Source organism: Pyrgilauda ruficollis, unplaced genomic scaffold (assembly GCF_017590135.1).
Source record: "Pyrgilauda ruficollis isolate IOZ18807 unplaced genomic scaffold, ASM1759013v1 scaffold67, whole genome shotgun sequence".
Taxonomy (NCBI): Eukaryota; Metazoa; Chordata; class Aves; order Passeriformes; family Passeridae; genus Pyrgilauda; species Pyrgilauda ruficollis.
The window spans coordinates 2,860,216-3,004,394 of record NW_024528488.1 but is presented as its reverse complement, the minus strand read 5'-3'; the positions used below and the strand labels follow the sequence as shown (position 1 = coordinate 3,004,394).

At 44.2% G+C, this 144,179-nt stretch overlaps 3 protein-coding genes across 4 annotated transcripts; 1 reads left to right on the top strand and 2 right to left on the bottom strand.

Moving 5' to 3' along the window:
- Positions 1-1,101: 1,101 nt before the first annotated feature.
- On the bottom strand, positions 1,102-2,073 carry LOC121362848 (transcription factor SOX-3-like). 2 transcript variants are annotated; one of them, XM_041484725.1, is made up of 2 exons: positions 2,007-2,058; positions 1,102-1,967 (listed from the first exon to the last, which is right to left on the bottom strand). In XM_041484725.1, exons 1-2 carry the CDS (start codon positions 2,056-2,058, stop codon positions 1,102-1,104), a joined length of 918 nt encoding a protein of 305 aa, XP_041340659.1. The 2 variants fall into 2 exon arrangements, with proteins under 2 accessions (XP_041340659.1, XP_041340660.1); XM_041484726.1 differs by having other exon boundaries at positions 1,102-2,073.
- A 59,085-nt stretch (positions 2,074-61,158) lies between these two features.
- LOC121362845 (serine/threonine-protein kinase PAK 3-like) lies at positions 61,159-72,024 on the top strand. Its single transcript, XM_041484720.1, has 12 exons — positions 61,159-61,261; positions 62,166-62,215; positions 63,099-63,206; positions 63,655-63,808; positions 64,795-64,858; positions 65,625-65,673; positions 66,888-67,000; positions 67,844-67,961; positions 69,239-69,338; positions 69,455-69,651; positions 70,671-70,808; positions 71,896-72,024. The coding sequence occupies exons 1-12, from the start codon at positions 61,159-61,161 to the stop codon at positions 72,022-72,024; spliced, it is 1,323 nt and encodes a 440-aa protein (XP_041340654.1).
- A 1,063-nt stretch (positions 72,025-73,087) lies between these two features.
- Positions 73,088-123,375, bottom strand: CAPN6 (calpain 6). Its single transcript, XM_041484774.1, has 15 exons — positions 123,172-123,375; positions 118,662-118,748; positions 117,683-117,923; positions 96,077-96,208; positions 95,052-95,260; positions 94,497-94,689; positions 90,052-90,245; positions 88,419-88,496; positions 87,054-87,249; positions 83,727-83,849; positions 81,873-82,075; positions 81,096-81,217; positions 77,255-77,391; positions 75,070-76,247; positions 73,088-74,995 (listed from the first exon to the last, which is right to left on the bottom strand). The coding sequence occupies exons 3-14, from the start codon at positions 117,881-117,883 to the stop codon at positions 76,065-76,067; spliced, it is 1,971 nt and encodes a 656-aa protein (XP_041340708.1). The 5' UTR covers positions 117,884-117,923; positions 118,662-118,748; positions 123,172-123,375; the 3' UTR covers positions 73,088-74,995; positions 75,070-76,064.
- Positions 123,376-144,179: the final 20,804 nt, after the last annotated feature.

The window sequence follows — 144,179 nt, the reverse complement described above, 5'->3', positions numbered from 1 at the left end:
AGTGGCCGCGGTTCGCAGAGCGCCAGCCCCGGCAGCGATGCTTCCCCGCCCGGCTCCCGCTTCACTTGAATAGAAAACCAAATCCAAGGAGCACGTTCTCCCTCTCCCGCCCCCCAAAACACAGCCCGGCTGGGCAGGCAGAGAAGCGCGGCCGAAAAGCGCTGGCAGCTGCCGGACGGGCGGCGATGCTGCCCGCGGGGAGCCCCGGGACGCGCCCGGCCCTGCCCCGCTCCGCGCTCCCCGCAGCCAAGGGGGATCCGCACAAAGCGCCCGGACACCGCCGACGTGCCTGATAGAAAATTTATTGATCTCTCTTCGTTTGGAAGAAGGAAGCAAACGAGGACTAGGAACAGGGAAGGAGTATTTCGATGACTTTTTTTTTTTTTTTTTTTTTGGAAGGAATCCGGTAACAAAACTAAAACGTTTTTATCCGATATGCCAAAACATGTTTCACAGTAAAATTCACAAACCCATTTACATAAGTTTACAGCTTAAGAAAAACCAAGACATACAACTTACTATAAATAAAAGTAACGCGTTTGCGACCCGCACAGCTCTGCTCTCTCCCACCTCCCCCTTTTCAAGGAATAAAACCTCAAAATTAAAAAGTCGTGGAAGCTACAGATTGCGGATGGAAACCAAGCGAGGGTCGATAACAAAACACTTAATAAACCACAGCGATTATGTGAACAACCGAGTTTAAAAACAAAAGCCCGCGGTTTTTGTTTGTCATTGCAACGCTAGAAATCAAACTGGAAGATGCAAGATTTTTTAGAAAACTTTTAAGCGAATAAAACAGTGCCCAACCTAGCCGAAACCAGGAAAGGAGTTGCCGTGGTTTGAAAACTTCACAGCGGCTTCTAGGAGGCAGGAGTTGTGCTCTATTAAAATAACAACTTGCTCAAATATTATTTCTTGTAAAAAAAAAAAAAAAAAAAAAAGGAAAATAAAAAAGGACACAACTAACGGATTTCCTTTTTAAAATTTCTCCAGAGTTAGTATTAAGTCTAAGCGGAGCAACACTGCCGTACGTCCCGGTGCAGTCAGGGAGCGGTGGTGGGGTTAGGGATGAGGACGGGGAGCCGTCCGGAGCAGCCAAGTTTATATGTGAGTTAGTGGTACGGTACCATTGACGGCAGTCCCGGCACTCTGGTAGTGCTGGTGCACGCTGTGTAACCTGCTGCCCTGCAGGGCCGAAGGGTCTGTGGCATCCCCGCCGGGGGGCAGGTACATGCTGATCATATCCCGCAGGTCTCCCAGGCAGGCCCTCTGCGAGTGGGAAGTGATGGCCGGAGGCGGCGAGCTGGGCTCGGATTTCACCACGGAGCCCATGGAGCCCAGGCTCATGGCCGTGGAAGGCTGCTGGCCGTAGGCGGCGGGGGACATGCTGTAGGTGGAGGCGGCGTTCATGTAGGTCTGGGCCGTGGACATCATGGGGCTGTACTGCAGGCCCGTCATGTCGTAGCGGTGCATCTGCTGCAGCTGCGGGCTGTTCATGCCCGGGTGCTGGCTGTAGCCCAGCTGGTCTTGCATCAGTGAGTAAGCCCCGTTGGTCCAGCCGTTCATGTGGGCATAAGTGTCAATCCTCTGCCCCACCCCGACGGGGCTGCTCACCGCGTTGCCCCCCCCCGGGGCCAGCAGGTTACCGGGCAGCGAGTATTTGTCCTTCTTCAGCAAGGTCTTGGTCTTTCTCCGGGGCCGGTATTTGTAATCCGGATACTCCTTCATGTGCACGGCCCGCAGCCGCTTGGCCTCATCGATGAAGGGCCGCTTCTCGGCGTCGCTCAGCAGCTTCCAGTCGGCGCCGAGGCGCTTGCTGATCTCCGAGTTGTGCATCTTGGGGTTCTCCTGAGCCATCTTCCGCCGCTGCCCGCGCGACCACACCATGAAGGCGTTCATGGGGCGCTTCACCCGGTCCTGGTCCGAGCCCGCTCCCGCTCCGTTGCCGGCCCCGCCACCTCCGCCGCCTTTGCCGGTGCTCCCCGGAGCCGGGTTGCCCCCGGTGCTACCCGGCGTGGGCTGCGGCGCCTTGATCTCCGTCTCCAGCATGCTGTACATGGCCGGGGCGGGTAAAAGGTGCGCCAGGGCGGCGGGCAGGCGGGCACCGAGCGAGAAGAGGAAGTTCAAAAAAAAAAAAAAACCAAAAAAAAAACAAAAAAAAAAAAAAAAAAAAAAAAAAAAAAAAAGAAAGAACCTGTCTGGGCGGCTGCCACGAGAGCAGGAGGAAGTTTCTGTGCCTGGCAGAAGCCGCTCCCCGAGGTGCCGGCGGTGGCGGAGCTGCTGCTGTGCGGAGCGGCTCCCGCGGGCGGCAGCGGGCGATGCGCGCACGGCTCGCGGGGGTCCGTGATTGACGGGCTATAAATGAGGGGGCGGCGGCCAATCAGCGCGCGGTTCCCGACAGCCCCACGCCGGGCGCTGACCGGCCGGGGGCGGGCGGACGGAGCCGGGCCGGGCATGCCGCGGGGGCCGGGCCCCTCCCGCCGCAGCCCCAGCCCCAGCCCCAGCCCCAGCCCCAGCCCCGGGCCTGCACCTGCCCCCGGGGCACAGCGGCTCCCGCAGCTGCGGCCGGGCCGGGGGAAGGAGCGGGCCGGGGGTGCCCTCGGGGCCGCGGGAGGAGGAGCGGGGCGGAGCGCCGCGCTGCGCTGCGAGCGGGAGCTGCGCGGCTGCCGGGCACAAAGGGGTTTGGGGCTCCCGGGTGGATGCACGGTGCCGGGCCAAGCTCGGAGAGGCTGCCCGCAGACCGAGTGAGCCCGCACCGCACCGGAACTGATAAAGGGGCGGGGGAAGGATGGACGAGCTAATCTCTTCCACTCCTGAGCTGTCGCCTGGGGGAGAATCTATATTGCCGTGCTCGGATCGGGCACGGCTGTCGCTGGGAGAGGGCTGCCCCGCCGGGCCGGGATGGGTGGCTGCCGGCCGGGCACTCCCGGCCATCGCCACCTGCACCAACCCCGCTACCACTTGAGCTTTTCCACTCGGCTGCCCCAAAAGGGGGGAGGGGGGGTAGAGGGGACAGCCCTTGTGAATCCCCGGAGTTTCATGGCAACAGAAAGTTCCCTCCGTGTGAAAGAAAACTTTGGCGGCGGATATGTGAGTGGAGCGGCGCCCACTTAAGCTGTCAATCACCAGCTTCCCTGTCCGTCCCTCCCCTCCCTTTACCCCTCCTTTCCTGCCTTCGCCAGAGGCACGGACACTGCACCTGCATGGACAGGGCCGGCAGCTCGCTGAGAGCACCACGGGCACAGCGCTCTCCGCCGGGGACCAGGGCGGGCTGGGCTGGGCTGCCCCATCCCTGCCTTCCTCATCCTCCCGCAGCCCCCGCTCCAGCTCCGTCTGGAGAAGCCGGGCTGCTCTCCGGGCCAGGGAGCGCTGGGGCAGGAGAGGCAAAGCGAGCCGCAGGCTGCTCGGGGAAAGCCTCGCTGCCGGAGGATGCGGGCAGCATCGCCGCTGTGGCTGTGAGCAAACTGCCCCAGGGCCGTGTGGGGCGCCGGGGAGGGTCAGGGGCCTTGAGGTGCGGACGTGTCTGAGCCTCCCTTCCCGTCCTGGGCCGCCCGGCGAGGAGCGATGCTGCCGCCGCAGCTCCCCGGCTTGGCGGGCACCGGGGTCACCCCAAAGACAAGACCGCGAGTGTAAGGACGGTAATCGGTACGGGGAGGGGGAAACCTCCAGGGCAGGGCGGGGATGAGGAGCTCCCGGCCCCGCTGCAGCCCGCACGGCGCTTCCCGCGGGAGCGGGGACCGCACGGGCACCGGAGGGACCCTGGAAACAGCTCGGAGGTGTGGAGGGGGTTGAAGGGAGCCGATCTGAGCGCTGCTGGGATTTAGCAGTTGAAGGTCTCTCTCGTTTTGTACGGATTTCTTTTTGACAAAATGATCTGTTGTACAACGTCGAAGGGGAAATAAGTCCCGCTTGCGACCGGCTATGTTGTAGTCAGCACTTTGGTTTTTGCTTGGTTTGCTGCTGGGGTATTGAGCAAAGTCAAAATTTGGCAGCCCGTGGGGACAGGGTGACAACGGAAGGGTTGTTCCAGGCGGGAGCGGTTCGCGTGTAACTCTTGCAATATATTGGAAAAAGAAAGTTTCAGCCAGTCGTAATTAACTTCTAACCCTCAATATATTTTAGCTCCTCCAGTCGAGGTTTAAGATCTGCCAGGTTGGCAGGAAATCGGACTGATATATATCCTGACAATACTTTGATATTTCTTTATATGAGCGTTTGTTGGAGGGACTGGACACGCTTGCATGCAACGAAAAATTTGGCTGTATGGAGAACTGGAGGACGTGCTGAAATCCCCCTGAATAGTGTTTCCGTTAATGCTTAAATAAATATTGTAACGTTAAGTTTCGGACTCTTACTTTGTCTTTCAATTCGTCTTTAAACTGCCTGAGTCTCAAATTAGACATTTTTTTCCTTTAAAAGCCCAGCTCTTCAACACTTTTCAAGTCCATATTATTTCAAACGAATACATTTCTCTTGAACGCTAATCTTGTAAAAGAACTGAACCTGACTGAATAAAAATATAAGTACAGACTGATGGATTTCCAGATTTCACAAGTCCCTGTAACGCTCCCCCTGCCTTTGGCTCCCCACGCCGCACTTGTTCTGGGGAAAACTTCAAATTCCGGCTGATAGCTATTTCCAGAAGGGGTGAGCAGGACCCCCTGCTCCAATCCCCCCGCCTGGGCGGCAGTGCTGTGTGTGCGAACGCTCGGTGGGATTTGGGGAGCGGAGAGGGGAGCCCGGAGCCGCCTTCCCCCGGGGCTGTCCCGGCACCGCGCTCAGCCCCGCCCGGCCACGCCGTCGCCGCTCGCCACCAGCAGCCCCTTCCCGCGGCCACCCCGCACCTGCGAGCGGCTGTCGCTGTGTACCTTCCTTGTCCCTGCCCTGCAATCGCCGGTGATGCGGCATGGGGAGCAGGAGGAACGAGGGGAGCCCGCTGGAGCAGCTGCTGTCCCCAGAGTTACCTGCGGTGCGCTGAGACCCCGTGCCACCACCCCCTTGGCAGCAAATTCCAGCCTCCGCCTGCTCCCCGGGAGCGGGGACGGAGCCTGCGGAGCTGCCGGGACTCAGGGAAGGGGCAGAGAGCAGGAGGGGAACCAGCCCGGCACAATAAACCTGATGCCTGGAGCCATTTTCTTAAATTCACTACGAGGGAAGCTCCGTGTGTCTGGTCGGGGTCGGGAGAGCACTTGAGGTCGTGTAAATACAGTTGTCAAAGGCTGAGGAGCCTTTTATTATTATTTATTTATTTGGGTGACAAAGGAGCGTGAGGCGAGATAAGGAGTTTACAGCACAACCCAACTTGAACGCGAGAGAGACGCCGCGCTTGAAAAGGGCCATTTGAAAGGGTCAGTCCGGGCTTTCTGCGAGATCAACGCTTCATAAGAAAGAACCATTAATATATGTTAATTGCAGCTCCAGAAGAGCTCGGGAAAATCTTGGAACTGTGTCAGGGAGGATCGCTGGCTTTTAAAGAATAACTGTATGTACGACCCCGGCCCCGTCTAATCCTGTTTCTGTTTTTAAAACATCCCCTTGGTCACCAGCCTAATTCCCGACCGAGATCAGCGAGGGCTCCTCCTCAAAATTTGCCCAGACAAGGGAGCTGGGCGCCCCTTTCGTTTGGACCCTGATGACCCTCGCCAGGTTGATCCTCCGAAAATGTCCAAGCCTTTTAGCGATGCTTAAGATAAAAGTTCACATGATCCCTGTTTCAGGCTGGCATTCACATCCTCCCCCAGAAGTTTTCAGCGTGGTAATGTGACTACTAAATGGGCCATTTAAGGCCGGTTCTACAGATGAAGGTCGTTAGGATATTTTTTTGTTGTTGTTTTATTCTCCTTAAGCGTCACGCCAAAACACAGCTCGAGATTGCCCGCGACGCTGCTGCCTCCCTCGCCGCGGGGCTGACACGGCTGGAGCGACCTCCCAGCCCGGCGAGGGGGACAACAAAATCATTAGTTGTGACAAACGAGCTCCAACTCCTTCCCGTGGCTGCCCCAGCGCCTCGCCGCGTGGAGATCGCAGCTGTACCACAGCCTCCAGCTGTCCCTGCTGCCCGATCCGGGCAAGCAAGGGTTACTTCTGGTGACATCATTAAAAATCGCAACATTTAGGAACAAAAATCTGAAGTGCGTGGGTAAACCCGGGCAGCGTCGTTTGGTCGTAGCTCGATCCCTTTGAACTGAGCCTCCCAGCGCGTTCAGGAGGCAGCGGTGATTTTTTTTTTTTTTTTTTTTAATCACTTCCCTCCCCCCGCCGCCCCAGCTGAACTTTTATTTGGCTTCTGACAACAATAGAGGGCTGCAAACAGACCTCTCGGAGCGCCCTCTGAATAGACCCTTTTCGAGCCCGGATTGTTTCCACCGCCACAAAAAAACAACCAGTAGCTCCCGTTTTTTTAATTGGGTTGTTCCTGGCCCTGGCTCATTCAGGTGTTCGCCAGGAATTTGTTTATTAGCCTTTGACAAACAGCCCTTCCTGGCAATCGCCTCGCGGAGCTGGCTTCAGCGGGAGGGGAGGGATGCGGAGGGGGGCAGTTGCTAATAAGGACTCTCTCCATCCCCGAGTTACCAATTAACAGAGTTCTGGAGGGGACCACCAGCACGGGATAACTCGCCAGGGCTCGCTGCAGAGCCCCGAGGAAACCACAGATTTAGCTCATGTGTTTTCCCGCAAAACCACCGAGGGAAAAACGAGCCCGAGAATAGATGCTAAAGAGACCTCCCGCGCTGCCCAGCGCCTGGCAGAAATCTCATCCCCGGTGGATGAGCCAGTGGCAGGAACTTTCTGCAACTTCCCCTCGCTGTTACAGCACCGAGCGTACAGAGCCCCCTGAAAGAATTATCCAGCCCTAGCACGGGTCACCCGGAGCTGCCATCCCTCAAAAGCCGCGGGGATGTGGCGCTTGGGGACACGGCTTGGGGATGGCTGCCAGTGTCAGCTTCGCTCGCTGATCTCAAGGAGCCTTTTCCAACCTGAACGATTCCATCGTTCTCAATCTTTCTCACACCTCAGCTCCGTTTGCCCGCCCCGCCCCGAGCGCCCCCGGCAGGGGCAGCCCCGCTGTCTCTTCTGCGGGACACGGCCCCGCTGTCCCCTCTGCGGGACACGGCCCCGTGCGGGTGGCCCTGGCTGGCAGCAGCCGCTCCGCCCTGCGGGGACAGCGCGGGACGGAGCGGGCGAGCCCCGGGCACAGCAGCGCCTTCCCCCGGGCCGCTCCCGCAGGGACTGGGCACCTCCCCCGGCCGGGAATCTCCCCCTCCCCGGTACTTGTTGCTGGGCTTTAGCGAAGATACAAAAAAAAGCCCCCAAACCAACAGACTGAACAAACCCCACAAACTCAAATCATCTCTGTTTTCCCCGTTTAAAACTTCGCGAATCTTTCCTCCAGCGTTTTCTGTAGAGATGCAATAATCACCTTATTTACTGGTAATCATGACAGTGCTCCTTTTTAGCAGCTGGATTAGAAATCGGACATTAATTGTAAAACTCTAACTTGCTAATTAGCTGCAAATAAACTATTCATTAGTGGCAAATTAAAGTCAAAACACACCTTATTCCTACTCTCTGACACACAGTTTTGAAGGCACATATTGTTTCAAACTACAGCCTGTATCACTGGCACAGCAAATTGAGATCCTGAAAGGTTTCTCTCCAGGATATATAATTAAAATATATTCTACTTTAATTGACATTATAGAGGACACAAATGAGATTTTCCTTTTAGAAAGAAATAGCAGTTTCTAAATAAAGCTTTGCAGGCTGCAGAATGGAGGTTTCAAGCAAATGAATAGTCATTACTACCTTTTCAATGATGTGGGCCTTTTGATCAGAAAAGAAATTAGCTCTAAAGGACAGACAATAGGAAGCCTGCCCTGCAATAGGAAGAAAATTAGATGGCTAAGGCTCTTAACAACACCTATTTCTATAAACCATGGAGCTTCTTGCTTTTCAATTACAGCTGTTCATTTCAAATAAGGAAAGTGGAAAAACACAGAGGGGAACATAAACTCTGTTGCACCAAAAAAAAAAACCCCGAGACAGGACAGGCAGGCAGCTTTCCCATTTCCCTTTTGTTTTTATTATAATCAATTAACTAATATTACATATTTTGTAATACTCAGCCCAGTATAGCATTCTCCAGGTCAGTCAGGGTGGATTATGTTCAGTAAAGGAACTGGTGAAACGTGAGAAACGTCACGTTAGGTGGCTGGATATTTCCACTGCACATCAAATAATTACATTTTGCACATACATCTCATACTTGTGTGCCTTCTGCAGAGAAAACAAAACAGGACTGAAGAACCTGAGGAAAATGAAGTGCTGAATAACACTCTGCTGTCTTTTGATTACAGTCAAAAACTAACCCCAATTGTTCTGAACTAAATTGAGTTCTTTCATTACACTCGGGACCGAAAGATTACTTCAGGAAGGTTCTCCCCACATTACTTTTAACCCGTTATTATTTTAGAAATAATACTTCTACTCTCATAATATAAAATTAACTTGCTGTGTAATAAATTTCAAATATGAGCTCTCAAGTTATTTAGTTTAAAACCCATTTTTGAACATTATTCTCCTGCATATAAAAATAATACAAGTCCTCTTGTGAATCTGAGATACAATCATAGAAACAATCCTTTCTTCCTTTACCATTTGTCTCTAGCCACACGTTTATAATTAGATGTAACAAGTAAATTATAATTTCTTATCCAATCAATATGTTGTAATTGAAATAGTCTTTCAGTAATGATTTAAACAAAATAACCAAAAAGCTTTATTGTAAACAAGTTCTGTTCTCATATTAACTCAGCTGGTCTTTTAAAAAATCCCATAAAATCACAAAGATTCTACACACATTGTTTTTCATCCTTCCTGTTAATCTATTTACAGGATGAAGTGACTTTCATACTTTCTCCTTTCCCTCCCCCCACTCCTCTGTCTTTACTTTTCTTTCTGGCTCCTTCCTTGTTGTATTATTTGTTTAGAAATCAGGTTAGATGTTTAATTCAAAGAGTTGATCAAATAAATATAAGCTGGTTTTGCTGTGATAAGGTGTCTTTAAATCCTTTTCATCTCTGAAAAAGTGAATGCTCAAGTAAAATTATTTTTCCCTGTCCAAAACCCTAAATCATGTTTGTTTTCTACCTAGAAGTGATTTTAGTATGAAATACAAATGACAGCTTTCTGTTTGGTGTCTCCACCTGTCTTCACTCCTGCCTGGCCCTGAGATAGAGAAGAATAAAAGAAATAGTTTAATCTGGTCAAGAATGATCTAACTTCCAGAGTGGAGTCACTGATGTCAGTATTTGAAGTAATCTCCCTGCTTGACAGCAGTTAGAAAATTATGAATAATGCAAAATTCTGCCTCAGTTTTCACTGGAACAAACTTTTTTTTTTTTTCTTTTTTTTTTTTTTTTTTAATCTTAGTTACAGCGTCATTTGATTTGAAATTATTTCATCTCAGTAAAGTCATCCGAACTACCTAGTGGGAAAAACTTCCCTCCATGCAAATGAGGGCTCAAGTGTCGTTGAGACTGTGATTTACAATACAAAACCCACATAAAGATCTGCATCCCTGAGGAGATTAAGAACTTGGGAAAGCCCAGTCCTGCTGCTCCAATTCTCAGTCCTGACGGTGTCCTCAGCCCCTGGAAAGGAGCTGCCTGCAGGAGAACAAGTGAATCTAAACGGAGCTCACGCTCAGAACCCGAACATTGCACCTGGAACTGCTTTAAGTATCGGAGAAACGAGATCTTGGAGTCGAGCTCTACAGAAAAACAGAGAAATAGAGAAGCTAATTTGCAAAGCAGAGTGAGCAGTTTGTGAGTGGGGCTGTGCTGAAGGGGTGGGACCTGTTTTGTCTCCAAGACCCCGCACATCTCACTCAGCTCCTTTGACCTGGCCAGTCATGAGCGGACTCCACTGAAAGGCCCTGAAAATCCTTCCTGCTCGTTTTTCCCCCTAACACACTGTTAAATAAGGGCAAAATGTGCTCCCCAGCCTTCTGTAAAGCAAATATATGCATCTGTGCATGCGATAGATATAAAATAACAATAGATATATACAATAGATATAAAATAACACATGGAACTTACCGAAGAAACAATTATTATATGGGATGTTTCCATGGGACAAACCCATTTCTGACCTGAACATGGTCACAAATAACTGCACCATTTAAACTGATATTCATCACGCATCCTTTGTTTCTCTAATCAATCAAATCAATTAGCTGACTTTCAAGGTATGCCAAAAACTACTCAAATTCCCGTCTTGCCGTGGTGCAGCACTTAATTGTCTCTGTAGACAATTCCTCTCCTAGTAGGGCAAGTGCAGCAGGCACTCGCACGGGAGGAATTTATGCAATGTTACATAAATTAAGGACTTGTAAAATAGGTGTAAAATGGGTGTAAAAATTGTAAAATAGGTATTTCCAGGCCATTTTTTTAAACAGAAGTACCAATTGCACAAAGGGCATCGAGAGGGGCACAGTGGATCTTGCTGCTGGTGCACCCAACAGATTTTTTCATACAAAGAATCCGAGGCAAATCCAGTTTTGCCTGGTTAAGAAGCCTTTCTGATGGCACTGGACTCCCTTCTCTGCCCCTGCCAGGATCACAAGCCGGGTGATTGTTGGGAGCTGGTGCTCCTTGCTCTGTGGGGCAGCAGTGAGGTGTTCCCAGGTGGAGGAGATGTGTGATCTCAGTGTGTGTCAGGGTCACAGGAGCAGCTGGGTGACAGAAAAGAGGGGAGAACCCACCAAACCCAGGCTCGTTCTGGCAGAAGCAAACAGAAGGCAGCCCAGCGAGGGGATCATGGAGGAAAAGAGAACCTTTGGGATGCAGTCCTGAGGCTGCTGCCTGAGGAGTCCTGTTAGGAAGTGAGGAAGGGAATGCAGGAGGAGCTACAGGGGGAAAAGCTTCAAAAAGAACCATTTAGGGGAGGCCAGAAAAGGGCCACCATACAGTTTATGGCTTGTTTCCCTTTTCCTGCTGTCCTGTTGTCCTGTTTTTCCTCTGTCCTGGCTCACCCCATTCCCACTTTTGCAAAACAGCCCATCAATAACAAGCTCCATTTCGTTTTTAAAAAGAGCTCCAGAACACCTTGGAAAATGGTGTAATCTCACAATACTCTCATATTGCACTTTGACTTAACTTGAAGACGTCACAAACAAGGTATGTCTAAACTATGTCCAGTGTTGGGATTAGCTTGCAGAAATGTATTGTACAGAGCTTGTTTCATCCATAGATTGATTTGAATTGGAGCTGTAAATCCATTGCAGGTTGTTAAGAAAATAGGTGGTATTTATAATTTTGTATTTTAATCAGTGCAAATGCAGATATTTCTGTATCTGCTTTCCAATTTCTATACACAAAGTCCATAAAGACCCAGCCTGCTCTATTTGCACACCAATGGCTCCCAGGAAAGCTGGTGGAAAATTAGAGGGAGGCACTTGTGCCTTACTTTTGCATGAAAAAACAAACTCTGCTTATCAACAGCATTGCTGCTTCGCATTTCAGGTTGAGTCAAACTCAGCTGCATTAAAAATGGCAGCAAAAACACACACAGCACTGCAACATTCATAGACAGTCTTTAAATAAAAAGGAGGACCTTGTTCTGTTCTCCAGATCCCATTAAAAAAATTAACCACAAATTCCACTTGATGCTTTTATGGCTCTTCCTGTAGTGGTATTTGAATATATTGCAATAAATGCAGTTTTTACTGAACACAATCCCATGTCAGGGAAGGAAGCCTGGGGTGTATTGTATTTGTGGAGTGCATCAACACTGGAAGGAAGGAATGCTGAATCTGACTTCATGTTTTCAGAAGGTTAATTTATTATTTTATGATAATATATTAAAAATAACTCACAGTAGAAAGTAATAAAACAATTACTTGTTGATAAACAATCTGTAAACACGTTTTAAGGTAGTAAAACACAGGAGAATCAAATGAGATAATTATTGTTTTCTTTTTTCTTTGAGGTTTTTCAGCTTTCTAGGAGAAAAATCCTGGGTGAAGGAATTTTTCAGAAAAGGTGAATGTGACACTGGGTGTATTCACAGAGGTTCAGAAAATGGGCAAAATAGCAATGTGGGGAAAGTCTCTGAAATAAATAGGATATATAAAATAAATGGGAGATAAATAGGAGATCTGCTCTGTGGGAGCAGTTCTCTTGGACTAAATCAGATTAGTGCAGGGCTTGAACCATCTTGCATTCCTGTAAAGGATCATGCCCAGAAGTGCTCAGAATCAACATGGACTAACAGGGAACAGTCAGATCTACATTTTGTAACTCCCTGGGAACACTCCAAACCAGACACCAGGACAAAACAATCCAGAAAGAGGAGAAGCTGTTAGCAATCCCATCTAAAGCTCCACTTCCTTGTAACTTGGGTCAGGAATATGTAAAGAATATGGTTTGAACGAGCTGGGGACTGACTGCAGTGACATGGGAAATACTCTACTGCAGTATTATAGTGAAAAAAAGAGAAAAAACCACTTCCTAAAGAGAGTTTAAAAAGATGAGGCACTAGGAATTAGTCTGAAAAATCCTCAAATTATTTATTCCAAGCTCATGCAAGACACTTAAGACAGACACAGACAGCTAGGATGTCTCCCAAAAAAGAAAGCCTACACCTTGGTGTGCCAGCAAAAATGGGAATAATCATCTCATGTCCTTCAGCTCCGGCAGAAATAAACGGGATAATTCCCTACCCCAGGAGAGGGCACCCTGTGCCTCCTGCAGGTGCTTCTCCAGTGCTGCCACAGTGCCAGGGAAAGCATTCTCTGTTACGATTTCCTCTATTCAGAACTAATCCCAAGCCACAGAACACATTTAAATTTACAGTGTTATTATTCCTTTAATTATAAGTGCCTGAGGAAACGAAAGCTGCAGAGAAAAGTTGCCTGTGCTGTTGTATGAAAATGCACAATCCGAATTCAGCAACACTCCAGCTTCCCACACTGATCATTTTCCTTCAATTTCCTTTTTTTTTTTTTTAAATTAATATTTTTTTTTATTTTTACACCAGGGCTGGAGATTAACCAAGTAAAGCCTTGGGCTTGAACCAACTGCACATTTGTAAGGTTTGCAAAGCTGCACATTCCCAGGTTGAAGGGGGATCTAAGATCTGCTGGGCTGACACAGGATTGAGATTTATGCTGTTATATTTTACTTAAAAACCTTTGCTGGAAGATGAAGAGCAGAGAGAGTTCCACTGTTTGCTGGTAACTTTCTGCTCAAGAAAGGACAAGGTGGCACAGAGGATGTGGACTGGTCAAAAAAAATCCCTTTTTCTCCATGTTTTTGGGGTGAGCCCAGATGGTTACAAAAGAAAATTGCCAGTTTGTTGGGTGCTGCTGCCTTATGTACACTGAGCTGGAAGTCCTTGGTTCTCTCTGCTCGTTTGTGCATCATTAACTCTTCAATAAGTTGCAATTATGACATAGTGAGTATGAACTGGGTGTTCTGAGGGAAATGAGAGAGAGCAAAGAGCCCTCCGAGTTAAACTGCCAGGGGAGTGTGGATGAACAGGTTTCCTTTCTGCTCATACCATTGCACTCGAGATGAAAATAGAGGATTTTTTATTTCAAATAATTGCTAATCAGATCTTTCTCCTTATTCCTGCCTTCATATCACACTCGGTAAAAGAACAACATTTCCAAATTCAGATTTCTACCATAAAAACTATTTTTACCATTTAAAGAAGCATTTGAATTTTCCTTGTCATTTATCAGCTTCTGGCCCTGCTACCACTACCCATTTGGTGCATTTTGCTTTGAGCTAATTAGACATCCAGCAACATTTTTATAGACTTGAAGAAATACCTGATTACTTGCTTTATTGGCTCGAGTAGAGCCAAAATCATTATAATAATCACACACCTCCCATTTTTGTCAGTCACATGTCTGCAAAATGAGAGGGATTTTTAAATCATGATTTTTCCATATGATGCTCATGGCATCTGGCAGATCATGCATGTTTGTTCAGTAAGAACCAGCACAACTACATCCCAGGTACCTGCAGGTGATATGATGTCTAAAGGATGAGGATAAATACTTCTGACACTTTGACCAAACCTAGGCTCTGACTACATTGACTCTTAGAGGGATCAATACTGTTTAGCTTTTCGTGTTATGCCCCCCAAATTCTGGTGTTTGACAGATTGATATAAATGTTGCAGATAGGACAAATACATGTGTGTACACACACACAGTGGCAGACACAATCACTGAGCAATTTAAAGCAAGAACAAGATGAAACTGAAAAAAACTCCCTGTTTTGTTTTTGTGGTCATTGTGTGAGACTGAATCTGTATTTCCACTTAAGTAACAGTGGAGTTGCAGGCAGGAATTAGACATCACAGAGCCAAACTTGGTCTATTATTTAGCAGCAAGGTAATATCTCACAATTATGAGTCTTTCCCAGAAATTTGTTCTGCACCCAAGGGGGTTTGTATTCTCATTTCTGAAGTTTGAGGTGTAGGAGCAGGACATATTTGAGAAGACTCTGTTTTGAATTAATCCCTGCTGTCTTCCCACTTTAATAGTAGTTAATGACAACATGATCGAATTATAGATGATAAAGCGTAGAGAATTCACAATAAATAACTATTGATGCGAATTTTACAATGTCCTTATACCATTGAATTTGATTATTGTTGATTATTGATGCACCTGCATCATACTAAAATACATCCTACTGCTTTAGTTTATTTTTGGAAACAGATAAGCAGTGCTTTTACTCCATCTTTAGAAAATGGGTAGAAAAATGATAATTCTTCTCACTGAGGGTAACATTGCTGGGATGCTTTTACAAGTGGCTTCAAGTGACTGATTCAAACTGGTTAAATTCATGGATGTCTCCACCTGCATATTCCCTGTGAGGAATATGAGCCAAAAACATGACAATTAAAATCATTAATAAATAAAGGTTGTACATGGCATATTTTTATTTGTTTGGTGAATTCTGTGTCACAGGAATGTGCTTAGGGATGTTGCTAATGATGATGTGCTTCTTTCTAGAAACTCAGGTAAATCACCTAAAAAAAATGCAGATGGCTGAGCAGGAACAGAATGATACAGAATGAGATAAAACCATTTCAGCAAAAATGCCAGGGTGATTTCAAGCGGGATTTTTCAGTCTTCAGGACGTGCAATAGAATTTATAATCTGCATGAGAAGCTGCCCTGGCCGTATGTGCATATGGGCCCTGAGCAGGTGTGAATGGCCACCAGGACAGCTCCCATTTGCATGTGGCAAACACGAATTAACCTTCCTGCATATTCATTAGGTGGCCAGGGCAGGTTTACGTTTTGACCTCCAAGGTCCAGCTGTGAGTGCCTGAAGCAATATGAAATTGGGAACTGGGAGGGTTGGTGTAAACACAACCGTCACCAGGCTGCCGAAATGCAAACTGGATTTTTTAATATTGAAATCTACCACTCAGTGACAACTTCCAGACTGCTGAGGAACAAACAGGACGTGATGCACGTCTGCAGTCTGAGACCAAACTCAAATACTCATTCTGCCAGGTGAAGGATTTAACCTTGCTTCTTAAACAAATTATCTCTTCTTGTTGGCATGCTTCTCAAATTGGAAATATTCTGGTTTAGAGCACTTGCCTTGCAGTCCAAACCCATTGCATCAGAACAATTGTGTTGTGTCTCCCAGTTTTGCAGGAAAACATGAACAGAACAGAACTGTCTTGATAAAAAAATATTTTAGAACAATAATTGAGATCAAGTAGCAAACAATAACTAACCTGAAATGTGGCAATGCTTGCATGTGCTATGTAGTTAAAACTAATAAACTATAAAACTGTAAACTAATAAACTAAAACTATATACCAATGAAGTTAAAAAGTTAAAGAAGTGTTTCAGGGGAATTTGACAGGCAGCTTCCAGGAACTCAAGGCAATGTGGGGAGGTGGAAGCTCAGGATATTTTGTTGTAGCAGCAGACTGCATGGGGAACTCGGGACAGGGGGGATTATACACATTCACTTCTGAAAAAGAGAATAAATTGCCATTTGAATCCTTACTGCTTTTCAAATGCTTACTGCTTCCTAATTATTTTCACCCTTGAACTCAACACCTTTTTTACATTTTGTGTTTTTCAGCTAACCCAGCTCAGGGTCCTGCTCTGCTGTTCTGGGGCTTAAATTTCACTAAGAACTGGATGCCAATTATGTTTTTGTTGTGTCATATTACCAGTACTTTGATAAGCAGTCATCCTTATTTTTATTATTTTTTATTGTTTAGAGACTTCCTCTTCTCTTTGCTCACACAGTCTGCAGTATATTCCTATTCCCCTGTCACATGTGAATTTAACCTTCCTGGCCTTACAGCGCCTGTTTTCTTAAAAACATTTACAGATCTTTATTTCTGGTAATAGGACGCCAAATGGCAGAGTAAGAGCATTCTGATCTGAGTGTAAATCCAAAGCCACAAGTGGGACTGATGCTGAGTTAACCTGCAGTCATCTCTGAAATCCAACCAGAAACTGCAATCTCTTTTCTCTTTAAATTTTCCCTAAGAATATTTAGAATAATATAATATAATATAATATAATATAATATAATATAAATAATAAGGATCCCGATTTTCCCTAAGAATATTTAGAAAAACTACAGGATTTAAATCAGGTTTTTTTTAGATAGGAGTTGGAAATTTTCAAGCAGGAATTTTCAGGCTTGTTATTTAAGAAAACCTAGCCCAGGCAATGCAGGTGTGTGAGCCTCTTCCCCAAATTTACCCCGCAGAGACAGAGAGAGCTCCCAGCTCTTCTCTGCTCCTCTCCAGACAGACTCAAGCTCTGGAAATATAAATACAAAATGTGTTACTGAAGGATCAGACCCTTAGATCTGTTATTATAAGTTGATTAAAAAAAAATAAATTGCCTTTAAGGAAAAAAAAAAAAAATTCTCAATCATCCTTTTTACACCAAGCTGCAAACAGTAAAATTTGATTATGAAAGGAAAGTTGTGCTTTGTTTTCCTCGGCAGTTACTCACAGTCATTTTAAAGTCACTTCACTCCCTAAAGCCGCTGTTATTTATATGAAAAGAGTAACTAAATTGTAGGTGTTTCTTTATTCCACCATAAATTGACATGTTCTAACAAGACAGTCTGTTTGCTTTTATTGTTCAAAAGCCCCTTAGTCTCCACTGTCTGCTTCTCCACTTGTCTTAAATGTTTGATTAAGCACTGTGAGAATTGTCAGTATTGATAAACTTCTTTCCAGTACATTAAGCACTCTAATCCTTTACATTCCTACTCTATCTCTATTGCCAAATCACTTAGCATTTGATTTTAGGCCAATATTTGCATTAGAAATGGCCAATAAATAAAAATTAATGTGAGAGCAGGAAAAACTGTTTTTCTGCATCTGAAGATTTCTGACAGAAACAGTATGTGAAAGGCTCTGCTTGTGCCTCTGTAATCACAGCAACTAAAGAGCTGTCTGGTGAGCTAATTAAAAGGGTAATTAAGCTCAGCACTTTTCCCTCAGTTTTCTAAAAATCTTAATTTTGAGGAGTGACAATGCTATTTATCTTTCCTTCAGGAGCCTGAGCGAAGCAGGAGGGTTTTGGTGTCCGTGCTGTATTTCGGATTAAACCGCTATTTACTGGGATAATTCCACATTAGGGCTGTTCATAACTCAGGGTGAACTCTGACCATTTTTGGCACTGTTTGGGTCAGCATTTTGGGTTTATTTTTTATTGCATTCTTTTCTCCATACCACTCCAAGACTGAAATTCCCGTGTCAAATACAGAACGTGTCAAAATCTGTTTCCCAGTGCTTAAGATTTCAGATTTAGAATGCAATACTGTATAATTTGGTTATTTTTACTTTATTTTGGCTTTCTCTCTGTGAATTTCTCTCAGGTGAGTTCTGGGGAGAGGAGGACATTCCAGGGCAGCAGGGACATGCTGGAAATTATGTACATCCCTGTCAGAATCACACAAACATAACACTGGCTGAAAACTTTAATAACCTCTTTTCCATATTTTGCAAAAGTAAAACTGTAAAAATAATAATTTGGAATAATAATTTGGATTTGGATATATTCAGATAATTTGGATGCCAGAATTATTTGGTATTTCAGCACTAACACTAACACTTAGGGAATATGTTGACACAAGCTTAATCATGTCACAAGGGACACAGAACTCTGCCACTTCCAGATGAAACCCAGCATGGCCCACACTTGTTCTTCCCAAAATCTGGCCAAGGTGAGTGCATTATTTGGGTATCTCCCTCTTTAAAAGACGCTTTGGGCATGCCACATGCAGCACAGAACAAGTATCAGTGATCAAAGTGCATTTCCCAGGTGCTAACCCTGTGATCTTGGCACAGACTTTGTTTCCAGGCACAGCAAGAAGTATTTTCCCTGGGTAAAGGCAAGGAGGATCAGGCTCCACAGTGCAATTTCATATGAAAATGAAGTGGATGAGATACTTCTACCAGGCTCATTTGAAATAAAATAGGAGGGCTGCCTTTTTGTCTGTGCTGCTAATAAGAAAAATATGCTAGAATAGAAGGTAATTGTAATAAGGTATGTCCCCATTTTTCTCAATTTTGCCCAGTTTTCCTTGATATTATTACGGATGTCATATATAAATGGTATTCCTTCAGGGTGGATTCATTAATTTTGGAGATGTACATTCTTCTAGTACATATATAAGAATTGACCATTTTAAACAGGGGAGCAGAAAGGGTAGAAGACCCCCAGGAAACAGAGGGCGTAGCAGAGAACGTTGTGTCTGCAGCTTTCTTCATAAATAACACGAATCACACAGAATTGCCAGAGATTATTTTAATGGCTAGACCCTTATGCTGTTATGGTAATTACTGAGAGACTTTGAAGCCCCTCCACCAGGGAAATGCTGCATTAAAATAGTAAAATTTTGTAATGAGCTTCAACTGTTATTCAAAAATCTTTACCAGCACTTCTGGGATTAATAGTTGTACTACTTTTTTTTTTTTTTTTTTTTCCTCCTTCTGGACAACCATATATAGAGCTTTAAAAAGGCAGCAGAAATCATGCAGGATATCTAAAATTGATGCAACTCCTATTGATTTCAGTGAAATGGGTGTGACTTCCTCCAGTGAATTCCTGGCTAATCTCTAGATGTGGGAGAGAACAACTTGGATGAGAGGCTCCTGCACAGGCAGGGATGCACTTCAAGGACACTGAAACCCATTTAAGCCTAAAGTTCAGCTGCTGGGTTAGGGAATCAGTTAAATTTGGAAATGTGCAGAGTTTCTCAGTCTGCCCTTCCTCTCCTTGTGGAAATCTGCCCAGGGAGAATCCGTGGGATCATCCTTTTTGTCTCTGATTTCTGCCCACCCAGCCTCAGGTCAGAGGCACCTGATGTACCCTGTGCCCGAGCACTGATCCCTGCCAGGGAATCATGGACAGATCTTTATGTCAGTGGGGGCTCGTAAAGCCATTGGGAATTTTCTGGTTCAGAGGGAGGCACTGAGCCACAGGTTTTCAATATTGTTTTCACCTTCTGATCTTCTGCCACAGGGCTGAAGGAGTGGAACAGTGACTGTGGTGTTGCTCCATGAGCACAGAGCTTGGCTCACTGCCCTCACTGCCACACGCTGAACTCACTGGGACTCTTTTTTTATCAGTACTAACTGACTGCAATGCATCCCATTCACTTCAACACCAAACCTCAGTGCTATGGTCAGAGGGGTGGTGCTTCAGGTTTTGGCTTTTCTATTTTTCAGATTCTGCTCTGCTTTAGAATCAGGGGGACAGGATCTGGCTCTGCAGAGTTGAGCACAAAGAGTTCAAGGGTCTGTTTGCAGAACAGGTGTGCTACAAGCAAGGTGCTCTCTGTGGGCTCACTGGAGCTGCAGATTTTCCGGGAGACAATAATTCATTGCCTACTTACGAATTTGGTACCTCCTGGATTCATATTGCAGCTCAATGCTCTCTTGCTGCCCCTTTAGACAAGCCCCAAGATAATTGTTTATATTTAAAAAAAAGCTGTTCTTTCTTTAGCAGGAATCTCCTCTCTCTCTAAAGGAGTATATTTAGGCAGAGATTAAAGGGAAACCCTCAAAAGCTGCTCATCAGATGTAAACAAACCCACCAGGGTTATTAGACACATGAAAATAATGATACAAGAGTTTTCCAAGCATGATAACATCACTCTTTGTATCACACTAAATTAATAACATCTCTCAAGCACCTGCCTCAACCAGAAGTCTTTCCAAGAGACTAAGCACAACCTCTCTCATTAAATCAGCATTCAGGGAGCTAACTAGCAGATGCTGCTGACATGAACCCAAATGTAATCTCTTTAACCTTGTCCTGTGGGGAGCAGACAAGTCATGACCGAGTAATTCCAACTAAATTAGATTTTATGTGAAAGTGTATAATCTAAATTAAATTTGATTAAAATGATTCACTGATTTGTGTTTGCTTTTAAAGGTCTTAATGTAGTCAAGGTGACCAGTTTTCAGTAATCTGTGTAATCAGATCAATCTGTTTTTACATGGTTGGATCAAGATTCTTTTATGCCATAGATTTTTCTATATTAATCATATTGCTTGAATATCCATGGATAGATAAGTGTTTTCTACTCAGACAGAGGCTTGCCATAATTCAATTTTCACCCTGTTAATGAACTCTAACTGTGGTGACTATAAAGATGTGTGATGTAAAATATCTCACACTATCTGCAAGGAGACAATGATCAGGTCATTGAAACCAACTGTAAAATGTGAAACAATCCTATCCCCAAAATTTTCTTCAGTGGCAGCCTTTGCTCAGCACAGACTCAGGACAGCACCAGGACTGGAATTGTGCAGCTGCCTGTTTGTGCAGTGACAAATTTCCTGGGCTTAACCCCTTCACATCCTCTTCCCCTGCTGGGAATTGGTGCAAGTGGGATGAATCTTGGGCACCGCCTTAATTGCATCTTGAAATCTTAATTGAATACCCCCGGTGCTGATGAGTGGCTGCATTCTCAACACTAATCACAGTCTGCAATCAGCAAACAACATAGAGCTACTAATTAAGACTTATTAAGTTAAAATGACAATTTTATCCAATATATGAAGTCAGGGGTTGCTGTGTGCTGGATGTGGTTGCTTTAGTGGCAAAAGAAAGAAGATTTGGGCTCCAGGCAAGGATTTCTGTCATTCTTTATAAGTTGCTGGTGTCACTTTTTCAGATACAGTTTCTCTGTTTCTTTCTGGTATCTGATGGTGTTTTTTTGTTTGGATTTTTTTTCTTCCTCTTTTGGGCATCCTTTATTTCACAGTGTGACAGCCCTGCTGGAAATCCACAGTTCTGCAGGGAAGAGGATTTAGCAGAAGGTTACAGGTGGAGCTTTAACAGGTCTGAAGCAGTGCCTGGTTCTGTCAGCAGGAAAAGGCTCAGGGCTGCAGGAGGAAAGGAAGGTGCACTGCTGGTGGTGTCACCCAGGTGATCGTGCTGTAAATCCTCAGGTTAAATTTTGGGTTACACACAGAAAGAACTGCCAGCTGCTTGAGTTAACCATGGCAGAATATTAGAATAAGTCAAAGGGGGTGAGGTTTACCTGGCACTTTGTTGCTTTAGGCTGCTCTTTTCTCACTCTTAATTACCACAACTTCAGCTCCTTGTTCGTTTTTCCTTATCACACCAATAAATCCTGTGTAGATCAGCTAGTTCCCTGAGCCTGTCCCGTGCCTGTGGAACAAAACCCTTCAGCTCATGTTTAATTTTAGCTGTGGGAATATCTTCAGAGGCTTAAATGGGATTCTTCAGAGGATTAAATTCCATGAGTTCCTGCTCCTTTCTGAAGGAAAGCAGAGGAAACTTCCTTCTTCCTCAAAGATTGTGCCTGAAATCTATTCTGGAGTGTTTAGCAATTTTTTTAATATGTTCTTTCTCATTACAACATTTCTGGTGTTAGAACCCTTATGAAGAGAATAAAAGCATGAGTCAGTGAACTGCTCCCTTCTCCTCATTCTCCACTGGGAGCAAAGAAAAGACATTTCACCTCAGCATCTGCACTGGTTCTGAGCCAAGAGTTTCCTTTGTCCTGCTCGTTTTTACTGAGTGGGAGAACAGAAAACAACAGAAATTGCTTCCCTGTTCTAGAGGATCACTCCTCAACTGCTTCTTTAGGGTGATAACAAAAAGTGCACCGTGCTTTGCTTCTACTTTTCAAGCTTTGTGTTGTCTTTCCAGATACAAATTTAGCTCAGTGAGTGGAACTTAAACAGGAGTGAAGGCACTGGAGCAGTTCTACTGTTTAAAGTGAGATAGAAAAGCTCTGTGGTGAGTGAGGAAACAGGATCAGCTGAGTGTTGCTCCAAGGAAGGCTATAAAATCCCTTCAATCACTCTCTTTCTCTACATTTTGCATTTGACAAATGCCCTTTCACTGGATCTTGATAACTGCCCCAAAAAAGAGGGAAGAAGAGAGAACCTGTAGCTCCTGAAAACCAGTATAGGCCAACCTAATAATCTCACTTATGTTCATTCATATTTAAACTGCAGTTTTATGTTTGGAAAGTTTGTGACCAGAAAAGTGAAGTGCTTTGATTGTCTTAAATTAAAAAAAAAAAAAAAAAAAAAAAAAAAAAAGACCAGTCATTGTTACTGTAAAGAATAGCTCCTTATTTTTCATATCTTAAAGATTGAACCCTTCACAATGATTAATAAAGCCTGGTTGTTATCTGCTTTTGTCATAAAAAATGATATACAAAAGAAACAGTCTGAAAAACCACAAAGGCAAAGCACCAGCATGAACATTCCTACCGACACTGCTAATTAAAAGACTTCACTTATTAGTCTTTAAGTAGCAAAAAAAGAGAGAAACAAACAAGTATAATTTGGCAGATTAATTTTATGTTCTGTTCTATTTAATCAGACTATACCTATAGTGAAAATGACAAATCTCAGTTGTCAGACTATGGATGATAAGAAAGATAAAGGTCATATATTTTAATGTCATAGAAGGTCTTATTAAAGGAACCCTAATTACATTAGGTGTCCATGAAACATTAATTAAATACTGTCTGAAATAATTAGGTCCCAGTTACTGATGATTTAATTAAAGTCAGTTTTTTATTTTATAAGAAAACTACAGGTCCAGTATCAGTGTGTTGGCAGGGTAATTGATAATGTGTCAGAAGAGCAAAACAGTGACCTTGACCATCTGCATGGGAAGGACATTTTGGGGAGCAGGACACCTGGGCAGGAGCACATGGGCTGTGCTTGGGGTGTCCCAGAGAGCGCAGAATCCAGAAAGAGAAAGGTTTGGGCTCGTATTCTCAGCTTGTGTGAGCTGTCACAGCATGTGAGGGGTCATCCCTGACCTCAGGTCAGATCTTGGTGAAGGTCTTTGCCTTACCAAGCAGCTGGACTTGTCCAGCACAAGGCAGATGCACACCCAAAATTCTGGGTTTATATTGTCCACCACACACCCCCACAAAGTTCCAAACCCTTCCCCTGTACAAAGGGACAAGGGTGGAGGAAAGAGCTAAAAATTCCTGTGCACGCAGGAGCTGAACCAGCTCCATGGTTATGGATGGATGGATGGATGGATGGATGGATGGATGGATGGATGGATGGATGGATGGATGGAGGGATGGATGAATGATGGATGATGGATGGATGGATGAGGGATGGATGATGGATGAATGGAGGGATGGAGGGATGGATGGTGGATGGATAGATAAATAAACTGCGGCTGGAGCAGCTGGGCTGGAAACAGGCTGCCCTGCTTTGTCAGGATGAGGGAAATATTGCAGGAGTGAAGCATCATCCACTGCTTAAAACTGCCATAGAAAATATATATCAGATTTTCCAGGAAAAAAAAAAAAAAAAAAAAGAGAGAATTGGAAAGGTGAGAAATATGCATTTGAATGTGGAGTGAGGCAGCAAAGGAATTTTGAGGGGCAAAGAGCATTTTCCTGTCTGTTCCAGGAGTGGGAACACTGGTCATTGAAGCCAAATGTAAAATGTGAAACAATCTTATCCCTAAAATTTTGTTTGTGGCACTCTAGGGATGGACTCTGTGACTGGTTCTGACAGCCCACCTCCACTGGCAAGATTTAAATCTTCCTCTTCTTCCAGGCTGCCTGGCTGATCTCAGACAAACAAACCTCACACTTCAACTTCCCCTCTTGTAAAATGAAAAGAAACATCTTTATTCCTTCGTAATTATGAGTCCTGCCTGATATTTGTGAGAGATAACGCTACAGAACAAAGCTATGAAATGCAAAATATTGACCTGAGAGCTCTAAAAATCAGAAGCAGCCTCGTGGCTGCAGTGAGCCACCCTTCCCTGAGATCAGCAGCCACCAATTGTCACACAGCCAGCCCAAACACCACCCTTGATGTGCCCAGCTAAAGAAAAGGTCCCAGGACAAGCTCTGGACAATCAGCACTGCTCACATGGAGGGTTCTGGGTCGTCTTCACAGGAGAATCAACTTCTAATTAAAACCTGCACGTCTCCTAAACATCCATTTCCACAGAGAGCCTTGTGGTTTTGAAAGGGAATTAACTTGTTGCTACAGAACCAAAAAGATTTTTTTTTAATTTTTAAATTTATTTTTAGTTTTAATTTAAAAATTAAAAAAACAGACTAGAAACATCCCACAGTTTGTATTGTGTCGCCCTGATTTTTTAGTTTTTTTTAAACCTTCTGATGTTTACATTTGGTAATGAACTTTCTTATACACTTTATGTAAATAACGTATTGGTTTGCATTTTTTTAATAGAAGAGGAGAAATTTGATGAACTGTTGGTTTGTCCAGTGTCATTGGAGAGGTGGCACTGTCACCCTCCAATCCACTGTCACTTTTAGAAATCTATAAATGTTGGAGTCAGAAAATAAAAGTGCCTTTTTTACCCTGAGAGAGCTGCGTGTCTGCATCGTGTTATTTTGTGTCCTATAGTGAATCTTGTACAGAATAAAGCAGATTCCACAAAGCAACACCCATTTTATCCTCTTGATAAAGCTCTGCGAGTTCAGGAATCCACTGATATAAAAAGATCACTGAACAGCCTGTTCTTTCACTATGGAAAAGTAATAAATTCTCAAAACCAGAAAAGTTCACCACAATTATCACTGGCAAAGTTGTCACTATGACACCTAACAAACACCTGTATTTCACAAGAGATGTGTGAATGATTCCCAAGGGCTGAGGAAATGTTCAGGTATTGCCTCAGAAACTGGTAAAATTATTGGCAGGATGTTCTGGGGTTTTAAACCAGTTGTCACTATGACACCTAACAAACACCTGTATTTCACAAGAGATGTGTGAATGATTCCCAAGGGCTGAGGAAATGTTCAGGTATTGCCTCAGAAACTGGTAAAATCTCTAAATTAAACCCAGAAAGATGATTTTGCAATAAATAGAACAACTGGCTGATCAACTGGGCACTTCTGGGGAGATAGATGTGTTCTGTTTTGGGTATTAAAACATCCCAGCTGCCCTGGGCACAAATACACAAATATAAAACACAAAGTACCTTCGTGTTTGCTGCTGCCTCCCCATCTTCCTCCAGAGGTTCATGAAACTTTTCTCTGAGGCTTTTCCAGTTGTGAATCTCCTCCCGTTAAAATGAGGACTGAAATATAAAGAAAGATTGATTTTAAAGAGTAATGGAATTTTGCTTGTTTTAAAAGAAAACTTTCTTTGAGTAATTCAAAAGACAAAACCAAATAAAGTTTTGTTCTTTTTCTGCAGCCTCTGCATGACATCAGTTCCTAATTTATGATATAAAATATTCCCACATTTTACCCTGCCTGAGTCCTTGTGCCATCCCTGTAATGCTGCCTACACAAAAACCCTTAACTCCTTCAGGCAAAAATAAAATTTCATTATTAAATATGTTATTAAATCCCCTTACTTTGACTGTTACAGTAATCAGTATAACAACAGCATGAGTTAACACATGTACAATGTTTCATAACTAGTAAAACTATAAATACATGAGGTATCAATGAGCAATTAAGCAAGCAAACCTTTATTATTAATGTGCTGTCCCCAAATAATCTGTTGCCACTCTTCGTGGCAGAGTTTCTGTATAAGAATGGCATTTTTTCCCCTGAAGTTTGAATTTCCACTGAAATAAATTGCCTTTTAAGCTGTTTTCGACTCACTTTTCAAAACACAGAAACCTTGCACGCGTTTGACAAGGATATAATTGAGTAAATATCCCTAAATAAGAGCAATTGATACATCTGCTGCTGCTTTTTTTGGTGAGGCACACAGAGTGCAAGGTACTGGAGGGTCATTGTCTGCTGCAGACAGGGCACAGACAAAGCAGAGCCAGCCCTGAAAGGAGTGGGGGGTTTGGGACAAAGGGACAAGAGATGAATTAATGGGAAACTGATAACAGGGTGTCAAACAGGACCCTGCTCAATGCCTACAAATTCCAGCCAGCAGGGATCTCCCCGCCAGGTTTGGGTGGAACTCCAGCCCTTCTGCAGCACACAGACCCTGCAGGCAGAAATTCGAGGGCTTCAAGGGCTTCTCTCCAACTCAGCAGCATCAATGTGGTCATCACCAGTCAGAGCCAGAACTGGTGGAGCCCTTACTGGTATTTGTTGTCTTTGGGAATTTGTCTTTTCCTTTTCTTTAGTGTAAAAACCGAAAAGATCTAAGTAAATGCTATTAAATATGATACGTGGTGAAGACATTAATTAATTTTTTATATACAAGATGATGAGCTGGATCATGCTGTTCTAACCTACTCAAAACACCTGCAAAGGAAATTCTGCTTCATTTACTTAACAGGATCAAGTCTTGTACAGCAGGATCCCTTTATGTCACTGCAGCAATCGAATAATTTAGAAAAACAACACCTCAAATTAATTCCTTCCAAAATTACATTAACTGTCAGCAAAAGAGGTGGAGAAGGAAGGGAAAACAGCTGCCTGTGTTTTACCTGTCCAGACACCTGTTAACTGAAATGAATGAATAAACTGAGCACTGCTGGGGAATCCTTGGATTTCCTGAGTGTCCAGCAAATCAGCTCCCATTCGAAGACATATTGGTGATTAATTTATGTAAGTTAAATTACAATTATATTCTATGCAAAATAAAAATATATCAGACTGTGAAGGCTGAGAACCAGTTTAAAAAATAAAAAAGCTTTAAGCAGTGTTAGTACCCCAAATTCTAGACAGAGCAAGCTTGAACATTGACAATAGCATTGGCAAAATCTGTTGTTTGAAAAACCCATAAGCTGTGCACACATTTGCAACATTTCCCCCCACACAAGCCATTTCTAAATATTGCCTTCAGACTTTAACAGCAGTGCAGATCCAATACAAATTCCTTTGTGTGAGCAAAGGTGTTCTGCTAGAGATGTGCCACAGCACACAACTCCCCACAAAATCCTGAAAAACAACATGGCAGAAGCAGATCTACAATTAACAAACAAAATTTGACAAGGCAGTTGCTGGATCTGTACTTATTTTTACGTTACAAGCACTTACCTGATGTCTTGTGCAATGTGTTATAAAGATATTTCCTAAAAGATTTTGGCAAATGAATTATGTAGCTGAAATGTAATAACGAAGGTAGAATTTTGTCCTGTTATCAGTCACACACATTCAAGCAGAAAGGCAGTGCAGCACAGTAGATAGAACTATAAGCTCTGGGATCTTCTCATTCAACCAAGATTGCTTCATACAAAAGTTGACAATACACTAGTGAAAGCCATTGTTGATATTCAACATTTTTTAAATAGCTGAACAGAATAGACAATAAGGCATGAAGGAAAACTTGGATAGGAGGCTGGCCTGGAGTCTGGGTTCAGAAAGGGAAAAAAAAAGCATTAAAAAATGGACAATAAATATGTGATTCTCATTTTTGCCCTGAATGCATCAATTAACTGATCTTTACTGTGCTGAAATTCTGCTGGTTTTAAAGGGAGAATAAAATATAAACCATCATTTTTTAATTCCATCTATTTAAGTCTAGGTGCAGTTTGAAATGCTGGCACTGAGACAAATGTTTTTGTGGTTCACATACCGACTAATGTAAATTAAGGACTTTGCAAAATCACTGAAAGAGCCTCCCATTAATTGTCAGACCCACCTGCTGAGGCTGAGGAGATCACACATTTCAGTCCTGATATCAGAAAAAGGATTCCTGTGAAATACTTTTTTAAACTGTGAAAAATCCACTATTTATAGTTCCTGTTGCAGTGTCTGAACTCCTGATTTCCTCAATAAAAAGATTCAGAGCATTGTATCCAGTCTTTGAAGGAGTTCCTAACATTTCAGAGATCTTGCACATGGCAGATAATGGTTTATTTTAACAACTGCTTGTATTTGGTTTGTTTTGCCTAAGATTTCAGTGCCACCAGAGGAGAATCCCACCTTGTCCAACTCTGAAAAACTGCATCAGCACAAACATATCTCATTTTTTCCACTGGCACACCTGAAACACCTCGTGTAGACCACAGTAAAACCAGCAAAGGATGAGTTTAACAATTTTATTTCTGATAATTTAGATATGGCAACAAAGCTTTTTACTTTACCCTTACTCAGAACTGTGTTATTTCTCCAACTCTGCCTTGGTTTTCATTGTATGCTGCTTCACCCATGCAGCATAAATTCAGTATTGCTCTCTACAATTTTTTAATTTTTAATTTCTTTTACAGGAGAACAGGTTATTTCAAGCTGGACCAAGCAGTTTATGATGAATGTTGGTAGAGCAATTGAGTATGGGAAGATTTTTGTTTGTTTGTTAACCCTGGTGTATCATCCACTAATTCTGCTCCTGAGCTCAGAACGTGGAATGTGACTGCATTTGACAGAGAATTTTCCCCTCTTATTTCCAGTCCTGTTAGATATGTGACTCGAATTCAGACATCACCTGCATTTTTCAGCCTACCTTGAAGCAAGGACACCGCTTGGTTTGTCTGTGCTCTGCGTGTGCCGCTCTCCCAGACAATATCTGGAGGCCGGGTGTGTCCAAAGCTTGGCACTGAGCACACTCATTTTTGTCAAAACCAGATTTGCCACCGGTGTGATGAACGCAAGAACTGATCAGCAGATGACTCCAAGCAGAGCACCAGGCGAGGAACTCTGGGCAGGGAAGGGTGGCCTTGGTTACATCCTCCTCAGTGGCTGTCACCTGAGTCCCCCTGAAAACATTTCCCCTAAAGGCAAGGACTGAACCCAGCTGAGGATCCCTTGCACTGCTGCAAAGCACAATGGCTGCAACCATTTCCACTTCCATTTCCATTATTTCTATTTCCACTTCCATTTCCACTTCCATTTCCACTTCCATTATTTCCATTTCCACTTCCACTCATATTTCCACTTCTATTTCTACTTCCATTACCACTTCCACTTTTATTTCCACTTCCATTTCCATTTTCATTTCAATTTTCCTTTTCATTTCCATTTCCACTTCCATTACCATTTCCATTTCCATTTCTGCTTCCATTTCAACTTTCATTTCCACCTCCATTTCCACTTCCACTTCCATTTTCCATTTTCCATTTCCATATCCATTTCCCTGTTCAGAGGCCCCTCTAGGACAGTCCTAGGAGCCATTGCCCATTTTAGTTGTGCTTGCCAATCCTGCCTTTGGCCAGAAGTCACCCTCAGACAGCAGAGTGGAAACTGAACTGGAGCCACTTTGGTGCAGGGTCCATTACGAGGCACCACCACAAACCAGATTTTCTCTGACCTTGGGAGCAAAAGCTGTGAACAGAAGTGGTCAAAGCACTCAAGCCAGGAGAGTTGGAAGGAAAACTCCTGGTCCTTCCATGGCTGCAGCTGGAGGTGTGTCACAGCAGCTCATCCATGTCCTTGGATGCTGGAATTTACACAGAACAGGTGGAGTTGCACTCATATTTGTAAAGCTGACTCTCACCAGGGCCAAACCCTGTGAATTGTCCAGCCCATTGTGAAATATATTTTCCAAGCTTAAAGAGAAACAAGTTTGATGCCTCCACTGATATCGGGAAGAAATCAATCAAGCACAGGGCATTTTGCTGTGAAGTGGCCTTTGAGTCTGACTCACACAACAACACCTCCAGCTCTTTCATTGAAATTATTTGCATTGATTTTCAATCAGTTCACTGATGTTGGTGAACATTTTCACGTGCCAGAGGACTGGGTCTAAACCAGCTAAAGACATGACATCTATATTGAACACTATTCTCTTTTCTCTTGTTCCTATGAGATTATAAAACAACTTTCCACAAGAAATCTAAACATCATTATCATTGTAATTTGCTATACCTTTTTATGTCTTCCTTCCTTCTTGACTTAGACTGAATCATTTTCACTATCATTTGCAATCTAAACAATTACATAAACTTCTGGGTTTCATCAGGGCAGGAAATCTCCTAAATAGCTGTGCAAGATCTTTTTTATGCAGCGGTGCTCATAGGAAAAACCTGGTTCTAAACACATTATTGACTGTACTCCAGAGCTACGTGAGAAGAAATCAGAATGTGAACCTGAGCTCTTTTTACATCTTCTCCAAAGCTGTGAATCACGGAGCACCTCAGCTTTCAAACAGGCAGATTTAAATAAAGAAAGGATTCCACCACTGGTTTTCTGGGTCAGGTTCCTCCTGTGTTATTACACAGATGCTATAGACACACTGTCTGTTTAAAATTTGCCTCTTCTTAAAAGGATGAGAATTTCTGTTCTCAAGCCCCCAGTGTTTCACCCAGTGGAATTCTAAAATTGTCAGTAATAATTCTGTAAATTATGTCTACCAGAAAATTGCAGTTCTGTCCTTCTGAAGGAGAGGATTATTTTACCACACAGCTCAGTGTTCATCTCTGAAAATCACTTATTAGGCTGGCCTTGGCAAATTCACAAACTGCAGTTGTCAGGACCATCATAAAGTTGTATGCAACATCAATTTAACGATAACATTACACTGGTTTTCTCTCCAGCCTTGCATGGAGCCTGTGAATTTGTGGGAAAGAGATATTCAATACCAATGTATCCCTGAACAATGCAGAAAATGACAGATCTGTGTTCTGAGGACATAACATACACCTTGTCCACATTTCACTTGGGTCCTTTCAAACAGCTGCCAATCCTGCTTCCAGATAAGTACAGAACATTACATGTATTCAGAAACTGTTTAAATTTTTTTAAAGTTTTAGGTTACTACTTTAATTGCAAAGTCTGAGTTTTCCTCTCTTCCTAAAGCCACGATATGAATTCTCCTCTCATTGTTGTAATGTTCTGTGATATAAGCCTGCTATAATTTAGCACTCAACTGCACTGAATCCCATTATGAACTCTCATCTTATATCACACAGAATATATCTGAGTATAAAACATAAAATGCTTAGCTTGTAAGGATAGGGAGCTTGTCATCTCTTTAATTTGATCACTAAAGTGGAATTTTGGATTAAAAAAAAGTTGGACTATAATGGCAAGATAATGCTAAATATCCAGATTTTAAAAATGACTGACACACTGTGCATTGCAGAGATAGAGATATGTGTGACCTTCACAAAAGTTAATTAAAATATGGAGAAAAAAATTCAGACTGCTTTTTTTTTTTCCCCTAGGAAGTGTGCATTTCAAATGTCCCTGGGCCTGAGCAATACATGGGGTAGTCCAGGATGTCTCCTATTTGCCACACAAGGTCCCCTTGAATAACTCCCCTCTAGAGATTGTCACAGGGAGAGAGCCTCTGTCACTGATATTTACATGTTTAACAGAAATCCTCTTTTGCTGGCCCACATGTCACATTTAGGCTTTGAACATTCATTCTGGGGCAGACCTTAAAAGGAACATTTGTGTCCACCTTGCAATAGAATCATAGAAATGTTTAGGTTGGAAAAGACCTTTAAGATAATTGAGTCTAATTGCTGTTACTATCTAATGATTTCTTTCCTTAATATAATTATCTTAAATTTGCAGTAATAAGGATATTGCAGTGATAAGTACACAGACTTTCTGATTTAGTGAGTTATTTTATAGGAGCCAGAAAAAAAGTGTTAGAAATAATGTAACATAAATGTAAGAAATTTATTTGCTTGATGAAACATCAGTCTGAAAATTCAATGAGTGCCTTCAAGTAATATTTGAGCAACAGTCATGAAGAAGCTTAATAAATCAATGTTTGCTTGCAGTGGCTTTTCAAATTGGAAGCAAATTACATTTTGTACATTCTCTGCTCCCTGACTGCTCAACAGCTGCAATAAGTTACTTGGAAATGCCCAGAGCTCTGTGATACAAGGATTGGTGAGACCTGAACAGGGAATAATGTTCTGTGATCCACAAAGTGTTTCCAGGATTGCCTTCTGGATTGGGGTGGAACAAACCTCAGTTTTTTCCTCCACCCCCCAATCCCAGAGCTATTAATCCCATGGCAAAAGCTCTTACCTATGGTACAGAAGATCCAATCCAAGCCTTTGTTCTCCTACTCTGTTCCACCTTTTTTGCCACCAGGACCAAGAGACGGAATGCTGTCCTACATTTTATTGGAGCTGTTGCATGTTGCAAATTAATTCAATATTGTTTCCACTAAAACACACCTGTGTCTGCTACAGCTCAAGAGAACGATCCAGGCATGGCAAGAGGCCACGGAGCGCTTTGTACTCTCCCCAGTCTCAGCCTCAGCTGGGCTCTTTCCACATTGTCCAGCCACAGCTGCCTAATTTATGTGGATTATGAGTGTTTCACACCCTCAGCAGGGTGGGATAAAGGAAATTCATGGCACAACCAGCACCAGCTTCATGGGCAGGTTGTGATGGTGCAGGTGGTGGAAGGGCAGTGCTACCAGAGAGTCAGGCCGAAAATCAAAATATTCCAACAGTCTGGTGCTCATGGAAACTCACCTTAAACCTGAGAAGCCTTTTCCACCAAAAGTCTTTCCAAAGTGCTCTGATCCTGTCAAAAAGTTTTCATTTCAATGAAATGACATCTTCTGACAAAAAACCCCCTTTGTCTGGACATCCCTTGATAGCACTGATGGTAGATATGGGGGTGAAATAAAAGGTTTGCCACTGCTGGAAATAATATTTATAAAAATGGTTGCAAACACCCATTTCCATTGAGGAAAGGAAAAAGTGCTAACAATGAGTGGCTAAATACTTGCTGCTCACATAAATACACTTTTTCTTCCTAGCATAAGAGATGGAGGTGGGCTTGGGAGAAAAGATGCAATAAACAGTGAACTCCTTTTTTTTTTTTTACAATAAATTTTCATAAAAATATCTACAAAAAGGCCAAGTTAGCAGTGTTGGATATTACAATGTATTTGATTAATTTTTTTCTTTTTTAATATAAAATTGTCAGATAATCTTGTCCTGTAAAAATACTACATTTTCAAATTCACCGTGGAGCTGTCAGGCTCCCACAGCCTCTTAGAGCTGGAGCTGGTACTGAGCTTGTGCTCCTTGTCAAAATTTAATGAGACGACCAGTTCTAAAATAATTGAATTTTCATATCAGAGCGAACCAGGATTACTCAGACAATAAAAATGCTGAGTCCTGTACTGTTACTGGCAAATACCTTTTGCTTTGCTCATGGAATCAGTATGTAAATGTTCAGGGTTTGTATTTAAGGCATCTTATGCATTTAGAGTTGTAGTACTGGCAATAATTTCAAATGGTGCTGTTGATAAGTAGCTGGGATTTTTTTTTTTTTTAATAATGTTCAAACTGTAATTTGTTTGGTGAATCGGGATAAGCATTTGGTTTATATTTTATATAAATGTTAATGCACTTGCCGTTTAATTATATTTCTTAACTTTCAGCATTTCAAAAGTGGAATTTGAAGGCCACTCCATCAGATTGTCTTGCTTCCATGGAATACTTATGACTACAGTCCCACTGACTTTCGGCTTTAAAAAGTGGGACTGTCCCAAAGTTAATGCCAGCCCCAGAGGGTGAAAGTGTGTGCTGAGGCATGAAGAGCAGCACAATGCTGGATGTATTCCTCAGCTTGCAGGTTGGAAAGGCAGAGACAAAAGGTGCCCATCAGAAGTACAAAAGGAATAAAAACCAAAGCGAAACCAAAACCCCACCCCTGACCGGGATTATTTACATAAATGCTCCGAGGAACACTAAAATGTACTTCAGCAGTGCAGGGCTTGGTGCTGCAGAAAGGGCTCGTGGAAATAATTAAAGGGATTCTCAAGAAACCGTTACATTAAAAACGCCTTTATTTCCTTTTCTTGTTTTCCAGAGATTATTATGAGGTATAAAACTGCAGGAATGAGGATTTCTAAACTTCTCCAGCTGCCCAAATAAGTGGAACTGTCTTAAGATCAGAATTTTGCTTGACTGTGTTGAGTTTTCAGCGTGTGGCAAGAATATATTTGACTTTAATTCACAAGGAAGGAGAGCTCTTAAACAGCCCCCAGCACACAAAAAGCCTTTAATCCATTTTTTCATCTTCCTACAAATCACCCCAACAGTCTCAGCATTAACACTTAAGGCACAGTTAATTAGCCATACGTAATTTTGTTTCCTTGCCCAGCTCTAATTTAACAGATGTCCACGTGTAGCTGCCTCAGATATTCTACAGAAAATCCATAGAAGATAGGGGAATTCAAAAAATACATTTCCAGCCCCAAAAAGAGTCTGTGGGACAAATTCCAAACGCTGACAAAAGAAGTGAAGAAGTCCTGCAGTGCCTGCTGTCCTGCACCCTCCGGGAAGGCAGCGAGGAGCCTGCACTGCTCCATGGGAGATGTAGTTCAGTCCTGAACAGGGAATGAAAAAAGGAAAAAATGCAATAAATCGGCCACCTGAAAGGAAATGAATGCAGCTGCTGTGTGTCACTTGGTGATGGAAGTGCTGTGGTGGAGGTTTGTAAGACAGGTAGGGCCAAGTGAACATCTGGATTTTTTGGTTGTTATTACAGTAGTATTGGTTGGGAAAGTTAATACAATATAATATAATATAATATAATATAATATAATATAATATAAATTATATATACTATAATATATACTTAATATCTGTTACATAATATTAATATATATAATATATTAATATATATTGGTGACATTATTATAAATAATGACATTAAATGGAATAGGGTGGTGCAGTGTATTTGTTTGTCCAGTCTGCAGTCTTAACCACTTCATACTTACCCAATTGTTATTTCCAATTTTTTTTCTGCAGATGAAGATAACCTATAAATAACATTATCTCGCTCAGATGAGGTTTCTTTACATCTAGAGGTGGGGTCAATTAATATGGATATTGTCCCATGTTAAGCAGTTATAAAATCACAGAATCACAGAATATTTAGGTTTAGAAAGGACCTAGAAATCAACTTGAGCAACTTCAGACTGTCTTTGTCTTTTCTCATTTCCCTCACTCTGTCATTTTCTCAGACTTTCAATTCAGTGTTGTTTCTGATATCATGGCACCTGAGTTCCCACTGATCCTTAAGACAGAATATCATATTTACCAGGAATTATACCCTTTTTTTTTTTTTCACTCTGTTCCTCCTGAAAGCTTTCCTACTCAAGTATGACTTCAACCATACCTCACATATTTCTCTCCCTCAATTATGAACAGACTTCACACGCTGAAAATTGCTGCTGGCAGGAGCTGTGTATCAGTAATTAGGTGTCACCTCTGTGCCCTGCAAAATGCTCTTAAAGACAACAACACTGAGCAGTGGACAACTGCATCAGGTGACTCACAAAATCAGCAGCTTATTATTTCCTGAAATGAACTGAAAAATGATAGTTGTAAGAGACAAATAAGAAATAAAATCCTGTGTCAGGTTCTTAAAGCCTGCAAAATTGGGAAATATTGCACAGTGAGAGCAAATTTTGGATATCAAAACATGAGTTTCTGCCCAAATAATCACTTGCAGGAAAATAAAATTGAAATATGGGTATGAGACTGCAACTTTTCAGGCAGATACAAAACAGGATAACTTGGAAATGCCTCAGAGTGAACAATTGAAAACTGTAGGTTCCAGAGCAAGAGGTATTTCCCATTTTAGCTACAGGACAGAGCCTTGTGTCAGAAACTGTGTCTCATTTTTTGGATGGCCCTTTCCCAAATTCCCAGTAGGGAAAGCTACAGCAATAATGATGTTTGTGTAACTGAATATTATTGGGGAGATTTTTTTGGTGGGTTTTTTGTTTGGTTGTTTTTTTGTTTATTTGTTTGTTGGGGGATTGTTGCTGTTGTTGTTTTTTTCAGGATTTGTTTGGTTTTTTGGGTTTTGGAGGGTTTTTTTGAGAATGGAATTTAAAGAAAACTTGATTTAGTGTTAAAACCCCAAGTGAAGCATCCAGCTGGTTTCACTGGCTCTGCTGCAGTGCTGGTCCAGAACAGCCAGGAGAAGGGCAGCTGAGCCAGTTTTGAGTTATATTTATTGCAATTGCAGGGGATGAGCCACTTCTGCAAAAACACTGACTTCTATTAATGTGTAAGAATGCATTTAGTGCATTGGCTTTTCAAAGCTTGCCTAAATTGTGATGCAGCAGCTGAGAAAAGGCAGGTAAAGCTCATTAATCTTATTAAACAGTTTAAATTCTCTGCAGGTGAAGACTTTTCAGGCTGAACCTGAAACTCAGTGTTGCTGCTGTTAGGATTTATGCATCCCTACACCTTCCCCTCCCCTTTTACACTGGAGCAACTTCTCCTCAGAGCAATTTTGTAATAAAATGTCATTTCTGTGTACAGTGGTGTCCTCCTGGGGGTTGGGTGACAGAATGTTCATTTGTATGAAATCAGCCCCAAAATGCATTTTGTCCCATGACTAAAAAAAGGTAAAAGAGTCACTAATGTGGTCTTTTACCCCAAACAGACTTTAATGCCCCAGTTTCTTTATCTCAGATCAAATTTATTATAATACAATAATTACACAGGGGAAAAAAAAAAGTGATGGTGACAAAGTCAGGCACATTTAACCTCCCTTGGTGTCCCATGATTCTCAGCACTGAGGGCTCAAGGAAAGGCCTCCCCTGACTTCCTGATAACTGGATGAGTGATTATCCCCCCTGTTAATGGGCAATGATAGAGCAAAGTCCTCCATATGGGCAGAATATTCATGAGGGGGCTGCTCCAGCCGAGATAAGGACGGGAGATGCCACAAGCAATCACTCTACGAGAACACCAGGAAAGAAATATTCACACTGGGGGACACTGAGCCAGGCTTGGGGGGTCTGGGTGAGGGTGGCAGCAGGACAGAGACGTGGCTGGCATCTGGGGACAAGGACTGAGCCCAGGGCTGGCATTTGGGGACAGGGACCGAGCCCAGGGCTGGCATCTGGGGACAAGGACTGAGCCCAGGGTTGGCATCTGGGGACAAGGACTGAGCCCAGGGTTGGCATCTGGGGACAAGGACTAAGCCCAGGGTTGGCATCTGGGGACAAGGACTGAGCCCAGGGCTGGCATCTGGGGACAAGGACCGAGCCCAGGGTTGGCATCTGGGGACAGGGACTGAGCCCAGGGCTGGGCTTTACCAGGGAAGGCACCACGTCTCCTGGTGGAAGGTGGCCCTGCTCACCAGGGGGATCTTTAAGGTCACCTCCAACCCAAACCACTCCATGGTGCCACGACAATTCCAGCTTCCATCTGTGAGATTTGCCTCCACCTGGAGTCACAGCCCCACATCCGTGCAAGAAAGGCAAAGCTCGTGTGAAGGTCCAGGTGCACTGCAGTGGCTTTTTTTGGGAGAGGAATTGTCCCCACACCTGAAGGGCTGCTCTTTATCAGACAATCAGAGAATCTTTAGGTCAAGGTTTTCAAGAGGGGAATGGCATTACTCTCATTTTTCAGTCTATTTCAATGATTTCTTCCCTAATAAGATGGAAACACTGACACTTGTAAATATTCCCACATTAATAATCTGAAAAATATGCAATTTGCCAGTCAAATGTTCTGAGGATTTTGAGATGTGCTATTGAATTTATTTTTGGCTAGCATTTCTCAATATTTTTAAAATTTTATTTCTTAAGAAGGAGAAGTAAGTTGTTATGAAAAGAAAATGTCATGTTGATAACTGTGAAGTTTCTTGACTAAATGAATACATGTGAGGCACTCTCACTTTCTGATTTTACAAATTGATATCCTCTTAGACCAAGCACACTTTGGAAAATAAACTGATGATCATGGTTCTTACTAAAGCAGCTCTTCTGACCACACAGAACAAGACTCCAGCCCAGTAAACTTTCCAAAAATTAGTGAATTATGGTGATGGGAGATGTGATATTCCATGTCATGGTGAATGGCTCCTCCATTCTCTGCTGTGGTTCCTTCCGTTCAAAGTCCTTTTGAATGGCAATATTATGCACTGAAATAACTTGTGTAATGTGATCAGCTCAGCCAGGACTAGCCTGATCCACACTGCTTTGACAACAATCTCACTTCCTTGACATTGCTTTTAAGTGAAAAATGGGTTTCTTATTACACAGACTTCTGTTGGTTAAAAAAAAAAACAAAAAAAACCAAAAAAACAAAAAAACAACACACACACAAAAAAAAAAAAAAAAAAAAAAAACCCACAACTTTTTTTTTCTAGGACAGATTTTTGCTTTCATTAAAAAGTGTATGTATAAACTCATCCCAGAAAACACATATATTTGCGGGAAAAAACCCCAAACCAACCAAACAACCAAAAACTGACCTCCCAAAAATGCTTTCCTTTGTAGTCCTGTTTCACTAAAATAAAGCACCAAAGCTGAATGCTTTTCTCCCAGCCTGGACAATACCAAAGCTGAGAGGGTTTCATCCTAACATAAAACTAAATCTGAACTGACTGACCTGCAGTTCTGCTGAACTCCTACCAACCTTAATCAAAACAACTTCAGCCACCACCAAACCTGGAAGGATTCGTGTTCAAGCAGCTACAAACTGATGGAAATTCATGAAGTAACTCACATGGACAGGGAAAGCAACAGGTTCTTAGTGTCAGAATGAAAGCCAGATTAAAAAGTGTGTGGTCACTGAACTGGAAGGTTTTTGTCTTTTTCTCCAGGAGGAAAATGCCTCCCTGGTGCAGAGGCAGCTCGCAGGGGTGGCTCCACCTGCGCACCTCCTGTGCGCTGTTCTTCTGGCACTGCCTCCAAAAGCAGCACAAAAACCCTGTCCAACCCCTCCTGTGCATCCTACAGAGCCTCTGGAGATGTCACAGCTGGGATGCACACACAGGGTGGGCCATGGAAGAGGCTGGGAGATTTCTCAGGATGCCAAGTCCTGAGCACTGCAGGGCTGGGCTGAGCGTGGACGTTCTGTGACAATTTCCAGCCTTTCAGCCCCACAGCTCAGGTGGAGCTGAGGGCTGTGCACACCTACCTGCAGCACCAAACAATCTTTAACCTTTCTATACACACAGCAAATACGTTTTATTCTTTTTTTTTTTTCCTCTGTATCAATGGAAACAAAATTTTTGTTATTTCTATTTTAAAAAATGTACTAGATTTGAAAACTACTTCTGCAGAAATCCTTTATCTGCCTCCCTTCAGAAGTGCAGCAAATCCTAATATGATTTATCGAAAGTCCTTGCTTCCAAAAGGCATTGTGGCCACTGAAATAATGAACTACTTGAAAGTCACATTTAATTTACTTCCAAAGAAGCAAGCTAGCATTGCTCAAGGTTGCTGGGGAAACAGGAAAGCTGCTTTAGATCAGTTTGCAGCAGAGAAGACTTGCTGATATTTTGCAATTTGTACATGTTCACCATAACTTTAACAATCTCTTATTTTCAGAAACCCATTTCTGATTTCGTGCTAAATATTCGTCTTCATTCCCACAGCATGGCCTTGTTTTCAGTTGTGGATTCAGATTCATAAATCTGACATAAAAATAAGCTGGTTTCTCACAGCTGTGTACATGTTTCTTCTTTGGGGGCCCATTTATCAAAGAATGCATCCAATTTCAGCCCAAGAGAAGCCCACAGTGGGCAGAAAAATCTCATTTCTTGGGAATCTACAGTGCCAACTTTGTTTGCAATTTCAGGTGACCAGACCCTTCCCAAAATCTTTTACTGGCTGCCCTTAGACTTTCCTACTTTAAAGAAAACCTGTAATAATTCCCAGAGTTGTAAAATTCAGTTAGTGCGTTCACTTAGTGCTCTGCCATAAAGAAAAAGAAAATCACATTTGAAAGCCACAAGTGGAGTTCTGCTAATCCTTCTCCTGGAGACAAACCAGGAGCCCCTTTTCCGGCAGTTGCAGTGCACAGGTGTGATTTAACATGTACACATGCAATTTTATCCCAATTTACTCAAAGATGCAGTGGGGGAATGAATGGACCAACAGAGAAATGGGGAAGCCTGTCCTTGGCAGTGAGGGCAGATAAACCAGGCCTGCATTGCTCCTCCCTAGAAGAGTTTTCTCACAATATCCAGTTTTATCAATCTCCTAAAATCATGTCACATGAGTTTCACGTGTAGGGATGAAAGAATTGTCTGTGCATCATTGTTTAATTATGACATTATTTCTCTTTTGGAGTCCCAGGATTACACCAGGTACAAATTAACTTCAAAATTAATAAAGGAAAATATTAACCAAAATTGAAGTGCTTAAAATAATTGATGGTATTGAGTTCAGTTGCTCTCAGTCTCACAGAATTACAATTTAGAAAATAGCCTAAACAAGAGATATAGAATATCTCTGATGTAGTTGCACTTCATGTGTTTGTTTTTTACAGATGCTTAGGCAGTAGGGGATGTGTTTTGAAATATCTACCAGAAAACCCTCAGGTTTTCTACCAACACACTTTTAGTCCAGCTCTTGGACAAAAAATTTCACCTCTATCCACTTTGCTTGGTTCTATTCATTAATTTTTCTCCATGCATCTCATCAAAGTGCTTTTATCTTTTTTTTTCTCCCTTATTCTTTGCCTAATTACACATTTTGAGACTTATGGTGACATTTCATCAGATGCTCAGTGAATTTTGCTCTGGTTCGAAATCCCTGTATTCTTTAAGGTACCAGAGTGACATTTTTGACTGAACACTGTATTTTTTATTTTATATATATATAATATTTATATTTTTATTAAACATTATATAAAATATATACTATATTATGTAATAAGTGTAATATAATATCATATCAAATAATAGTTATATACTATAGTATTTATAATATATATGATATCTATAAAATATATGTTTTATTATATATTTTAACATATATTTATAATACATATTTTATTTTTATATATGTATAAAAAAATATAGTGTTCAGTCAGAAATGTCACTCCGGTACCTTAAAGAATACAGTGATTTTAAACCAGAGCAAAATTATATATATAGAAAAATTATATTTTATATATAGATATACACACACACACACACATATATACTTTACAGTCCACCAAAACCAAACAAACACACAAAAAAAAAATCAAGAGGGGAAAATAAAAAGATAGCTCATAAAAGAGAAAAAGATCAGGAGCTAATTAGGTCCACTCAGTTCCCAAGCTGACTCACTGAGGGTCAGTTTTATTATACAGTACAATCATTGTATTTTATATTGATTGTGATTTTATTTGAAGTGTGTTAGCTACTGTGAGGCAGTGCCCACTCTGGACAACACCTTAGTACCTTAGACCTTATTAATAAGGGCAATGCAAAAAATTAGGTTTTGGCCAAAAAAGCAAGGAGTTCCACCAAGAAAATATATATTATATATATATATGTGTATTATCTGATGTGTGTTAGCTTCTGTGAGGGAGTGCCCACTCTGAACAACACCTTATTACCTTAAACCTTATTAATAAGGGTAATGCAAAAAATTAGTTGCTTTTTGGCCAAAAAAGCAAGGAGTTCCGCCAAGAAAAGTACAGCCCTGTCATCTTGAAGATCATTCATCAGATATCTGGAAGATAACCCTGTTTTCTTGAGGGAAAACCTCTCACAGCTGAAAACACCACTTGATAGTACTTTTTCTATTCAGAATAGTTTTCACCTAAAACTTTCAGAGCTGGGAATGTCCTTTCCAGATTTTCATCTACAGGAAGAGAGACAGAACAGAGAGAGCTCTAGGAAGGAGAAGAAAAATGGAGATGCAAAAGGATGTGTTAGGACCAAAACCAAACAAACACACAAAAAAAAAATCAAGAGGGGAAAATAAAAAGATAGCTCATAAAAGAGAAAAAATTCAAAGATGCCAAGTATAGCTTGGTTATTCACTGGTAGCTGATTTAAAGCATGATCATCTACTCCAAGCTGAAGAGTAAACACATTAGCATTGACAAACATTACCTACTGGAATAAATACAGGTATTTATAACAGCATCAAGAGACTCCATTAAGAGATTTCTGAGAAATCTGAGTTTTATACCAGGAAAACTCCACTTATCCACTGTTAAAACAAATTTGTGGAGTGCAGACTCCTTCGTGCCTGTGGCCCTAAGAATGACACAACTGTGAATAATCAGAACAGGGCAAAAATGGGTAATTACTATCTCCATATTGTGTTATTGTGGAAATTAGTATATCCTGCACCTCTTTGGAAGGAAAATGAGGCATACGGTTTTGTGCTGTGTTGTAGACCCAGCAGACAATAAACTGATCCCTCATGAGAACACAATGCAAAGTGTTGCCTTGTGTCAACAGGAAAACAAAAAACAAAAAAACAAAACAAAACAAAAAAAAAAAGAAAAAAAAAAGAAAAAAGGAAGAAAAAAAGAAGGAAAATAACAAAATGACCAGGGAAAGCATGAAACTCAATGAGAAAGTGATTTAATTGCATGGAAAAAGAAATATTAATATGGGGGAGAAAAAAGTTCTTCTGTGAAATTGAGGGTGTATAACAGATAACAGAAAATAATTTTCTTTTTAAAAAAAAGCCATAAATTCTCCTTGGTAATGTCAATTTAATTGAAAATGCTGCCAAATCTGCCCGTATTCCATGAGTGTGCATGCTAAGATTGGTGTGTCCATAAAGGCACTCCACGAGGAGCACACAATGCCATGCTAATAGGGTTAGGTGCTCAGAATATAAGGTAACATAAGTGCCATTTGATGCAAGAGTTGCTAGGGAAGGCTATTTATTTTTTTTTTTTTTTTTTTCCCAGCCTGTTAATTAAGTGAATTTAGTGCTTTTGAAAGGTGCCGGATTGACAATGGCGGGACTGAAGTCCTCTATTGAGGAGCAGCAGAGCCCGGGCGGAGCCGCCCCCAGCCTTGACCCGCAGGGCTCACCTCCAGCGCCGAGCGGGCCGGGGCTCTCCGCCGCTGCTTCTGCCGCTCTGCCCGGCAACCTGCTAATTAGGGCCGATTGTCAGCCCCCGTTCTGTGCCCGGACACCTGCCCATTAGGACCCCAACCGGCTTTTCTAAAGAGTTAAAACCAGAGCAAAATTATATATATATATATATATATACATATATATATATATATATACACATATATATATATAGCTTTTACCCAGGAGGATGAACGGAAGAGAGAAGAAAGCAGAGGGATGCCCAGGGAGGGGATAATGAGGGAGGGGATTTTCCAGCGCTGCTGACCCAGGGTGGAGGGAATAGGGACAGGAAAGGCAGCTCAAGGTCTGGGTCTCACCCAAATGTATTTTTAATGGAGTAAATGGGAAAAATTATTTTTAAATAATATGATCTCCATCCAGCTGCCTTGATGACTCCATTTCCAGAACTCTCCTTCTTGGCTTCTGCTGTTGAAACTGGAATTCTGGGAATTCTTCCATGGCTGTTGTTCCGTTTGAAGAGGGCATGGAAGGCTCAGGGCAGAAGCAGAGAAAGGCAATAACAATTCCAGCAAAGCAACTCCTGCTGCCTGAGGCTGATCTATGTGCTGTTTGGAGGTCCCCAGGACAAGGGAAGAGATTGGGAATCTGACTTCATGTTTCGGAAGGCTGATTTATTATTTTATGATATTATATTATATTGAAGAGTGCTATACTAAAGCTATACTAAACTACAGAGAGAAAGGAATACATCAGAAGGCCAGGAAAGGAATGAATAATAAAAACTCATGACTGACCAGAGTCTCGACACAGCAGGACTGGACGGTGATTGGTCATTAAATTAAAACAAATCACATGGAACCAATGAAAGAATCACCTGCCACATTCCAAAGCAGCAAAACACAAGGAGAAGAAATCAGATAATTGTTATTTACATTATTTTCTGAGGCTTCTCAGCTTCCCAGGAGAAGGGATTTTTTTTCATAAAATATCATGGTGACAGATCTAAACCTGGAGAAGGAGAGTGCTGGCACAGCCCCCACTTCCCTCTGCCAAGGAGAAAGGGTCCATGCCCATTGGAGCAGTGGGAAGGGTCTGCTGCTGAATAAAACACTCCAGAGGACCAAAGCTGACTTCTGCTTGGTTCATGGCTTGTTTGAGGCATCATGGTGACAGATCTACACCTGGAGAAGCAGAGTGCTGGCACAGCCCCCACTTCCCTCTGCCAAGGAGAAAGGGTCCATGCCCATTGGAGCAGTGGGAAGGGTCTGCTGCTGAATAAAACACTCCAGAGGACCAAAGCTGACTTCTGCTTGGTTCATGGCTTGTTTGAGGGCAGAGCTTACAACACTGGTTTTGCCAGAACCACTCACAGCCCCTAAGTTTTTGGATAATTGGATGCACATAGTGACGTGTCAGATAATTTCTTTTAATTTTACTTTGATGCAACTTCTATTTCCCGGTGATGATAACCATTATCAGTCTAGAGGCAAAAACTCTCTGAAACCCTGAGCTTTTTGGAAATTCTTGCCTTTACTTGATTTAGCAGAAGCTAAAGAAGTCAAATAAAAATCCCCCTTTAAATTAGCGAAGAGTTGAGATAATGAATCTATACTGACTAATATAGCACAGCTCACACTGAAATAAAAGATTCTTTCAATGTGTATGTTTTGGGTTGGGTTTTTTTTTAATCAGAAAGGGCTGACTCCAAAGGGCTGACTCCAAGCCTTTATTCTTTTTCACCTCTGTAAAGGTGCAATAGAGATACTGCAGCTCAGTGTTCTTGACATCAGCAAACAGGCTGAAAAAACATTATCAGGAGAGAGCCAATCTCCTGTAACAGTTGAACAGTACTCGCCCTGGTGATAAAGGTTTGGGTGAAAGATGAAATGAAAAATGTGTCTATAGCTCTGCTTTTCTGGAGCACTTTTGCCCCCTGTCTTGAGTGTTCTATTGAATGAATAGTGGATGCTTTATGTCACTTTGTTGCTGAATGGAGCAGTCTACTTAGCATGAACTTTTGGATGGCCCTACCTTCTGAAATGGTGTGCAGAGGTTTCATGGATTATGCATTAGTCCCATTTAACTTTCCACTCGAAGATAACACGGGCAGCAGCAGGTCTAATAAAGACTGAGCAGAGAGAGACAAGCCAGCACCAAAACCCTGAAATTTTTGCTCACAGAAATAATTTCAAGTGTCCCCTGCATTAAAGTGCCTCACCTAAGTGTGATATATGGCATCACCTCTGATGGGGCAGGTGTCTGGTGATATTTCTTCAATTTTTCTCAGCTCTGCTTTGAAAACTGGGAAATCTCTCGGTTACTCCCCCGTGTTTTCAACCTGCAACAACTCCTGTACCTAAACATTCAAAGAGTGAAAATCCTGCACTAGGTCCACTTGTTCTCTTAGCTGAGGTTTCAAAAGATGGGGGTGAGTTAGAAATCCCTTTAAAATTGTGACAGCCACATAAAAATTGTTTTAAAATATGCCCAACCTGCTCTGAATGCCACAAGTATTAACTGTTGTTTCTCTTCAGTCTTTTGCATCGAGGTCACACTGGGGCATCATTCCAGGTTTTTGTTTATTTTCATGGAGCAAATATTAAAATATTTAAATTTAAAACAAACACAAAACCAAACAAACAAACAAAAAAACCAAACCAAATTAAAAAAAAAAATTTCCAACGAATGGTGGGACAAAAAGCCAAGAAAACATCAGTATTTTCCAGAATGTAAAACTCAGGATTTGAATACTGCAATAAAATATTCATCTTCCCATTGCACAAAACCAGTCCAGCTCTTATCACTGGTGCTCATCCTAGAAATCATCTCATGGCATTTCCCGCCCATAATGCCCTAGGCATTTTATGGACATTCCTGGATCATGGGTTAAATTTTAGAATAAACTGAATTTTTCGGATGGTGCTGGGAAATAATGAAGTGTTCATCAAAGTAAATGATCTTCCAACAAAGAGCTGAGTAGCCTGATGACAATTAAGAGCCATAGTGAAAATTAAGAGAGGCATTAAAGGATATGAATCCTATGAACACTGACATGGATATTTCTGCCGTCAGCTAACAAAAACAAAGTAATTAATTGTTGTAGTAAATAAGGTGATGAAGACACACACAAACAGAGCCTGGAATGAAAAAGCAACACATGCAGGATAAGTTCTCTCTTTAAAGAGTCATTCTCAGTGCTAAAGCTGATTTGATGAGGACAAAAGGAATAGCACAGATGAATCAAGGTCAGAAAGGTGAGTAAAAATAAGACAGTTATTATGTCTTTTCTGAAAGCAGAAGCAGATTAGAAAATAGGTCAGGGAGTGCAGGGAAAACGTTATTTGTGTTCTGTCAATTTGCAAAGGACATGCATAACTGAATGCAGTGAATTTGTAGTAACCTCTTATTCTTCTCCTGGGGAGTGATGTATTCCATATTATTTCTTTTTATTACTACTACTACATTATGTTAGAAAAAGATTTTCCTGCCAAAATCAAAACCCTATGATGATGAATGCTGCGCAACCAAGCAATAGGAGAAAGTTTCTGTTGTGAAGACTGTGGGACACAAACAAAAAGTTTGTGGGACACATACAAAAAGCACTGGCAGGAGAAGGGGATGTAGCTTGTCAGGAGCCATGTGGCAAAGCAGGAAATAAAGCTTTTCTCCATTTCCCAAGGCAGTGCCATACCCAGGAAAGACACAGGCACTAACAGAGCCACTAAATATTGCTGCCCTGGTGTGCCAAAATGGTTGTCTGATAACAGACATTTCTTTAGTTGTTTGGAAATTGGTAATTCATTATTTTATCCACTTCCGTCTTGGGTTTAGCCTGCATTCCTCAATAAATAAATGTAAAGTGTACTGAGGGAGCTGTTTAGTCTAGAGAAGAGAAGATTGAGAAAGGATCCCATTAATACAGTAAATATCTCCAAAGAGTGTCAGGGGATGGTGCCAGACTCTCTTCAGTGGTGCCCAGCAAGAGAACAAGGTGTGAGTTATAAATAAAACACAAGAAGTTCCACCTCAGCACGAGGGTGAGCTTCTCTCCATGGAGGGCGGCAGAGCACTGGAACAGCTGTCCAGGGAGTTGTGGCATCTCTGGATTCATCCAGGAATCCATCTCACCTGGATGTGTCCCTGTGTCACCTGCTCTGGGTGACCCTGCCCTGGGGGGGTCAGTCTGAACCATCTCCAGGGGTCCCTTCCAGCCCCAGCTGTTCTGGAATTCTGGGCTGCCTGGGGAGGTGGAGAGGGCCAGGGAAAAGCACTCAGGTCAATCCCTGCTCCCAAAGCTCAGAGAAGTCTCCCACAGTGGCAGAATTCTGAGATGTTCCATGTTTTCAGACTTCCATTGAGGAGGACAACCCATGGTGATGCCTTGTGCAGGCTGAGCTAGAACAGAGGCTGTACAGAGTTAAAGAATGAAGCAGGGATTTATTCAAAGGCCTCCATGATGCACCTTGGGCAGCCCAGCCAGGGCTGCACCCAAAATGAACCAAAATAGGCACAAAATGGACAACTGGTCATGGGGTCTGTCACTTTTATAAGTTCTGCTCCATTTGCAGATTGCTGTTCATTGTCCAATTCCAGCTCCAGCCCATGCAGTCCCATCCTTCTTGTTTTTCTCTCTTCAGCCCATGCTGCTTGTGCTCTTGGGCCTGAATTTGGATCATTTGTCCCTGGTCCCCAACTGGAGCAGGAATTGTTTTGTCTCCCTGCTCTGTGCACAGAGCTCACCATCCCCTAATGTGAAGCCCAGACCCACACACTAAAGCAGCGCAGAATCTGAAAATAGAAAAGCTAAAACCTGAGGCATCAGTATAAAAAGCCCACTTTCTTCCTCTCCAAGAGCCCAACCATCATTTCCATGTCCCACCATCACTTCCATCTTTTACAAACATCCAGGATTTCCCATCTTTCACACTGGAAATGTCGGGAGATTTTCTTCCTCTATTGGAACTCCTTGTTCACAATAATTACTGCAACCTGTGCACAGGAACAGCTGATTTACAGCTCCTAAATAAGCCTTAAATGCAAGTCTCCATTTAATCCATGAGGAGATGGTTGGGGAGAATCAGCTGCAGTTACCAATATGTTCGTCCATACAGATGTAGGGGAAATCCTAAAGTCACTGCTGCCCTTCCACACTGTTCATTGAGGGATGTGCTCCCAGAGCACTGCTGGCTCTGCTCTGCTTCTGGAAACTTTATGCAGAAAATGGATGGACTGACAAACCCAAAACCTGCTGTTAACAAGTGGGCGGTGAAGCAAAGCTCTCAAAATTATACCCATAAATATATTTTTAGTGCAAAAGCACTTCTTATATAACAAGTCTTGATTAAAAAAATCAACCAAACAAACAAAAAAACAACAAAAACAAAACCTGCTAATTTTAATTGTTTTAAATATTGACCACCACAATAAGTTTTCCTTAAAATGAAATAACATATTTCAGGTAAACATGTAAAAAAAGGGTGGGGGGGAAAAGTGTTTCAAGTGGTTTTTTTTCCAAAAAATAATCATAGTGAATATATTTTAACTTGATTTGAATACCTGTGTTTTGGTTTCAGAAAGCATTTCCACAGTAAGAGACATTATCATGACCTGATTTTGAAAACAATGTGAGGTTGCCTCAAGATTATATTTTTCTTCAATTATATAAGGAAAAGATAAATACAACTAATGTTTTATGTACATACAAAAATGTATTAAAAGCCAAGGAATTGTATTGTTTTGCTTTCAAAGACATTTTTTTACATACATACAAAAATGCATTAAAAGCCAAAGGAATTGTATTGTTTTGCTTTCAAAGACATTTAAAATTAGTTTTGCTTTTGAGAGCTTACTGCCTTTCCCACAGACATCCTCCAAATTCCTGCAGCATGTACGGGAAATGCTGCCTAGAATGCAGATTTCCTGGTGGATGTGTGGATTATTCTTCCTTAATCTCAAGTGTCAATGACTGGAATCTCATCCTAAATAAGGAGCTGACATGTGTAACTAATTTTCAAAAGAACTTTCTTTAAGCTTATTACCAAAGCAACTGCTTTCATTCTTAAGATTTAGGCAATATAAATAAAGGTAATTCCTTTATCACCCTGCATAAAATCCTTTATTACACTGTGTACTAGCCAAAAAAATGAGTAAATTCTGATATATTCACAAAAATTAATTCACTGTTTTATCACTTCATTTCTAGTCAGTATGTATTGTGGAATAATGCAGGGAAAACTTTTCAGTGTGTCACACTTGCCATTAGACATATTCAAATGAACTGTTTCTATTCTCAAAATATTCAGCCACTGCCTAAAATGCAATAAAATATTAACATAGTTAAAAACCTAATTTCTTTTGGCTGCGTAGATTTTGTGTGTTTTAATTTTTATTGCTATGTTTGGATTCTAACATCTTCATGTGAGCTTTCAAAGGAGAAAACCAAAGCAGAAAGGAACAAATCAAGATTGGAGCAGAACAAGAGCAGGGACACAGTGTTTAGATCTTAATGAGCCCAGTGATTAAAAACTTCTGATCATACAATTATTTGTTTCCATGGGAGATGCAGCTCTCAGGATCATTTTTTAGCACCATAATTTATAATACTTTACATAGTTTTGAAGTTATTTTTTCTTCCCTCAATACCTGTTGGTGTTTAATTTTCACAGGATTGTTTTATTGAGCTGAGCCACGACAATGACACTTGAGGAACTTTAAGGTGGCTTTCTCTGCACTGGTTTGCCCATAAATGCTGCAGGGAATTGGAAATATGAAGTCCTATAAAATACAAACTGCTCCTGTACAGTGAAGTTATTAAAATTGTAGATGCACAGCCCCCAGGTTAAGCTGCTCTATAATAACAGGAGCTGTATTCAGCAGCTCCAAAGGCACAGCAGAATTTCTTTTGGAGGCAAAGACATTCCTGGGTGGAAATGAGTGCAGGAAAATTCTCTGCTATTAATCATTTTACTATTCTTTCATTGGGACAAAATGGGTGGAATTTTGTATAAACATTCTTCATTTGACTTATCCTCTCACCACCTGGCAGTAGTTCTGGCTGCTTCTGGGAGGAGTCAAGCAAAGCTTGAGGGTTACACAACAATTAAGGAAAAAAGTAGAATAGAATAGAATAATAATATAAAATAATTTACCTTCTACCCTTCCTGAAACAGTTAAATTAATGTTGTTTAAAACATCAGGCCAAAATATGAAGATATTCATAGTGAGTTGAGCTTCTGGAATTTTAATTAATCATGTACATTGTTTATGAAAGTAAATTATTCTTGCAGGGACAGCCAGTGAAATTATCTCTGCCATTTAGAAGGTTTTCGAAATATTTTAACTTTTTTTTTTTTTTTTTAGATATTTTACAGAAAGAAGCAGCTGAAACCTCTAGATGTAGGAATCCACATGACCAGAAAAAACCTGAGGAACCTCTCACTCAAGGCTGAGGGATGGTAGATAGGAATTTACCTGAAAACTCTCACTTCCCCTTTCTGGTTGTTTCTTTGCAGCAACAGGACACTGAATTACTGAAAAGTGGTAAAATTCACCGTGAGTGGTAAAATTCAAGCGAGGTTCACTGGGCAAGCAGCTGAGCAGTAACAAGCAGGACCTGCATCAGTAGTTTTATTGTACACTATTTTCTCAACCTAAATATATTTATGCAAACATGCTGAAGGCTGAACCCTCTCTTTTGTTGCTGGGCCACAGATCAGTCTGCTCCTGATTTAAAATGCATGGCTAAGTTTAAAACTTTAGTAAGGGCCAATCTCTGAATAATCCTTTAAGGATTATTGTAATTAAGGGACTAATCCTTAGATGCTTCTTAATTTGTGTCCGTTTTAAAATGGAGTGCCACTTCTTTCATCACAAAAGAGAGAAGAAGCGGTGAAACTCACAAAGGTTTAAACATTAACAGCCTTTCCTGTCACCTCATGCATCTACAACACAAACAGGTAGAATATTTAAAACCAGGAGGTCAATAAAAACAAACCCGAGCACAGAACGCCACCCCACAAAAAAGCACGGCTGAAAACCAAGAGAGATTTTAAACCTGGAGATGTGCTGATGGTGAGAAACATTCTGTGCGGATAAGGCAAATACACTTTAAGGACAGATATTTCAACTTGTGAACGCTCTTTGTCAACGCGTGAACCCTCAAATGCTCGTTTGCATCAACCCTCCCCATCCATTTTTATCTTCTTCTTTTTTTTTCCTTGTCAGGATGGTATTTCGTGTTAGGGCTCAAATGTTTATTATTTGTTATCTATATCACAGCCTTACAAGTCGTGAGTTCTACAGCATTCTACTAACAAGCTACAAAATGGATCTCTCTCTCTACAAGGTCTTTTAAGGCTAAACTGTCCAATTAAGAAATGACACCTAAATTACTTTTACTTCTAACTCAATAACTAATCACCCGAAGTCTTCAATTCAGACTTTTCTAACCAATTACAAAAAACCATCCAAACCCATGAAGAAGAAGGTGAAGAAGGACCAGCCTCTGCCCTAAAACTTCCATCTTGCCTTCTATATATTACTGCATTCTAAACTCTTAAACTCTAAGTTTTCCATTCTGTGCTATTACACACTTCTATTCAAACTACACACCTGTAACCCAGTGCTATCAATAAATTTTGGAAGCATTCTCCACAGCCTCAGGTCAATGCAGTGTTCTCTTGTGGGTCTGTGCCTTTCAACCCAAAAAGTCTAAAATTTTCAGCATCCAGGGTTCCAACACTCCCCTTCTCCCCAGTAAAACCCTGTTTGAAGAATACATCAGTGACAGCAGTTTTTCTAATCACCCCAGCATTTATATTTATTGTTTATCATGGAAAGAGTCAATTAGGCAACCTAAGTTTGAAAATTTAGCAGAAAGGGGGATGTTAATGTGATTAAATTCTTGATGCACATGAGGGAAGCTTCATGGTCTAATCTAAGGAATGTTGAGGCTGAAGACTGTGCACAGTCAGCAAAAGGAAGCAATGGGGTGGCACTGCTGGGCTAAAACCCCTGCAGCAGTGCACTGGCCTTACCTGGGGGTCACTCCCATTGCTTAAAGGTGCCCGTGGTCTCTGCTGGCAGCAGTCCTTGCTAAGCAGTGTAAAAAAGGAGGCAGGAACACCTAGCAGTGCTACAAGGCTTGGGAACAGCCTCTCTTCCCAATTCCAATCTAGATCTGGGCAAGACACAGACCTGGATGCCTCTGTTCCTGCATCTGTAAAACAAGAATGTTTATAAATATTTACAAAGGGAAAAAAACCTCATCCTAGGGATTGTTGTTATGGGCAGAAAGAGATTGAGAAACAAGCAGCTGATGCATCTCGTGCTGCGTTACATTTGTGTGGATGTGCAGCACTGGAAGCCGTGTGAGTTGGAACAGGGCTGAGAAATCATTAGGACATGTGGGAAAAGGCTCACTCTTGTTTATACCCCTTGGAAACAGCATATCTTACTTTTATTTCTCCCTGAAACATGTAAGTATTACAAAGATTCCATGCTGGATGTTTTGGCAAGCCTGCAAGGGCAGGTGTTCAACATTCTATGGGCTCCATGAGGATGATTGCTCCACGATACACATTTATCTTTAATATAGTTTACAGAGCTGGGATTTTTGTTGTTGTTGTTGTTGTTGTTATTTTTTGTGGGTTTTTTTCCCCTTTTCTCTGTGACAAATTACATTGTGCTTTATGGAAATGTAACATTTTGTATGAATGGCTGGCAGCAGCCATGTTGCATGGCAATGAGCAAGACAAAGTAGCTCCACTCTTATTTGCAACTGGCTCAGACCTTTCCATTAGCAAATTAAAATCTGTTCAAATTTATTTACTAATATATTAGGAGAAGCTTCAGGCTAACCCCTGTTGACCTGTATTATATAGCAAACAACTGTAGCAGTGAAAATAATTAATAGAATGTATTGCACCTCCTGCTTGTTTCTCCATCACAGCCCAGGGTCGGCTGCAGAGTGGGTTTGCCATCTGCATTCTGTTACAAGGCCACATTTACTTAAAAATTATCAATTATATTCTGAAATTACTTCCTCTAATTGAACTCTCTTTATTCAAGGCATCCCCTGTTTTTAAAGCTTCTGAAAGCATGTACATGAAAATGTTTTCTTTTTCAAAACTTAAGGGGAACTTGCTGAATTACCTGTGGATGCAAAAGGAGCAAATATGCAACAGCAATTCCTTGTTACATCAGTTATTCATCATCATCATTATTATTATGATTATTATGATTATTATTAATTATTATTATTATTATTATTATTATTATTATATCATACTTGTGTCATTCAGGTGGAAAGTATTGCAAGACCTTTTTTTTCTATTGTATTTGCTATTACAGTGTTTTCCAGAGAAGCTGTGGCTGCCCCATCCCTGGAATTGTCAAAGGCTGGGCTGGACGGAGCTTGAAGCAACCTGAGATAGTGGAAGGTGGAACTGGATGAGCTTTCATGTCCCTTCCCAAACCATTGGGGTGTTACCCTCATCCAGCCTTTTCACCTGGAGAACAGCTAATTCTGAGGTCTTCATCTGATTGATGAAGGAGAAAGAGATTACGAGACACAGAATGATAAAAAAGGGGGTTGTGAGGAAAAAATGCAGTTTTCAGCTGCACAGACTGAAGTTTAGGCGCTAATAAAGTAAATGCTGGGGGTGTGTAAATGCTTCCTTTCTATCAACACAAACAGCTACAATAAAAGCTGTCAGAGGGTGATCAGCTGGGAAGTCTTAGCCTTACACAACATACTCAAGTTTTAAGAAAGAAATCAATGTGCCACTTTAACATCTCAGTGAATTTTTTTAAATGTATGTAGATATAGAAATAAATTTGCACATTAATGGCCATGGTGACAAATTTCACACAATGAATGTAGGCCTATTTTATTATTATATGAACAAAACCAATCATGATATCTAAAAAACATACAATTCTTGATAATTTACTTAGTTTTTGATATTTTCCTTTCTGTATAAAGGCAAACAGATTAATTAATGAGTGCTAGATCATCACCCTTCAAATGTCTCCAGAGAAAGAGATTGTTAACAGTCTATAAACAATAGAAGATCTTCTCTAAAATAACTAGAAAATCTAGTTTAATTAGGTGTTTTTATTATAATGTATTTCATCTACAGGAAGAAGGGGTATTAGCCATTACAGGTCGCTGTTGACCTCTTGTGGTCCCATTCTGTGGTTACAGGAAAACCCTAAGGCCAGCCAGGAGTTGGACATCGGTGCTCCTTGCGGGTCCCTTCCAAAGCAGGATATTCTATGACTCTGTAACTCTCTGATAGCCAGGAAATCCCTGGAATTCTCCCCTGAACCTTAAAAAGAACAAACCCAAGACTGTTTCTGCAGCATAAGACTGGAATATAAATCAAATGGTTGTTTAGAACAGCTTCTTTCTTGTGGAGGAGCCTAAATGCTGATTTATTAATTATTAATTATCAAAAAATTTATCAATTACCAATTCTTAACAATTTTGTTTAAATTCATCCAATACTAAATTTAAAAAGTACTCTCACTACTAGCAGCCAACTCTTTCTTTTCCAAAGTGGAAAAGAACAACAATTAAAAAAAAAGGTAACAATTAGCAGCAGGAGAAAAGGCAATCAGTGATGTGCAGTGTAATTCCTGTGCCCCAGGTCTCATCTGGAGAGCAGTGAGTCCAGCAGGGATTGGTGCAGAGGCTGCAGCAGCCTGACTGCAGCTCTGCTGGGTCAACTTTACACGGCAGTCCTCGCCCCAGCAGACAGGCAAGCACAGGCAATTCATTATTCACTTATCACTGGTATTAATATTGTGTTGGAATGTGTTCTTCTCTAGAAACAAAGCTTGTGAGGGTCAGTGCTTTGTTTTGGAGGGGAAAGGGGAGAGGAGGAAGATGAGAAATAAAAGAATGAAGATCCAGATTACTTTCAGCACTGATAAATCAGCATTTAGGCCACTCCACACAAAAGACAGTAATTCCCTCTGGAAGCTCTACAAGCTCTTAACTTTCTGTGCTAGTGAAAGATTATCTGATAAAAATTCAATCCCTACATTCAAGTGAAAAAAAATTGTTCAGAAAGTCACCCTGGCATATTGTCTTCTTTCTCACAAAGAAAACCAAACCCAAACATGTTAATAAAGAGCTGAAAGAAAGTAGCATAGTTCTAATTGTTACTGAGAAAAATAAACAGAGCAGACGCCCCCTCCATCTCAATAACAGCAACTGGAATATTATCAAGAAAGTAAAATTCTGTTGAGCTACACATATTTGTGAAGAAGATTTAAATTTGCACTTTTATGCTAAGCAGGAACAAGGAAAACTGTAGGTGATCCTATGAGGTTTTTCCTCCCTGCAATTTCATGTTCCTGCTACCTACAAAGATAAAACAATCCAACATTTCCCAGCATGAAAACATAGGCATTGCTCTAAAAGCAAAGGAATATTCCATACAATAGAGAAAATAATTAATTAAAAATGAATAGATGCTGTTGTGTCTGGTATCCCTGTTTTATCTTCTGGCATGTGTCACATTTCCTCTGGTCTGCCGCAATTCCAGCAGCCACACAGCACCTGGTCCAGCCATCTGTGACCTCTCTGCCCCTCCAGGCTGCAGAACAGCCCCCAGCTGGTTTTCCCTGGCTGGGAGGGTGAATGGGCAAACAGGAACCCTCTCCTAAGGAAATGAACACAATCCTAAACTGCCTCCAGGAAACTGAACTGTGCTAATTCACAGAAACGCCACGAGGTGGCAAGTTAGGATTGCATTAAACCCTTGCACTCTCACAACAGCAGCGAGGGAAAAATCAAATCGCACTCCCTGGGATGGGAAAGGTGCATTCATAAAAGAACCATTTATGCAATCTAATGTTCCTACCAGAAACAAAAAGAGTTTTGAATAAGAACAATAATTTTGGAATGATTTCCTTTCTCTGTCTTTAAACTTAGCAGGATTCTCTCACACACTTCTCCATGGAAAGGGTTGTCACGCCCTGGAACAGGCTTCCAGGAAGGTGGCGAAGTCTCCATCCCTGGAAGTGTTCAAAATCCATGTGGGTATGGCAGCTGAGGACACGGCTCAATGCTGAGCTTGGTGACAGTGCTGATGCTTGGTGATTGATCCTAGAGGCCCTTTCCAACCTTCACGACTCTATAATTCTATTTCCCTTGGTAGTTTCTGTTTTGTTTTAAACAACAGCAAAAATAAAGAACCTCATATCACAGTTTTTAAATATGTAATAACAAAATATATATATGACTGTTCACTTTCAGTGGAATGGACCCAAACCTACATGATTCCACTGCAAGTAAATGTTTTTTCTTGGGGACCAAGCCAGGGAATGCATGGCAGGAACTGTTCAGTGTCTGCACGCACACATTTGTATCTGAGGCTGTGGAGGATCTCCACCCTGCACCAGAACGGCTCAAGTGCCAGAAATCCCAGGGCTCCCGTGGTACCCTGCATTTTGCCCAGTTTTTGTGCCTTTAATAGATGAAGGGAACCACAGGAGCATTCCCAGGACAGCTCCTTAGTGCCACTCCACCACCAAGAGCTCATGATTTATTGTTAGATGCGATTATGTCCTATTAACAGCACTTGAAAATTGTCTTCTTGAGAAGATGAAGAGAACAAAACTGCTCTTCCAGGCTCCCTTCCCTTTGTTCTGCCATGAAGATTCTTTGCTTGGTATTTTTCCTGTTTTCCAGACACGCGATGCTCTGAAGCACCTGGTGCAGGTGACCTTGGGCCCAAGGAGGGACCCATGTCTCCTTCCTACCCCCATCTCCCCCATTCCCTGTCTCCCCCCATTCCCAGTCTCCCCACAACCACAGACTCTCTCTATTCCCAGTCTCTCTCTATTCCCAATCTCTCCACAGACCCAGTTTCCCCATTCCCAGTTTCTCCACATTTCCAGTTTCCCCTTTTCCAGTTTCCCTATTCCCACTCTCTCCCCATTCTGTTTCCCATTCCCAGTTTCCCCATTCCCTGTTTCCCGTTCCCAGTTTCCCATTCCCAGTTTCTCCCCATTCCCAGTTTCCTGTTCTCAGGCTCTCCCCATTCCCCATTCGCAGTCTCTCCCCATTCCCAGTTCCCCGTTCCCAGTTTCCCCATTCCCAGTTCCCCAATCCCAGTCTCTCTCCATTCCCAGTTCCCCATTCCCAGTCTCTCTCCATTCCCAGTTCCCCATTCCCAGTCTCTCCCCGTACCCAGTTCCCCATTCCCAGTCGTTCCCCGTTCCCAGTCGTTCCCCATTCCCAGTTCCCCATTCCCAGTTCCCCGTTCCCAGTTCCCCATTCCCAGTCGTTCCCCATTCCCACTTTCCCGTTCCCGGGCTCTCCCCGCCTCAGGACCCTCAGTCCCGGCCCGGCAGCGCCCCCTGGCGGCCCGCGGCTCACAGCCCCGCCCTGCTCCCCGCCTAGCCCCGCCCCTTCAACTCCGATTGGTGAGAAGGCCGCGGGGCGGGCAGAGGCCACGCCCCCGTGGTTATTGAGGGGCCGGTGGGGGCCGTGCCAAGATGGCGGCCGGGCGGGCGACGGGGACCGGAACCGAGCGGCACCGGAGCGGCGGGGCTGGCGGCGGGGCTGGGGTCCCGCGCACCTCGCCCTCTCCTTCTCATCCCTGGAGGAGGGGGCAGCTCCGGCATCCTCCGCCTTAACGGGATGCAGCTGCGCGACCACCCCAGTAGCGACAGCGCGGCAGCAGGTGAGGGGCCCCGGCAGTGACGGGGCTGTGGCGGCGCTGGGGACGGGCGGTGCGGGGCCGTGAGGGGAGGCAGCGGAGCCGCTGGGTGAGCCCCTGTGGCGGCAGGGAGGGCTGCGGGGTGACCCGAGCGGGGCCCCGCTGTGTGAGGGCAGAGGGGACAGCGGGGGGCTCGGCCTTGGGGGCGCTCTCCCTGCAGGCAGCGGGGGCGGCTCTGGAGTGTTGGGTGATCAGTCTGGTTATTAGTGGGCTCTGGAGTGTTGGGTGATCAGTCTGGTTATTAGTGGGCTCTGGAGTGTTGGGTGATCAGTCTGGTTATTAGTGGGCTCTGGAGTGTTGGGTGATCAGTCTGGTTATTAGTGGGCTCTGGAGTGCTGGGTGATCAGTCTGGTTATTAGTGGGCTCTGGAGTGCTGGGTGATCAGTCTGGTTATTAGTGGGCTCTGTCACCACACTGATAAGGGGGCTCCCCCTCTCCGTGTGGGGATGGGGACTGCAGGGTGTGCAGTGAGGGGAGCTCCTGAGCTCGGGGGAGTCAGAGCCCCGAGCTGAGGTGGGCTCGGACCTGCAGGCTGTGGATCCCTTGCCGTGAAGCTGTCCCGGTCTGTCCTTCTCGGCTCAGCAGGAACGCGTTCCAAGTGCCGATGTGCGGGATGTGTGATGGTAAAAGTAAACCTTGGACAGCTGCACAAGCAGGGCAAAGTAAAGCCACCCCATACACATCACTCTGCTAGTGGGAAAGCCCAAATGAGCAAATTTCTTGATAGCATGCACGGAAAGAGCTCTTCACATATCACCAAATGAAATTCTGGAAAAAGGAATCGTTCCTGAGTGCTAGTTATTTAAGTAACTTTTTTTTCCAAATATTTCCTAACAGATGGATGCTCACGGAGAAGGGAAGCTGCCAGGGGTGAGAAGATCACTGTTGAAGCAGGGAAGACTGCAAACATGACATGCTCTTTCATGCTTGAAGCTGGATAAATCTCCCTGCCTCAGCAGGTGGAAAGTAAAACCCAGGCCTGGAGCAATTCTGGTGGCTGATCCCCAGGTGGTGCTCCCCACTCCTCAGAAGCTCGTGGCACTTTTGGGCTTTGCTCTCTTTGTTTTGGTGATCTCAGTACCACATTTACACTGAAGTGTGGCCCAAGAGCCCTGGGGCAGCTCAGAATATCCTGCACAGGTCCAAGAGCCCTGGGGCAGCTCAGAATCCTGCTCCACGTTCATTGCTGGCATTTTTTGTCTGGATGGTTTGGTTTTTGGTTTGATGCCTTGTGCTCAAATGCCATTCTTACTCCTGCTCTTGCTGAGGACACTCAGTGGGTTGGGGCTGGGCCCTGCTTGGAGCAGAGAAGGATGGGATTGCAAGGAGCTTCCTTCCAAACTGGGAGAACAGCAGGACCCTGATGAGGCAGGCACTGACACTGTGCCCAGTGCCTGGCAGTCTGCCTCTGTCACAGCTCCAGGGGCACAGTCTGCTCCTGCAGCCCCTCCCTGTCTGCCTGTCCCCTGCCCCTGGGATCTGTATTTCCTGAAAATAAATGGAATTTCACCCTTCAAAAGTTTGCTTCAAAGTGACAGAGGAAAAGCTTAATAAAAACGCCAAGGTCACATTTTCCTTGCCTCCTAAAATAATATGACAGATCCAATATCTGCATTATTAACTACGAGTGTGAGCTTGTTTTCTTTTTAGGGGCTTTCTAATGTACCTGGGGCTGTTTTCCTCGTGCTGCACAAGCACATGGCTGCAGCCCCTCCTGAGCCTGTGGGCAGCAGCTCTCTGGGAACAGTAGTTATTTATTGTCTTGGCTAAAGATGCCCTCTCACTGCAGAAATAGCTGTGTGAATGCTCCTCTCTTGGCAAACATTGCATTCTGACAAAAGCCTCAGTGTTTTGCCGAAAAATCCTTTTGCAAAGGACATTGATTGTTCTGTTTTGAACTGGAGCAATCCTCAGGCTGAGCAGAGACAAGCAGGATTTCTCCCAACAACACCACTGTCCTCACCTGCCATTGACCGTCCAAGATAATGCTGCAAAATGTCACTAAAATCTTCCAGGAAATTATTTAGCAGCAATAATACTTTTTAAAAAAGCAAATTTTGATGGAGATGTCATTTCATGCAGCATATCACTTTGGTTTGTAGGTAAAAGCTAGTGGAACACAGTGTGTGATCACTTGGTGTTAGAAAAAAACCCTCAAAAATAGCATGTTTGGCAAAAGTGGCAAATTAGCTGCAATAACTGAGGTATCAAAGACAGTTACTGATGGGGTAATTTGGGTTATTTAAGTCTGTTCTGGGAAAATGAGGATTAGGAAGAGGCATAATTAAAATATGCAAAGCCGAAGGGGAATAGAGAATAGATATTAAGTCACTTTAAATTAGTAATTCATGAGAGGGTGGAAGGGAGAGAAATGGATGAAATTATGCTCTGAAAGGGCCCTGATATTCCATTGTTGCAGAGAGAAAAGCTATTCAGAGCCCGAGCACATCTTCTGTGCACACAGAAATTGGAGAGGGGAAGGATTGAAGAGCTGTCTGTCCACTGAGGGAGCTGATCCTGCAGGGTTCCCTCACATCCAAGGAATATGTTTTAGCAGGGGCATCTGGAGTTTTCCAAGCTCTGTTTTCTGTACGTTGACAGCAGAGCTACAGGGGCTGGACCAGGAGAGTCCTTAGCACCTCAGTGTTAGGATTGTGAGAGGCAGTCTTTCCCCAGTGTTCTCTGGTGTGCTGAAAATTAATTCCATCAGGGTGGGGTTTACGCTCTAATCGGACAGCAGGGACCATTTCAGCAAGATGTTTTTCTTACTGAGCATCAAAAGTCCAGTGCAGAGCTCCTGAAGGCACTGTTTTGTCTACCAATAGAGAAGAGTTTTGTTGTGGAATCAAAGAATCACCAGAAGATGAGTTTAGCCTAAAACCCTTACTCCATGGGAGCACAGAGTTGATTTCCAGGTGAGTTCCATGCAGAAATAGGAGCTTTGCATCAGGAGGAAGGTTGACATCTCAATGCCATGAAGGGATGTCAGGCTCCAGAATGAGCAAAATTGAGCATCCAGCTGTTCCAGAAGCAGCCTGGGACCACTCCACAGAGTGTGAAGGTGCAGCTGCTGCCACTGTGATGTCAGGGCCCGCTGGGGTGTCACTGCAGGGTTGGCAAGTCCCCACAGTGCCAACAGACACTGCCGTTCCTGCGATCCAGAACTCCTAATGCCCCCTTCTGCTGGCATTCCAGGAGGATCCTCCTCCTGCAGGAGTTCTCAGTGGGCTGCCTGCAAACCAGCGAGGTTTTTAGCTGACTGTTGGGTTATGCTGCTCTGCGAGTTCTAGCACAGGTCTGCAGAAATGATCCAGCAAGTTGGTGCCACAGCGTGTGATTTTCTGTCTGCTGCCTCTGCAGTGTATTTTTATCCAGATAAACCCTGGCTGGTGACAGCTCATCTGGGGAGTAAGTAGTGCTTTGCCCGAGGTGCAGCATATCTGGCTTTGGGATCACTGTGCTCTTTCTTCTCTTCCTTAGGAACTGAGCTGATTTTGGAACAGCAATGACAGTCAGATGGCATTGGTTTGGTAGAGCTCCTGTCAACAACTTCTGCTAAAAGGGGTGTCTCAATGGGAACAGCGTTTGGAATGTGGGGAGCCCTGTGGGGGGTTCCATGCCCCACACACAACAGTCTGGGGAGTCTGTATTTCCCTCCCTTTGCTGCTTCAGCCAACTTCCAAAATGCAGACTGAAGAGCTTGTCAGAAATGCTTCTAAAAACTGTGCAATTATCTTCAGAACTGAAGGAAAACATCTTTTTTTTTCCCCATAATGAAAGGATTTGACTAACAACCTGTGCTAAAATAGAGATGACCTTCATGGGGAATCATAACTTCCCAACAGTGTGTGCTCCTGAACCCCGGAGCTGTTCCTGTGCAGTGTCAGAATAGAATTCACCTGGCTAAGGGGATTTTGGGAACGCTTTTCTAGGGAAGCATTTTCAGCAAGCTAAAAAGAACCAACATATGCATTTTAAAAAAAAAACCCCCCCAAAAAAAAAAAAAAAAACCAAAAAACTTTAGCTCTTGGGCAGAGCAGAATCATTGGCTTTTAAAGAGCAATTTACATTTTCTTGACTGAGTTTCTATTTATTTAATGGTGAAGCAGCAGAAAAAATAGATGGAAAAATGAAGAAAAAAAATCTGGTATTTTGTTCTGTTCTGTTGCTTACTATAGAAAAGAACTGTTGCTCCTGGAGGGATGTTGTGAAATAAAATGCTCTCTTATTTGGGCTGACTTGTTCCATGGGGGATGCCCACAAGAGGCAGTTTTCTAACAGCATCTGGTTCATCTTCTCTTGCGCACTGCAGATCTGATCATCCAGTTATCCAGAGGTGGACACATGGCAGCCCCTCCTTTGGTGAGTGGGAAAGGAACCTTTGGCATTCCTAGAGTTTAAGAACTGTGGAGGAAGCTGTGAATGAGCTTTGCCTGCTCCAACAGCGTGCCAACCTGAAAAAATGTCCATGTTGGGTTTTGCAGCAGCAGCAAAGCGATCCCTGGCTGTTTCCTCAATTTCTGTTCAAAGCTTTTAAACAGATGAAAGTCTGGTTTTGCAGGGGGAAGATTGTGGGTTTAGCCATGGTGGAATATCTAATTCACAGCAATTTTCAATACTGTATAATTGCCCCATTTTAATTTAGTTTTAACAACTTAGAATTCCCTTTCTAGCAAGTTTCATGGTTTATCTTTAGTACAGCTGGATATATAGCTGAACATAAATAAGTTTATAATTGATAATGTAACTCACTGGAACCATTGAAAGGAAGTTTTAAATAACAATCCACACTAATAAATGTTGGGTTGATATAACAATCCTAGAGAGGGAAATGACATCCACAGTACTATTAGCCAAATTTATTAGGGTTAATATTAAACATTTTAAATAGAGCACCAGTGAGGTGTGAAGGTGCAGAATGGTGCCTTTGATTTGCTTCAGTTCTCTGAGTGGCCTTTGTGACACCTTTAAAGCAGTTTGTGACACCTTTAAAGCAGTTGGGAAGCAGCAAATTTGGGGCAACTTGATGTAATGCTCTGCCCCTGCAGAGCAGCAGCTGGGGCTGTTTCAACCCCCCCATAATTTATAGATATTTAAATTGTGCTGTGACACATGCAACAGCGAACTGAGGCTGTAGGACCACGTGCATCTCTAGATCAGTTTCTGATGTCAAAGCAGCTGAAAGTTGTGTTTATCTGTCAAACCTCCCAAGTGGCAGAAGGGAGACTCTCACTCCTGTCCCCAGGTCACAATACTGCCACCAGGACCTCAGCTGGCTCCTTCCCTTCCTGGACAAGAGGATAATGAGAAGAAGGTGGACGAGGAACCTGCAGCTGTCGCCTCAGGAGAATCAGTGAGTGCCAGCTTTGGTTACCATTGGTGCAATTCAGAGTTTCTGCTCGGCCAGCAGCTGCCATTCACAGCTGGAGGTGCTGAGGGCTGAAGTCCTGCCATGACATTGTGCTTCACCCCAGCCACTGGCACCTGGAAAATTGCAGTTGAACTTCCCCTTTAGTCATCAGTTGCAGGATACAGGAGAAATTGAAGGATACAGGAGAAATTGTCTCTTGGATGTACCTGCCCCTCTGCACAGATTATTTGAGAAAATCCATGAAAATTGAACATGAAACTGGCCATGAACTTGTTTTGGTTTTGTTCATTCAGTTTGTGATGTGGACAGCAAAAAGCAGTTTAAGAGCACTGGATATGGCTGGCAGGCATCTTCCTGAGGGTTTGCATTTGGAATAGAAACTCACGGGATCCCTGCCTGCTCCCTTCCTGACATTTATTTCTCACCACAGATCCACACGAGCTCTCTGCTGGGAGCTGAAGATGCAGATGATGAGACATTTCTCTTGTCTGACACCCTCAGCAGAAGCTCGAGCACTCTGGACAAACCCAGGGTCCGGCTGCAGAAGAAAGTCCACGTGATAGAGGAAGTGCTGGAACAACTGAGTACGTGTGGTGTGCCTTGTCTGGTGTGTGTCCCTGCCTCAGCTGCAGCACAGGGACACAGGGAGCAGGAATTCTCTCTGGGCATTCCTCAGGGCAGCCCAGACTGGGTTCAGTTTCTCTGCTCTTCCATCTGCGCTGAAGGCAAAAGCAGGGATGGTTTCTGATTCAGCAGAAGATGCTTTGACCTAATGAACTACTGAACTCCTGAGTGCTGATGGCCAAATCAAGCAGGATATTTGGGCTCCTAAATTCTCTTTAGTCTCCTGACAAATCATTGGAGCAAAAATACTTCACAGCAGTCTGTCAGATTGAAGACAAGCAGTGGTCCTTCAAATGGCACAGGCAAGGTTATCATCAGAACTTAGCCTGGTAACCCATGATGAGGGTCCTGGATCCTAAAGCCCCATCATTATTGATTATAACACAAGATGCTGTTCTTTAAAATCATAAAGACAATCCTTTGGTGAACTGCTGAAAGTTGGGAAGTCCCCTTCTCTCCTGGAAACACTTTGCACTGTTTCTTAAAAATTAATCCCAGAACCCAAGGTGCATTTAATCTTCAGAAATATTCAACCTTTTGTTGAATCACACAGAGGGTTTATTCCCAGGAAAATAAAGGCTGTGTTGTTTTAGCTCTCCTAAATGTTTGTAGAAAACAAATTCTTGCTTTGGTACCTGGTCTTTCCTGATTTCTGTCTCCTATGCATATTTCTCCAGGTGCTTTGTTTCCTGTCAAGGTAACTCTTCAAAACACTGTAGAAAATCAGAAAATCCATGGAGCTATCTGTGCTTTGGGGCTCTGCTGGAACTTTGGGTGCCCAGTGGAGCTTCCCTGCACAGCCTGTTCCTCCAGCACAGCTTTGGGGCTGCCTCTGTTGCTGTTGTTGCCCACAGAGGGCTCACAGCCAGACAGCGGGGCTGCATTTCCCATCTGCTGGAGAGTGGTGTCTGTTTCAAGTGAGCATCCTGCATTTCGTTTCTTTCAGGGGGCATTGTGAACGAGGGGGACCCTAAGACCAAATACACTGAATTTGTTCAAGTTGGCCAAGGGTAAGTCCCTCCCAGTTACTCCTACAAAGCCATGGGCTGGGCATTTTGCTGCTGGAATATCAAGTGTGAATCCAGGCAAGCTCCAAACATGATGTGGGTTTAGATCCTCCCATCTCATTACAGGTCAGAATTAATAATTACGGTCAGAAGGTGTTGTCAAAGAAAACTTGACACTGGCAGTGCCTCGCCTGCAACAAGGAGCAGACCTGAAAAATCTCCTATCCCTCAAGCCTTATTGCCTAAAAGAGCACCTTACCACCCCACAGCTGTCAGATAAAAGTTCTCAATAACATTTATTTCAAATATTTTGCTTAAAAAATATTTGGTAATTTGGATTATAACCACATAGTTTAGAAATTGAAACCAGAGGTGAAATAATAAGCTCACACTGTCACACAAAAACCCATCCTGTGTAGTCTGCAGCACGCATTCCCTGGGAAAAAATACATGAACACAAAAAGAAGGAAAAAACCCAACACAACAAGGCAAAATGGAAAAAAAAAATTAAATATTTCTCAGTTTTTGTAGGCACACCCTCCCCCTGCTCTTAGGTTTTTGCAAATCTGTGCCCCAGCTCTTTTTCTTCAGTTTTCTTTGCAGTTTTCCCTTGGACACTGCATGACAGAGGGCTGCTGTGCTGCTTTGAAGAATAGATGAACCAAGGTGTTTTAAAACACTTCATGCAGGAGAGATCTCCTGTCTGGGCTGGCTTTTACTCCCAGCACCTGAACTGCTTCTCCTTTCTTCACTGCTCTTTTGTTTCCAGGGGTTTCGGGACTGTTTACAAAGCCACGGACCCAGCCACGGGAGATGTGGTGAGTGCCAGCACCCCCAGCACACCGTGCAGCTCTTCAGGGCTTTCCCCTCTGCTGGGAGCTCTGCTGGAGCTTTGGGTGCCAGTGGAGCTTCCCTGCACAGCCTGTTCCTCCAGCACAGAGCGGTGACAGCCTGCAAAACTCATTTTGGACAGGCTTTGTTCCTGCTCAGTTCCAGAAATAATGCAAGAGGGGCAGTGGTATCTTTCAGAGAGGGACATAATTAAGGCTTAAAATACCAGAGAATGGGTTATTTATTTAGAACCCAGAAAATAATTGCAAATCTGAGCTGTGGAGTTCAGCTTGCTCGTGGAGTAGCAAAATCAAAGTTCAAGAACTGAGAAATGTTGTGGGATTTTAATATTTTTGTGTGTGTAACTGCTATGATCTTTTAGGGTGGGATTTTATCCGTCATGTATGCATGTGTTTACTTTGTTATTCAACCAAGACCAGCAGCAGTGGCTGAAATAATGGCCAAACCCCATAGAATTGCTGAAGGATTCCCAGCTGTTTTGATATATTTTCACAGTCACAAAATCCTGTGTGAATAATAACAGAGGTGATAAACTGAGGGCATCAGGGAAGAATGTGGGTGCAGGGTGTTGTCAGAGATCTGTGGGTGATAGTTTAGGGAGATTTTTGCGGAGTTCGGAGTAGCAAAATTGAAGTTCAAGAACTAAGAAATGTTGTGGGATTGTAATATTTTTGTGTGTGTAACTGCTATGATCTTTTAGGGTGGGATTTTATCCGTCATGTATGCATGTGTTTACTTTGTTATTCAACCAAGACCAGCAGCAGTGGCTGAAATAATGGCCAAACCCCATAGAATTGCTGAAGGATTCCCAGCTGTTTTGATACATTTTCACAGTCACAAAATCCTGCTTGCAAAACCTGTGTGAATAATAACAGAGGTGATAAACTGAGGGCATCAGGGAAGAATGTGGGTGCAGGGTGTTGTCAGAGATCTGTGGGTGATAGTTTAGGGAGATTTTTGCGGAGTTTAGAAGGCAAAATGTCTCTGGCAAGTGTCCTGTAAGTGACAGCCAAGCAAGTGGAGAAATCAGCTGTTGTCCTGTCACTTCCTGAGCCCTGGTGTCTGATCACAAGGCAGCTGGCTCAGCCCAGCCCCATCACTCCAAAAACACTCTCTCCATGGTCATTGTGCTCTCCTGCAGCAGAACCTTTGGGGTCCATGGGCTCCACTTTCATTCCAGGTGGCCCTAAAGAAGATGCCTCTCCGCAAACGGAGCAGGAAGGAACTCATTGTCAACGAGATTCAGATCATGAAGGAAAACAGGCATCCCAATATTGTCAATTATGTAGACAGGTGAGTGGTTCTGATGTTAGCAAGGGAATGTCTGTTCACACACAGCCAGACAAAGGTTTAAAAACCCTTCTGGGCACTGGCAGAACATGCAGCTCTTTCTCATTTCTCTGTTCATCAGTGGGTGGGAGGAGATGGCCTTGGGTCTCCATTAATCTTTTCTGGTGTATGTAGTCGGAAACCTCTTTTCAAAACCTGAATGTGCCATGTCTTACTGAAACAACTGCTTCTCAGTTCATTACCTCTGTGTTGTTTTGGGGTTTGGTTTTTCAGGTTGATCATATTTTCTGTGCCTTAACGATAAGTGCTGATAAACCATCATAGAAGTTATCTCCCTTGGACTCTTCCCACCATTTTCCATTGCTGTGGAAGCCAGGAAGACTAAATTTCTCTTTTGAAGAACCACATAATTTGCCAGTTTAACATAGTTTTTCCTGTTTCTGACTGTATTTTATGCAGTGTTTTCCAAATGGTTGGCCAACATCTGTCCTCAGTGGTGCAGAGCCTCCTCCCATGGATAACTCTGGATTGTGTTGCCTTGTTCCTGCAGTGAATGGTGGAACTGATAAATTAAGATAGTCACTCAGTTGATGGCAAGTGTCCCGGTTCCAGATTGATCCTCTTCTATTACTAAACTGCATTTTTCATTTAATTTCTCATGAGCCTTTCTCATTTAGACTGCACAGGTTCCAAATAATCTGTCACCTACAAGGAATGTCTCTCCATTTCATTCTGCCTCCATTTACAAGTGACCTGGAAACAAAACTCCCCTGCAGTCTTTTCACAAGGTAATTTAGCTGTGTACATTCATACATTCATCTCCATGCCTTTATTTTCTTCTCTCAGCTACCTGGTGAATGAAGACCTGTGGCTCGTGATGGAATATGTGGATGGAGGCACTTTAACCAGCGTTCTTGTCCAAGTCTTAATGGAGGAAAGAATTATAGCTGCTATCAGCAGGGAGGTGAGGGACCCTGCTTGTGCTTCCAATCGCTTGCACAGGGTGGGACAGGAGTGACTTCGTGTTCAGAGCTTTGTTTCAGTGCTGCTGTTATGAAATGTAAAATAAAAGGGTGTCTTGGTTTGAATAGACAGGTGTCTATTAAGGAAGGCAGAAGATTCTCTTGAAATGGAAAATGTAAATCCCCTCTCTCTGAATTATTAGGATTTTGAAATTAAGAGTCTCTCAGGTAAAGATATGGGAATAGGAATAACAGTTATTTATTAGGAAAATTAAAAATACAAATGCAATAGTACACTGCCAACAGAACCACAGGCAGTGGAGGACCAGCAAAGTCTTGGAAAAGATGGGGTCACTCACAAAGACACATTTTGTAAGAAATGGACTTAAAGAAACCCCAAAAAGCCGTGCCACAAAATCACAAAGTGTACCTAGATCCACACCTCTATTCCCTATGGCTCTTCTCCCTTAACAGAATTTCCTTTTGTCAGAAGATTTGACTAGGAAAAAATTCCATTTTTGTGAGGTGTTGTGAACTGTTTTTACTACTTGTAATAACCATCCCGGGTCTGAGTATTCTTGTAATGCAATGCCATGTAGCAGAGAACCTGTCCACTTTATAGCTTTGCTCTCAATATTTGTTACTCATTGTTTTCTCATCTAAATGTACATTTGCAAGATGTGTGTCAACCTAAGACAAAGGGCATCTAAGTGAGCCTCCTGCCAACACAACTGCATTTCTTATACCCTGTTATTGTACACTTTTGTCATGGTCTCTTTTAAATTTATTTACGATTCTAAACTTTGCCTCATTAAACTGGAGCATGTCTGCACTGCATTCTTGGCCTGTAAAAGCAAACATGCTCATGGCAGAATTTTAAACTAACAACAAATTAAAACAGAGCCTCTTTTCTCACAGCCCTCAGCTTAAAAGGAGAGCATTGCACCCCAAGTGGTGTTTGCTTCTGAAAAGTGACTAATGTGCTGCTTAATGTGCTGTTGAGGCCAACATAAAACCTCTGTCATGCAGCCTCCCACACAAAAGTGATACACTTCATAATGGAGGGAGAGAGATTTTTTTTTTCCTTTTTGACAAACCCTCCTTTGTCACCTGCATGGAGAGAGCAGAACCACTGCAGCCATTCTGGCTGGGTTAGGGATGGGCAGTCTAGATCAACAATTGGTGTTTCACCTAGAAATTCAATCTTTTAGACCCATTTCCTATTCTTGTGTGATGAAATGAGGTTAATTAACTTCTACCCTCATGGGTTTTGTCTCAGTGCCTCAAAGCCCTGGATTTCCTTCATTCAAGGAAAGTGATCCACAGAGATGTCAAAAGTGACAATATTCTTCTCGGGATGGACGGATCTGTGAAACTGAGTAGGTATTCTTGGTCAGGCACAGCATCCCCATGTTCTCAGACACAGACTGAGGATTTCTTGTGCTTGATTTCATGGTTCAAGCTGATTTGACAGTACTTTTGTTTTCCTCCTCAGCTGATTTTGGCCTGTGTGCTCAGCTGACCCCGGAGCGGAGCACACGGTGCACACTGCTTGGCTCTCCTTACTGGGTAGCACCAGAAATCCTGAAAAGAAAGGAATATGACACCCAAGTGGACATCTGGGCCCTTGGGATTGTGGCCATTGAAATGCTGGAGGGGGAACCTCCATACTTTAGAGAAAGCCCTGTCCAGGTAAGGTTCAAACACTGTCAGATACCACTGTCTTGCCAATCTGTGCCATGTTTTGTCTCCCATGAACCAAAATCCCACTCAAATCAGCTTGAAATGGTTCCACCAAGGCCCACTTCTAGAAATATCCCTGCAGAACATGTCAGCAGAGGAGAAGTGATCTGTGCAAGTGCAAAAATGTGCCTTTTTGGCTTCCAACACTGCTTGAGTTCCTCCTGCTGTGTTTGATCTCTCTCTGAGCTGGAGCTGGGAATGCCAGCAGCAAGTTTCTCCAATTGGGAAATTATTATGAAAAGCATTACAAGTGTATCTGCAGGCCCAGAAGTCTTTTCAAATTCTGACCAGTGCCTTTCAGGGAGGGTCACTGGTTCTAGTGATGCCATAATTATGTATTACCCAAAAAAATTCTAAAAGTATATTTTAGCAAAGCTACTTGTAATAAATGTATTTTAAAGTTTTCAGTTTTAGATCCTAATTCCTTAAAATGAAATGATGAGTTCTTACACTACTAAATGAGTGAGGAATAGTGGAGGAATGTATACCAGGATAAAATTTCATGGCTATTAGCTGAAACCAGGCTAAATGCTGCACAGTTGATTCCTGAGGAAGACAACAGTTCTGAAGATTTCAGTCTTCCACTCTTTTTTAAAAAGTTCCTTGACTCTTCTTGGAAGATCACTTCTGGATTGCTTTTGCCTTGTTTTAAGGCAGCAAACCCAGATGAAGAGAATAATTTCCAGATCCCAGAACATTCTGAGCTGGGAGGGATCACCAAGTCCAGCTCCTGAGTGAATGGCCCATTTGGGGATTGCTGTCACCAGCACCATGCTCTGACCAGCTGAGCTCCACTCAGGCTCATTGTCATCCCTGCTCTGAGACTGACAGTTCCCTGCTGCCTTGCCTCCAATGCTGAGCACAGCCCCTTGCGAGGCACCAGGAGCTCTCAGAAAGCCAGAGGGCCTGCAGTGGAGCTGTGACCCCAGGGATGGTCAGTGGCTGTCCCGTGCTTCCTCTGTCCCCAGGCTCAGCGCCTGATCGCCCGGAACAGGTACCCCCCTCTGAGGATGCCCAGCAAGATGTCAGTTCTGTTCCACGCCTTCCTGCACTCCTGCCTGGACACCAACCCCAGCATCCGCTGGACAGCCAAGGAGCTCCTGCAGGTAGAGGCCCAGTGGCTGCAGGGGAAAGTCTCCTCTCCTGTTAATCCCCAGTCTGGGTGCTTTGCAACGTAGAATCATAGAAGAATTTGGCTTGGAAGGGACCTTTAAAGTCCATCTGGTCCAACCTCCCTGCCATGAGTGGGGACATCTTCAACTTGATCAGGATGCTCAGAGCTCTGTCCAACCTGACTTTGGATGTTTTCACAGATGGGGCATCCAACACCCCTCTGGGCAACCTGTGCCAGTGTTTCACCACCCCCAGTATAAACAGTTTCTTCCTTAGACCTAACCTGAATCTCTCCTCTTTTCATTTAAAACCATTATCCTTTGTCCCTTTGCAACAGGCCCTACTAAAAATGGGTCCCCCTTGAAGTTTTGAAGGCTGCAACAAGGTCTTCCTACAGCCTTCTCTCCTCCAGGCTGAACAATCCCAGTTCTCTTGGCCTTTCCTCAGAGGAAAGGTGTTCCATCCACCCTCTGACCATTTCTGTGTTGTATTTTGGGAGTGCATTCAGTCTTAGCTGGTGGCAAGAGAGCTGCAGTAGAATGGTGCCAGGTACACAGGCCCAAAATGGTGTTGGTGGAAGAGGAACCCAGTCCCAGCCCAGCAGAGATTTGGCTCTTGTTGTCTTGGTGCTGAAAACCTGCACCTCAGTGTCCTTCAGAACAGCACAGCCCTAGATCCTAATGGGATCAACATTCCTTGGAGGTGCTGGAGTTCCCTGTGGAACAGCTTGCACTCATCTTTTCTGACAACTGAAGCAGCCCTGCCTTTAGAAAAAAGGAACCTAAGTGACTCCTTTGAGTTTCCTGAAATTAAAAAAGCCCTAAGGCAGCAAGTGGCATTCCCAGAGTGCCGGCGGGGTCAAAATCCCAGCAAGCTGAAGACCCCTTGATAAATTGATTAATGAGATCACTGGGCCATGTTTGCCTCTGACAGCAAGGTCCTGAATATTAAGACTGAAGTGCAGATGGTCCCCTCAGTCCTATTCATGTGTATTTCTGGTAAGCAGAGGAATCATGCTTCCTCTTGTAAGAAACTGGCTTTGGAAAGTAACAGTTCCTTTCTTTTTTCCCCTTTGGGCAGCATCCATTTTTACGAACAGCCGTGAGTCTCTCTGTCCTGCCTGACATGATCCGTATAGCCAGGAAACTCTGTAAGGCCATGGAAGCACTTCAGGCCAGCAGTGCCAGCCCAGAGCAAAAGAAGGAATAAAATTTTCACTCCTTTGGGAGATTTGCTCCCTTCTCACAGAGTGGTTCCACAACAACTTCTGAATTATTGGTTGCTTCTTAAAGGTGGAAAGTCCCAATTATGGGGGATTTGGTATGGTTTGAAAATGGGGAAGGGTCTCCTTCATCCATCAGCTCCAGGCTACGCTGCCTCTGGAATGCCCATGGGCTGGGTTTTGGCCACTTGCAGCAATTCTGGGTGAGGAAGAAAGTGCAATTGCATTTCCAGCCAAACGGGGAAGCCAAAACATCCTGTTGGATGCAGTCAGGTGGGACTGTGGAGTGTTTGGAGAATTCCCTGTCCTCCCTCCACCTGGCAGAACATGTGGACACAAAAATATATAGAGATTATAGAGAAAGACGTGTATAACATAGATTGCTAAATGGGGGGTGTGCAAATGTACACAGACACAATATACTGCATAATTATTATATGTAAAATATTTATATAATATATATTATTATTATAGTCCTATATATATAATGTTTCTATATAATTATATGTATAGATAGTGTGTTACAGAGCTATGGACATACATTTACCTTGTACCTTATATTGTCACCTATTCACAACCCCCCCATAACTCTCCTGAACTGCAGTTCCTTATATAATACTCCATATATATATATATATATCTGTATATACATATATATATTGGGTGTGTGTATATATCGTGTATATACATAGTGTGCATATATATTATATATCTGTATATACCTATATAGGGTGTGTGTATATAGTGTGTGTATACACAGTGTGCATATATATATATATATATTTTATATACACTCAGGGCTTCTATAACAGTTACACAGTGTGTAGAGAGCTATAATAGCATGTATAGGCTAACGTGTGGCACCCTCTGTGAATTAAAGGCCGTTTTTATCCGGGTGTGTCGCACCCCCGCGCTCAGGTGTCCGTACCTGGCCGTGGTCACACCTGTGTGATGGACACCGACCGCCCCCTCGCGGCCGCCGCCGGCGCAGAAATCGCTAAAATTGAAATTTTTTGTAAAATTTTATTTAGGTCACTTCGTATTGAAAAGTTACAAAATGTTGCAATGAAATATTTTACACCCATTTCCACCTGTTTTCATTTTTGAGGTGGCTCGAGTGTGTACATAAATGCAGCCCTTCTCCCCTCCCAAAAAAACAACCCCAAGATGTTTTCCCACATGTTGATATTGTTAAAAAATGAACAATTTTAAGTACCAAAGTTAGAAGCAGGTAGCAGCACAAGCCCCTGTCAGCCTGCCCTTGCCTGGCTTCACCTGGGAAGGCAGAAGCATCTGTAAACCAGCAGAGCCAGCTGTATTCCCACGCTGGATCAGCTCCTCCTGACGGGAAAACCAAACAGTTCCCACAAACAATCACTGCAGAGGTGGAGGCATCCTGCTGAGCCTCCTGCAGCTCCCAGCACCGCCAGTCCCTCAGGGCAGCACTGGCCAGCAGTGCCTGGCCCCATGCCACGGGGACAAACTGGGGCAATGTCTGGAGCTGGCACAATGATCAAGGCCTCAAGGTCACCGTGTCTGTGCTCCCCACCCTGAGTTCCCACTTTTCCAGGCTGTACACACCCAAGAACTGCAACTGCTGATCATGCTCCCTGTGTCCCACTCATGCTGGGGACAGCCCTGTGCAGAGGCTGGAACAGGGTGGTGGTGCTGGGACTGGGGCCAGGGCTGTGTGGCTGCAAGGAAAGAGCCAAGGGACTCCCCTCCAGCTTGGGGCTGAGCTGGCTTTGTGCCCTCAGTGGGCTCAGGAGCATCCTCAGCCAAATCATGGGGCAGGGAGGCACAAACCTCTGGTGCCATCTCAGTGTGGAACGTTTTTCAGGCTAAACACTGATCCATGGCTAAGCCAAGCCCCAGGAATGGCCCCCATCCCATAGGGAATGGCCCCCAACCCATAGGGAAAGGCTCCCATCCCATAGGGAAAGGCCCCCATCCCATATGGAACAGCCTCCAAACGGGCCCTCATCCCATAGGGAACAGCCTCCATCCCATAGGGAATGGGCACCATCCCATAGGGAACACTGCAGGAAGCAGCTCCCACAGCCTGGACAGAGTGTGAGGAAAAGCAAAGGAAACAGCTCTCAGGCTCTAGGGCAGCCCAGACCTTTGCAGTTCCCCTGTCCAAGCTCTGGTCTGCATGAGACAGTTTATGCTTTTCAAGAGAGAAATCTCAGTTTACAAACATTTCTGGAGTAAGCAGCCCTGAAGCCATGAGCTTTCAGAGAATGTCACTTGCCTGTGGGGCCTGTAGTTCACACCTCTGACAAGATCTCTGCTGTGCCAAACGGCCTGAGCCCAAACTGTCTGAAAAGAGCTGAATTTTGGTCCTTGGTATGTGCAAGCTGATGGCACTGCAGCATCATTCACAGCCCCACAGACCATCTCTGGCATGTCAGAGAAAGCATTTTCCTACCACAGCAATCATCTTTTTGGAGCCCTGAGGAGACCTTTTGTGAAAACATTAGCTCTGTCAAGGGCCATTTCATCAATTGTAAAAATTGCACAGTGTGGCTGAAGTGGCTACAAGGCACACAGAAATCCAAATTTCCTGGCTGTAAAAAGGCAGAATGGTCCTTTATCTTCACTTTCCCACCCAGAATCTGCAGCTGTGTAAAATCCATTTCTGAGTGTCTGGCACAGAGCCCCGTGCACTGCCAGGGTCACTGCCCAGCATGCCCACCCCAGACAGCTGCTGAGGGAACCCTGCCAGGGCTGCAGGGGAAGGGAAGAGCTGGCACCAGACCCCTGCTGGGAGGGAAATGTGAAATAACACCCGTCCTCCATGGTACCCGAGTGAAACTCCATCAAACATCAGTCGTGACAGCAATAAATGACTGCAAAATTTTGAGAGTGAGACCTTGCAACTGACAGCAACCCTGCTTTTACAACCCCACCCTTCTCATGAGCTCATTTTCTCCTTTCGGCTGGTGCTACATCTACCTCAGGGAACAGCACCCTGCTTTTACAACCCCACCCTTCTCATGAGCTCATTTTCTCCTTTCGGCTGGTGCTACCAAAACAAGAGGGCTTTTATCCCATTTTTAGCATGATGTGGCTTAAACAAAGCAAGGAGGCTCCCATTACTGAATCTGTGCTCTGAGCAAAGCCCCAGCTGAACTGTGAGGTGCCCTTGGACAGAGATACCAAACTGTGAGTGACCAGCTCGAGGCAGAGAAGAGAACAATCAGAAAGTCAGTCTGAGAGCCTTTGGGTGGACAGAGCTCTTATTTGCTGTGGTGTTCAAACAGGCACTGCAAGATCTGCCCCTCTGTTTTAATGTTGTCCTGGCAAGACTGGTCTTAAGGCCACAAGCTATGACTGAGCTCTATTTTCACCAAGGAACAGAAACATCTAATCTATAGTGAAATTCATCAAGAAATTTATATCCTTCTATGGGAAGGATATGGAAAAAATATCCCCATGAATCCCCCTTGTACTTGCCAGTTCCCAAGCTACCGGTGGGTGCTCGATGGAGCTGCAGCCATTCCTGCCTGCATCCTCAACCATGCTCCCATCCCCATGAGCTTCCCTGCCAGCATTCCATTTGGTCCCTCTCCTGTCACCCTGTTCTTCTAAGTTCTTCTAAGCCTTCTGATGTTTATATTCTTGTAATGGAGTTTCTCATGCACTTTTATGTAAATAATTATTGTTTTTACATTCCTCTCTGGAGAAAGAGAAATTTGATAAGACTGTTGGTTTGTCCAGTGTCATTGGAGAAGTGGCACTTTCATCCTCCAATCCACTGTCACTTTTGAAAGTCTATAAATGTTAGAGTCAAGAAATAAACCACTCTTCTTCTTCTTACCTTGCAGTTCCAGTGTCCGCGTGGTTTTATTTCGTGTCCTATTGCAACACTCTCCTACTGCATGAGCTGTATCACGAGCATAGCTATGGATAAATATGCATTTCCCCCTTTCCCAAAGGAGGATTTTCCCCCCCTTTAAAGCGATTATGCTGATGTGCTCCCTGTGCTGCCGGGAGGTGACAGCTCCGTCTGGCTGTGCGGAGCTCAGAGCTCGCCCAGGTCCTCGCTGCACAGCACCGTGACGCTGATGTGACCCGGCACCTCGGCCGCTTCCCCGCCACCTCTGCCCCGCAGCTTCAGCCTCTGCTGCTTGAGGGGCTCACCCGGGGAGGCTGCCAGCACCGCCTGCCCCAGGAACTGGTCACTCAGGAGGTTGCTGTTCCACACCTGGAGAAAGGACACAGAGAACCCGGCTGAGGCAGCGCTGCTGTCACGCTCCGCCGGGAAGGGTCACCCCCGATAACCCCTAGGAACAGCGTGTCTAAATTTATTAATTGTCTAGAGAGCGTGAGGGAGAGTCTGGATTTGCATGCTCATTTACATAGACTATGCAAATAAGGAGAGAAATGCAGCTTTTTGCTTTCTAGGTCAGAGCCTGCCTAGGAGAGGAATAAAAATGACCTTTTTTTAGCACATCAGCAGTAAAATCTATCTACAATAGCCTGTCTGTGCTGCTCTGCCTGCCTGTGCCCACCTCTGCACCTCCTCAGTACTAGAGTTTTAGAGCCTGGCCCACAGACTAGGCTGAAGACTAAGATTTCCTGGACTGCATCATCTCAGTCCCAAGCTCTATTTCTCCAGCTAGTGCTGAAGTAAACAGTGAGGTCTAGTTCTCACAGGACTAGAATTCAGGGTAGAAAACTTCTTAATAACAGCCTTAGCTTTGGGGTTGTTTCAAACACTGACTCTGGACAGCACTTGGCTTCTCCTTGTCTCTGTTTCATCAGATACCACATGGGGCAAAAGGAATTCTGTAAATTCCTTCAAAGCCTTGGAATGAAATATTCCTTGGAATGAAATATGCCTTGTGATCCCCAAGTGCCATCAGCTGGTGTTTGTGGAGCAGAAGCAGCAGCAGCCCTGAGTGGCTGGCTGCCTGCTGGGTTCTGCATGGCAGAGGATTCCTCCCAGACCCAAGCTGCCACCACTGGAAACTCAGGCTGCTTTGACATTGCCAAGTGCCTCCTGCAAACTGACATCAGGAACCTGGGCTGGTGAGTTCTGTTTCCCAGGGAAAAGGCCAGCACTGGTGTTCAGGGGCAGAGCCCAGTAAGGGGGGCAGAGGTTCTCTCTCTCCTGGGTCACACGAAGGAACAGCTGGCCCAGTGAAGCCCAGGGCTGCTGCTGCTGTGCTGCCCTCCCTGCCCTGAGCAGCTGCTGTGTGGCTGTCTCACCTGGATGGTGACAGGACTGTCGATGTCCTTCCTGTAGAAGATCACCTGGGTGTTGAAGACGGGGCTGGTGGTGTCGTGCTGCACCGGGGAGCGCCGGCTTTGGTTCTCACACTTGATGAGCACATAGGGATCTGCTCCTGGAACACAATCAGCAGCACAGCTCTGGGCACACAGAATGGCAGCTGAGAGCTGCCCAGAAACCCAGCAGAGACAATCCCCTCCTGTGCCTGGCAGCACCACAGGACACCAGAGCACGTCACAGCCACTGCTCCCTGTCCAGGTGAAAACACAGAATCATGGAACGGTGTGGGCTGGGAGGGACCTTAAAGCCAATCCAGTTCCATCCCCTGCCATAGGCAGGGACACCTTCCACTCTTCCAGGCTGCTCCAAGCCCTGTCCAACCTGACCTTGGACATTTCCAGGGATCCAGAGGCAGCCACAGCTTCCCTGGGCACCCTGTGCCAGGGCCTCCCCACCCTCACAGAGAACAATTTCTACCTAACATCCAATCTAACCCTCATACATGACCCCCTGCAATTGTTCAACATTCTAGAAATGCCTTGAGCATTTTTATTTCTTATTAAAGTTGATATTATCTTTCCTTTACAATAAGGAGTAAGATCCATTTTGGAAACACCAAACACATTCAAATAGAATGGGCCATTCCATCCTCTAATTAACTTTTAATTAAACAAAGGCAATACCATGTTTTTATTTCAACACAATTCTATCTATTTCTATTGTTAATGACAGAATACCTTTTTTTTCCCCACACCTTGCAACTTCTTAGATAAAGATGTTAAATAAACCCAGGGTATCTGTAAGGCTCATGAGAGTTTCTAACACGCTTTTTTTTCACCATCTACTTGAAAATACCACCACAGCCAGAAGGCAGCACAATTTTAGGCAGCTTTAGCTTTTTAACAAACCATACCCAGATGATTTCTCTCAAACTCATCACTCATTTACCAGACCAGGTACCAACACCCCACATGAACAAAGCACATAACAGCTGCATCCAAGGCAGGCACAGCCACTTCCATGTACAAGGCAGACACAGATTTGTCCATATGTTGCTCTGTGGTTACACCTGGCCAGAGCTGTTTCCCTGACAACCCCTCCCAGTTCCATGGCAGGTAGCAGGATATTGGCTTTTCTGATGGGTAATTGCCTTCCGTGTCACTGAACTGTGAATTCAGCTCTGGGGCATGGGGTGGCACCAGGCTCTGTCACCAGGGGTGGAGAAGCTGCCCCCTTTGCAAAGCAATGTGGAAAATGGATCTGGATAAAACGGGGTCTTGCCTGTCACCCCAGTGGTGTTAACAGCTTTGTCCGAGAGCAAAGAGCACAGCAACACCGGATCATTAACAGTAATTAAGAGATAAAGAGCATAAGGAGGGGTGGGGAAAGGGCACAGAGCTAAAGAGGTGACAGGCACATCTGCTGGATGGATGAGGGAGCAGTTAATGAGGGGACTGGCTAAGTGAAGGGAAAAGGAAAGAAAATATTTGAAGGAAACATTCAAATTCTCAGCAAGACCTCCCAAAGGGAGGTAGAAGGGGACATGTCACCATGATATTTTCTGAAAAATCCCTTTGCCAGGATTTCTTCTCCTGGGAAGTTGAGAAGCCTCAGAGAAAAATGTAAATAATAATCTGACTCTCTTCTCCTGTGTTTGCTGCCATGGAATGTGGCAGGTGTATCTTTGATTGGTTCCATGTGAATTGTTTTTACTTAATGACCAAAGCCAGCTGTGTCAGACTCTCTGGTCAGTCACAAGTTTTTATTATTCATTCTTTTCTAGCCTTCTGATGTATCCTTTTCTCTACACTTTAGTATCGTTTTAGTATATAATTTTTTTAATATAATATAATACCATAAAATAATAAATCAGCCTTCTGAAACATGGAGTCAGATTCATCTCTTCCCTCGTCCTGGGACCCTCACAACCATAACAGGGACACAAAATATTCTGACCCCATGACAGCAGTGCTGGATGGGTCAGTTGTTTTAGGAAAACTGGCTCCAATTCCCAACAAAAGCAAGCAGTGGGAGAGCACATGAGGGATCAGATGTTCTCAGCTATGGATGGCCCAGTTCTGTGCCTGGTTTATTTACAGGACAAAGAAAAAACACCAAGGTCTGCTAGAGTGGAAAAGCAGTGTCCTGGAATTGGCCATCAGCAGGGAACGAAACTGGAGCTGCTGCTCAGGAAACAGCTCTGGCAGTGGAAGGAGGGCTGGGTTCAGCTCTGGGGCACTCCAATGGCTCCAGCTCTGCCCTGAACCCCATAACAGCTCTCTCACCTCAGTCCTGGCCATGCTGCTGCCTTGGGAAGTTGTACAAAAGAACAGTGCAAAGGAAAAAGTTGGAATCTGTAAAAGCCAGAAACGCCTGAAGAGTATTGGCATTTCTAAGGCTTAAAGAAATCTGTGCTCAGTAGTCTAAGGGTGAATTTTTGGGTTTTTGAGAACTGCACCCAGGATCTAACACCCACACCCTGCAGCACTGCACCAAAGCAAAAGACTTTCTGGAAAACATTCCTGAGGGAATGCCAGCTGCATTCCCACTCTTCTACTGCTCTTCCCAGCACCTGGAGAGCTCTGACAGCTTCAGCCACTGGAAAAGGGCATGGCACAAACACCAGGTACAGTGCTGAGACAAGCACTGCCCTGGCAACCACAGGTTGCTTCTTGCAGGTGAATCTCTGCTACTCAGGCTGCTTCCACTAAGGATTCTCTGCTTCCAGGGCCGTCACACACCATGGATCTCAACACTCAGTTTATATTCTAAGTGGTGAAAAACAATTCAATGTACAAATCCAACATGGAATGTCATCGGGAACACTTAAAGGTGCAAAAGGTGATTTTTTTTCTCAAAGAGAAACTCAGGGAAAAGGCCTGACAGACAGTAGTGAGAGCCATCTTTAAAACAGGCTTGGGAATGAGTGACAGAAAATCCTCTAGCACAGAGTTTCCTCATCATCCTGCAGGCCTGCCACTGTGCTTGGCTCACAGACAGCTGGATCCACTTCAGAACACACTGACTTGGAGAGAGGTGCTTCCACAAGGAGCATCCAGGACTGAGTCTGGATTCATCCACTATTCCTGACAACAGCAAACCATCCATTATTTTGTCCAGACAGAGCAATGGATCAAAGACAGCACCAAGGAGGAGCTTTCCAATAAACATTTAAAATAAAAATTAAATAAATTTCCTCTGGCGAGGAACAAAGCTCTGATAACAACCAGCATTGAGCTGTGAAAAATGAAGACTCTCAGAGAGCAAGCAGGAGTAGAAAAAAAGCAAATGACAACTGGGCAAGTTTCCTAATTAACTCAACATCAGGTGCTATAAAGCCGTTTTGGTGTCCTTCAGGACACTTCCTCTGACAGACACACAGTCATGTACAAAGCATTTAACCCCTGTTCTACTTTACCCAGCTGAAAATGATTGATTGAAAACCATGAAGTCCTTCCTGAAGTGCTCTAATGAGGTAAATGTAACACACTACACGAGTCTGTGCCATTCAGCTGCCCCCTGGATATTTTCCATTTAGAAAATACACAGCCCTGACAGAAGAACCTTACTAATCCCCACAATTAGCTCCTCAGGAGGGTCTGACTACTCCTGCCCAGTTATGGACCTGCCCATAACTTGCTGTTGTGCATCCCCATATTCATCTGATCTCTCCACTGGAGCAGGTTTTACAGCAAGATGGAAAAACAAATCCCATAAATGCTCTGTTTGGATGATTTGTGATTGCTTACATATCAACCCAAATCATCTTCAGAGGACTTAAAAGCCAATTCCACTCCTCCAGACTCTCTTTCCACTTACCTCCCGATCTGTCTTGTTTCTGCAAACCCTCTGCAGAGTGGACTTTGATTTGGGTGACTCTGCGTGGGTAGCCACAAAGGAGACTCCAACACGTCATTTTAGGCCTATCTGCCTTCAGCTCCCTGAAAAATCATGGAAAAAGCAACCTAAGCAAAGAATGCCAAGCAAACAATCAACGGTTGTGGAAATCTGGCATTTTTAGAACACGAGATTCGTAGTTTTTCCTTATCTGCTGTTTTTGAATTCTGTGGTGCAGAAATGACAGATGTAAGAGATAAAAATAAAGCAAAGCAAAGTAAAACAAATTTGTGTTATCTTTTGTGTGGAAGCAAAAGTGGAGAAAAAAACCCCCAATTTTAAATAGTGGAAAATACTATCAAATCAATAAATAAATGCAGTGGGCCCGATTCATGAAGCACTGGTTCTACTCTTGCAGCAGCCACTGCTTTCAGAGGAGATGGCCACAGAAACAACAAATATCAGCTGTGGCCACAAGCACCAGTGCTCCGTGTCCTGACCTAGAACTGGGAGCCACTACAAGAACTGCACTAAAAAAGCCAAAAGACTCAAAATTAATCATCCAAGATGTCCTTAACTAAACATTTCCTGACCATGCACAGACCTGAATATTCTCAGAGGTGCTCCTGATGTCTCCAGGGCCCAGTTCTGGAGCCACATGAGCCAGGGAGCTGGAGGACAACCTGGCAAGCCTTTCCATGGAGCTGCAGCCTGTGGGCTCAGGAGGATCTATCTCCTGCAGCTGTGAGTGGCACCCACCTGAGTTTTGAGGGCACATCTGTGTAGAGCCTGAGGATGAATTTTGTGGGGACCCCTGGGATGTAGGTGGTTGGGACCAGGACGTAGCGGCCCTGCTGGAGAGTCCTCCTCAGGAACACGCTGCGTGTGTTGGAGTAGGGAGACGTGGCCACTCTCTCCTGCACCGTGAGCTTGTGCAGCCTGTACCTCCTGTTGTCCTCCACCTGCAGCAGGAGAGGGGTTAGGGACAGCAGGGCTAAGGGCAGGGCTCTCCCTGAGCACCACACAGCTTCTCACCCAACAAGGCAAATCGTCTGGCAAGTGTTTTCTCATCCAGTTAAGCTGTGGCACGTGAAAGTTTGGGGCTGGTAAAGACAGGAGCCCACTGACAGAGATGATGTGATGCTACTGCAGAGCTTGGAACACTTCCAGAGATGGACACACAGCCCAAGGACTGCACCTGCTCAGACAGGGCTGAGATCCCGTGGAAGAGGTTTTACAGCAACTTCTGTGAACAAGATCCCTCTCCCTCCCTTCTCTAGCCTTTCACAGCAGGCTCCCAATCCAGATGCACACAGCTGGATTTTCTTTGCCCTTTCCTGAATACAAAAGCCACAGAATAACCATGCATGTTTTGTTCTAAGCCTTGAAGTCGTGCTTAGCTGTTAACATCCCCTCCAGGGGACTGGTATTGCCAGAGCACAGTTTAAATCTAAACCTCTCTCTCAAGCAGTTCTTGAGGCAAAGGCAGCTCTTCATTCCTTTCTGGCAGCTCTCTTCACAAGGCCTTTAGTCATGCTAATGAGCCTGGTGTGTTAGAATAGATCTAAAATAGAAAAATTATTGATCAGAAATAAAAATACAGCACGGAAGCTTTTAGGAAGGTGTGGTTTTCTTTTTCAAGCCTTTCCAAATTACAGGCATGAACAAGGGAAATTATTCTGCTTTCTGCAACAACGCTTTTCAATATATGTGGTTAACAGGTGATTGGCAAATGAGTAGGTGTGATGCAGATGTCAGCAAATCTAACCAACTGTTAAAATTGACTTTTTTTTTAGGGTAGGGCCATAGAATTAATGTAGTCCCAGGAGCTGTAGCAACAGATGACAGGATTACCCCATTCGTCAGTGAAAGAGCTCCCCTCCTCTGAGTTTGAGTGCTTTCATTTTACTCAATTTGCCTTGAGAATGCAATTAAATTACCTTTTGGGATCCCTGTGGTTCCTTTTCCCATATATTCATTTCCTGCTCACCACTCCAGCTTTTAAAAATACTTTTTTTCCAAGTGGCAACAGAAAAACTGCAGACTTTTCAACCTCATTCTTCTAGCTGTATTTTCTGGTGAAATGGAGGCAGAAGAAGGAGAAAAACCCTCCATGTTTTAAGTATTAATATCATTTTGTCTTTCTCTAGAAAGTTTTGGGGTAGGAAAAACACTTAAAATTCTTTTGCAAGGAGTGAAAATTATTTATTTCAAATAAATGAAACTTATTCAAATAGAGTTTGAGCTGAACTAAAATCAGTTGAGTTCCCATGGCCTGAGTTAAGCGCACACACGAAGTCTGAGCACAGAGCCAGACCCCAGGACAATCCTGGTATATTATCTGAAAGATCCATTTTCAAAGTAGTACCTAAAAGAGTAAGTCCCCAGACTCCACAGACCATAAGAGAAGTCTATGCCTGAATTTGCACATGCTGGGAGAGAAAAGGGCAGGAAGGTGGGAAAGGGAGTAGGAATGGATGAACAGATCAAATGATTATCTAGATTTATCTATCTAGAGGTAGATCTCTAGCTGCCAAAGATCTCACTGTCAGGGAGAAGCAGGACTGAGCAAACTGAACAAGCTCTGCACCAGGAGCACAGCTGGCTGCCTACCTTGAGGATTTCAAAGCCAATTGTGATGTTGTCTCCTTTTCCTTCTTTCTTGTACTTGCGGCGATCCTCCTGCTGTAAGGACACCAGCACTTTGTCCTGGGCCTTCTTAACATCAAAGAGGTACTGGGAGGAGAGAGGAGAGGGAAGAGCTGTTGGAATTTTACCCTCAGGAGGCTGAGGGTAAAGCCATCACCAAGGAAATGTGTTGTCTTAGGTTGGAAATGGGGGTGTGTGTTCTATCCCATCTGTCAGGGCTGGGCAGTTCTCTGCTGTCCATGGGGTGCATACAAAGGAGACAAATGGAAATACATTTGAGGGAGGAAGGAGAGTTCTCCATGGAACAGACGTTGCCAGCAATTCACAGCTGGAAAATGAATGCTAATAGTAATTACCTTAAAATCAAAAGTATCAGGTAAATAAAAGGTATAGATGAAAATGGTAATCTTAGTGATAGGACATGGGGAATGACCTTAAGGCGAAGCAAGACAGGTTTAGACTGGATGTTAGGAAAAAATTTTTTCCCTGTGAGGGTGGGCAGGCTCTGGCACAGGGTGCCCAAGAAGCTGTGGCTGCCCCTGGATCCCTGGCAGTGCCCAAGACCAGTTTGGACACTGGGGCTGGGAGCAGCCTGGGACAGGGGAAGGGGTCCCTGCCATGGCAGGGGGTGGATTGAGGATTGAGATGAGCTTTAAGGTCCCTGCCAACCCAAACCATTCCATGACTCTCTGATTCTGTGAAATCACATAAAAGACAGCCTGGGACAAAGCTACAAAATAACTGGAGTCAGCAGGAGGATGCCTCATTTGAAAGAAAAAGACAAAAGATAAAGTTTTATTTAGCTATAAATCAGGAATCAGATTAAAAAAAATAAACCAGACTCCACATGGGGTCTTAGATAATTTTTGATTCTCTTTTAACTAAACAGTGCCTATAAATTTCAGACATAGTTATGTAGGGCCTGCAAATGAAGGAATCTTTAAAATCTTATTTAAAAGGCACTTTGTTCTGCATCTACAGTTCCTATTTAATGTGACAATGACAGGAATGCTAATTTTGGACTTCTCAGTTTTCCTGAATACCCAGTTAAAAACAGCTAAGAAAGACTCCCGCATCTCTACCATACAAATATTTTATCCAAACTATTTACAGTAAACTTGAGTCAGCTTGAGTCTAAGACAAATCAAAAGAATTTATCTCAAGTTTAAGCAGTAGTTCCCATCTTACTAAATCTGACTCGAACAGTTACATTATTAAAAATCACTACCAGACCAGTTCATAAGTATGAACAAAAGAAGGTCAGACAGATGTTTCTTAATATGACAAGGAATTTAATTAATTAGTTCATTATTAGAGACTCCTTTTAATTTTGCTTTGTGCATGCAGAGGACAAACCTGAGTTGTCAGGACCAGAGGAAGGAAGAGGACATTATTTACCCCAAGTTTGGATAGATACTGTACTCTCCCATCCTCAAAGACACTTAAATGTGAAGAAAATAAATAGAAACATAAACCTGCAGCAGTGCACAGCTGGGTACCATGTGCACCACATGTTCTGATTTAAGCAGAAATTCCCTGGCAGTGTGGAGAGGAATATCATCACTGGTTCAACTCCCCCCTCCCTTTTCCTTTGACTGCTGCTGAAAAACAAATTACTGAGCTTTGCTCTGAGGTAGATATAGAGATTGCCTTGGCTACAGAACCATCCACATCCCTCTGCCTTGGAGCTCTGCTGAACAAGGCCCCATCCCAAGCTCTGATTTGTGTTTTTGTCAATTACTGCAGCAGAGAAAGCACAGGGCCCTGGGAGAGTCCCAGGGGTTGTAAGAGACCCTAAAAAGTGAGATATAAAGATACAGCACCACCCAGTAAGGCATATTTTAATTCTTGTCCCTGTTGAGCCATACACCCGCCAGGCAGCCCAGGGTGCTCCAAGGCCATGGAGGGGTGGAAGGGCAACGAGTGGAACCAGCAAAGTTCTCCTGGTCTGGTGACAGCTCTGCAACTGTGACCTTCTCCTGATGGCACCTCAGCTGTCCCAATGGGTAACGATCTAGAAGTCAGCAGGTGACTGTAGAATACATAAATACTTGGCTGAAATTGCCTTATCAAAGGGACTGGAAGTGTGACAATCCCTCCCTGCACAGATAAACCTCACAGGAGGCCTCAGTGCCAGGAGAACAGAGAGATTATCTCTAGATTATGGTGGGGTGTGCCACAGTAACCTGTAATGGCCCTAAGATAACAGAAATGTGTTCCAGCACTGCTGCTAAGAGCCTTTTAATCCACTGGCCCAGCGATAACACTGCAATACAGAGGCCTTCCACTGCATCAGCATTGCACTCAGCTGGAAGTGTGCATTTGTTCTCTGTGACAGCTAAACACTTACAAATGAGACCAGACAAGGCTTGGAACACATCCAGCATCTCACAGGGCAATACCTGAATTACATCATCCCCTGGAAGTGAGGCACTGACAAAGCAGAGCAGTGAAGAGCTGCAGGATGAGCTGGGAACCTGAGTTCTGACGTGAGCAGCCGGGCTGCACTGCTGCAGCATCCCGCTCTGAAAACACAGGCTGCAGGCAGAAACCTCCCTTGCAAGTGCAGAGAAGCAGATGCAAAAATATCTTTAATTAATCTGGACAGAAAGATCCATTTTCAAAGTAGTAACTACCAAAGTAAGTGCCCAGGCCCCACAGACAGTAACAGAAGTTGTATGTCTGAATTTGCATGTGCTGGGAGAGAGAAGGGCAGGAAGTGGGAAAGGGAGTAGGAATGGATGAACAGATCAACTGAATAGCTTGAAATGACCAGGTAGGATGAGACAAGGAAAATTCTGTAATGCTGACAAGGGGGTGAGCTTGGGGAAGAGATCAGGTACTTCCAGAATGTCACAGTATTGCCAAGGGATACTAACTAAATACAGTGGATCAAATCCCTGAGCTGTTTAAGGGGGTTAAGTGAGTTCTGTCATTAAAAAATCAGGCTTGCTGCCTTTCTATGACTGGGAAAATGAAAGAAGTCCAGGCAGGACACCAGTAATTCTGTTGTGTGTGTGACTCACCAGCTCCAAGCATGATCAGTCCTAAATAAATATATAAACCATTCTGAGAAATTGCACCAAAATCATGAAACACGCAGTAAACAGCACACTCCCAGGGCAATGAGATTTCTGTCTAGTAGTCACTGCCAACTCCTAAACAGGGTGGTTACTTCAGGAGCCCCAGCAAAAGTGGGTACACTTCAATACCTCACAAAACTTCCCACCTGGGGGTTCTGCAGGAAGGTCTCGGTTATCGAATACCTCACAAATACACAGGGGTTCCCACCTGGGGGTTCTGCAGGAAGGTCTCTCTGTTATCAAAGCAGCCCCCAGCTCGGTTCAACAGGGGCTCTGGATGCTTTGCCCAAGCCCCATACATCATTTCCTTCTCCCAGGTCTTGTGGAGGCTGAAGCAGGAGGTGTTCACAGTCCTGCAGATGTCCACATCTGTGAAATTCTTACACCAGTCCTCAAACGTCATCCTGCTCCAGGGAACACCAGGGGAGTAATGGTTTGTTTAAAAATAAACAGTGATATTCACAAAAAGAGCCAAAACAAAACACAAAATCTTCCAGTAACTTGAAGAGGAGTCATTGCTCAGCTGTGCAGGGGACAAACTGCTTCACTGGAAAGCTTTCCATGTGGAAATACTCATGAATCCACAATCACAGGGTTTTAATTCAGAGCAGAATCACTCAGTGTGTTTGGTCAGACCAGGATCTGTCCTGTTGCATCTCCTAAGCCTAAAGGACTGCTTGAACCTCCCAGGCTGGATTTGATGACACATTTTACAAAGGCCAAAGAGATCACCTGCAACTAAAGCAGGATCCACTCATTATTACAGTCCTTATTGTCACATCTGTCCTTGAGCACAACTCCAACCTCTGCACTCTGGACAGAGCTTTTCTTTAACCCCATCTCACCTGTGCCTGCTAAAAGAAGGGGCTGGACTGCAGAGCAACTGAAAACCAGCTTGGCTCTTTGAATTACCATCATGGCCTGGCTTATTCATGGCCCAGAGCCAAACCCTGCAGCTGCCAGTCCAGACAAAGCCAACAGAATAATTTTCACTGTGAGCCCTGCCAGCTCACTTGATGCAATATTGATCATTTCCTGAAGGACCTGCTGGGCTAAGGATCTAAGCTTTAAGCAAGGTCAAAATTAATAGATCTCTAGATATTGTATAGAGAACGAACATTTGGAAAGCACCAACAAATATCACAAATATTCACTGGATGCAACTCTATTTTTAGATGCCTCAGCCATGGCTGACCTACAGACAGGCACAGTACTCAGTAAACAGGGTGTGAAATGCACATGGTACTTCCTCAGGTATTTTTGCCCATTTCAAAATTTAACTGGTCTAAACGGTGTTCAATACTGGGCATTGTGTCATGTAAACCAGCACATTTTCTCCTGGTTTCTGAGAGAATATCCTAAATACAGACAGTAGATTCTGAGAGCTACTGATTTTGTTCTACTAGCTTGAAATCAATTTTTATTATTCTTCCCTGTCATCCCTTGGGAGCTTGAAAGAAACAGACCTTGGGATAACTTTAACCATCTGTTTTTGAAGCTGTTAATTGGCAGATTAATGACAGTTACTCAGTGTAGCCAGTGTCTCCAAACCCTTCTCATCACTCCCACTCACCAGAACTCTCCATCGTTCTCAACAGTGAGCCCCAAATTCTTGCGCTCAGAATCGCTGACTTTCTTCCACTCTTCAGAACTAAAAGGAAATAATTTTAAAAAAAGAGAAATAAAATCAAAACAATAAAGATGATTAATAACTTAAAATACAAACTCTTACCTGGAAAAAAAATTGAAGTAAAAATCTCTCCTGATCTGTGGTTTTAAAAAGAATATCAGAGTACTGAAAGGGCAGATGATATTGATGAAAGTGTGAGGCTTTCAGGAGGAGTTTTAAAACATTAATTGATTTGAAAGCTACTAAAAAAGAAAGAGATTAATAGGAAATAGGCTCAACTGGAGCAGAACTTTATTGATTTCCTTTGTCACACCCTCCATTAGGACTCTTAAACACTTAAACAGCTGGTTTCCAAGGTCACAGGAGATTGACTCCATTCCCTGAAGGCCCCTCAAATGAAACCTGGTTTTCCTCCTCGGGAGATTATTGAATGCTTCACTTAGACCAGAGTATTCTCTTTGTCTTTTAATCATCTTAATAAAACAGGCCTGAGGTCTGAGATTTCCCCGGGGGCCTTTGAGAAGAAACTGCTGGAGCCTGAGCACAGTGTCCAGTTTGCAGAGGGATATTCCAGTGCACAGACCCTAAATTCCAGCAGCCTCCTGCTGAAACCCAAACCAGACCCTGTTCCTGCTGGGTTGCACCAGACAAACAGAGCCACAACTCCCCCTGCCCCTCCAAAAGCACTGGAGGCTAAAGCTGAAGGAGGCTGGAAGGAGGGAAGGGAGGCTGCTCACCCTAACAGCCATTTTCTTAACCTATTTGGAAATTGTCAATTTAATTCCGTTAGAACAAAAGCCATGGGCCACCATCAGAGTGCTCAGTGCGGGCATGAGTGGCAGCTGTGCCAGGCTACTGGAGAACCCTAAGGGCTTCAGCTGAACAAGATACAGCAGCTCTTTTGTGCATTCTCTGCGTTTCATCCGGACCAATCTCTCTGAAAGTAGTAGATTTTTGCTAGCTAAAGCATGGATTATAAGAAATTAATATGTTGCTGTTAAGAACTCTGCAATGTTAAATACTAAATGCTAGCTGGTGAGCCCAGTGCTGAACTGTCACATATTTTTCATGTATAAATCACCCCTGATGGGAGACATCCCCTCCAGCAATCATTTCTCTTGCTGTGGAGGTACTTGCTAAGTCGGTGGCCCATGAGACAATTAATTAAAAAGTTAATTAGAAAGAAATCACAAATATGGCACTTTTACAGCATTTTTCACCAATCACTTAAATTATCTACAAGACTTTTGCCATCCCCAGCAGCTGGAAATGACAGATGAGAAACTGAGTCACAGACATGCTCAGTGGTGAAGCTGGGAACGAGCCTTGTGGTCTTGACTCCTGAGCTATTTTTCTTCCCATGTTCCAGTGGGCTAGAAGAATGATGTAAAGAGTAAATAAGGTCCAGGGAGCCATAGACTCCTCCAGGACATGCTCATTTTCTCAGAGGAAAATGGGCAGAGATGCACAGAGGTCCAGCCATCTCTGAGCATGGGTGTGTCCCACCAGTGTTTACCCACAAATTGCAGTGCCCCAGCACAGCTTCACCCTTGGACACTGGGTTTGCAGCTCCTACCTGTCACTCCAAGCACCATGCCATTCTTTTTTGCCCCAGGGATTCCTCAGCCTGATCATGAACAGCTTTTCAGCCTTGAAGGAGAACACCAGGCTCTCCCCGAGGCGCAGCTTCCTGATGGCAGTCATGGAGTAGGCATGGCCCACGATCAGCCCCATCTCTGTCTCTGCTTCACTGGGCCGGCCAGCAGACTCCTTGGGCATGAAAAACAACCATTAAACAGGAAGAACTCACATCTCTGAGATGTGGCAGCAGCTCTCTGGCCACAGAGAGAAACAGACAACTTCCCAGGCATCGTTCTGGGAAAGGCTGTGAGAAGATCAGAGAAAAGAATGAGAAACAATTCTTATCTTCATTTGCTGCACCTGGTGTTGTGAACATGTGGAATGTGTTATGGAGATTTGTTTACAGACCCTTCAGGCACACAGCCCCTGCAGGCTGTGGTTTCTTAATTAGCCAATGGTGATGGTGTTTTAACTAAAGGACCAACTAGGTCCACTTGTAGCAAACTAAGGTATAAAACTATGGATTTCTTAATAAAGAAACTATCAGCCTTCTGAAATACATGGAGTCTCTATCAATTATTATCCAGCCAGGGACCTGCTGTGCTGACAACCTGACAGCTCCATGTTCAAGGGGAAGGACATGAAAAATTTGTTTTTCATTCTCTTCCTGAGTGATTTTACTGTGCATAATAATAACAGCACCGGGAATCAGAACTAGGGGCTCACTAGTGTGGTGGTGTTAGTGCCAGATAATTCCAGTGCCAGACAATCCCAGGGCACAGGGGAATCCTGCCTGCTGCAGTCAGCCTGTCTCTTCCTGGCCTCAGAGTTAGAGACAGGGCTGATGGAAAATCAGCCCTCCCAAAATCTTGGCATCTCTACCAAGTGGCTCTTCTGGACACTGATGGCTGTGCCCAGACTGGTGTCCTCACCTGGGCACTCATGAATTTAGCTGGTGATCCAATGGTTGTTCTTGTGTTGGAATAAATTAATAGGAAGAACTACTGGTAGTGGGTAAAAATGAGAGAGCACAGGCACACGTAAAAAAGCTTCCAAGCCGTTTGCATCCTGTACCTCACTCACTCCTGGCAGGGCTCTCTTGTTTGGCAAAAGGAAGATCTCTAGGGTGCTTTAGGAACTGGGTTTGCTCATCATAAACTCCACATAAGAATCCCAGTTTCCAGCAATGATCAGGCTGTCCCTAAACCATCCTAAACTAACCCTAAACTGTCCTGTTTGATGACCTGGGCCTGATCAGATGCTGATCTAAGAATACATAAAAGTAGTCAAGCTCCGAAAAAGAGCACAATTTCATTTAATGCATCTAAATCTCCTGATCTAAACCCAGAAAACAGCACCATACAAAGATGTTGGAGTTGTTTTGATGGTCTTGGATCCAGATTCTCCTCACCCTCACAGAATCCAGCCAAGCCATCCTTGAGTCTCTCTCATCTATCACCCATATGGGCTATCACCCACAGGGCCTTGAAACACTCATTCCCTTGGACATCAAGGAAGGAAGATTGGACTCAGTGCAGATCCTTGTAATTACCTAATTAATGCTCAATCAAGCTTGGCTGGGGTGGAGAGAGCAAGAGGTACGACCTCTTGGTGTTACTAATGCAAATATTTAAATATAAATATATTTTTATCATTGCATGTTAACATATTAGTATAGTTATATGAATATTTAAGTATAAATAAGGACTCACCACATGTATGAAATGCACATAGTATTTCCTCAGATATTTTTACCCATTTCAAAATTTAATTGGTCTAAACAGACAAGGTCCTTGTCCTAAGGCAAATGTTGCACTGATACAACAATGCTCAGTCCCCAAAGGTAAGAAATCACATTAAAAAAATAAAAAAGGGGGGGGGGAAGGAGAAATTCCTATCAAATTGGAACTGACAGATGGGCTGGCAACTGTGAGAGTGTCACCAAGGCCTCTGTGCCTCTCGCTGACAGCAGCTCCCATGGAATCAGCTCAAGTGTTCCCCAGCCTGGCTGACATCCCCCTGGCTCTGGGCTCCCCCAGTGTAACACTTTCCCTGGCATTTTTCACAACTAACAGCAAACAAAGAGTCCTTGACAGCACAGGAGTCTGTAACTTCTCCTGCTGCCTTTATCACCCCCCAGGCTTTTCTCATTGCTGGCCTTTCCCACCTCATTCTGAAGATACTTATTTATTTCTTTATTCAAATGAGATATTGGAGCATCTCCTGTCTGTTCAGATTTCCAAATGGTGATGCTCAGGGCCATTCTGTAATCCAAGGCAAATGATAACATGTTTGTAAGGCAGCAATGAAGCCACTTGAGTATTAAATATTCTACACCTAGCAAGCTCCACTGGGTGTAAATTACATCAAAACGTGACAAATGCAGGCAAACTTAGGAATGGCCTCTCTGTTATCAATGTTTAGAAGCATTTGTGTTCAATTTGGAAGGCAGAAACATAATGCCAGGAATCAGTGAAAGCATTACAACTGCCTAATTAATTGCTTTTTAAAATACAGCTCCCTGTACTGAGTCAATCACCTCAGCAAATTCTTGTTAAGAAACAGAACTGCTCTGGCATTTGGGAGCAGCCCATCATTCTGGAAACAGTGTCTGCAGTAACAATTCACACCAGGCAGTCTGCTCTGTCAGCCTGAGCAAATCAGATGGAATTCTTGCAAATAAAAATTCAGGCCTTATGGAAAAAAGGTAAAACAAAACCTAAAGACCCTGAAGCTTTTGTTTCTGAGCTGTTTCCTGATGTTGCTGGAAGGGACAGTCCCTGTTCTATCTCAGGGTAAGTTCGTGTCCCCAAAGGTACCAGGTGTATCAAATTCAGGGTGCCCCCCACGTGAGGAATGATTGGCATCTGACTCCGTGATTCAGAAGGCTGAACAATTGCTTGATTAAAACTATACTATATCACATTAATACTATATTATAACTACACTAAAGAGATACTAAAGAAAAACCCATGACTGTCTGAGACAGCCAGGACACAGCTTTGAGACAGTTGGCCAAGGAATGAAAACAATCCTCAGCAGAATCCAATTAACAAATCACTTCAGGAAACAATCTTCCTAACACATTCCACATGAGCCAAACAACAGACGCAGAGAATAGAGATAAGAATTGTCTTCTCTTCTCCTCTCTGTGCTTCTCACTGCCTTCCCAGGAAAAATCCTGTGTGGATTTGGGAAAGCTTGTGCCTACTGCTTTCTGTGAAGAGAGCTGAGGCTACACCAGGTGTTCCTCTTCGGTGCCTGATGCAGGACCATGCATGGCCAGGGCCAGATCAGCAGGTAACATTCTGAGGAACCCCAAAACCAGCAGATTTTCTGCTGTTCTTCACAATTCCACAACTCTCTTCATACTCACAGGTATTTCTGAATGAATCATCCTCATTCACAGATAGGAAAAGGTTTAGGTGATTTAACTAAGACCAGCCTTAGCTAAGGCCTTGAACTGAAGCAGGGGCCATGGGGGGAGGATGCTGAAGTGCACTTAGATGCCAACCTTGCAGCTCCTAGAAAATTATCCCTTTTCTGTGGGCTGCTGGATTAGTGATTCACTATAAGTTATTTAAAAAAAAAAAAAAAACATTTAAAAGCAATTTTAAAGGAAACATTCAGGTGCCATTGCAGTTTGTTAGCCCTTCACATGATAACAGCTGTAAACAAGGTGAGGATTTCAGCACTATCCAGCCAGGGCCTGACATTGCAGACTTAGAAGGAGAGTTCAGTCCAGCTGTCAATGGTTTGCCCCCTGTGGCCAGGGGCTGGGCCATAGGTCCTTTGTGAAGCACAAAACATCCTTTGGGAGCTGTTGTTCATCCATCTACTAGCACAGGACTGGAGAGGGGTAAATCTTCCTCAGAAACCATCCCCTCTCTACTGACTAGAGGAACTTCAGGGCCATGGACTCCTAATCTGGGCACTGGGTTACCTGAGCCACACATGAGCCAGCACAGGCAAGTTCTGTAGGTTAATGCCAGTGGGGAGATTATTCAATATATTGACTGTATTGAATATATTCAATATCTAATAGCATTGCCTGAATAACCAGGTGAGCTCAGCCTTTCAGCTCAGCTCCACTGTTACCCTGGGCTGCACTGGCACAACCAAAGTCAAGAAGTCTCAGCAGCTCTGTGCCAGAACTGTTTTCTCTAAAGAGATTTCTCTAAGAAATAAAGCAGTTGAATGCTGCTATCTGCTGTGTAAATTAGGGTGGATTTACCTCAGGTCAATTCACAACTGTGATCATTCAGAAAAAAGAATTTCAGACACACAGTGAAGTGGCAGCACGAGCACTTGTGATTGTATTTAGTGGCTCCTGAAGCTGGAAGCACTTGTTAGATTTCTCCATACAAAGCTTTTGCAAACATGCAATATCCTAATAAAGGTATTTCTATAAACCCTTAAAATCCAGCTCTCTGTACTCACTGAAATGAAGCAGCTGATGAACCCTCCTCTTTTATGCACTTTCATCAAGTCTTCAAACAGCTTCATCTGCTCAGGAATAACCTCACCATATTTGCCCTCTTCCAAACTGATGGATTCTGCCACTGCTCCAGTGAAATCCACCAGGGCTTCTGTAGCACAGCCTCCATCCAGGGCTTGGTAGGATCCAGCCAGCCTGGGGGCAACACAGAATATTCTGTGTTTACAGGGGGCTGGAATAAGTGCTCTAATTTGGCTTGAATGTAGGGAACATGTTTGTGTCTCACCAAGGAAAAAACAGAACAGAACATAAAAGCCTGAGCAAACTGCAGATAAATCTTCCCTGGTTTCTAGGATCCTTAAGGATTTGGGCTGCTGAAGTAGACTCTATTGCAGTCATTTATGATTTTAACAGAGATTAAAGAAGGAGTTTTCAGTCTTTTTTAGGTTCTCTTCCAGCAGCAAAACTAAAACCTATGGAAAGTCTGACAGAACTGAAAGACAAAACAGACAAAGGGACAACGCTGAGGAGTACAAGCACAACGAACCAGCTCATACTTAGCATAAGCTTTCTCCAGCAAAGCACTCCAGAATTCATTTCTCACGTTGGAACGGCAGTAGATGAGCTCCCCATTCTCAGTTGGCAGCAGATCATCCACCACCACCTCTGTCCACGCTCCAAAGCGCCAGAAGCGGAAACGGAAAATCCCAGCGTGTTTCCTTGGGTTTTTGGGGTCCCACTCCTGCTCGTTGTAGTCTGGAATCACCTGATAAACCATGCAAGGGTGTGAAAAATGCCAAAACACTTGTTTTTAGAACTTTAAAAGTTTAATAGTAATAAAATGGTTATAAAAATAGTAATATAATTACAGTAATAAAAATTTGGACAATTAGGATTGGGACAATATGAGAAAATAAAAACAAAGAGTTACAGGCAGTCCAGGTACCTCTTTCTGGGCAAAATAAGCCTGAAAAAGGACACAGAGGATTAACCCTTAAAAGCAACAGCCTGTTGTATATTCATACACCTCATACATGATGCATAAATTCCATTCAAACAAAAGAATCTGTCTGGTCAGTGTCAACTTCTTCCTCTGAATCCTGATGGTGTCTTCAGGGCTGAGCAAGGCAGGAATAAGTTAGTTTCTTCTGATAATGGGGCAATAAATTCTTCTGCTCTGAAAGATTTAGGTGTCCTGTGGCTGCTTAGACCTCATCCCTTTCTTTAAAAAAATATCCTACATACCTAGTTTCTATTTTAACATTATGTTATAACCTAAAACTATATTTAACACACTACTTAAGAAAATTAACAGCATAACTTTCTAACATAACACATATAGTATTCATTTTAATACTTGCAAAAAGCCGATCATAAAATATGCATTTCTCACAAAGGGGAAGTTCAGCAAGTGCACTGTGCTGAGGTTTATTCCCAGGGCAGACTGCCCTGGAACATGTTAAAGAAAGGGAAGATTTGAATCCACCAAAATTCACCCCTTGTTAGTCCTATGGAGAAAAACAACCAAGGTTAGCTTGGTTTATCAGCTTTATTTCCTGCACCACACAGAGCAATCACCCACCTGCTGCCAGAGGCTTTTCCTCAAAGCCAGGCAGGAGCATGCAGCCACAAACCAGCAGTTCCCCAGCTTGCCCTGGTGGAAGTCATGGGAGCTCATTCCATCCACAAGCAGGTGGGGGTCTTCACAGAGGTCCTGGCAAAGCAAACCAGAGATTGCTGGAGACTCCACTCCCAAAATTATCACAGCATCCTTCCAGTCAAGAAAAGCAGCAGGAATTGGTGCTGCTGACACCTGAACTCTGAGCTTCTCCTTGTCAAGCTTCTGAAGGGGGGGATGCTGCCTCAAGATTTTAGCCTTTATATTTTTCAAATCCTGTGCTGCAATAGTGCATAACTCTACACTTCATATAAAGTGTTAACTACTGTCTTCATACTTTGGTCCGACAGAACAATCCCTCCGGGCCTGGAACCCAGGGATAGCTTACAGCCTCAGGTCCTGAAAAGTATAAACAAAAGTGAATTGGGGGGAAGCAAACTGGTAGCTTACAGCCTCAGGGAGGAGGAGGAAGCAAACTGAGGCAATGTGAAGCTATTACTTGAAGCTATAATTGGGGAATGAACCTCTGATATGCAAACAGACCAAACTCATATCAGCCCAAAGAACTCGTGACCATCGTGCATCTTGGGTGTAGCCTCTGCCAGGCTCCTGCACTGCCCAAGGTGTGACCATCGTGCATGTTGGGTGTAGCCTCTGCCAGGCTCCTGCACTGCCCAAGGTGAACCTGCTAAAGGCCTTTAATAAATACTTTATTCTCTTAACTTTGTCCAGCCTCTGTTCTAGGTAGCCACTCCCAGGCATCATCTTGACTGCCATTCCTTTGGCTGACACACTGACCCTCCTTCACCAACAGCCTGGGTCACTGCAGTGCCCCCAAGCCCTCAGCACCACAGCAGGGAGAGAACGCTCTTTGTGAAGCACACCTTTTATTCTCTGGGTCTCATAACTCTCATGGCTCTGGCTCCTGTTAGAACTATCTGTCCCTCCTTTCATGGCTCCATCTCTATCCACGCACAGATTCCCACCAAAGCATGGCTGGATCTTCCTGGGGTGTCTCCCCGCTCCTGCCTGGATTACCCCTTGCACTAAAGGGAGAACCTCTCAGTTTCATGGACCATGGCAAAGCCACAGGGGTGCATTTTGCAGCAGTGGTGTGTTTGTCCCCACAAAATCCTTGGCAGAGGTGTCCTGCTGAATGGAGAGGGAACCTCCCACCAACACTTCAGCAGAAAGGAATGGGACCATCCCTAACTGGTGTGGAGTTGCAGGGTTCAACACAGTGACTGCTCCTGACACTCTCCTGTCAGTCACTGCTCTTCCTGCCTGGCTGAGAAGATGGCAGAGCAGGCAGTGGCAGGAAATTCTGTTCTTTCACAGTTTAATAACCTTAAATTTCAACACTGTGGAAATGATCCTATATCCAAGCATTAGAAATGCAGAATAAATAACTCCATCTCATCTCAAAATGGCAGGAGAGCCCAGATTTCCTGCAGTCTGTCCTGTCTGCCATCAGCAGCAGAGGAAGGAGCTGTGCTCCTTACTTATGGATTCTCTTTGGCCTTTGGTAATTAAAGATGATGATCCCAAAACAGCAGGACTGCCACCCAAGCGTGGCTACAAACCACAGGCATCTGTCCCTCTGATGTGACTCTGACAAACCAGAGGCAGATGAACTAATTTCCAGAGAAAAGAGCCACCTCAGTGCTCAGCTGATGGAGAAACCTGGGCTGGTTTAGCTGATGGCACCTGAAATCAGCTCACAGCATGGAATTCATAGAGCTGCAGCCGTCCTCCTTAAGGAAATTATATTTTTGGCATGAAACTTTTATCATTAAATAACAGCTGACATTTTAAATGCCTTTTGGGAAACAAGCAACTGATCATTACATGACACTGCTCTCCTGTCAGGAATTCTCATGTATCTGCACTTAGAGAAAATACAAAGCTTATTAAGATACCTCAACAAAAATCTGAGTAACAAACTGGTGCCCAGGAGGAAAACTGAGCACGTACAAGATGCTCACCAGCATCATGGACAGATTCATTCGGCCTCCCTGGATGCTCTGACATGGAATGGCACTTCAGAGATGTAAATTCTCCTAGCTGCAGTGGTGGACAGCAGTTGGCCACTTGGCTTTCATGATGATAGCACACATCCCACATCCACGTGGGCCAGATTCCATTTTATATCCCATTTCCTGGCATCTCTGGCATTAATAATTTCTAGTTTGTTTTTCCTTTCAAAATGCTATTTTGTTTGAATAATAAAAGAGGGATAAATGGAGCCATTGGGGTTAAAACTGTCCAAACTTTTCTGTCACTAGTGGAAGCCAAAACTTTAATTAGTTTTAGAAAGAAATTAAGCACTGCTGTGTATTATGAAGATCTTATTTGGTTTGTTTTGATAAAAATAACCACATTAAACTGCCATTTTTTAATTGAAGTGTGTCTTGCATCTCACAAAGTCCTCAGAGGAAAAACAGAGCAGCATGTGCCAACTGCCAAAATTTATGGATGAGATCAGCTTTTTCTGAGTGCTGGGGTCCAAAGCAAACATGGAACAGCAGAGCTCAGAAACAGCATCTCCCTGCTTGTACCAGAGCCACCAAATTCTCCAGGATCCTGCCTGATAAATCCTTTCTGGTTAAACCACCTAAGAACCCTGGAGTTCTGGGGCTAAAGAACAATGTAAGAAAATGCCACCAATTCTGTTTATTTTATTAATTAATAAATTAATAAATTGGTGCCATTAATTCTCTTATCATTATAACAGCTTCTGTGGTGACTGTCACTGTGTGGCTCAGATGAGACACAACAGCACTGAGGCACAGCCTAGAGCTCATTTCAGCTCTTTGCTCTCTTCTGGGCTTTGTGATTTTCACCACTTATGCCATACAGTAAATTCTTAGGAATACTTTTATCTATCTAAGCCACAATTCCCCCAACACAAGTTAGAAATGTGCTATTTCAATATATTATTCTGCAGTCCTTGTGAGGGTCTTTAAGTGTTTTTGGTTGCCCCAAGCATGTAAAAAATAGAAACTGAAAAGAAAATATATAAAAAAAATTTTAAAATCTATTTTTCTACAATGCTCCCAGCAGTTAGGATATATAATGTTCCCAATTTAGGATAGTTGAGGATCAAGCCAGTTACTATCGGAGGAATTACAAGGAGGAGACACTGACAGGAGATGTGATCCAGGCACTTCAGGAGTCCCAGTCCCTTCTCCCTCTTGCTGCCTAAGCACCCAAGCACTGGGGCTGGGAGTTCCACCAGAACCTCCTCACAGAATTCACAGAATCACTGGTTTGGAAGACACTTTCAAGATCATCAAGTCCAACCCAGCCCCAACACAACTAAACCCTGGCCCCCAGTGCCACATCCAGGCTTTGTTAAACACACCCAGGGATGGGGACTCCACCACCTCCCCGGGCAGCCATGCCAGAACTTTATCACTCTTTCTATGAAAACATTTTTCCTAATATATTCCTCCTTTGAAAACACAATGGTTTAACCCCAATCCTTTTTCTCAGGATCATCTTGCATCATCTGTGCTGTGAAGGAGAGAAATATCTTCCCATTTCCAAGCAAACATTTAAAGGCAGTTACAGGATCCTGCTACACACCATTAACATTGACAGCCACCCCATTTCTGACACAGCACCACAATAAAAGCAGTTTTTGCAGTATTTGTGCCTGCAGGGAGCATCCCAAATGCAGAACCCTCCCCACTTGTCCCCTCACACATGTACACAGTGAAATAAGCACCATCTGCAGAGCTGCAGTTGGGCTGGGCACAGTCTGGAAGTGAGGTTGGAGATTTCAGGGCCTCGTGGTTCTGCTGAAAGCCCCGGTGCTCTCCCTCATTGTCCCACCAGGCTTTCATTTGCATGACAGAAGTCTGGTTGTGTCACCTCCCATCCTTGCTGTGTAGTTGAAATCTCTGACATTCAGACACTGATGCTCTGAGGAATAAAGTGGCTCACAGACCCCCTTTTCCTGTTTTTAAGTGGTCCCTTTATTTCTAACAGACCAACCAGGTCAACTGGCTTGCAATCCTATCCCAATCTGGATCTTACAGAATTCCCATACCTGCCTTCCTAGCCCCTCATCCAAGCAGTAATGAAAATTCTGATGGGGGAGATTCCTGTAGGACTCCAGCAACACAACTTGAGAGTACTCCAAGTAATTTATTTAACCAGCTATGCACCCCCATGAAAGAGTTTTGCAAGACAATGTGAACCATGGGAGACCATAGACACCCATTTCCCTGGAGCCATGACATGGTTAGTGTGTTGTTCTGCCACAATTCCCTAAAATTAAAAAAAAAAAAAAAAAAGAAAAAAAAAAGAAAAAAAGATGTAATAAGAAAGGATGGGTTTTATTTGAGACCAGATGCACCACTGAAAGTACAGCAGGTAACTGACTGTGCACTGATATATGCATTGACTCAGAATAATTTAGCTAAAGGAGAAAATTCCCCTTAGCCCTGAACATGCATCTCCTGGTGTGAATAGTACCAATATTCATGAAATAAAGGTTATGCACTATTGGTTAAAGATAGGGAGAAAGATATTTTGAGGGTTTATTAATTAGCTGTGTATCTTCACAGGCATTAGCTGAAGCTGCATTGTAAAAAACATTAACTGTAAAACATTAACTGTAAAACATTAAGAGAGATCTCAGATGTCCAAGAAAAGGGAAAGATGATGTTTTAACAGATTAGGGTCTGTAAGCTGTTTCAGAGAAAAACAGATTAAGTCAAGGGGAGAAGACAGAAGAGCAGTAATTTTTTGCAACTAAGATTTTCAAAGGTTTTTGTAGTATTTAGAGCTTTTCTCCAGCACCCTTTAGAGAACCCAGCCCTAGCATGACAAAGAATCCACCTCTGCTTGCACACGAGGCCTACAGAGGCAGGCACTATCAGACTGGTCTACTTAAGCCCAGTCACCATTCCCTTAAATTCTTTAAAGCAGGTTGATTCCTGTCAGAGCTGAGAATTGTTTCCATTTTCTTCCCTTCTCCCACCCTCACATCATCCTGAGACAACTCCTGTAGAGGAACAGTAGGGAGCAGGGGGAAAGGCAATTCTTTCTGAACATGGATGGAAAAATTCAGCTTTGGCTGCAGCTGACACTGAACCACCCTCATCTAAAGGAGGGCAGCAAAGACAGCAGCCAGTGGCCGTGGAGCTGAACAGGTAAATGGGATTGTCCAGCCTATAATAAGCCCCAGCTGTGCTGGCATGGCCACAGAAGCCCTCCCCAGAGCAGGTTGTGTGCCAAGGCAATTGCAGTGAGCCCCAAGAAGCAAAAGGACCAAGCCCAACTGCACTGGATACTCCAGTGCATGCAAAAAGACTTTTACAGCCCTGTGGCTGAAAAAAAAATCTGCCTGTGGAGTGGAAAAATAGAAGTGACCCCACAGGGGGCAGTTCTCAGAGAAATCTCCATCCAAAAAAACCCCAGACGTGACCGACTGAAACAGCCCTTGCTGAGATCAGGAGGGGACTTTGGGCAGTGCTGTTACACCCTGGAAACCCCCAAAAGGCAGGTTTAGCCCCAGGTTTCTGTCTGTACACTCTGAGCTCAGGATGAGCAATTCCTCTGAAAGCTCTGTGCCCAGCATCCAGCAGCATCAGTTCCTGAAAGTGAGATAATGCCCAGTGCTGCTCCAAGAGAAACTGAGCAGCACAGCAGCAAGGGGAAGGGCATGCCAGAGCTCCAGCCTTGTGTGAAAGGAAACTCAGCTATTTGGGGATTGAGAAATGCTTCTTCTCCCTCCTCCCTCTCCACTAAATCCTGTTACAAAACCAAATGCATCACAGACATTTTTATAGTGTTCTTTTTTTCCTTTTTCAGTTTTGGGCTAGTGGTGACTAATACTCAGTCCATGGGTTTCAGCCTTGCTCTGCTTGTGGGACACGTGTGTTTGGGGAGGATCTGAATCAATGATTTGGAAGAAAAACCCCCAAAAATTGGAATTGGGCAACATGGTGTGTATGTTGGCTGTCTGTGGGTTTCACCTGACCCCTGGAGCAGCACAGCTGCTCTCTCCAGAACGCTGACAGGGCTGGGCAGGGCTCAGTGGTGGGCCCTGGGGCTGACCTCTTCCTGACCCTCCTGACAAAGCCTTTGCTGAAGCTCTGCCAGTCCTCTGCCACTGCGGCCCAGAAATCACTCCAGACTGCAATGAAAGATTTGCTGTTCTTCCAGAACCCTCAGACAAGAACAAACCACTTCAAATCACCTCTTGCTGCACTATCTGAGTTTGTGGTGCTACAGAACTGCAGCACATCCATAACACCTCTAGAGAAAAGCTGCCTTTTTTGAGAACACTTTGATTTTCACTGAATTTACCAGAACACAGCCTTTGCCTCCTGCCTTTTCCCCTTGGACCTATTCCCTTCTCTAAACTCAATTTGTGTGACTTTTCCCCAGCAGCAGCAATCAAAGATGCCATTCTTAGGACAGGATTCACCTCAGGCAACATCACATTCTCTCAGCCAGATGTCCAAACTCCCCTAGAAGCAGAGCTCAGGTCCTTTCAAAGGGCAGTGCACAGACTTTACCCTGCCACTGCCACGGTGCTGGGGCACTGGAGAGAGCCCTGTGTCTCTACTGATCATATAAACCAATAGTTCACAGCAACTCCAACCCCTATAAAACTTGATTTTCAACTATTCCAAAGCTACAACAATTGTGACATAATGTGGGGGAAAAAAATTAATAAAAGTCCCAACTGAATTGGTTAAAAATGTATATGTTTAAACTTCCTGGGAAAAATGATAATTTTCCATCCTAAAGGGACCGTTTTGGGGTCACTAATCTGACATTTTCTTGCAAAATGCTTTGCTATTCCAAAGCTACAACAACTGTGACATAATGTGGGGGAAAAAAAATTAATAAAAGTCCCAATTGAATTGGTTAAAAATGTCTATGTTTAAACTTCCTGGGGAAAATGATAATTTTCCATCCTAAAGGGACCGTTTTGGGGTCACTAATCTGATATTTTCTTGCAAAATGCTTTTACAGGGATTTATTCTGATTTTGAGGTGGTGATGCTCCATGAAAAACATTTGAAAGAAAATCTGAATGTAGCCATGCACCAAAGCAGGGGAAATGTTTTTGCATTAAATGCAATAAAAGAGGATGGTCAGGGACAAAGCCAGTCCTTAGAGCAACTCCCTGACATCATTTCCAGAACTCCCAAATGTAGCTGAGGTCAGACATGGGCTGCAAGGCCACTCATCAGACTCAAAGGCCACCCACTGCTCAGCTCCAGCTTTTTACTGCTTCCTCAAAACATGTTTGTCTATCAAATTCTTGGACGAGTTTCCTCAGATGGGGAATAAAACCAATAAGAAAATGAGGTTGGAAAAAGTCACACACATTTTTTCACAGCACTGACATATTCAGCACTGGAGCAATGTGGAATAAACTATTCCCAGGTCAGTACTCCTGACTGTCCAGCTCTGCCTGGGGAGGAAAATATTTGTTTGCCTGATAATGAACATCATTTTGGCTCAGGGGCCATGATCTTGTCCAGTCTGACCTTCTGCTGTGTCTCAGGGGGCTGGCAACTGATGCAGATGGAATTCTCCATCACTGCCTTTTCTGAGGAAGGGAATTTGCTGTTTACAAAAGAGTATCAGGCAGATTTCAGCAAAGTCACATTTATTTTTTTTTTATGACGTTGAGTATTTTGTGGCAAAACTAAAGTCAAGTCCTCTAAACACTGTCTGGAGTGAAAATTCAGATTAATTTGGGAGATGATTTGTTTTTCCTGAAAGGAAATATTTCTCCCTTGCCCAGTGGCAATGCACAGACAACAAAGATTAAAAAGCATAAATCTAAACACCACCTTAAAGAGCATAAACCCCTTTAGCAACAAGTTCCTCCTTTCCACATCCCTTTTCCCTTAGGGTTTGTTTCAGCCTAGATTCTACTATCTACCATTTATCTCAGACACTTAAGGATAAAAATCCTTTTTCCTCTTCTCCCAGGCTCCTCAACTTTTTCAGACTGCACCTTGAGGTGTTCTCCCACTTATTTGCTTCAAGCAAAAAATAAGTGAATGCCTGGGATAACAGTTCAGGGCCAACCCAGTGATACCTTGCACAGAAACCTTTGGAATTGTGATCCACCCCACACCATTCTGGACTAGATGCTTCATAACATAAAAAGAGGAACTGTTAAATGACACAAAGCCCTGAGCACAACACACAAGCTTCTTAGACTATGAGCTGTATCAAATTTTGGATTTTGAATTGGTTTTTAATAGAAATTTTGTTCTAGCCAACACAGTACAACTTTGCTGAGCCTATAAAGGTCAGAGTCTGTGGAGGGACTTTAAATTCTAGGTTGGACATCCTTTCTGGCAAAGATCAGCCTTAGAACATGTAAACCAGAATATTTTTCTAAGCTATAAATTCTAAGCTATAAAAGTATTGCCTCAAAAGTGACACAGCAGCATTCATTTTACTCCTGAATACTGAAAGCCCTTTTATGACTCAGCCAAATCAGTGTATCATAGAATCATAAATTCACAGTAACTAGCAGGAAGGCTTTTATTTACACATCTTGAAAACAAACAGCAGCTTCTATCTCTAAAACATCTTTTTAAACTTTGTCTTGGAAAGATTTCCATTTAGCAATAAAGTTATCAGCATGTGAGATAAGTTTCTTCAGTACTGAGTGATGACACTGAAAAATCCACATCAGTGACTTCCAAAGAAGGATTATTAAGCAAAATCACAGTTGCTGTATCTGCCAGGCAATGCTTTTCCCTCCATGTAGATGATTTTGTCTTGCACAGATGGCTATTAGAGTACTAAAATGAATAAAATATGTTTGGATAACATGCTGTTATACAAAGTGATCTTGAGGATTTCTTCTTTCCAGCCTCAAGAGAATTTCCAGGATAAACCAGTCTGACTATGCTTTAATGTTTTCACAAACTCTGCATGTCACTTTGGATATTGTTATTGTGCAACTTAAATGCCCAAACCATTGAAAAGCCAGAGGAACCTGGATGCTTGTGAACTTGTGAAAATGTGGAGCTCTATCACTGTTTGAATAGTCAGTAACTTTCCTAGCACCATTAATGATCATTAATTTTGGATTCTCTTCTGCTTCAACCCAAAACAAAGAGTGGAGCAGATTGAGTCAGACAGATCCATGGACAAGAGCCTTTGGCTGCCTGGGAGGACTCAGCCTGTCAGGGTGGAGTCAGAATATTTACTTGGTCATGATTTTATCCCAGTAGAAGCACAGTGACTTTCATCTTCGTGATTAAATTGTTCAGACATTTAAGAGACTTCTTGCTTGCAAAGACAGAGTAAGAAACTTTTTTCTTTATTTATATCATGCTGTTTCTTTCCATAGCTCTTTCACTGCTTGAGCTAATTTTTGATTTTCCCAATGTGATATAAATACACTGAGTGGAATTCACCACTTCATTTCAGACAAATTTCCCTGTTAAACACTAACATCAGTGCCATCCCTGAGAAATTACCCTCCTGATTTACCAGCTTAGAAATCTTTAGAATCCCAATAATCTCCCTCTATCTTTTGCAATAACTACTGGCAGCCACAGGAATATTCACAGCGCTGTGAGGTTGGAATTACGGATTTGAAGTCACATTCTGGGAAAAACAAAAGGGATCTAGACCTCCAGTTCCTGTTGTGTGTTCAAAGCACCCCAAAATTTCCTCTAAAGATGAAGATTTTCTATGAATATCTAGGAATTGCTGTGAGAACTTCATCATCTTTATTTAATCAGGGACTAACAGCTAAAATGAAGTCAGTGAAAAACCTAAGGAAACATTTCTTAACTCTCAAAAGACAGGAGAAGGGCCTGTTTCTAATAATGTTGAGGTTTGTCAGTGCTGCTTTTCCCTTGTCTTACAACACAAGTATTTACAGTTCAGCCATTATGTTCATTGGGAGCGATGCTGGTTTTTAATTTTTTGCAGATTTTGGAATGTCTGCACAAGTAGCTTAACCTGGTGTCCCTGTGTTTTCCAAGCACTCCCTCGCCCTCAGGGTCTGCAGTTTGCACTCCACCCAAATGCAGAGCTGCAGGGCAGAGTCTCAGCTGTAAATCATCCTCACTTCAGCTAAACCAAGGGCTGCTGCTGCTTTATAGGGGCCAGCTCAACCCACCTCTGTCCACAGGCAGATACAGCTTTGCTTGGGTTCATGAGACATCCAGCATTTTAGGGGAATCAATGTGCTCGTTAAGACCAGGAAGGAGAAATGCCATGGTTGGATTACATCTGAAATACTTGGATTCAATTGGAGTTATTCCTCTTACAGTGCAGACAGCAGCTGTTTGACCAGGTAGGTCATGTGCCCAATTGTGAAAAGCAGCTTTTAGGCAATTTTCACTTCTGAGTTTTGTTTGTGGAGAGCAGAGTTAGAGAGTGAGGGAGGAGAGGCCAGAGGACGAGGTGCTGCATTCACATCTCCATTTAGGGAGGAAAATCAGATGTCCAAGGCTTAAATGCCCTTCTCTGAAGGGAGGAGGAAACAGATAGCAGTGCTCGTGCACAGCAAATGCAGCTCTGCACAAAAATGGCTTATCTATAGTTATCCTACTGACCCAGGGAGAGAAAATTCCTGATTTTTGTCTTTTATCAGTCCCACAAATGCTTTCCTTAAAGCTCCTATGGTAAACTTGCAGCAGCAATAAAACTCCAAACGTGCACACCAAAGCTCAGCCCACAGCTGGATCAGTGCTAAATGAGATTTAATTTTTTACTCACCATCACAGGACTGAAGATTCAGTGCAGTCTTAGGCAAAAAACCAAGCCCATTTTGATAATTATTCAGTGTATCAGACTGGAAAGTGCTGTCTCCAGACAAAAATCAGACCTCAATGTGCTTTCTATAGCACAGACACTCTTTACTAAGCAGACCTTGGGGAGCCACTTGTCCACCTCCCAGGTTCAGGAAGGGTCACCTGGAGCAGGAGTGCCCAGATGGCTCCTGGACAGCTCCAGACACAGATTCCACTTCCTGATGCATGTGAGGAGCTCAAGGTGGCCTCTGCCACCTCCAACGCTGGCCAAAGCTCAGTGTAAGAACTGAATAATTGTGAGATAATTGTAAGGTAACACTTGCTCTTAACAAAAACTGTATTTATCCTGAGGAACAGCATTTTATTTCCTGGAAGCTGGAAAAAAATGCAAATTCAAAATGGTTTAGCCTTTGTGATTAAGTTAGAAACATTGCCACATACAGGCAAGAAAGCAATTCTAAAAGGTTCTTTCAGCTGTGAAGGATTTTTAAAAGCTTCTTTTTAGCCAAGAAAACATACATATTTATTTAATCTTTAAATAGAATTAATCTTGAAGGAAACATACATTTGGATCACAGGAACACAGCATGAAATTCAAACAAATTACTCTGCAAGTCGAAGGCAGAATGGCTTACTAAACCTCAAATTCCAGCTCATCCCAAATACCCTTTTAAATATGGAAATAATATGACAAAAGCATGAAGCTCTTCACACAGAAAGCATTTTTTGGATGTGGATGCTTTCCACTCTTGCTGAAGAGTGTTGACAGAACAATACCTCAATTTCCTTTGCAACTGGCATGTTTAGGCTGTAATTTTTGCTTCAGAGAAGTCAGACATTTAATTCTTTTGAAAGACTAAATCAATGAACTAACAATTACTGTAAGAAGACTTATGCTAGCTGGGGATATGATCCCCAGGCTTTTTGTTTTACAGTCTCGAAATAAATTTTACCATGTCATTCTTGCCATCGCCACATCGCCTCAGGACAAACAGAAACTGTTTGAGAAACCAATTTTCATCTAATGACAACTGAACCAACTAAATGAAACCTGACATTTTAATCTTTAAAGAAACATTCAGAGTCTTGGAGTTGTACTATTTGTGCTCTAGAAATGGCATTGAGGTAGTTTAATATTTTTTTCTTTAGAGGAAACAACCACAACAACATAAGAAAGCCTTCATCCAATCTGAGGGAGGGAAATACAAACTGGAAAAAGTGCCAAGAGAGAAGATAACAGAATACTGGCATCTGGGGAGCTGTCTGCTTGGCAAGCATGCATGTCATTTACAAATGTTTGCCTTTAATTATAGTCCTGGAAGAACTGGGTGAATAATCCCACTGAGCAAGCTGCCACTTTCCAAAGGTATCCACTTCATCCTCTGGAAATAAAGGGTGCCCACTGACGAGTTTTTGTTTCCTGTCAGGATGCTGCCAGCAACAAAGGGCACAACTAAAACCAAAGAATTTTCTGACATCAGGAGTGGGATTGGGCCATCAGATTGATGTCATATGGTGTCCACGCAGTCACCAGGCTGTACTGGAGAGGTCAGACCTGCAGGCTTTATGGTGCCTTGCTCATCTCTTCTTCTGGGCAAGCCCCATCTTAACAAGATTTTCCAGGCAAAATAAAAATAAAATTATGGAATTCGTCGAATAAGGATGAGCAACAACTCGATTCTGAGAACATTTCGGCAATTCCTGAAAGAAACATGTCACAACTTCCGCAGATGGAAACATTAAGGACAAAATATTATGGGAGGAATGTTTTAACCAGTCAGAAACCAAGATGGAAACATGCCAAACAATGTTTTCATGATGTCTCCCATACTCAGCCTGCTGGGGAACAGACCAGGTGACAAACCGAACACAGTGAGATTCCCAAAGCTTTGAAAGGAGCCAGGGACCAGAAACCCTGATATTAATATTGAGGTGTACCAGGATAAATCACTGGTGGGACTAAAAGTGAATAATAAAACTGTAAGTTTAATTGAAGTGAATTAAACTATAAGTTTAAACTATTTATAAGTTTATATTGTTTAGAACAGGACACTTTCTTAAAATAACATCCCCAAGAGAACAAAACAGTATCTGTTTCAGTCTCAAGAGAGCTTCTTAATTTAAACACTCATCTCAAAAAAAGTGAAGCCCTCCCAGGTTCTGGAGCACCATGTGCTCCTATATTTTCATTTTTCAAATTAACACACAGGATCTCTTCAGGGTGTGAAGCACTCTGCCAGAGCTGGGCATCACCAGCCTGCTGCAGAAAGGTGAGGAGAGACACAAAATCCTAGAACAGTGTGGAATTCCTGATTCTGGTCCTGGTGAACCTTCTCAGACACAGAAATGGAATTTTATCAGGTTCTCAGGGTTTCTGGCCTAGAGGCACAGCACCCTGCACTCACCTCGGCCTGGGTGGGGCCTGCAGGCCCTGGCCTGGAAAATGGGGCCTGGACAAGGCTCACGGAGCTGGACACAACCCCGGAGAGGGAATCCCAGCCCCTGCCAGCAATAACTGCTGGGAGGGACTCAGGGAATGGAGAGAATGAATCCCTCCCTGTTGGTTTGGCTGTGTGAGAGGAGTCCTGAGGGCACCACACACAGCTCTGCTCCACTCCTGCCTCCAGGACCCCAACAGCTGGGAAAGAAAGTGCTCAACAACACATCTGCAACAACCTTTTGTGTCTGGTGGCTGCTCAGCCCAGTCACTTCTCCTTGGACCCATCCTCTTTCCCATCACTACTCTTAGTACAAAAAAAAAAAAAAAAAAAATTGTATCTTCCTTGTAAAACTACCACCACTGAAATTCCACAGCACAGATTCTGGGGCTCTGCCTGCCTTCCAAACGCCTCAGATTTGTCCTGGGGTGACAAAGCAAGTCCAAACACTGCTTCACCCTTCAGCATCCTGCTTCCCAAGCCCCTGCCCACTCATGTACACACATCCACGTGCACATCTCCATTTAAACACATCCCTGCCTGCCTGCTCTGGGTTCATGCCCTCACAGTTCGCCATCCAGGCTTCATTTTCGTGGTAGAAATTGGATTGGTCTTATCACAGACAGAAATGCTGTTGCAAATGAATCAAGATTTCAGCTTGCTGGGGGGTTACATTGTGAAATTGATAATTGTTAAAATTCTCTTTAGCAAAATGCAATCCAATATGAAATATTTGCTGTTAACAGGATTTTCTCAGGGTCCAATGCCCATCAGATTTCCAGAGACAAGCCTGTTAATTATTACTTTGAGGCTTTGGTGACAAAGGTTACTTTAGAATAATAATAGGCCAAACCAGCAGACAAAGTCAACACACATTTTCCAGTTTGTCTGGTGACAGCAGAACACCTGCAGAAGCTGGGGCAGGGCTTGCAGCAGAGATGTCACAGCCACTGAGAAAGGATCAGTGTCATGTTGAACGTGAATTAGCACAGTGGCCATGGTGTGGACATTTCAATCCCCTTTTCCTGGGATCAACATAATGTTTCCTCAACTGATTATTCAGTATTTTTACTATATTCAACAAGGTATCTTTTGTGGCAGCTGTCTCTTCTGCTGTGGCAATAAAGGCCCCCTTTGCACTGCAGGCTGGCTTCAGAAAAGATTAGCTAACAAACACATAAATAATAATATCAGCCTGGAACACAGGAGACTCCTTTGGAGTTTTCCTGGTTCCTCAGGAGGCTGCTCTCAGATGTTGTGAGCCGTCAAGCATGTTTTACATGCCTGATGTGACAAAAATCCTCCTGTTTGGTTCTTCCTTTTCCATCCAGCTATGAAAAAAAAATCCCAAATGAACCTCCCAGTTGTGAAACACACAAACACACCCTCCAAAAAAATCCACCTTTGCTATTTCTCAGCCAAGAAATGGCAATGTTCTGTAGGAAACAGCTGCCTGGAGCTCCCTACCTTCACCTGCTGGGATACTAGTAGGTGCCACATCTTCTTTTTCACATGTTCAGTGAAAAAAAATAAAACAACCCAACCTCAAAATCTTAGGAGAAAATAACAATGGGAGAAGGTCAAAAAATAAAACAAAGCCCATGATGTTTTCAGTGAATTGTTTGGCTGGACACCATCAGAACATGTTGTTCTAAGTACCTTAAATCACCAACAAGGGAAAGCCCTTCAGGGCTGAAAAATGTTTTCTTGCCTCCAAGAAAAAAAATTCCAATTCCAAAAGATTTATTAGCACATTTGGGGAAAAGTTACAACATTAAAATTAAAACCAAAAAGTATTTGGCCCAGTATTTTCCCCCCACAAAGAAAGCCACTATTTCTTCCTTCCATTCTTACAAAATGTGTGCTCCTCAAAAAGACCAATTCCTTGGAACAGCTGGGACTGTTCTTAACCTCAAAATTCTTACAGGATTGTATTAGTGTAGCACAAATAATGACAATATTATTCTATCATGATGTGCTCTATGAGAACTTCCATTCTTGGTTGGTAAAATGAGAATTCCAGTTCCAAGGGATTCCAGTTAGTTTTTTGATCTCTGTAGATCAATGTATCCTGTATGTATTTGAGTTATTAGAACTCTTATTTAGATTACATTTAGATTTGAACATCCCTTACAAAATTCTGGCTGCTTAGTGCTTTAGAAAGTTTTGGATTTCAGTGAATTCCCATGTATCTCATGCACCAAATCACAATTGACCTCCTCTGTCCCATCACTCCAGGGCAAAACTAGGTGGCCACGCTTCTCTTGAAAATGACATTACATTTCCAGCTGCTGATGAAAATTACCCAAATCAACTGATTTCACCAAATAAAATAAGAAAGCAGATTCTGAACCCAGCTGATCCAGAACTGCAGCCATACAGGAAGGGTAAGACTTGTTTTGACCTGGATTTGAAAGACCTTGCTCTCCACTTTCGGACACCTCCTCCTAGGAGCCCAGTTCCCTGGGATCTTGGTAATCCCTGCATTTCCAGTCTGTGGATCTCCAGGATGCAAGAACAGCAATAGCTGCACAGAAGATCACTCACTCCACCAAATCCACCCTCATTAAACAAATAAAGCTCCCGAGGCAGATTTTCAGTCGCTCCAACAAAAACCCCCAAGGTTCAGGAGCCAAGTGCCAGCACTAATTTTACCCTTCAAGAAGCCCAGAGCACGATGAAGCCCTACCCACGCCGGCATCTCAGAGGGGTGGCAGCTCATTGTTCTACCCCCAACACCCCTCCCCTTCCCTCCCAGCTCAAAATTAATTCTAACAACGTGAAGACAATTCGACTTAATTGCAGCTGCATCATCTCCTGCAGGATGCCGCTGCCAATGCTGCCCTTTGAATGTGCAGTTGCCAGGGCAACGGGTGCGAAGAGGATGCTTTTGTGCTGCCACTTGCATCCTCGGGAGCCGCGCCAACCTCGCAGCTCCCGCAGCTGGGATGGGGTGGGATTAACGCCTTCCTCCCCGGGAGCCGCCTGTCCTTCCTGCCATCGCCAGCCCTTGGCAAGCAGCTCCTCCCGCTCTGCACATCGACACCTGCGCGACAGGGACAGATGGCTGCAGCTCGGCTCGACAGCTACGGGCACCCAGGGTGCTGGAGCAGCTCCCCAGAAACGTGCAGCAGTGCCAGACTCTGGTTGCAGGAGCTTTGGGTCTTTGCATGGTTTGTCCTCAATGAGGAAAGAAAAGACACTTCGCTATCATTTAGGAATTATTTTCTTCTGGTGGTTTCCCATCTGCCTCTTGTTGTCCCCTCACCCACCCCCTCTGCACTAACAGAAGACTGCACCATGTCTGGAGGACTACATGGTCCCTGCCTCCACAATTTTAACCTAAAAACCATGATTAATGTGTACAGAAACCTTCTCATCAATCTGTGATTATCTTCCAGGGCACACTGCTTCCCAGAGCTTAGCTCTTAACAGCTTTCCTATTTCTTTAAGATGAAGGGTTTAAACTTAGGTCAGAGCCTGCTTTGCCTATGACCTTTTATACTACTTTTGAGTCTGCAAGGCTTAAACCCTTCTATAAAAATTAAGGTGCACTGCAATAATTCTCTTTATAGACACACACATGCAGTTAACAAAGAAACATCTGACTTTAAACTTTTCCACAGATAATGAGCTGTAGCTGAAGATCACGATCTAAATCTGCTTTTAATGGCAAGGAAAACTATTTGCAACAATGGCAAACAGCCTCCCTGCTAGTGCACTCACAAGTAATTACAGCACACAAAAATGCCTGTTGAAATGATCACCAGTGTCATCTAGGAAGTCCTAAAATCCTCCAGCAGCCCTGTACAGCTGCAGTCATGGAGTGAATGTCTGAAAGTCACCCACTGAAGGATGTTGGACTGTCTGGAGGACAACATCCACGGTGTTGAGATCCAGGATGTGACAGACACACAGGGAAAAGAAGCCAGTTCAGGATTGATTTCATCTTAGTGCAAAGCTGAGTCTTTCACAGCCCTTTTCTGCTACAAACAAGTCCCAGGGAAGCCCAGCAAACAAGCAAACCACAAGACACTGGCTCACACAGCCTCCAACCTGAAGCCACCTTTGTGTCCCCAGCTGTGCTTGAGGCACATGAAAGGATTTGTGAGCTCCCTCAAAGCTCAGCACCTTTTGAAACACATTTCCTCACCTCCCAGATGCCACATGTGCCATTATTTCCAGTGCAAACACAAATGTCAGCACACAGAGCTTTGCAGCTTCTGTTTACCTACACTTGAACAAGAGTCAATAACCACCAACAGCAGAGAAATGTGGACAATTCTGGGATAGGCAGGGAAACAGAAGCCTAAACTTCATTTGTTTCAGTACATGTAGCCTTTGCAGAATAAGTAATTTTTTCAGGAAAATAATAATTATATCATGCAAATCTTTAAGGGTGCAGAGGAGAGGTGGGGAGGGACCCCTGTTCTAATTAAGCAAAATGATTGCTGTTGCTCCATATTTTTAACTGGAAAAAAAAAAGGGCTGAAGGAATTAAAAAGGCACATTCAGATGTGTAAAAGTGATCATTTAACCACGAGCCACACTCCAGAAGGGTGTTGGGGCATGGAGGGGGGATCTGGCAGACCAGGTAAGTGTCACTGTTCACGGGGGCTGGTACAAGCTCTCACTTTGTCACAGAGAAGGCAGCAGTGCAGCTGCTCTGAGAGGAGTGCACATCACTGCCATGCAGCTGATGGCATTCCCCTTTAATATCCACTCTCCTCCAGCTCTGGATTCCCCCCAGGCCCCATCCTGGCAGATATCCCAGGGTGTGATGAGCTGTCACTCCTCTCCATGCCCTGAAACTGCTCTTGCAGTGGTCATGCAACTGCTCAAAGCCTGACACAGTGCCAGGACACCTCCCTCTTCTGCAGGCACCACTGGGCTCCACGAGTCCCAAACACAAGCAGATGTCTCTGGTCTTGTTCAAACTGGAAAACAGGGTCAGACTGCAGTGACACAGCTACAGTTGAGTCAGAGGAATTAAGTGATGAGGAGCATTACATCTGGGGACATTTAACCTGAGAGCCAAATCTTTCATGACCCTCATTCCATGAAATTTATGACAACTGAGTTACTGTTGAATATTCTGGAGGACACTGAGACCACAAATCCTGTCACTCTGGAATAAAGAACATTAATGCAAAATCTGTAAAGCTCACCCAGACTAAGTGCCCACACAGGGATTTTCCCCAAGCTTCCTCTGTCTTCCAAATGAAAGCAAAATCTTAAATAGGTAACAGGGTCGGGGAGGGTTTAGGGTTTCAATCAGCACTTGTAAATATGAAGATGTTTCAGCTCCTGAGACAATGGATCATTTTCCACCAGAAGCAAACAAAAGCTGCTGCTGCCTCCAGTAAACATATGAAGGTGCAGAAGTCAGAGCTCCTGAATTCTCTGACAGCAGAGAATAAAGGTTGGATAAATCACCAACCTGCTCATCCCACACATCCCAATTTGGGAAGTGGGGAGACACTTGTTCCATCTATTCTTATCACTGTATCATTCCAGAACACAGTACTGCCTTATTTCCTGGACTTTTCCTTTGCATGTGATAACCACCCCTGAAAAGGCTGGAAAACTGGTGAGAAGAGTGGAGAATGGAGCCCATGGCATGCAGTGTTTCCAGGAAAAAGGACACTGGGCTGTGCAGATGCAACTCCCCACCTTCAGCCAGGTAGCTGACCTTTGGAGTTAATGGGAATTTAATCAAACAGAGCAGTGTCCCTCAGTGGGCTGGGACACAGGAGGGGTTTCTGGGGAAGCAGATCAGCAGCTCTGTCTCACGGTGTCTTTCTGTGCTGTTTTCCTGGACACAGACCAGCTCTGTCTTCCCAGAACATCAGGGTGCAATCACAGCCCTCTCATAAAGAGAAGATGCAGATGAAAGCAGAATCAGGGCTTAAAAACACAGGGTCAAGCGGGGAAACCAGGAAAGCACATGATAAGAGTCTCATTCTGTAGGATCAGACTATTTTCCTTTGTGAATAACTAAAGAACACTGTTTATCTCTGAAGCAAGCTTACCCACTCTTTCCTCACATGCCTGCCTGCCCTGCTTGGGGGATCACTGCTGTTTGTTTAACACTGACAAAGATGTCCTTGAGATTCCATCCTTTTTTGCAGGGTCAATGAAAAAGTTCACACAAACTCAGGTTTAGTTAAAAAATAAGACAAAGTATCCATTCAGCAGTGACAGGAATTCCTGGCTATTTTCAGCCCATGCTGAGCAGGACCACACAGAGGCCGTGTTAACCAGGACAGGTGGCCAAGGACATCCCCTCATGGCAGGACACAGCTGCCCCCTGCCCCACTTCAGCCTGGCAGAGGGGAGAAACTCCAGGGAAATCACAGGAAAAGAGCAGGATGATGCTAATATCAGTGGGCAGAAAGAATGTCTACTAACCAGAGGGACATTCTGAGTTTCTTACTCTTTTTCCAACAAACCAGCAGGTTTTCCCCACAGAGAATCTCCCCAGAAGGTTTCCTGCATGAGCTGCAGGGCTCTGGAAGATGCTGCACCTTTGAAATGGCCGTGCTCAGCTCAGTTGCTATTTCAGATTTATCTCAGAGGAACTGGGCTATTAGCAGAGCCCAATGTTCTGAAACACCAGCAAAGGATTCACACATCAGGAGAGGTTTAGATTAGATACAAGGAGAAATTTCATTACCAAAAGGGTTGTCAAGCACTGGAACTGACTGCTACTGAAAGTGGTGTTTTAGAGACCTGGTGTAGGGACATTAGCTTAGTAGTGGACTCAGTAGTGTCAGGGTAAGTGTTGGACTCAATGATCTTAGAAGGTTTTGTCAGCCTGGAAGATTCTATGGTTCTGTGTTGTTGGCATCAACACCAGAATTCACCCTCCGAACTTCTGGCCAGCAGAGGCCAGGACTGGTGGGATATGGTTCAACATCTCAGGAGGGTCAGGTCAACCTGTGTGTGGTTTTATGGTAAATGATAACAAAATTGATGTAAATAGAACATTAATATGTGAGGTTTCCCACATTAATATCATGTTTCATGGGTAATAATTGAAAGCAAAGCTAATCACTGACCTACAATTAGACTTCAAACCAGTGACCACCACCTTGAACAAACTCATAGGCACAAGAATGACCCAAAATGGCATCCTTGGCTAGAGTTCAGCTCTTGCTTCACATATTTTATGAAGAACAAACACTCTTCCTGACCTCACTGTGAATGGTTGCACAGTATTTTCTCTTCTAGGAGGGGATGAAAGACTCCAATAAACAGGAAAGTGCTCAGAAATAAAAATAAACCCACACACTTTGGAATGTCTTCTTTTTCTTTCCCAAATTACTTCTCCCCATTTTTCAGTCCCAGGTCTTACTTGGAAAACTGAAGTGAGAAGTAGGAAAGCAACCCTTGGAAAAAAGGTAGGAAAGCTCTCTAAAATTCCAGTAGAGAAGCTGCTGTAAGGAATGAGCACCACCAGGAAAGAAGAAGAGAAGCACAAAAGAGAAGCAGCCTCAGGCCATCCTGGCAAGGAGAGTCCAGCCTTGGTCAGCCTCATCTGCTGTCCCGTCACAGAGGACACAGAACAGCACCCGCTGTATATGAAGGACATCACATTGGCATTGTGTTTTCTAAGAAAAGACACCCAAGTGTGTGCTTCCAGAAGATTAATTCCACCCCCAAAATTGGACATGGGTGAAGTAAAAGAGTGATTCATCATGCTTAAGGGTAAAAAAACTGCCTGCATCTGCCTGGAGGCTTCCACTGTCCTCTCCATTACACTTGTCACAGTAAGAGAACAGATGACACTGATGGAAAGCCAGACTGGGAATGTGTTTGTGTTCTTCTGAATTGTTTGCTTATGGCAGTGAACCGATTTAAAAATACGTGTGAAGCATAAAACCTCAGAGCAAACCAATTAATAGACCATGGATATAGGTATTAATGATTTGAAATGCCTACTACATTAATTCCAATTCAAAGCAAATTATAAATTTGTTTTCCTGTTAAGATGCCAGCAAAAGTGGCAAATAGACACAAGCATTCTTGGTTGCCTACAGATAATAGCTGTTCATTTGGCACAGAAGATCACTGGTGGGTAATTGAGGTTTTACACAAGTCAGAGACAAAATCCACTGTGAATTCAGCACAGCCATGCAGAGACCAGAGCTGGCATCAACCAATAAAGGAGAACTCTCCACTCTCTCTGGATATGCTAATGGTATCCACTCTTCTGGTGATGCTAAGGCTTCACCAGAATCAAACTGAAACAGCTGAGGGAGAGGGTGGCAGTTCAGAACAGAACAAAGCTTTGCTCAGACACCTCTTGGTGGAAGTGTCTCTGCTGGAGGAGCCAGCAGGAGTGCAAACACATCCATCCTTTACCTTTGGCCGCTTCCATTCCACTTTCCCTTTTGCTGCTGAGTCGTAGTAAAGGGATTCATCTGAGGCTGGAAACTCAGGGTCCTCAAAGAGGATCCCCTGCTGGAGGCACTGCCCCTTCAGCTCGTGGTACCTCTGATCTCGGAAGAGCTGCACTGATGAGGACATCTTCTGTCTACATGAGATCAATATTGGACAAACCATGAAAAGTCTTGAAAGTCCGTAGGTGATACCACTCCCTGGTCTTGAACAAAAGAGCATGTAACTTGTTCTAAATGAGGTCACTGATTTATTTACAATAAAACAAAAAACCCCAGATTATAAATTAGATTAGATTAAAGACTGGGAAAGTATAAACACAAGAAGATCCTACAGATAAGGATCATATTTTTGTCTGAACAGTATTCTCATCAGGAAAGAGCCCAGGCCAGGCACAAACTCAACATTTTTCTTTGTCTAATTGATTGGAAAGGTAGCAGAGTGAGGCTTGGCTCTCAGACTGCACCATGTGTGAAGGGCTGGACCATCTTTCTGTCCTACATTCTTCTTCTGGCCACTAAAGCTTGAATTATCTACTCCAAATTTCATGCCTAAAAAAACCAAAAACCAGATTTCCACATTTCTCCATCTTAATTTAAGTGACAATACTTTGGCTTGTACTATTGTCTTTGAACTTTATGTTACATTTCAGGGAACAGATTTCCCAGAAGGAGAAAATATTTGCAAATAATTGATGAGAACTAAAAGTATTTAAAAAAAGCACAACAACAACAAAAAACCCAAACAATGTATTCCCAGAATCCTGACTATCAAACTTGGCAGGTTTATGGTCGCACCCACAGAGCTCAAATAAATAGCTTTAAAACATTTTACAGATGAGACATCAATCACAGAAATCATCCAGGATAGTTTGAAATTTGTAGGACATGAGGGATGCTACCTCTGCTTCATGAGAGAGAGTGGTGAGAGCATCTGAACTTACCCTGTTTGGAGAGGTCCTGTGTGTCAGTTCCTTTCCTCTTCCTTCTGGACACAGGTTGGAATTTGAGATGTATCTCCCCTTCCTTGCCTACAGTGATAAAGACAAATGCAGGCTGAACTAACCAACATCCTGCTCTGGAGCATGGCACCACATGGTCCTGGCAGCCACCCACTGTGTCCAGCTGCAGGGAGCTCAGCTGGTGCTCCTTGAGCCACCTGCAGCACAAATTGGATGAGATTCCACAAATCTGCAGGAAACTAAACCAAGGTTTTGCAGGTGGGCAAGTGAGCACAGTGAGAGAAATACAGAAGAGTAATGAGGAACACTTGGAAATGTCAGATTTATCGTGGTCTTTGTTCTTGTGAGTGAAATCTGTTTGTGGTTGCCCCTGGATCCCTGGAAGTATCTAAGGCCAGGCTGGATGGAGCTTGGAGCAACCTGGGATAGTGTAAGGTGTCCCTGCCCATGGCAGGGGGAGGACTGGATGGGCTTTAAGATCCCTCCCCATCAAAGCCATTTTGTGCTTCTATTACTTTCTTGTTAGTTATCTCCCTCAATAAAAAGTCTCAAGGCCTCTCACTTGGCATGTGGCCTCCCAAGACAGGGCAAATAGATTTCCTTCCCCCCACAAACCAGTTCTTCAAATTCATGTGTAGAACAACGCGTCAATTTTACAGAGGTACCTCAGAGACCACAACAAAATAGTCTGACTAATTTGGGTGGGATGTAGATTATTTAATGATAACTAGCATTCTTGATCATTAAAAATTCCCCATGAGCTATCTAACATTCTAAACCGAGTCTATGTGTTTTTAAAATAGCCCCTGGGTGATGAGGTTTCTGTTGCTGCCTAATTCATTGAGACAGGTCTTTCATGACCTCATTCCCCTGCCCTTTCTCCCCATCTATCTGCCAGACAGGAACATGAGACCTTCCAGGATTAACGCTCCATTCCACAACAGCCCAGAATGTTCAGTGGCAATGCACAGAAGGTGGTGATAAAGCACTGCCTGCCTCGCCCTGGGCTGCACAGGCAGTGCTCAACAAGGGAAACACCAACAAGGAGGAGGCCTCTCCTGCCAGTCTCTTCTCCTGCCCCTCTCCAGGCTCCCTGTGACTTCTGCAGTGTGTTTTTGGGGTTCAGGCTCCCAGGGCTCATCCTGGCTGCTGAATGTTTCACTCCCACCCAGGAGGCACTGAACTGAAGTCCCATCACCATCTGGAGAACCAGGAAGAACCCACATTCACAGGAACCCAGAGCTGCCCATTTTAAACTCAATAAAAACATCTCTTTCTCATTGGAAAGCCCTCCATCAAGAATATCAGTGCAGCTTCTGTACAACAGTCTGGTGGTTTGAGTGCTGAGGATGGAGGAGCACAGCTGAACCCACCTCTCCTGGAGTGTTCACCTACCAGGACACAGCCTGAGGCAGACATGGCTCCCATTCCAAGGTTTAGTTTTGAAGCAGCTCCCAGTTTTTGACCCTCAGTTGATCACTGAAGCTCCAAAACAAAGAAGCACACTCCTTCCTCCTTTCTCCAGCTGGGGCACAGGGCAGCAGAGCATCCCCTGCTCCACACCCACAGCTTTACCCTGGCTCAGCTGGCACTCCAGCCTTGCAGTGCTGAGGAAACACTGCAGGGTTTGGCAGCTCTGCCAGGGCTGCCTGCTCTGCCATGTGATATCAGCTGTGAACAGTGGACTATGAAATACAGTCCTAAAAATACTGCACCCCCGCTCAGAGACACTGTTCTGCAGAGAGAAGGGACCACTGCAGGGGAGGGACAGAGGAGAAAAGAAGGGGGAATAAACACTGAAGAGCTCTACAGGTCACCCAGTCTGCCGGGGTATCAGCAGAAGTACAGGAGTCTCACCTCACTGAGCTTTCAACCTCTCAGCTTTTAAGTCTTTCTCTGCTCCTCTGTTTTTCCAGAGTTTTCCATTCTGTTTAGAAAAAGGGATTCAGCAGAAGAGTGAAGTGGAGCTGATGCAGAGTCCCCTCTTCAGCCTGACCACAGAACAATCTCAGTTTTACTTACAGTTTATTCTCAGAGATGATTCCTCTGCCAGAGCCAGCCAGAGCACAGCTAAATCACATTCAGCTCTGGGCAAATAGCAGCTCCTGGCCTTAGCAGCAGCCATTAATTAAAGGGACATTCACTTGAAATCCAGGTATTCCCCAGAGCATTAAGATAAGCTTAGAGTGTTAAACTACCCAACAGTGTTTCTTTACACTCACATTTCCCTGTCCTAACCTTTCTTTCCCCCAGCTGCTACACAGGAGTTCCACAACAGACAGGTGTGTGAGGGAACCCTCACCCTCCTTATCCTTGAATTCATACAATAAATTGTGTGCTCTGGGGATGCCATGATTATCAATGATTATTAATGATTATTATTATTATATGATTATTAATACATGATTATTAATGACGCAGCTTCATTATTTCCTTATTAATGATACTTCTTTCATCCAGTATTTGGATTTTCCAACAAAATAAGGTTAGTTGGACTATTTTATAGCCTCTGTTACTCAGGACTTTTATAGGCATATAAAGAAGGTTTCTCTGTTAGCTCAGCTCAAGAATTAGCTACAGGAAGGAGACACAAGCATTTGCCTTCTTGCAGAAAAGGACAGTGTCAACCTTGTTCTGCTGTGCAGTTTTGCCACACTTAAAATCTTAAAAGGAAACCACATATTTTCATCTGGGAGTATCCCAACCCATATCCTATCACTTCTGAGCAGGAATGCGGGGGAGAGCCACTGGACAGCCCACAAGCTGTTTGCTTTCACAAACAGCATCATAGCCTGGCAGAATCAACAGGCTATAAACCAAAGTTTTTCCACTATAAAATTAATTACAACACATGTACAGCACAGTGCTTAACGAGGTTTTTCTTTCATGTCTCACTGGGATGGGAGGGGTTCTGTGGTACTTCAGCTGGGATCACAATTCAGATTGCACTGCAGAGGGTGGGTGCTGGGTCAGGACCAAGCCTGACGTTTCCTAAGCCCAGGAGTGGAGCAGGAGCTCTGCCAAGAACCTGCTGCTAATTTTCACAGCTTGTTCTCTCTCCATCTCTCTATCTCACCAGTTCCCGGTGAGATAAAGTGCAAACTCATTCTGACCCCTCAGAATGGGAGTGCAGAAGCAAACAGCTGTTGAGGAAAGCTGCCCTGCAGGTGACTGTGCCCAAGGGGGAACAGCTGCCCCTGGCATGAGCAGAAACACCCCAGATTTGTAGGGCTGGCTGATGGTCAGGGGTGTGTGGGATCTTTTTAGCTTGAGAACTGAGTGAATCGAATATACACCTGTGATTGTTCAGCAGTGCAATGCTGATTTCATAGTCAAAGCCACTCAAAGTCCTGGCAGAACACACTCAGAGAGGATAAACTCTGGCTGGACTACCTCTCTGCCCTCCTTGCCTTTCCCATGGGAATTTATCCCCAGTAGCTGCCTGTGAAACACTTTTAATTGTTCTCTCTCCCCTCAGGCAAGGGCAAAGATTTAAAAAGCAATGGCATTAGCAGCAGAGCAGACTTTTGCCTCCACCTGACTTCCAGGTGAAACCTTCAACAAAATCCTGAAATTCTTAAAGATCATTGCAAGCAGAGACAAAACCCATGGCTCCTTTCAGGATTTTCCAGAGTGCACAGGTGTCCTCATGTTTTAAGAAACCTTGTCCTTCAGTGGCTCCCAGTACAGCCTCAAAATCAGACACGTTTTCAGTTAACATCAGAGAGGTACAATTCCAGTCAGATTTCTTTAAAAAGTCATTTAATACAGTAGATGGCAATAGTTACAATTAACATTAATCCAGTCAAGTGATCTGTAAAAAGCTCTGAAGAAAATGCAAACAGCATTGTCACTTAATTCATTCAAGCCAAGGTTTTGTGCTGAAACCACAGGAAACAGCTTTCTTCAAAATTCCAGTACCTCTCCATTCTGCCTCTTCATAAAAGTTAGTTTAAATAAAGAGGATAAAAAGAGATTTCAAATTAATCAGTAACTCCTTATCAGACCACTCCATTATTTTATATATCCACTTATCAATTATTTTAGATACAGTACAAAAATCTCTCCTTCACAAGAACAGTGAAATAAAGTAAAAAACCCAAAAAACCCCTTGAATTTCACAGTGAAAGAATCCACAGAGAGAACTGACAATATATTGGAAATCAGAGACAGGATGGCAAATGGAATTATATGAGCAGAGATCAAATCACACTTTCTCAGTCTGGCCCCTTTCTTTGGAATAATTGTAAAGGATGCCTGTAGAGGAAAGAGTGGAACTGGTTATCCAGAAGAAAGCAGAGCACCCATGCTTTGGCAATAAATCCTGCAATAAAGTTTGGCTCAGAGTTAGCACAGAGCTGTGACTTTCTGAAAGAACTATATATTAAACAAATTCAAGCAATCCAAAGCATTTTCTCACTGTGCTGTCTCGTTAGGGTTCACACAGAGCTTTCCTTCCCGGTGACAAAGGTGTTAATCAGTAAACACTCACCTGGCTGGGGTCAGACGCTGCTGGGGCACATGGAACTCCAAAGTGGCTCCTCCAAACAATGATCCCTCGGCTTCTTAAGTGGAATTCTCCGGGCTGTACCACGATCACATCTCCAGGGGGGTGTGTGTTGGGATAACTCTCCCAGGGATGTCCCAGGGACACCAGGAAAGCTCTGAGCTGACCAAAACTGCAGAGCCTCGTGCGCTTCTGACACACAAACCATCAGCTGTGGCTGTGGCTGGAACTGTGAATGAACTCTTAGAGAAGGAGATAAGGCCAGGCTGTTTGGCAAGAGTTGCAGGGTTTGTTTGGATTTTTTTATTTCTTTTTTTCTTTTTTTTTTTTTTCTTTGTTTTTTAGGGAAATCAACAGATTAATGTGCACCGTGAAAAAAAAAAAAAAAGTTACATTCCTTATTATGCTGCACAGCACTCATCCTTCTCTCCCTGTCCTAGTAAAGGAATTGGTATCACTTCATGGGGATAACAAAGTTTAGAACCCAGAAAAGAATACATTTCTCTGTGCTGTAGCAAAATAAAAAGCAGGATACAAAGACATTCTTGACAATAAATGGTTTTGGAAAAAACAAGCTTCTCTCCATATTTTGCTCAGCCTCAATTTCCTTTTGGGTAAATCCTAAACATCTGGGTTAATTTGACTTGATTTTTTTTTTTAACTTTTTTTTATTTGAGGACTATAACACCTTTATTTTGCCATTATGTGGCTTTTATTTGTATTTTAATAAATGTAGTCCCATTTTTGAACAAGCATCATTTCAAAATGCATTACAAAATTCATCTGTACCATAGTTTTATATATTCTCCCCAGGTTTTTTCCCTCCATTTAATCCTCATTTTAGCATAACTGGTCTAAGTTTACAAATAGGTTCATTCCTTCTCCTGAACATTATTACTGAGAAAATTTCCTAGAGGAGATTGGCTCTCAGGGGATGAGTTACATCCACAAAATACTCTGAAGATGATTAAGAAGTATCACAAATTTCTGTACTGCAAGGTTCACCACAGGACTATTTGCTCTCTTACCCCAATTCCTTTTGAATGCACGCTGAAATTTGGACTGAAAGTCCCTGGAAGCTGCCACTACAATTTTACCATTTCATGAGTAAAAAAGCCTTACAAACTAAAGCCATGTGTTTCCAATTTCTGATTGAGTAAGTAGCCCAGAGTTTAAATCATAATAAAAAGCTGATGCCTGTATATTACACGCACACTGTGATTCATTTGCACAGCTGAGGTAAGAACATGAAAACTCCCACAAGAGCACAACAAAATTCCACTCTGTGAGCTGATAATAACACTCACAGCTTATAAGAAGTGTCCTTGCAGTAGCTGCCTTTGCTTTGCTCCAGTGCAGAACAAAACCATGAGAACTTTTTGATGTGAGTGGTGTAATCCAAGAATTGCATGGGATTTGTCTGGGCTGAGGAGGAGCTCTTGCTGGAAGTCTTGTCAGAAACAGAAATTCCTTCGGACAGGCAGCAAGATGAGCTACATAGATGACAACTAATAGGAAAAAAAAACAACCTGGAAAAGAGGTCTCAGTTATTGTGAACAATTTAACCTTACAATATTGTACCTGAAATCCTTGAATGAACCCTGCAGCCTTTAGCTTCCTTGGTGGATGTGTCCTCTCCTCTGGACAGACTGGTTTCCATCCATGACTGTGCTGCACCTCCTGGTGTCCCCAGTTTCCTCACTGCTCTCCTGCACTGCCTGCAGGCACCCTGAGCAGTGCCCCACCACACTGTCCTCTGCTCCAGACTTGCTGCTTTCCAAACCTGACTCCACCTCAGCAGCAAAACAGAGCCCAGAGCCAGCCTGTTTTGTAAAGAGACACCACAGCACAAGGAACCACCAGAACTTGCTCCTTCACAAGGTCTTCTATACCCCACATCTGTATGGTCAGCACCTTCAGCTCAGAGCCCATCACACCTTCAGAAATTCCTGCCTATCACCTTGCACACACACTCCACTGCCATGTTCTTGTGTCCCACCAGAGATATGATCATTTATTATTCACTTAATTTCATGGGGCAATTTATTAATAAAACATGAGGTGGTTTCCACCAGAGATTAAAATTAAATCCTACATGTTTATTCTACTCTTTCTAATTTAAGCAGTTTGAACAAAGAAGAGCCCAAGAAATCTGAAAACTAAGCAAGATTCACTGAATATTTTCAGAGTTGTGTATCCAGTCATGCCTGATTTTGCTCAACAACAGCATTTTGAACCTGGATCGCTCATCCTTCACATTGTGGAATTTTGATAACAGGTTCCTTTTTACTTTCTCCCAAAGCATAAATGACAGGAGAGGTTGGGGTAAGGGATCAGTCCCAGAGTGATGGCTTGCTAGTAATGAGTTAAAGGAAGACAATCCCTAAAACAGAAGGCACAGAAGGGGCTGTGCTTTGCCCCTGTCTACAGCTGTCACAGAAGCTGAAGTGTACAGAGCAGGCTGTATCCCCCAACTACCTTAACCACAATTAGAAGAAAAAATTCTAAAAAGCCAAGGCAGCATTACCCTACAAGGTTTGAAGTGGGGTTTGGAGTTATTTTTCAGGCAGGCTGGTCACGGAGGGAAGGAGGAGCAGGGGAACAGCCCTGCGAGGGAAGGGCCCCGGGATTTATTTCCCTGCAGGACACACACACGAAATCCACCCTCCCTCCCCACTGTGAGCCCGGGGAGGGGGGAACGTGGCCGCGAGGTGGCGGCATCGCCCAGGGATGCGAGGGTGGGAAAGGCAAGGGAGAGCTGGGAAAGACAAGGACAGGGGTGGGAAAGGCAAGGGAGCGGTGGCAAAGGCAAGAGATGGGTGGAAAAGGCAAGGTATGGATGGGGAAGGCAAGGACAGGTTGGGAAAAGCAAGGATGGGATGGGAAAGGCAAGGGAGAGCTGGGAAAGACAAGGACGGGGTGGGAAAGACAAGGGAGAGATGCGAAAGGCAAGGGATGGGTGGGAAAGGCAAGGGATGGGTGGGAAAGACAAGGGAGAGATGCGAAAGGCAAGGGATGGGTGGGAAAGGCAAGGGATGGGTGGGAAAGACAAGGGAGAGATGCGAAAGGCAAGGGATGGGTGGGAAAGGCAAGGGAGAAGTGGGACAGGCAAGGGATGGGAAGAGTAGCTAAGGCATGATCGCTCCCTTGCCTTGTCCTGCATATTCTTCCCTTCCCTTCCCTTCCCTTCCCTTCCCTTCCCTTCCCTTTTCTAGCCCTTCCTTGCCTTGCCACCCTCCCTCCCAGGTTCTGCCTGGCCCTGCCGTGCCCTATGGGCCAGCGGGAGCTCCGGAGTGGCCCTGGGGCTCGGGAAGGGTCACCGGGAGCTCCCGGGGCAGGGAAGGGGTGGCAAGGAGCAGGTGGAGTCCCTGCGGTGCTGGGACTGTAGGGCAGCGATAGGAATGGAGCTGGAATCACTGTAGGGCTGGGATAGAGAATGGCTGGAGCAAAATTGTGAGGCTGGGGTTGGAATGTGCGTTCCAGAGCTGGAGATGAAACCTCAGAGAGCTGCAACCAAAAAACGATCCTTAAGTGAGAACCAGGAGCAGTTTTACCTGGCCGTGGGGGAAGTGGAGATGTGGGGTTGGAGCTGAAATGGGAGAACTGGCGGTAAAATAAAGCTTGTGGGGCTGGAGCTGAAATCGTTGTCGGGATGGCAGAGCCACTGTTGGGATGTGATAGCGACATTTGGGACGGGGTAGCAGCATTCGGGATGGGATAGGGACTGTAGGGACGCCATGGGGATTGTTGGGATGCGATAGGGAGTGTCGGGTGCCATAGGGACTGTCGGGATGTGACAGGGCTTGTTGATATGTGACAAGGATTGTTGGGAGCCATAGGGACTGTCGGGATATGACAGGGATTGTTGGGATCGGATAGCGACTGTCGGGATGCCATGAGGACTGTCGAGATGCCATGGGGACTGTCAGGATGCCGTGGGGACTCCAAGCCCCGCCAGTCCCAGCCGCCCTTTCAACGCGGCCGCGGTGCCGCCAAGCTCTGCCCGGGCAGTCCGGCCCGGCCCCTCAGCCCGGCTGTCCTGAGGCGCAGCTCACACGGCCGCCGCTTTGGGACCCAGGGGAGCCGCGGCCCCACTACCACAGCCCCGGCAGGTGCAGATGGGGCCTGGGAAGGGCCGGCGGGGGCTCTCCGGTCACGTTCCGGCTGGCAGTGTGCCCGGGGGGACGGCGGGGAGCGGGCGGGACTGCCCCCGGAGCGGCGGCGGCAGCGGGGCCTGAGGGGACTGCAGGGATCGGGGTGAGGAGCGGGGCGGGAACGGGCGGGCCGGGCAGCGGGCTGGGATTGGCTGGGCGGGCCGGGCAGCGGGCTGGGATTGGCTGGGCGGGCCGGTGCGGGGGTATAAATAGCGTGCGCGGCCGGGCATGGATGGCAGTGCTGTACTGGAGCCTGTACTGGTGGTGGCTGTGCAAAGTTGGGGGCTGGATTAGGGCCCTCGCAGCTGTGCGGGCCGGGGGGTGCCGGTGAGTCGGCACCGGACCGATCCGAACTCGACCCGACCTCTGCAGCTGCTGGGCCGCGGCGTCCCGGGGCAGTGTCGGTGCTCGTCCCGGCCCCGTCCGTGCCCGCTATGCCCCGTGAGGGTCGGGCAGCGGCGCCGCTGGAGGCTGGTGCGGAGCCTGTGGGGGGAAGAGTTGTCCCCGAGTGAGGGGTGGGCGGGATGCGGCCCAGTAGAGCTGTAATATTAAAAATATAGGCAATAAAGTTTTTTTTTTCCATTATTATGTTGTTTTTTTGTTCCACTAACGTTTTGCAGTAGAGTATTTTTATTCTACTTTTTTATTCTCTTACTAGATAAGTAGTATTTGTAGGACTGGGGCCACAGGGCTATGTTCATGTTTAAAGCCTTGGGACTGGAGGCAGAGCCAAACCCACGTGGAGCTGAAATAAATGCCACAGGGAAGGGGATGGAGCTGCCCAGGGGCTTCCAGCCCAGCCAGGGGTGGATTCTCAGGGGGTTCCTGGGGCTCGGAACCAGCCCAAGGGTGCATTTTGGGATGGGGAACTGGGGGTTCGGTGCCCCTATTGCTGGCTGGGGGGGGATTGTAGGAAGGTGCGTGTTTGGGATCAGGTCTGGTTAGCTGCGCCCATTTGGGATGGGTGTGACAGCTCATGGAGATAGATAGCAAAGTGATGGCAGTGACTGATTTGTGTCCTTGTTAACAGCCCTGGGCTGCAGTGAGAACCAGGAGCAGCTTTTAGCCAGAGGCAGAGGGAAGCTAAGGAGCTGGAGCTGAGACAGCACAGCTGGCAAGACATAAACATGGTAGAGCTGGGGGTGAAACCCCTGTGGGGCAGGGTAGGACTGAGGGGTTGGAGACAAAATGAAGATCCTGCCAAGAACCTGGAGCAGCTTCACCTGTCCGTAGTGGGGAGATGTAGAGCTGGAGTGGAAACTGAGCTGGCAGTGAAATAAAGCTTGTGGGGCTGGAATGGAAACTGAGCTGGCAGTGAAATCAAGCTTGTGGGGCTGGAGCTGAAATCACTGTGAGGTAGGGATGGGAGAGCAGCTGTAGTGGTGGTGCTCATTGTGGGGCTGGGCAGGCACTATGGCAAAGATCCTGCTGTGAGTACCTGCAGCAGCTTCACCTGATGGCAGTGGGCAAAAGTGGAACGAGCTGAATGGGCAGAGCTGGCAATGAAATAAAGCTTGTGGGGCTGGGATAGGGACTAAAGGAGCTGAAATCACCAGTTCTTCCCCAGTTCTCTAGCAGGAAGGGCTCTGTGCAGTGGAGCAGGACGGGTGTTTTTGGGGCACACAGGGCACATCCCCCGCTGCCATTCACCGTCTGTGTGGGCAGGCGTCAATCAAGCTGAAAAACACACATGAAGAGAAAACTCCCTGAGGGGCTCACAGAGACAGGAGTTCCCCTCTCTTTGAATTGCCATTTGTATTCCGAGTGTTGTGTAAACATTAAATATTTAGAACATTGCCTGTAGCACTCTTGTTTCGCGGTGGGATTTGGATAAAACCATTCCTGTCTCAGGGTCATGAGAAATGTGCTCAGGCATAGCGCATTCCCCTTCTCCATCAGAGATTCCAGGGCCTGCAGGAGTGCTGCCCCTCTCACACAGCCTGAAATCAGAGCCTTGTTTAATGGCAGGAGTTGGACAGGGTTTGGCTCATGTTTGCCCTGTCATTCCTGGTCTGTGGGATGCTGCTGCTGCAGGAACATTGTCCAAACCTCCCCCAGCATTGGAGCAGCTCTGAACTCCCAGACAGAACCCACTGCACCAAGCTTTAGGGGTTTTTTGCAGTGCCCAGGCCATGCTCACTGCAGTTCACATCTGCTTTGGAACCCAGGATGTTCCACCTTGGACACTTGATCATGCAATGCCATTTTTTTATTTAGTGAAGTTTTGTCTTCTTGCAATTTCAGATACCAGCTCTGCTCTCACAGTGCTGGTGATTTCTTGCTCTGGTAACACTTAGCAGCTGTTGTAGTTTCCAAGGTGAAACTCTACGTGGAGTCTGAAGGTGTGATTATCCCCATCCTGCTGGCACCTGGAGACCAAAGAAATTCCAAGCCCATTTTGGGCACTTGCTGTGCTTTTTCTGTGGTCCCAGGTGATTCCCCAGGTGGCACAGGAACCTGTGGCCACATCAGGAGCTGAAAGTCTCCTGAGTTGTAGCCTACTGCTCTAAATACTCTTTTCCTAGTTCTGGTGCCTGGCATTTGGAGTCACAGCTGATCTCTTTTTCTGACCAGAAAAGCAGAGTATGGTGAGTCATTTAAAGATTTAAGGATATTAAGGGTTTTATGTACCTAAATCTGTGTCAAGGGGACAGAAAGGTGTTTTTTAGTTTCTGTTTTAATGGGGTAAGCCTTGTGGGGATGCTGCATTGGCCCATGTGTGCCTGGAGCCTGTTCCAGGGTACTTTGTCACAAAACACAGGAATAAGGGAATTGTCCTTTAAGAGGAGAGCACGGGAGGACACATTTGCCCTTGTCCTCAAGTTCTCCAGCACGTAACTGCATTTCCCCCACCCAAAGTATGACCCATTCATTTGTAGAGCTACGAAATACAAAAGCTTGGCCTCATCTCCCTGCACTTGGCTCCTGCTCCCGCTGTGTGTGCACAAGCAGCGCATGGGTGGGCGACCTCATTTGAGAGCTGATTTCATTATAGATCAACTCTGTTTCCTCCCTCATGGATCTCCTAGTTATCTTCCTCCCTGGTGAGGACTTCTTAATTAAAGCATGGACAATTTGTGACAGAATGGCATTTTCAAAGATTTTCTTTCCTGATTGCACAAATGCATCACTCTCCAGAGGCTAGGCTGGTCATGTTAATTTAAAATTAAGGTTTTATTGCTGCACCCTGCTCTAGGTGCTGTTCACCTTTCTAGGCAGCACTGGAAGAAACACCATTTACAGGCTGATGACAGATTTGGCTGTAGGTTAATCCAGGCTTCTGTCCTGTGCTAATTCTACCTTATATTGGCATTAGTGCCTTATTTTTCAGCAAAACTGAGGCCATGTCAGAGTAGCATTTTTGTCCCCCTCCTCTCCCCAAGAAGAGCAACTGATTTCTCCTGTTCCACCAACCCTGACGACCTCAGCAGATTCCAGGAAGGTCTTTCTGCTTCCTCCAGTGTTCTCTTCCATAGGGCACTCACAGGGACCCTGCCCTGTCCCCAAAGACACCGAGGCCACGTCAGAGAGCGAGGGAGCTGTGCTGCCTCCAGGGCCCCAGCAGTGCTGCCCAGCTCAGCCCCTGCCCTGTCACACTGGGGGTGAACTCAGGTGGCCTGGTTTAACCCCAACCCCACACAGCCACTCACCCACTGCCTTCCCTGAGGATGGAGACAGGGTCAGAGGGGTGAAAGTGTGAGAACTTGTGGGTTGTGATAAAGACAGTTTAATGCATCAGAAAGGAAGAAACTAATCATTATGATGATAATAAAAGAGGATTACAATGTACAAAGCAAGTGATGCACAGTGCAGTTGTCCAGCCCACAGATGGCTTTCCCTCAGTTTATGTGATAAGCATGACTCCAGATGGTCTGGAATATCCTTGGGTCAGTTGGGGTCAGCTGTCCTGACTGTGACCCCTCCCAGCTCCTTGTGCCCTGAATCTCCTCACTGGCAGGGCATGAGAAGCTGAAAAGTCTGAGCACAGACACTGCTTAGCCATGACTGAAAACAAGTGTGTTATCAGCATTATCCTCACACCAACTCCAAACCACAACAGTTGGTGCTACTGGGAAGAAAATTAACTCTCTCCCAGCCAAAACCAGGCCAGGGAACTCTTAGTCAGGTCTCTTATGTTCAGAACATATGAATATTAAAAGCTTATGAATAAGTTTTTTAGGCAACTCAAGATGCAGGTCAGCCTGATGAGGCTGACAAAGCACTGATACAATTAAAGCAGTGCTACTGGGGTGTTCATCCCACTCAGGGGTTTTCACAGCTCCCTGGAAAATCCCATGGTTATGGTCACTCCCGTCCTTTGGGACACCTCTGCTTTAGAACGTGGTCCAGCACTGTCTGGTGTGTTGTCTGGAGCACAGCACAGAGCCAGCCTGGGGTGACAACCTGAAAAAAGCTTTTTAAATCACAAGATTTGATGGTGATTTAAAGATGGTGAAAGGGAGCAGCAGAGAGTGGGGTCAAACTCTGGATTTGATACCCCAGGCTCAAGAAGCACAAAATCTGAACACAGATGTTGAGCATCATTTCCAGTGATCTAAAATCCTCCTCTGTGTTGCCTTCACAAACCAGGAAAAGCAGAAGACAGCAGCCAAGGGATTTTGAACCAGGCCAGAAGTTGCTTCAGTCCAAGCAACTGATACCACATAGGGCTGACACACTTGGACTGAGGCTTTTCAGGAGCAAACACTCTTGCTGCTCTGATGTTCCAACATATTCCAGGATCCCTGATGTTCATTTCTGTCTAGATCTAGGGTGATGCAGCAGAAAGGCCAGGCTGTGGAAGCTGAATTTTGTTCTCACTGACACAACAATAAATCTGGAGTGATTCCATATGTGCCAGAGGAATTCCTGCTAAGCAGCATCATTTCCAATGGCTTGCAGTGCTGGTTGGGGTGCCACACTACCAGAATTTAGATTTCCTTGTAACTCTCTCTGGAGTCCCTGGAATAGCTGTGATAGATGCACACAGCAGGTTTTAAATCTGGCATTTTCAGAACATTTTGCATGGGCAGGAGTATTTCCTCCAGGATTTTATTGACCTGATCCAACACACAGCCCCTGAAAGAGACACCAGGCTTTGTTCTTGGCTTCTTCAGGGACACAAGCAGAGAGTTTTCTAAAGCACTCGTTCTGCTTTTCTGATAACATTTCCTTCAGTTTCAGCCCATGCACATTCACATAAAGGCTGCTCTGAGAGTGGTTTTCTCCTGGTTTTGTGATGGGAACTGCATTTTTTTCCACGTGGCCTTTCCCTGCAAACAGAACTGCACCGTCTGTGCTGCTCTGGCCTGTCCAGGCACAAGTGGGTGCCAGCACTTTGCCAAGAGGGGAGATGGGTTGGTAGCCCAAGCCTTTTTGTCATTTCTCAGGGCTCACAGGGAAGAAGGCTTTTGTCCTCACTGTGGTTCTGACAGAGAGGCTGGGAAAGGAAAACTTGGAGCTTTTTCAGGCCTGTGTGGGAAGGCAGGACAAACAGTGCAGCTCTCAAATCTCACCAAACTTCCCCAAACACATGTGGGACTGCACGGGCCTTGCCCAGGCCCTGGATGCCAGAGCAGAGTTCAGATGAGAGCCACATTTGCTGCTCTGAATCCGCAGTTTTATCTGCAGTGCTCACACCAGGAAAGAGCTGCCCTTATTTTCCCCTTTTCTCCCAGAGTGGGACCCACACAGAGTTCATCCCTTTAGGCAAAAGGATGGGTCCTGCACATGCTGGGCTGCTTCAGTCAGGCAGATTTGTATCCTAATTAATTCAGGGGCATCAAATTCCCTCCCCAGCCTCTTTTTTTTTCTGCATTTATACAAGTGGGGCAGATTTGGGAAAGCTGAGGTATCAAAATGAATGAGTGTTCTATAATTCACAAGTCACAGTCAACACACACTTGACAAATAAAAGCCTCAGAAAGGTTTTTATCGGCCTAAATATTGAAACCAAATTTTATTTTTTGAAAATGACATTACACACATCTTGCAAATGTACATTTAGATGAGAAAACAATGAGTAACAAATATTGAGAGCAAAGCTATAAAGTGGACAGGTTCTCTGCTGCATGGCATTGCATTACAAGAATACTCAGACCCGGGATGGTTATTACAAGTAGTAAAAACAGTTCATAACACCTCACAAAAATGGAATTTTTTCCTAGTCAAATCTTCTGACAAAAGGAAATTCTGTTAAGGGAGAAGAGCCATAGGGAATAGAGGTGTGGATCTAGGTACACTTTGTGATTTTGTGGCACGGCTTTTTGGGGTTTCTTTAAGTCCATTTCTTACAAAATGTGTGAAACACTCACTGGGGTAGAAAAGGTTCACTTTGCCTCTTTTCTGTCCTCCACTGCCAACAAAACCACAGCTAATAAACAAGAAGCCCCTTGTACTCAACTCAGAGCTCAGGAGTGTGGAGAAGGAGTTGTCTACAGACCCCCCAACAACATAATTCCCATATCCCATCCCCACCCCCTCGCTGTGTATCCAGGAAAACCAAAAGTGTGTGCAAACTCCGCAAATCAGGGGCCGTGGGACGAGTCCCAGGGACATCACCACCACCGCTGCCAGGAGTGGAGGCCTCGTGCCTCTCGCCTCAGCTGCAGTGCCCAGCAGCACCTCACCCTCCAGCAGAGCCAAACTTCCAGAGGCTGCACTCGCTCCCCAGCTCGGGCACAGGCACTGGGGACTGATCTCCTCCTGCTGTGTCCTGCAAGGTGGGTGTGATCAGCGTGCCAAGGCAAGGCACTGCCAGAAGTACGTTCCCCGAGAGAACCTGTTGAGAACTGCTTTTCAAACCTGGTCCTTTATCGTTTTATTTATGCCCAAATCTGTACTTTACAACCACGAGAGAGAGAGAGAGAGACAAAGACAGAGTAAGAGAGAGGGAGAGAGAGAGAATCTTTCCAGGAGGAAAGGAAGAGCTAATTAAGAAAAGAGAGGTACAGGACCATGCATTTACTCTCAAGAGCTTGTTCACGAGCAAGCCAACATTTCTAACACTACAACCACTCATCTACATCTGTTTGCTAAGTAACTGAGTTCTACCTACAACTAGAGAGCAGAAGGGGTCTTTTCATTTTCTTCCCCCTCCCTTTAAAACGTCAATAAAAATGTTTTCTGTACAAGTTGAATGGCACAAAAGGTGGTTAAAATGCTAAGTAACTCACCACAAATGGAGAATGCAAAATTAGTTCAAAACATGCATGGACTGTGTACAGGTAAGCAAGGAATCATTGGCATAAAGCTGCAATATATTACAAGATGATACAGTTGAGATCTTTTGGAATAACCTCTGCTTGTTCTGTCCCTTTGAAGAGACCTTCACATAAAAATTCAGCATAAAGGGAATTCAAGGTACGTATCCAAGCAGGAAGTTAACTATGGGCAACGTTATTTGTCTGAAGAGAAAAGCATTTCCCCTCCCCTTCCACACACTCCCCCAAGGTACAAAAGTCAACATGATCAGCATTGCTGCAGGCTTGCCAAAAAGAAAGGTTAGACAGGTCTGGGGTAGGAGAACAAACGCACCATTTAAATTAATAGCTCTTTGTACAGTGTCATTAATTAAATACCTTACTCTTTAAACAAAAACATCCTGAAGTTTACCAGTCCCACCAAAATAACCACGGACCCCTTCCCAGCCCCGTGTCCTCCAAGGTTATGTACACAGAGTTTAAAGTATACCAGCTAAACTTTAAACCCAGCTGCCCCTCCAACCCCCACCCTCTGAACCACAAGAGAAAATACATCGTGGCCTCTCAATTATGTTATATTATATTGCAGCTTTGTCGTTAATGAGGAAATCATACGAACTCAATGCATGGTGTAAGACAGTAATCCACCATCAGGTCCCAGTTCAGCTGCACATCTCCCTCCCTCAGCACTGCTGGGTTGTGGCTCTGCAGCTCTGGGAGCCACAGGGTCCTGAGCAAAGGCAGCTCCTGCTCTCCAAACAAGAGCAGCGTGAGGAGCTCAGGCTGAGCAAAGGCAGCTGCTCACCTCAGCTTGGGACACGATTTGTAACTGAGAAAGCACACAAAGGCTAGTGACAGCAAAGCCATCAGGCTGATCCTGCTTTCCTGTGCTTCCAGACTAGACTGTGTCACAAAATCCAGAGAATTATGGAGGGGAATGTGTCATTTCAGAGAACAGAAGAGATTTGGCTAGACAGGTTTCCTCTTTCCAAAAGACCCTGGGTGTCTTCTAATTGCTAATCACAGCTGTACTAGGACTGCCACGGTGCTCAAGCTGCTTGGATCACCCATCATTTAAATAAGAAGCAAACTAACAACAATTTCACATGTCAGAATTCAGCATGTAATTATGAACTCTCAGGCTTCCTTGTTCTTACATTCAATACTCCTGCTTCACCATATCTAAAAACACCAATTAGCAGTGCAATTAATTCCCTAGACATTCTTCTTTTTAGGCAGATGCATCATTAGACATCACACTAAATCTGGAAAAAGCTCCTCTGTCTTAGAGGGAGAAAAAGGAAAAAAAGCTGTGTATTCTGCGACCCCCCTGTGACTGTATGGTCAGCATGAGAGGGAAACAGAATATCACAGGATTTCACCTGTGACCTGCTAAGGAAAGTGAATTACAAGTCCATCCATACATGCTCTGCAGTGGTTGGAAGCAGATAGAGAAAAGCAGCAATGCTGTAATTTAAAAAACAAAAAAGACAAAATACTCCCCCAACATAACCCCAAAAACCCAAACAACAACAAAAATAAACCCCACAAAATGTTTCTCAGGGATTCTCTGAAAATAAAATTTGTCGTGCTAAGATCTGGGCCTGGACCCAAGGCTGGGATCCCTTTGGTCCCTTACAGGTCTTTCCCAAGTCTGACCGTGTGCATGGGTTTCCCAGGGCTCAGGGATTCAGAGCCAGGCTTTGGTTCTGGCTCTCCCTGACCAGGTGCCACCTCCGTGTTCCATCCTGCCTGCATGTGCCAGGTGAGTCCCTGCACTCTGCAACAACCCCCCAGTGCAAATGGGACTCCAGTTTAGCTCCATTTCCTATCCATAACCCTTGCAAAGAGAGATGGAAGAACCAGCTTGGATAAAGTTCAAAAGCAGCCTTGAGTTTAGATGAGTCACCTAAAATGAACCCAACCTTCCTTTTTATTTCAGAGGCATTTGGCAATGCTTTTCTCTAAAAACCAAGCCAACCACAAATCTCTATTCTGCCTGGTGCTAACTAGGACTAGAGTAGAAAAATACTGGTAAAAATAGAAATACTACTTCTAGTCCCATAAAACCTGCTGGGCTCAGGGCATGTCTGTTGGTAGACTGAGTGAGAATGAAGTGAGATAAACTCAACACTCTTTAGAAGCAAAAAATATGGAGGAGGCTCTGATTTGCTGAGGTTCCTTGTTTAATTTTCAATTCTAAAACTTTTAAGGTATTTCAGCAAACTATTTCAGCTTTATCAGTAACTATAATTAAACTGTACAAAATATCTCCCATCTATAACTTGCTATTCAAGGTCCATACAAGAGATCACTTGATAACTGGGGTCAGTGAGGTTTTCTCTGCAAAGGCTGCAGCTGTCGCCCAGGAAACTGAATCTGCACTCAAGTAATCAATCACACAAGAATTATCAACAGTAATCAATCTTTGAAATAGAAGACCAACATTGGACCAAATAGATTCATAAATTAATTACAGAGGAGCTTCTGCCTGGTTAAAGCAGCAGAAAATTAGGGTTCCATTTGCATTATATTGAGTGTCTGAGAATTTATGGAAATAAAAGAGATGCAATCTTTATGCAACAAAAAAAAAAAATAAAAAATCTGAGACTGTACAGCAAAAAAGTGTTTGGATGAGTCAGTTATTTTGTGGTTTAAGATTAAATTTACAAGCAACTCAACTGAATTTAGGAAAAAGATCTCATTAGAAAACCAGTGCAAACATAGATGCCCTTGTTCAGCGTGGACCTCCCATTGCTGTGTGGCTGCAGCAGCTCTCACACAGGGGCTGGGCATTTCCTGGGCAAGATCAGCATCACCTCTGTGCCCACACAGCAAACCCAGGAAACCTCCCCAAGGAGTCTGTCCTGCCTTTTCACCCTGGCTGCCACTTTTCCCAGAGTTTGCTGAGCTCTGTGGGAGGGGATGGGAGGCTCTGAGGTGCCCCCATTATTCTCTTACACCCCCCAGAGCGCCAGGTCTGTCCTCCCCAGGCCAGGGTGAGTGATCAGTGATTGCTATTTTTGATCTGCCACAGGGAGGAGTGTAAATAAACCCAGTCCACAGCTTGGTGCTGTCCTTCAGCACAGGGCTGCACCTTCCCTCTCCCTCTGAGGGATGGCACATGCTGGCAGGAGAGTTAAATAGCACCAGGGAAGGAGCTGCACACCAAGTTCTCCTGCCTGCAGCCAGCTTTGGCTTTATTTCTGCCAAGGGGAGAGGGACAGACACTGCTGTGGACAGACACCACCCCCTGGCCTAGGTACCTGCAGGGACATGACTCTCAACAGCAGCCAGGAGCTGCTGCTGCTTTTCTGTCCAAACCAAGCCACAGATCCTCAGCTAGCCCCAGCCTCCTTCTTTGTCCCTGGAATTTCTTGCCTTTTATCTTTCACTGTTCCCACACATCTGTGGCACTGACACATCCTCCAGTGCTGTGTCTCATGCTCTCCCTGCCACTGGACTTTCTCTGAAGCTCCAGCTCATTTCATGACTCAGTACCTATCTCCTAACAAACATCCCCACCATTCCTCTAAGGAACAGGCTTTCCACTTCATTCCCTGTGTTTTTCATCATGGCATCTTTCTCTGATGATGCCAACTTTCTCTTCTTCAGCTCACAGATTAATTACTGCCAAGATTTGTTAATTCCCTTTAGGCATCCTCCTTTTTCCTCAGTTTGAGTGACAAACTCTCAGACCTAGGGAACCTCCAAACTGGCTCGAGAGCCCTGAGTTCCAGGAGATAAAGAGCAAGAGTCACAAGAGGTGAGTTCAGCACTAAGCAAGGACACTGCTCTCTCCCATGTAGGCATCTGGCCACAAACACTTTCTAAACAAGAAGGTTTTCAACACCTGGTCCACTGCTTTCTTGGTAGAAAGCCACTGAAATAATTAGACTTGTTCACTGTTTTTAAATACAGTTTGTAAATACAGGTCCATATTTTGACTACTAGCACGAATTGCCCCTGATATGGGCTTGTACATCTAACAGAAAGAGGGGCAGTGGGGGCTGTATTCAGGCAGGAGAGAACTGGGCTGCTGGATGAGGATACCTCCTTCCTCCCAGGGATGTTGCTGGCTCCCCCATGGTTACAATGGGGAACTAAAAATGAGGTGTCTCTCTTTCCTCTTGACTGAAATACTTAAGCATTTTTACAGCAGAGTTTTGAGAGAGCCAGAGTTCTGTGAGAGACTTGCCAGTTTGCTTCTGTAACGTGTTCAGACTTTGCTGAGCAACAAATACATTTTAAAATCAAGCTCTTTGTATCAGCTTATTTCAAAGCACCCTACAGGTAGAGCAAAATATTGGGACCACCCCTCTGTGCACTGGGGCACCATGGCACAAGGAGAAGTGATGTGTCCAGAGTTGTGCCACACCCCAAGAGCTCTGAAACCCCACTGCTGAATCCACTAGGTTTGATTCTCATTTGCTCAGAAGCTCATCTGTTGGCCAAAAATAGGTGTTGATGTGTTTAACCTTCTCTAAGCAGTGTCCTGAGGGATGGACAGTGGTCTGTGACCCCAGAACTCCACATTTTCCTCTGCAGGTGTAGTACTCACACCAGGCCCTGCAGTTGGGAGCCTGTCAGCGCAGCTGCGCAATGGCATTGCTGGAAAAAGTCTTTCCATCCACCTGCTTATATTCCCTGAAAATCTCCCCTCTCCCTGTTAAAACGTGGGTTTGTCAGCTTGGCCTCAGACCTTCAGTCATCACTGACTAGAACTGCTCAGAGGAAACAAAACAAAGCAAAGAGGGGTTCATACATTGCTGCTCCCAGCCTTTCACCTGCAGGCACCAGGAGAAACCAGCTCTTGAGCCAGGAGCAGAGGAGGAGGATGAAGAACATCTGAACAGCAGAATCAACCACCACTGCAGCAGAACCCAGCCCTGTTCACTCCACAGTGAGGAGCAGTCTTGCATCCTGCGAGACACAAGACTCAGCTTTAACATTTCCTGAGATACTGTGGAGAGGTTCAGATTCATGCAGATGTGTCAGAGGCATCAGCCAGAAGAATTCTGTGGTTCTGGAAACAGCAATTTTCAAGAGATGGGCTAAATACCTCAAGAATTAAAGTGTGGCCTGTCTCCTTTGGTCAAGGCCATTGAACCCTCGGCCTTGCTGGCCACATGCACAGTCCTGCTTCTGAAGCCTAAGGGATGTTAGAAGGCACTTAAAGTCTTCACCTTCCTGCTCTCATCACACCAGGGTGGGGTTCCAGCTGGATCCCTTCCAGGTGTCTTGTGTAAAGCACTCGTCCTGTTGCATGGCCTGACTCTTTAGATACACAGAAAAAGATCCTCATCTCGTGCCACCCATTTGCTTCTACAAAGAACCTCACCAGTCCCAAATACTGTCCCAGCCTGCTTCCATCAGCATCCAGAAAACTGACCTGGAGCCTAAGTCAGCACGTGGAAAAAAAGCTGTTTTGTTCCATTGTGGTCATGATCAGCACCTGGTGTGTGGCAAACACACCTCTACAGAGCTTTTCTCTGGTTATGGATTGTCTTAGCTTGAGGAGACACTTACTAGGCTAATTTTATATCTACTTGGCTGGTTTTTACCCCTTTCTCTAAAAATGATTCTGCCTCTACTACAGTGAAGGAGAACTCTTGGTTGCTTTGCATGGCTGTGGGGCACCACGGAGGTCAGTGACAAAATCACTCTGGTGCTCTCAGCACACTGGGAAAGGCTCAAGCTGCAAAATCCCGGCTGAACCCCTGCAGAGAAGATGTCACTTCCAGGGGTGGCTGTCCCTGGAACAGTGTCTGGGTAGGGATTCAGCCTGGAATCCCAGAGCACTCCCACAGGGAAGTGCTGGAAGCAGCAGGAAGAGAAGCGCTGACCTCAAAGGCGTGAAAAGGCAAAGACAGGGCATCCTAGGAAATGTTATCCATATGGATAAGGAGAAACCAACACTTTAATGCCCTTGCTTCCCATTGGAAATGCCTGGGTGTGACACTGCTTTGCTGTTTGCCACAATTTTTGGTTCTGCCTCCTTTTTCCCCCTTCAGAAGTACTGAACAAGCAAATGGGAGAGAAATAGCAGCTTGCAAGGTGTGTGGATGCCTACACGTGAGTTAGCTGAGGGTGAGAGAGATGTGGAAGTTGTTTTCTAAGCAGGATTCTTCTACTGTCTATGGAAATAACACAATTAGGGTTTCTAGCTCCTGAGAAGACAATAAATAATGTGCAGATATTGGAAACACAGACAGCTGCTTCCAACTCTCACCATAAAGTAAAATCCCATTATCAAACTCTTTCCTAATAATTTCAAGATATTTAGCTGGTGGAACTGAACTAGCTCCAAATCATATAGCAGATAAGGCTTTAAACCAGAAACTTCAGGATTATAAATGCTTTACAAGTGATAAAAATCCCAAGGCTGAAGGTTTTGCTGCATTGCTCTCATCTTCTACAGTCAAGACCATCACCTGAGTGTAAAAATGCTAAACCCTTTTGTCTGTACTATTCCTTCCTAATGACTGTGTCTGAAACAGGGATCTTAATATGCAAATTTGCTAAATTATTCTGAATAAAGACAGATTTCAAAGAAACAAAGCCCTGCTACTTTAAGAGTTTCTCCAATTTGTTTTTAAATAATGTATTGTTTTAAAACAATATCGTCTCAGTGATTCAATTAGTCTCTGAAAGCACTAAAGGCAGCCTCATGAGGCAAATTAGACAGGGTTTTTATGGCAGAATTAATATGGCAAATCCTCATATCATGTGGAGCTTTATGTGCTTGTAAATGTAAAAAAAAAAAAAAAAGGTGAACTCTGGAGTATGTAGTGGAATTACTATCATCTGCTCCAGGACCTCACAGGGTCTGGAATTGCCATAGTAAATTGGAAGTAATTACTAATTCACAGCAGTTCAGGAAAGCTTTCTGACCAAACCCAAGATTAATCTCGTGGAAAGTCAACAGGAGTAAAGCACGTGCTAAAATTTTAACTTAGGTTTTTTCCTGAATCATGGCTATTCTTCTGTTTAAGTACCTAAGGTCTGATGACTGTGCACGGTTTCTCTTTGTATTCAAATCTAGATGAGGGATCCTACAAAGCCAAAGATAACTAGTTCTGAATGTATGTAACATTCCACATGCATTTCTGTACAAGAACTCATGCAATATTGGCATTAATACAGACTTCACTCTATGCTACAGCTGAAATGCTCACTGACTTCTACTGCCCAGGCATTTCTACCTAGAAAATTGCTTCTTGAAACTTGGGAGTCTGACCTCATACCCTGTTTTCTTTGTGGCTTCTGCTGGTTTGAATGGCTATTTTTCCCACTGAATAATTAATTTTAATTCTTTTAGGCCTTTTCAAGGTCCCCCTAATTCCCTGAAGGAATTGCTGGGCTCAGCCCCACCACAGGATGATCCTCATGCAAACAAAGCTGCATTCCCAAGGGAGAGCTGGCAGGATCAGGTCTCAGATGTGTCACCAGGTGCAGCTCAGGAGGAAGAGCTCAGTGATCCTCCACCAGGAGAAACATCTCCAAATAATCAAACAGAGCTTTGGGCAGGAAGGAAAGGAACCCCTTCTCAACAACCATCCAAACAAAGCATCATTCCTCCCTTGGGATCCTGCTTTCTTTACACAAACTGGGTGAGAGCATCTCCCAGATTCCTTTCCTCCCAGCAGCAGCTCCAGCAGCTCAGGCTGCAGAGACCAGCCCAGCTTTGGGTTTCCTGGTGGATCTGTGGTGAGTGAGTGTCCTGCACTGAGCAGCACGAGAGCCTGGGTGGGACTGCATGGCTGGTCTCCTGGTTTATCTGAGGAAAGGTGGCAGGACAGGCTCACCCTGACTGTGACAGGAATGGCTCTGTCACAGTGTGACAGCACCCTGGACTGCAGTTCCAGCCCATCCCTGGCAACTGCTCAGGGCCCCTGGAGAGGCAGAGACTCAGGGAGGGACTCTGAGATTTCCACCAGCAGAACAGAGGAGGGGGTAAAAGCATGTCAAGTTATCTGTCCCACTAAAGCTTTCCCTAAGACAAAAGCTCTGATGAATAATATTATTATTAGAATAACCAAGGCCTTTGACATCCTTATGCTTAAAAAAGTTCTTTTTGCTCACGACCAGTGTCTACAGTAGCACTCACAGGATTAAACAGCCAAAAATTAGCACCCATAACCAAATCTGCACACAGAATATTTCAGCACCTTCTGTTAGAGGATCTGAAAGCACTTGACAAATGTTAACCAACATTTGGCCTCACAACCCCCAGTGAGGTAGAACAGAGCTGTCCCTGCAGGGACAGACAGACAGATTGAGGCACAGGGTTACTCAGAGACCTGCTCCCATTCAGACACAAAATTCAGCAATGCCAAGGGCTTAGAGGTGTGCTGACTGCTGCACCCAAGCTTTGTCCACAGCACCATCCTTCCCCCCACAAACCCTCAAGGAGCCCTTAGCCTGTGAACTAACCCCAGGATTCTATTTACAATATTTAAAATGACCATTTAGCAGTTGTGCAGTCAGAGAGTTATTCAATTAAATGAAGCTATCAGTGAGAACAAATGGTTCCTTGTGCAAAACTCTGGCTGGAAATGATCATGCACTAAGACTACTGGGTGCAAATTTGGTGCATGATAACTCTGACCCCTTGACAATTCCCAATCCTGGCCTCTCTCTGATATAACTCTTTAAAAAGTTGCATTATAAGTGTGATCACATGAGCCTCGAAAGATGCAGCCTGCACAGATTGTTTCATCCCAGCAATGCAAGCAAACAAAACGTGGAGTGGCTTTGGGAACAGCCCAGCATTCATGGAGCATCGAACATCACAAGGATAAAATCCATCCTAATCACAAGGGGTTGCAAGGCAACAGGGAGTAGGTGTTTATGTTGGGGGAAAAAAAAGCAAAAAAAGCAAATAGAGCAACAAAGAAAGGCTTGATTGCACAGATTTCATTTAGGTAAAGTTCTGCAAGAATCAGTTTCATCAAAGCTTATTCCATGAGGGAGGGAGGCAATGGCAGCTGGCCTAGGACGAAGCTTTGGCGCAGTAAAAACCACCAGCCCTGCGTGAGGAGATGAACTTTGCGTTCTGGAGGAGGCATTACTGATTAATAAAAGCAAAAGCTTTCTCTAAATACAGCGAGTTTGTTTTTCTCAGATAGAAGAGTTTCTTAAAATACAGGTTTTTAGAACACCACAAAACTTCATTTGTTATATAAGTAGAGAATCTGGCCATAGTTAGGAATACTGAAGTGTAAAAAACCAAATACGTAGTCTTAAACATTACAAAAACTATCAAAACATTCAATATTTTGAATTGACCATTCCCCCCCCCCCCCCCGCACGTGTCTGTTTTGGCAGTGATGACAAGATTTCTAAACTGAGTTGCTGTTATTATTGTTCTGCAGTTGTGGTTGGTTTTTTTTGTACTTTTTTTTTTTTCTGAACGTGTTTTTTAAACAAAAGAAAATTACCAGCTTTTATAAAAAAGAAGGAGCTTGAATCCTTACTCCCAAAACACAGATACAAGGTTTTCCTTTATAAAAAGTGTATTGATTTTTTTGCTATAAAAAGTGACCTATAGGGTGTCAAACCTGAAAACAAATTCTCACAGTGTTTTCAGTGTTGGCTGTTCACAAGGCATTACTGTTACAAACAGAGATAGAGA

Coding starts and splice junctions, on each gene's coding strand:
- LOC121362848 (XM_041484726.1), bottom strand. CDS start 2,058: ATGTACAGCATGCTGGAGACGGAGATCAAGGCGCCGCAGCCCACGCCG.
- LOC121362845 (XM_041484720.1), top strand. CDS start 61,159: ATGATCCAGCAAGTTGGTGCCACAGCGTGTGATTTTCTGTCTGCTGCC. Junction 63,809..64,794: donor GGAAGTGCTGGAACAACTGA/GTACGTGTGGTG, acceptor CGTTTCTTTCAG/GGGGCATTGTGAACGAGGGG. Junction 69,652..70,670: donor TTAGAGAAAGCCCTGTCCAG/GTAAGGTTCAAA, acceptor CTCTGTCCCCAG/GCTCAGCGCCTGATCGCCCG.
- CAPN6 (XM_041484774.1), bottom strand. CDS start 117,883: ATGGTTTGTCCAATATTGATCTCATGTAGACAGAAGATGTCCTCATCA. Junction 94,690..95,051: donor CTGGAGAAAGCTTATGCTAA/GTATGAGCTGGT, acceptor TGTTGCCCCCAG/GCTGGCTGGATCCTACCAAG. Junction 76,248..77,254: donor ACAGTCCTGTCACCATCCAG/GTGAGACAGCCA, acceptor TCCTTTCTCCAG/GTGTGGAACAGCAACCTCCT.